The following is a 121,950-nucleotide window of genomic DNA, read 5'->3' on the forward strand; positions in this document are numbered from 1 at the left end:
GGTCCGAGGAGGGGCCTGAGGAGGGTCAGAGGAGGGTCCTGAAGAGGGTCCGAGGAGCAGCCTGAGGAGGGGCCTGAAGAGGGTCCGAGGAGCAGCCTGAAGAGGGTCCGAGGAGCAGCCTGAGGAGGGTCCTGAAGAGGGTCCGAGGAGCAGCCTGAGGAGGGTCCTGAAGAGGGTCCGAGGAGCAGCCTGAGGAGGGTCCTGAAGAGGGTCCGAGGAGGGGCCTGAGGAGGGTCAGAGGAGGGTCCTGAAGAGGGTCCGAGGAGCAGCCTGAGGAGGGGCCTGAAGAGGGTCCGAGGAGCAGCCTGAAGAGGGTCCGAGGAGCAGCCTGAGGAGGGTCCTGAAGAGGGTCCGAGGAGCAGCCTGAGGAGGGTCCTGAAGAGGGTCCGAGGAGCAGCCTGAGGGGCCTGAAGAGGGTCCGAGGAGCAGCCTGAAGAGGGTCCGAGGAGCAGCCTGAGGAGGGTCCTGAAGAGGGTCCGAGGAGGGGCCTGAGGAGGGTCAGAGGAGCAGCCTGAGGAGGGTCCTGAAGAGGGTCCGAGGAGGGGCCTGAGGAGGGTCAGAGGAGGGTCCGAGGAGCGGCCTGAAGAGGGTCAGAGGAGGGTCCTGAAGAGGGTCCGAGGAGCAGCCAGAGGAGCGCAGCCTGAGGAGCCCGGTCCGGAGCAGCCCGAGGAGCCTGAAGAGTGTGGAGTGCGAGAGGCTCTGGTCTGATCAGTGCCCCGGGAGGTCAGAGGAGTGTGGAGCAGCCCGAGGAGTGCAGCTTGTGGAGCGCGAGAGGCTCTGGTCCGTTCCCGCCGCGGGAGGTCCGAGGAGGAGGAGGGGGGGTGGGGGCAGCTGCGGGGCCACACCACCAGCCCACGGGAGACGAGCAAATGTGGAGCCATATGTTTTACCCAGCTATCTAAATCTAGAATAGTTTCATTTCTCTTGTTTATTTTTCACGTATGACTTGGTTTGGTGGGACAGTCCCTGTGCTAAATATTTATCATATTTTTACATTGGCGTCGATTTGTGAAGAAAAGTTGAAAAATAAAATGTAAAAATGACAGGAATTAGAGATGAATTCTGCAAGAGAATCACTTCATCTGTGTCACCAATAAACAACATGAAAAACATTATTGATGTCATTTAACAAAATAAAGGTATTCTGTTATTTGTCAAAATCAGTACTACTGTGTAATTTATATGGCCCTTGTTTACAATATGGTTGCTAGGTAACTATATCTATGCATCCGCTGCAGTCTTAGTCCAACCAAATATATATACATTATTTATCTTATATGTAAAATGAAACCACAATGTTTGCCGATAACTAAAGCCATGGACTTATTTTGATAATTCACACTTAAGTGTGATTGGTTTAATCCACCTGTCACTCACTCAAAGCACGATGAGTGGGTGGAGTTTGAGCAGAAAAGAAGTGCAACTGAAGGACAGAATCACAGAGACTTCTCACCGAAAAAGCAGATTGTAACGGGGAAAATGACCTTATATGATGATGATAATAATAATAATAATAATATACTGATGACTGCTGTGTTATACATCCACAATAACCATTACACATCAGATATGTTCTCGTTTCAAACCTCACAGACAAAACAAAATGACAAGAGAAAATGAGAATGTAATTCATGTTTCCAAACAAGCCACATATAATCATAAAAACGCACTTGCAGATAAGTAAAAAAAAAATAATACATCAAATCCTATTTCATTCTGCATGCAGTCCACCCCACGTCTCTCTCGTGTGCGGTGTCAGCGCAGCCGTCGAGCCTCTATTTACACGTCTGTACAGCGTCGACACGAGTCCTGAGCGCGCAGCACGTCCTCGTTAAATTAAAATCATAAACAGAGCTGGAGCGTCCACTCGTTATGTACAAAACGGCTCCAGGTTTCACACATTGTACAAAAGCCTAACGTTGGTCCCCTCGCGGCAGGAAGTGGAAGACTCGACCCGTTCAAACTGGCAGACTTTAAAGGGCGTGTCACGTTTCTGTTTGGGGGTCGTCGGCTGCCGCCTCCTCGTCGCCGTGGCGATGGATCCGTCTCGCGTCTTACAGTGGAACAGACAAGCAGGTGACACGCCCTTCATCAGAACAGAATAGTGCACAATCTAAATGACAAATTCTAACTTTTTTTCTCCTCTTCTTCTTTTTCTACTTCTTTTTCTTCTTTTTCTTCTTCTTTGTCTTCTACTTTGTCTTCTTCTTTTTCTTCTTCTTTTTCTTCCTCTTCTTCCTCTTTTCGTGCGTTCCCGTCATCATTGTCTGAAGGAGACGGCGATGCTTTCTCCTCCGAGCGTGCAGCGCTCGGAAGCGATTTGTCTTCGTCGTCTTCTTCGCTTTCTACTTCCGGAGAGCGTTCCGCAGCTTTCGTTTCAGTTTCTAGTTCTAGCTCCGGTTCCAGTTCTAGTTCTAGTTCTAGTACTAATCCTAGTTCTGGTTCTAGTTCTAGTTCCATTCCTGGGTCTGCTTCTAGTTCTAGTTTCGTTTCTGCATCTTCCTTGGCAGATTCGTCGTTTGAAAGCGCGGCGTCTTTCCCCGCGGCGTCTTTCCCCGCCTCGGTGTCTTTCCCCGCCTCGGTGTCTTTCCCCGCCTCGGTGTCTTTCCCCGCCTCGGTGTCTTTCCCCGCCTCGGTGTCTTTCCCCGCCTCGGTGTCTTTCCCCGCCTCGGTGTCTTTCCCCGCCTCGGTGTCTTTCCCCGCCTCGGTGTCTTTCCCCGCCTCGGTGTCTTTCCCCGCCTCGGTTTCTTTCCCCGCCTCGGTTTCTTTCCCCGCCTCAGTTTCGCCCATCGGACTCGACTTCTCCTCCGTGTCGTCTCGGTCGGCTGCTGCGGCGGTTTGTTCTTCCTTCCCGTCGGCCGCGCCCTCTTCGGGGACCTCCTCTTTTCCCGCGGGACTTTCCGCTCCGTCGCCCGCCCCCGCCGCCGGCGCGCTCTTGTCCGTCACGTCCGCCTCCTCCTCCTCGATCTCGTCCTCTAGCGGGGGGATCATGTCCTCCTCTCTGCCGCCGGGGAAGACTCGGTCCGGGTACACGAGCTTCAGCTGCTCCTCGAAGTATTCCTCCAGGTACAGGCCGGCGCTGCCCACCTCAGACGTGGCCTGTGCAGAGGGGAATATATGTTTAGAAGTGCTCAGTCATGTTCAGTTTGAGTAAATGTGCTGCTAGTGGAAGTATGGACAATATATCAATCATTTTTACATAAATCAATATTGAGACTGAAAAGGTGCAATGAAGCTAAAGTTTGTTCACGGAATCATCATAAAAATGCAACTCATTATTTTTGTAATTATTCTTCAAGTCAATAGTCATTTTGTGCATTTTCCTTGAACTTTACTTTAACTTTTCTTCAACTTTACTTTAACTTTACTTCACGTCTACTTTACTTCAACTTTAATTCTAATTTACTTCAATTTTACATCAACTTTACCTGAATAAAAAAACATATTGATAACTGCAAATATCAGCAGCATTTATGGTTGAAATAGACACATAAAATCTGTTTTAAAACATGCAGAAAGAACAGTGACTGGGGGTAAAGTGGTCTAAAACACACAGATGAAATACATATTACTGTCATGATTCATGTGCAATTACTGTGCAATTCATGTGCAATTACTGTCGTGATCACATGCAATGGTATTTATTTATTTATTTTTATTATTTTTCCCCTCCATCCCTTGTTGGGAAATGGGAGGTTTTGTCTATAGGAGTTTTTGTTTATAAGAGTTTTCTATTGAGAGTGTTTTTCAAACTTCCTATAAGTGATCTGTTTTTTTCCTCTGTATCTACCTGCGTTGCAACAATGAAATTTCCCCATGTGTGGACAATAAAGGATTATCTTATCTTATATACCTTATAGTACTTTGCACAGTTGGTAAATATGAGCCTGATGTCTGAAATGAAGCCCTCGGGACAGAAGTAACTCTGGCTCTCACAGGACTTGCACTCCAGCCTCTTCTTCACTATGGACAGATCCATGGGCGTCGCGATGAGCTCCTTGTATCTTTTACTTTCCTAAAAAAGAAAAACGATAACACAACCATCACCGTCATTGATGCACGTACAAGTGGCAAACAGACCGTTACCGCGGGAGACGCAGCCTGCTGGAAGTCGGTGCTGATGTCGTTGCAGAACATACGCAGTAGCAGTCGCTCGCATTTCTGAAATATAAAGAGTATAAAGTATTTAGTATGTAAATGTAGAAAGCGGGGCAGCAGTAAAGACAGGATCGCACCCGTCGATCAGCGTCAGGGAAATCCTCCGTCTCCGGGTCGTCTTTTCGATCACACACGTACTGCATCTCAGGGGCCCCCAGGTCCCGGCAGAAAGAGCAGTACCACTCCCCACTGCGGAGCAAGAGGAAGGTCACTCCACCTCATATTCATGTACGTCACACTCTTGTACGTCACACTCTTGTACGTCACACTCTTGTACGTCACATTCACGTACGTCACATTCACGTACGTCACATTCACGTACGTCACACTCTTGTACGTCACACTCTTGTACGTCACACTCTTGTACGTCACATTCACGTACGTCACACTCTTGTACGTCACACTCTTGTACGTCACACTCTTGTACGTCACATTCACGTACGTCACACTCTTGTACGTCACACTCTTGTACGTCACATTCACGTACGTCACATTCACGTACGTCACACTCTTGTACGTCATATTTGCGTAAGTCATAGTGAAGTCGAGTCACATCTGTATAGAACTTAATGTTTGTAGAGCTGCACTGACAGAGCTGACTGCCTCCTAGTGGTCGACCCTTGAACAGGCAAGTTCAATATTTCTGTTTGTCCAATTTGACTTTTAACACATTCAAAGTCTATAGAACAAACTAAAGATGATGCATTATTGTTCCAAACTGTGTGCAGCCCAGCCAGCCCTTTTACAAAGACATTTCCTTCAATTTAGCCCATGTTGTTTTCTACTTTTGCTGTTTTTTGACATAGAAATGAACGATCTGGTGGGAGTTGCCTTGAAACTACCAATCCAATTTCTTAATAGAAATGTTTATTAAAAACAGAGTATGAAGAGTCACAGAAGCACAGACACATAAACACAACATGGGAGACTAACAGGCCATTGAAAGAACAAAATGATCACCCAATGAGACCAGCGGTGAAGCGTGGATTAACGTGTTTTACATTGACTTTATTCAAAATGGAGCGTTGCGGTGACGCTGAAGGTGAAGTGCTCCACGTTACCTGGGAGACTCGTTGAGCGTGGGGACGTGGCAGTTGAGGTGGAACACTTTGGGGCACTTGTCGCAGCAGAGCAGCTCTCCTCCGTTCTGACACACGGCGCACCAGTCCTCGTTGGGGTCGTCCTCGGGCTCCGCCTTCTTCTCGGCCTGGGGCGTGGCCGGCGTCTCGGCGGCTTTACTGGAGACGGGGAGAGTCACTTTCACAGAGGGACAGGTCTTCTGCTGCGGCCGAGGCTTGGACGGAGCCGCCGTGCTGCTGTCGGGGAGGCTGGAGCCCACGGTGGACTGGACCTAGACACAAAGACGACAAAATACACGCTCAGTACTTGACAGGGCACACCAAGCACGTACTCTGGGCGAATATTTGAAAGCTCCTTTGTGGGGAGGAGTCGCCACCTTCTAAGTCTCCGTGGAAATGTTAAGTTTCTAGCTTTGGAATGCTCAGTATAAAATAAAACTTACTATCTACTGTATATGGAGACAAGCAGGTCAGATCTGAAATTAGACACAATTATACTATATTTACCACAATAAAAGCAATAAAAAAACAAGTGTCTTACGAAGCTAACTTCATCCTCGTCTTCCGGCTCGTCCTTGATGACAATGATGGGTCCGGGTGATAATCTCCTGCGACGCTTTGCAGCAGGAGAAGCCTCAGACACCGGCTTCCAGGAGACGGTTCTGGACAGAAAAACATGTGTGAAACTCATTTGTGCTCATGCTGAAAACACAATCAAACGCCACACTCACAGACGGAGCATTTCTTTCATCAGCTGGATTTAATTCACTTTACAATACTTAAAATTCATTAAAAATCGTTAGTTAAATCAAAATTTTGAATTATTTGTATCACCGTGAGACGGCTTGACAAATCATATTTCCTGTAGTACAAATATAACTACAACATATTTCTTGTCTTACCCCGTTTGTCGGTCTGTAGTAGAGGGTTTGGTGACTGAGGTATTCTGCATTCCCTGAACTAAAGAGAGATGGACGTGTTTCAATGGCAGAACAGGCACAGAAAACTCATAATCATACCATAGTAGAAAAAGCTTCAGTTGTAGTCATCTGGACTCAGTTTGAAAAAATAGACGTTTCGACTCTCATCCAAGAGTCATTGTCAATAACTTTAAAACCTTGGATTTAGTTCGGGAACTCATAATCATACCGTATTTTCGGGACTATAAGTCGCACCTTTTTTCATAGTTTTGGCCGGGGTTATACTTATACTCCGGAGCGATTTATGTATGATATTATTTGGTATTTTCACACTCGCAACCGCATTTCATACTCCAGTGCGACTTACATATGTTTTTTTTCTTCTCTGTTACGCATTTTTTGGCTGGTGCGACTTATGCTCCGGAAAATACGGTAATCATAATCAGAAAAAGGTTTATAGGAGCAAGTTTGCAAACATAGGAACTTGTTTCGGCGTTAACGTGTAACATAAAACAATGAATAATAAAAACAATTGATAATAAATACTGGATGTGCGTTGAGAGGAAGTACCTGTGTTGAGATTGGCTGTGGCCAAGGCCTGGGCGGTCAGGACACTGGGTTTGGGGACGGATATGGTTACCGAGGGAACGGCAGCGCCCGGGTCGCTCCTCCGCAGGTAGTCAGCTTGTACTCTCTACACAACACCGTACAAACAGGTTACACTTACATGTGTCAGTCGCGTGTGTCAGTCGCGTGTGTCAGTCGCGCGTCTCAGTCGCGCGTCTCAGTCGCGCGTCTCAGTCGCGCGTCTCAGTCGCGCGTCTCAGTCACGTGACAGTCTCAGCGTGAGAGCGATAAGCCGTACGTTACTCACCTGCTGCAGTGAGACCTGCGACACGGCGCTGGCCTGGTGCGACTGTGTGTATCGTGGAACGCTCTGGAAACAGGAAGAATGAGGAACATTAGTGTAAAAACTCTTGAGAGCTCCGTGCAAATAAAAGTCAAAACATCTCAGAGTTTTATAAGATGAAAACACAGTGACACACTAACCAGGAGAGCTGAAAATAACAAACGCTACAGATAAGGAGAATATTACTAGAACACACAAATAAAATGTCATTTTGTGATGGCAACATTATAGTTGTATTTGTACAGTTAACATATTTTGGGCGCGAGTTTAAGAATTGTGTAATTAAATTAGGGATAAGATAACATAACCTTTACTTGTCCCACAATGGGGAAATTCCTCAAAAAACTAATAAAAAACTCTTGTACTCTTAATAAAAATAAAAACTTGTAAATGGGATGTGCAATATGGCAAAAGAAATGATAACAGAACTTCCTTGGAGCCTGAGCACAATATAGATTTGTTCACGATTCACGTACGCTTGAATTTTTCTATTGCCTAGGCAACCGTCACTCCCTCAGAGCATGACAGACGCTGACCAACAGGGGGAGTGGGTGGTGTTTGAGTGAACAGCCGCTCTAAATCGAAAATGACAGAACGTCCGGGGACGAGATCACAATGGGATTTTATCACCAAATTATATCATGTTTAGATCTCAAACAGAGTGGAGCCCTTGGTTAAGTTAGAAGTGGGCAATATTAATAATAAAAATAATAATAAGACATTTTATTTGTTAGTGTCTTTCAAAACGCCCAAAGAACACGGCACAGGAACATGAAAGAGAAAAAACAGGTCTATAACGATGCTTTTCATGGAGCAACGATATTCAGACATGTGTTATTAAACAGGCTATTAAACACATTTAAAGGTTTAATTATTAGACAAATGTGAAATCACAAAAGGGCAGAAATAACACTGTCATTTTCTATTTTCAATCTGCCGTTTTTGTGTCAACTGCCATTTTGCCCCCAACAAACGACACATTTTGCATACGACGTGCTTGTTTGAACACATGTTAACAGGACGAACAACACGCATCTAAATGAGTAAATAAAGGCACAGGAAACGAGCTGGCGTGTGCACTGACCTGCAGCGGGGGGAAATTGCTGCTGTTGTACATGGTGGAGGTGGGGCTTCTCGTGGCGGCCTGCGCGCCCCCGTACCGCCGTCCCAGCTGAACCAAGCTCGGCGCGGCCCCGGACTGCGACACGGGGACGTGCCTCCGTGGACGGGCCTGGCGGACTGAGAGCCGAGCGGTCCCGGGAGGCGCATGTTTTGGTACCAGGGCCACTGGTTGGGAGCGGGCTGCCGAGGGGGCTGTTGGGAGATTTTGTCCACCTTACACATAGGAATAGGAGACATTGTACTTGCGAAATGTGCACGAAACCTCGGGAGCGTTTTTTGTCCCGAGACAGGCCAGTATTCCTGCAGCAGACTCATACCTGCATCTGGAGCTGAGCCAGAGTGTTCTGACGCTGCTGCTGCTGAGCCGACATCGAGAGGCCAGCGGGAGGCGCCTCTATCCTGGGGCCGACGGCCTGGTTGGACAGAGGGGGCCGCGCTGTGCCCCGCTCCACAATCAAGGTGCCTAGAAAACAGTGGTCTTTGATTCATCAGTGAGACGTGCTTAGCTTTTCAGAGTACTTGTGTGTGTACTTGTGTGTGGGTGTGTGTACTCGTGCGTGCGCGTACTCGTGCGTGTGTGTGTGTGTGCGTACTCGTGTGTGTGTGTGTGTGTGTGCGTACTCGTGTGTGTGTGTGTGCGTACTCGTGTGTGTGTGTGTGTGTGCGTACTCGTGTGTGTGTGTGTGTGTGCGTACTCGTGTGTGTGTGTGTGTGTGTGTGTGCGTACTCGTGTGTGTGTGTGTGCGTACTCGTGTGTGTGTGTGTGTACTTGTGTGTGTGTGTGCGTACTCGTGTGTGTGTGTGTGCGCGTACTCGTGTGTGTGCGCGTACTCGTGTGTGTGTGTGTGTGCGCGTACTCGTGTGTGTGTGTGTGTGTGTGCGCGTACTCGTGTGTGTGTGTGTGCGCGTACTCGTGTGTGTGTGTGTGCGCGTACTCGTGTGTGTGTGTGTGCGCGTACTCGTGTGTGTGTGTGTGCGCGTACTCGTGTGTGTGTGTGTGCGCGTACTCGTGTGTGTGTGTGTGCGCGTACTCGTGTGTGTGTGTGTGCGCGTACTCGTGTGTGTGTGTACTCGTGTGTGTGCGTACGTGTGTGTGCGTACTTGTGTGTGCGTACTTGTGTGTGCGTACTCGTGTGTGTGCGTACTCGTGTGTGTGCGTACTCGTGTGTGTGCGTACTCGTGTGTGTGCGTACTCGTGTGTGTGCGTACTCGTGTGTGTGCGTACTCGTGTGTTTGCGTACTCGTGTGTTTGCGTACTCGTGTGTTTGGTACTCGTGTGTGTGTACTCGTGTTTGTGTACTCGTGTTTGTGTACTCGTGTTTGTGTACTCGTGTTTGTGTACTCGTGTTTGTGTACTCGTGTTTGTACTCTATAGGTTATTCAAACGGTTTGTTTGAAAATGTTTTTTTAGTCACTAGTTAAGTCACTGTTATGAAGTATTACTATAGTATTACAACTACGGAGCAACAGCGATAATGGTAAGGAAGCAGATACCACATTTAAACATTTGATTACAGAATCTGAGCTGTATAAGATTACTTTATCAGAGCCAGAGGGGAAAAAATGTATGTACAAGTAAGAATACACCAAGTCAGATGATAACCATGCAGTATACGACACGAGGATGATGTCAGCTTCAGTATGTTTGGCTTTGTTCTTGAGCAAAAATGATAAATATCGAGCTCCACATCGGTAGATTACGAGGCCCAAACCAATGCCCAGAATAAAATTAACAGAAATAATAAAGAGAACAGACTAAATGGGACTGGACGTACAGCAGTGCAATCAGGAGGAGATGAAAGAAACAAAGCTCTAGATACTTTAAACACACACAAGTGATTTGGCATAATATGGTGCCTTTAAACGACAATGAAACAATTACTTGGTTAAAATCTTAAAAACTACAGTATCAAAGTGTGTTTTTTCTTTGAGGGTTTTCTTACCAAGGTCTACATTTGTGGCCCAGAACCCAGAGCGACACTGGAACCGAACTGAACTCTGGGGGATTAACGAGGGACTGCAATTGGAGCGCATCAAGTAATGAATCTGATACAAGATCTGGGGAAAAGATGGAAAAACAAGTTAAAATCACTTATAAAAACGTGCACTACAAGTTTAATATCCATTGCACTAAACTGTATTTGTAAATAATTATATATTTAAGATTTTGCTAACATACTTGACCTAGTTTGACAGTTTAGGTGAAGGTTATAATGTAGAGTACAGGTTGTCATTTTCTGATTCTGCACTGTGACCCGCCGAGTGCTCAGTGGACAACTTTATTATGTTAAAGGTGCAAAGGTGCAAATTTTTTTTATCATATTTCCTCGTGGCGTGGATAAATCATTTGTCCTGCCACGTATCAATCATAAAACGCACCTACCGCTCACCTGCAGCCGTGTGCGGCTCGTGCCCACGTTTCTGCGTGCCTAAGCGCATGGATCTATCATAATATAGTTCCCTCAGTGTACGGGGCAAAATGAAGACGGAGAAAGACAGTTCGAGCTGACGCAGAAGTGGACAGAAATCTACGGGAGACGAGCGATGCGATGCGCTCCGTTGCGCTCATAAACAAACGCATGTGTGTGTTGTATCAGTCCACACGGGGGAGTGGCATGCGCACTTCCACCTGCGTTCTCAAATCGCCGAAAAATCGTCCATACCGTCTTTAAATAAATCAATCATTGTTTTTTTTTTTTTTAAGTCAATGCTAACTTTTTCCTCACTTTTCTGCACAAACTGCCACTTGAGAATATGATCATGTTGTCATTTATACCGTATTTTTCGGACTATAAGTCGCACCTTTTTTCATAGTTTTGGCCGGGGTGCGACTTATACTCCAGAGTGACTTATATGTGATATTATTCGTTATTTTCACACTGGCAACCACAAGAGGGCGCTCTAGGCTCTAAGTGACGCAGAAGAAGAATCAGCACTTCCTCTTCCTCTGGAGTTTGTGGAGTTGTTTAGAAGTGACACAGAGGAAGAAGAAGTCAATGGATTTAGTGATTTGGGGTAAAACTGATGCTTTGGTAAACTTGTTAGCATGTTCTTTATGCTATAGTTATCTGAATAACTGTTCATATGTTACATTAACATACCAGACACTTACCACAGTTCTGTCTGTGCCTCATGTAGCTGAAGGTGTTAGCGTTAGCATACGTCATGTAGCTGAAGGTGTTAGCGTTAGCATACGTACATCTGTTATTTTAAACTGCATTTCAGGATTAGATGTCTGTTCTTAGTCTTGTATTTTATCAAATAAATTTAATCCAAAAATGCGACTTATACTCCAGTGCGACTAATATATGTGTTTTTTCTTCTCTATTATGCTTTTTTTGGCTGGTGCGACTTATACTCTGGAAAATACGGTACTATAAACATGACCTGCATGAGGATAACTCGTGGTACGCTCACCAAGCGTTTGCAGTAGAGAAGAGCGGTTCCACTGTGGCTGGCTGTGGCCCATTTGGTAAACCTGATCACGTGGTCCAAATGTCTGCTTAAAGAGCCCACGTCGTCCTGCTGCTTTTTCAAACCCAGCTCGTGATCTTTAGTCAGCGCCTGAGGGAAAGAAGAAAAAAAAGCACATTTCACACTTTTCTCTTAAAAGTATTTAAGCCTCCAAAACGTGGACCTACCTCGAGTTGATTGATCAGTATCTTGCCCTTCCTGTTGATCTCCATGATGAGGTTACAGATGGATTTCTTTATTTCATTGGTGACGCCCTTTCGATTTTCTTCAACCTGCTGAAGCCTGATCAATATGAGGGAAAACAGGATTATATCCACAAAGCCGGACATTAGTTTGTGCAGTGCTTTGAAATGCACTTCTAAGCACAATACATCATCGTTATCATTGTGATTATGATGATTATGATGCATTATAAATAACCATACCCATTTGTGATGTAGTTGGAGACTTCCTCAATGGTTTTTCTTTTCTCTTGTAACTGTTGTGTCATATGTTCAAGATATTGCTTGTGGTTTCTGTAAGCATCTTCCAAGAACTGGTAGCTAAAAGTAAAAAGGTAGAGTCATTAGCAAATCAACATGTAAATGAGTGGCATGAAATACGTAGATGAGAACACGTGAATCTGGCGCAGAAATCTTTAAGTGTTCTCTTAAAACGTGAACATTTGCTATTTATGCATTTATTTTATTTATGTGCTCCGAGACAACCGCTGTTGTGATTTTGGGCGTTACGAAAATAAATTGAATTGAATATTTGCAAAAACCGCACAGTGCATGATCTTACTTGTGATCCTTGTGTCTGAGGAGCTGACAATCGCGACACGTGAGCCGGTCACATGTTTCACAGAAGAGTTTGAGAGGTTCCTGTTTGTGAACGTCACAAAACACCGGCCGCTGCGTCGAGATGTCCAACGATTCTGCAAAATACAACATAACATGCTGAGGCTTTAATGAACACAGAGCAGAACGCACTACATGAACCGTTAGGTCGAACACGCTACCTGCAGACATGAACACGCTACCTGCAGACATGAACACGCTACCTGCAGACATGAACACGCTACCTGCAGACATGAACACGCTACCTGCAGACATGAACACGCTACCTGCAGACATGAACACGCTACCTGCAGACATGAACACGCCTAGAGACATGAACACGCCTTAACATGCCTAGAGACATGAACACGCCTAGAGACATGAACACACCTTAACATGCCTAGAGACATGAACACGCCTAGAGACATGAACACGCCTAGAGACATGAACACACCTTAACATGCCTAGAGACATGAACACGCCCAGAGACATGAACACGCCTAGAGACATGAACACGCCTAGAGACATGAACACGCCTAGAGACATGAACACGCCTGAATACGCCTAGAGACATGAACACGCCTAGAGACATGAACACGCCTAGAGACATGAACACGCCTGAATACGCCTAGAGACATGAACACGCCTAGAGACATGAACACGCCTAGAGACATGAACACGCCTAGAGACATGAACACGCCTGAATACGCCTAGAGACATGAACACGCCTAGAGACATGAACACGCCTAGAGACATGAACACGCCTAGAGACATGAACACGCCTAGAGACATGAACACGCCTAGAGACATGAACACGCCTAGAGACATGAACACACCTGAACACGCCTAGAGACATGAACACGCCTAGAGACATGAACACACCTGAACACGCCTAGAGACATGAACACGCCTGGACACATGAACATACCTGGACACATGAACATACCTGCAGACATGTCTTGCTTCTGGCGAATGGTGTGATCCCTGGTGAACTTGACTCTCTGATGAGCCTCGATGCACGTGACGCACAGAAACTCCACACACTCGATGCAGTAGCCGGTCGCCTCCGTGTTGTCGTCGCAGCTCATGCACACCTATCCAGGAGCGAGTGACTCATTATGGGCTCGACGTTACGTAAATAGAGCTAAACTAACCATGCTCCACATTTCCATTTACAATACAGAGAGATATATTATATAGATTAGAGAGATAGAGAGATAGAGAGATAGAGAGATAGAGAGATAGAGAGATAGATATATAAATAAATGAATAAATAAATAAATACAGATATTACAGGATGAGACTCGATGAACCAACCTGGCTGTTTTTTTCCATGGTGCTGCTTGGGGCTTCTGCCGAGTCTTTGACAAAGAAGTTATCCAACACATCCATTTCCCAGCATTCCTGCTTGCACACAGGGCAGAGGATCGCACCCACTGCAACAGGACAAAAAAAAAGTGCATTTCAACATGATTAAATGAGATGGGTGTTTAAGGTCCCCCGGGAAAGTACTACACATCCCACAATGCAACAGGGTTCATTGTAGTTCCTTAAGGCCGTATGATCTGTTTTTTTTCCATTACTGTTTTTGCCATTACTGTGTGAGGAGCAGAGCCCAGGTTCGCTGTCTTTTTATCCTGCCTTTTTTATCCTACCATATCCTGTGTGTATAGGTACCGTGTGCGTCCATATAATGTGAGTATTGTTTGTAACCATGTATGCATGTCCAAGTTCTGTCAGTTAGAGCGCAGATGCTTGTTTGCGTGCCGATGTTTGCTGTTAAAGTGGCTCCACCTGTTACTACCTACTAATAGTGCTTTAGCTGGACACATGCATGTCCATAATTCAATCCCTTATTCTGTATATTTCATTGCAAATTGTCCCTTATGTATATTTTGTGCAGTTTACTTTGTATATTTATGACACATTTCTTGAGAGTTAAAGGTTGAATGGATGATTTTTTTAACCAAAATCTGAGTCTTATTTCCTCGTGGCGTGGACTGCCGATTAGTCCTGCCACGTATCAATCATAAAAACGCACCTATCGCTCACCTGCAGCCTCGTGCGGGCTCGTCCCCACGAGCAGCACATTTCCCTGTGTCTAAGCGGATGGATCTATCATAATATAGTTTCCTCAGTGTACGGGACAAAATGAAGCTGGAGAAAGACTGTTCGAGCTGGCTCAGAAGTAGACTGAAATCTAAGGGAGACAAGCGATGTGAAACGATCCGTCGCACTAGTAAACAAACGCATGTGTGTGTTGTATCAGTCCACACGGGGGAGTGGCATGCGCACTTCCGCCTGAGTTCTCAAATCACCGAAAAATCGTCCATTGCGCCTTTAAGCTTTACATGCAACTGTACTTGTAAGCTTAGGGCTCTCTCTTGTGGTCATTTAATGTAACTACACTAGGGCTCCCTCTGGTGGTCGCTGAATGCAACTATGTTATAGCTCGCTCTGGTGGTCGTTCAGTGTAACTACATGCCTTTATACATTTTCCCTGCAACCTGGTTGTGACTATTTCCTGACATAGTTTTTATTGTCTTTCTTTTCAGACAGACACACACACGCACACACACACACAGACATCCATCTGTAAATAGACCTTCTGCTCCCAATGTTTGCTCCCTTCAATAAATGTTCAAAGTGTGAACTGGAGTTGTCTGTTCCTTCTGACCGAGGAAGACTCAAGTTGAAGTTTGATCAGTAATCAGTGCATACCGGACGCACATAGTATCGCACAACGGGTATTTAGCATTCTCTTAAGTATGACTACCAGAGATTTAGAGTTCTCAAATTACGTTTTTTTTTTTTTTTAAGAGTAACCCAGTACTTGTAATCAGTAACGCGTTAGTGTTGGTTCATCTCTTCGCTGGAATCCCAGAGCCAGGTTTGTTGCCGAGCTGCAGTAGAGCGAGAGCCTTAGCACCAAACACACGGCGTGTTTTGAGCATGTGTCTGCTGACTCTCAGAAGCACGTTTAGAAAAGCTCCTTCTCCATCGTTATAAGCGCTATGTTGTACCCGAGGAGTAAATGTAGGTACCAGCGATGTGGTGAGTTTGATTTGAATAAACAACAAGCGCGTTCTGTTGTTGTTGTGAGTCGGTGCTCTTGCTAATCTACTAATGTTGTTTTAGCTTTTGTCTCATTGCTCGAGGACGACGCGTGCTTATTGTATGGCTTTGTACTGTGATAATCCGTCAACATAAAAGATAAATAAAGCTCAGTCGAACGCCTTTACTTTGCTTGATTATTTGATATTTTGATTATAATGATATAGGTCATGCAATAATATTATTCATTGGTAACGCAAGAGTACTCCAATGCGTTACTTTTATAATATAGTTAGTTTTCCAGGGTAGTAACGAGGTAACTTAACAAGTCACACAGTAACGCTACCTAACTACTACATGATTAAACTAATGCATGGAGGCTTCTGGAAGAGTTTCATTCTGATTTTCAATACTTTTATGTATTATTATCTTATGGAACTCTTCTGGGCGATGAATGGTGATCGAAGATGAACCATGACCTCATACCTGTGACGATCTGCCATTTTGGTGATGTCGTTCATCATAATGCGATTCACAATGTCTCTAATTAATGCAGCCGTCTGATCAAACTGACACCCACGCCTCCTATTGGTCAGCTGAGTGAGTGGCAGGTGGACTCAACCAATCACAGTGAAGTATGAGCACTCAGAAGGAGAAGTAGCTACTTCACAATAAAAATGCATGAATTGTGTTCAAATGAATAGATCTAAGCTCCAGAAAACACTGATATGATTTTTTTGGGCACTATATCCCCTTGTAGATTACACTCCGCGTCACTAGCATCATTCTTACTTCATCCCAGTCACTTCTCCTGGGCCTTTACACATGTGTACGATCAGAACAAGTACTATTATACACCAGTCACATATAATACACAGTGACAGATATCTTTGTGGAGGTCACGGACTGGAAACGGGTCTTTAAACGTGTAGCATGAACGACTCCTCACGTGGTTTGGTGTCCGGGTGAGTCTGCATGTCCCTCCGCGGCTCGGCGCTCCGGTACGGCGCCGGGAGACATCGCTTGCAGAAGGAATGGAGACACGGGAGGAGTTTGGGCTCCCTGCTGTGGAAGCTCAGTTTGCAGATGGGACAGGTGTCCATCAGGGCGAAGATCCCCTGCTGCTTGAGCCTCTCCTCCTCCGCGGGCAAGCTCTCCGCCTCGTTCTCCACAATGATGACAATGTCGTCGTTGTCAACATGCTCGGTCTTTGCTTCCATGTTTGACAAAAGTCCCGGGGGTCCTTCACGCGTCTAGAACAATGAACCCGAGTCCCGAGGCGAACGCGTCAGGCTGCGGCGGTTCCGTGCACCATTATAGAGCGACTTACACGAGTTTTAATCACTTACACGAGGCGCGCGGCTGGAAAAGTCACAGCTGGATGTTTCCCTCATGAAGCTAATTTAGCCGCTAAGCTAACTCTGTGCCGATTTACAAAGATCCTACGTGAGAAAAAAACATCGTTATCCTTCCGGGATTCGTCGCCAATACATGCTTACAATAAATTAACCTTTACTTTTGGAACTAAAATCAAAATCCAGACTCGTAATACGAATTGTATACCGTGGTTATTAGCTGAAAACCTAAACAGCTAATGCTAAGAGGCTGTTACCCAAACGACACCGCGACAATAAAGCTACGGAGTCCCGGAAAGGACAAAGACCGAGCAACTGGTTGTAAAAAAAAAAAAAAAAAAAGCGAAAAAGAAAAACGCGAATGGGAAAGTGGAAAAGTGTTTTACTAATTACACGTGAAGCACATGTTTTATATTAGACCATTATGTTGTAACATGGTGATTGCGTTAATAGGGTATATAAAAGTCCTCAGCCATCACTAAAATAAAAAAGTGTTAAAAAGGCACGTCAAATGATTTAAGCTGTATTATTATCGTCATTATTTGATTATCATTGTCATTATATTTGTATTATTATTTTCCTTTTGTGTGTGTGTTTGTCTGCGTGTGGTGTTTGTGTGTGTGCGGTGTTTGTTTGTGTGCGTGTGTGTGCGTGTGTGTGCGTGCGTGTGGTGTTTGTGTGTCTGTGTGTGGTGTTTGTGTGTGTGCATGTGGTGTTTCTGTGTGTGTGTGCGTGTTTGTTTGTTTGTTTGTGTGTGTGTTTGCGTTTCAAACTGTTTTTTCAGTATCCAGTAAATGATCAACCAGACCTTCCAGTATTTCCTTAACTCAGTCCAGATGATAGGAGGAGTCTCTCCCTTTTGTCCTGTTCCTCTCAGAGCCTGGTCTTCAAACGGACGTGTCCAATGGAGCTCACAGCTGAGAGTCACTCTATCCCTCTAAGTGATGGAAATAAAATGCCACTGATCGGACTTGGGACTTACGCAGATCCCCGCCAGGTATGTAAACATAGTGAATGTGCTACGTTTTTGGCATTTACTCTTGTTTTGTTCCTTTCAGACTCCTAAGAGGACTTCTTACGCCGCTGTGAGAGTTGCCATTGAAACAGGTTACAGACACATTGACGGGGCTTTGGTTTATTTTAACGAGGATGAAGTGGGACAAGCCATAAGAGACAAGATTTCCGACGGGACAGTGAAGCGAGAGGACATCTTCTACTGTGGAAAGGTGAGTTTGAACTTTCACAAGGTTACAGAGGGCATCCAGCGTGGGTCTTACATAATAACTGTGTATCTTTATTGTAGCTGTGGAATACATTTCATCCTCCACAACTTGTTAGGCCAAATCTGGAGAAAACGTTGCAATTACTGCAGTTGGACTACGTTGATCTTTATATTGTGGAGATGCCCACTGCTTTTAAGGTTTACTAACGTGTAATAAGCACTTCTTGCTCAATTGTCAAGGTTTAATAGCTTACAGTTTGTGTTGTAGCCTGGAGATATATACTACCCCAAAGATGACAATGGGAAGTATATTTACCATGAGACAGACCTGCGAGCTACATGGGAGGTGAGTAAACAGCTCATGTCAGGAAATACTGGCTTCTAGATCCTAGGAAAGGATTGGGTTTATTTACACACTCAAAATACGGAAAAAAAAGTATATTTTGTCATAAAGAGCCCTTACATAACATTAAAAATGCTATACATTATGTAAAACCAAATACACATTGTGTATGTGTATTTTTGGAGGATTAGTAATTAATAGTTAAACTACTTTACTGTCATCAAATACAAACGCAGTTATTGACGCAATCATTTTTGGGAAGACATATGTAACGAAAGGAAGGGGGGGTATGTTCATCACGTTGCGACACACACAAAAACACGCCCAGAGAAATACTATACCCTTTATTTGGTTTATAAGGGTCTAAATTGTGCTTTATACATTGTTTTTTGGCACTTCTGACAGCCTTATGCTCACTTATTGTGTGACCCAAATTCACTTTTTGTTCCATTTGAGTTCCAAATCAAGCACAATGTTGCACCCCATTCTGTCACATCTTAACAAGTTACTGGCTCTGGCCCCATATTTGTACTTGTAAAACGTCGTCCGAAGTCGTCTGGTCTAGTGTGTGCTGTTTATAATCAGTTCCTTTTGAATTTACAGGCTCTTGAGGCATGCAAAGATGCTGGACTGGTCAAATCTCTTGGAGTGTCCAACTTCAACAAGCGACAACTGGAGTTAATCCTTACCAAGCCTGGTCTTAAGTATAAGCCAGTGTCCAATCAGGTAAGCACTTGTTCCATGAACTATAAACAGTTAATATATTAAATATATGTTTAAAAAATGGAGCTGTTAAATGTTAAAGCTCAGGGGAGCAGGCCTGTTTGTTTATCTCTGTTGAATCACCTGATAATGTTGATGTCTCTCCTCCTGATGAATTTATCTGGCCTGACTCAACAGAATGCCACAACACGAACAAAAGGGAGGGGAAAATGGCTACAAACGCTCGGGCCGTTTAAGATGATTTATTTTAACAAATTAACATAATAAAGAATGCCATAACAAACAGAAGTACAAAGTGTAATGTAACTGGAACCAAAGTTGAAGACAGAAACCAAACGGGATTACCTGGGGAAGAGAGCGGAGTGAAGTGAAACTAAGCACAAACAATTTATCCGACTCAGGTGCCCTGCCTGCCATGGCAGGGCACCTGCCTCCCACAACAGGCAGGGGAGGGCCGTGACATCTGGTCTTAGTGAATAATGACAGAAATATTCTCACAAAGTGACAGCGCTAACAAACTGAATACGCAGAGATTGAGACAGTTCCAGCACATTTTGGAGTGTTTCCTACTTAATGTTTCCATCCATCCTCCTACGCTTAACTGGGGCCAGGTCGCAAGGGCAGCAGTCTAAGCAGGAACTCCCAGACCTCCGTCACACCAGACACTTCCTCCAACTCCTCTGGGGGGGATCCCGAGGCGTTCCCAGGCCAGGCAAGTGACATAGTTCCTCCAGCTTGTCCTGGGTCTTCCCCGAGGCCTCTTCCCGGTGGGACATGCCCGAAACACATCCCCAGGGAGGTGCTCAGCAGGCATCCGGAACAGATGCCCAAGCTACCTCAGCTGGAGGAGCAGCGGCTCTACTCCAAGCTCCTGTCGTGTGACTGAGCTCCTCCTCCTATCTCTAAGGGAGCGGCCAGCCACCCGGCGGAGGAAACTCATTTCGATCGCTTGTATCTGCGATCTTGTCCTTTCGGTCACTACCCAAAGCTCATGACCATAGGTGAGGGTAAGAAAGTATTGACCGGTAAATTGAGAGCTTTGTCTTTCGACTCCTTCTTCACCTCAACACTCGGATACAGCGAGCGGCAATGCCTGAGAAGATGGGTTTCCCATGTCTCTAGAGCCAGTCTCTGTGTCTGGAGATCCAGACGCCAAGGACCCCACCGTCAACTGCCACCCAGATCTCTCTGAACTTTAAGGATTCATAGATAATAATCAGGACAACGAGAATAAAGTAATTCATGCCAAAAATATTACAGGATGTAAATAAGTTTTAATATTGTACATTTCATTTTGGAAATAGGTTGAATGCCATCCCTACTTTACTCAGCCAAAGTTACTCGAGTACTGTTGTCAGAACGATATTGTGATCGTGGGATACAGCCCGCTGGGTACAAGCAGAGACCCTTCATGGTAAGTCTATAGGAGTTTTTGTTTATATGAGATCTTCTATTGAGTGTTTTTCAAACTTCCTATAAGTTATCTGTTCTTTTCCTCTGTATCTACCTGCATTGCAACAATGAAATTTCCCCATGTGTGGACAATAAAAGGAATATCTTATCCTACTTTGTCAACATTTTAAAGTTAAGTTAGTAGTTTGAGCATCTACAATTGGCTTAGAACAAAAATGTACAAAGAATAGTGGAGAAGTTAGTTGTGTAGAGTTTGCAACATAACATTGTTGGCAGCATGGTGGCTTGAACAGAAATACAGTTCTAGGTCCACCCAGGCCTATATGAACATGATCATTTGAACCCAGTTTGACATTACAACTAAGAAAGTATTTTCCAGAAAAAAATAAATGGAAAGAAATGACTGTCAAGTTTATATGGGTTTTATTGACAGTCCAGTTCATGTGGTTTTTGACTGTCAAGTTTATACTGCATGAATGCTGGTCCAACTTGAAAGACCCAGGAAAGAGACGCAAGTCTTAACTTGGCTTCAAACTTTTATTCGTTACAGCAGAAGCGGAAGCAGAAGCAGGTCAAAAACCTTAAACAAAAGCAAAAATAATGCACTTAATTCCTGTTATCTTTTAAACATTTTACAGAAATATAGTATTAATACTTTTTAAATCATTCCATACAGAAATAATAGTCTTTTAATTTAAACAATTAACTAATTCAGTTTTTAATAAATAAATTGTTTTAAGTAGCTTTATAATTTGGCCTAAATTATCTAAATTGCTTCAAGGTTAACAATTATTTCCCAACATTAACCATTAAATAAAATATTCCATTACATAAAACTTAAAATATAAATGAACATGTTCAATGCAAACAATTATTCAGTTTAAAAGCTGCTAAACCTAAGATGAGGCCAAAATTATCTCTACTTTACTCTAATGATTTAGCTTCTACAGTTAGAAAATATAACATGTAACTGCTCCAACCAAATTAAATACCTTTTGAGCAGGTTTAAGTTTAAATAAATCTATTTTTCCCAAGCAAATCAACTCACCAGTGAATCTTTGTTCTCTCCTGTTCACTCATGTGTTTGGTCTGTGCCCTGCACACCTGTACCTGCCCAATTAGTCCTGCAGCTTAACCTGCCTAGAGCCCCATCTGCTGGCTAGATTGGAGATAGCCTTCTTGGACCAGAAATTAACTAAAGATAATAACAGAGTGGGAAAGAATAGTGAAAGGAGAGACATTAGAAGTAGGGCTGGGCGATTTGACTTGACAATGACTATAATAACATTGTGTTTACTCACAGGGTGAATCTCAATTGCTAAAAAGCACAATAAGACCACAGCTCAGGTGGCCCTACGGTTCAATGTCCAAAGAGGAGTAGTGGTCATCCCCAAAAGTTTCAACGCTGCTCGAATAAAAGAAAATTTTGAGGTTGGTCTATCACATTTTACCTCATTTAAATCAGGGGTGTTCTGTGAGCTCTGTCTGTGTCCACACTAATGTGACTGTACACAATGCACTCATTTGAGTCACTACATGAATCATTTGTCACTAAGATAAGCTTAAACTATAAAAATAGTGAGCTCACATTGAGTTTGTACAGCAACAATTATATCAGAATTATATCACAAGTCCATATTCCTGTTCCTACTGCTGATGCATTATGCATTATGCATTATGCATTATGCATCGCGGCCCAAAATGAGTTTGACACCCCCGAGTTAGATCATGGTTACAATCTGGCATGTTCACAGCATGTTCATTTACAATAAACAAATGATAACAAAACATTTCCTGCATATTGAATGAAAGAATTTAACATTCTGTCATTACATTGACAGATATTTGATTTCTGTCTTTCTGAGGCTGAGATGAAGATGATAGAGGGCCTAAACAAGGACATACGTTTTGTTGAGCTGCTCATGTAAGTACAAACCTTTTGTTTTTCATGATCTCAGTTTTAGTCACAATTTTGACATGAAATTGATCAACACAGGTGGGCCGACCATCCAGAATATCCATTTCATGATGACTACTAGTCTCCAGTGCATATGTCCACGATGCTGTCATCTTTGCGTCATTTTGTTTCTTGTCTGAAATCAAATGTAAATACACTGCTTGTCCAAAAAATAAGTCGCCACTTAGATTTAGCTCAGCAAATACAGCAGGTTGTCTCCTCCTGCTGGAGAACTGCAGCAGGTGATGATCTTTCAGCTGCAACACGGTATTTTTTAACCCAACTGATGCAGTGAGCGGTCATGTGGAAAGACGAATCCCGTGGTCATGGATGAGATGTCAGTGTGTTTGAGAAGGGTCAGATCATTGGCATCGAGCAGAGGAAACATCTAAGAAGCAGAAACTAATGTACTACAGATCTGAACCCCATTGAGAGTGTTTTGGACGAGCTGGGGAAGCACCTATGTGCGGCGGTCGCTCTCAGTGCAGCGGTCGCTCTCTCTGTGCAGCGGTCGCTCTCTCTGTGCAGCGGTCGCTCTCTGTGCAGCGGTCAGTCTTTGTGCAGCGGTCAGTCTTTGTGCAGCGGTCGCTCTCAGTGCAGCGGTCACTCTTTGTGCAGCGGTCGCTCTCTCTGTGCAGCGGTCGCTCTCTCTGTGCAGCGGTCGCTCTCTGTGCAGCGGTCAGTCTTTGTGCAGCGGTCAGTCTTTGTGCAGCGGTCAGTCTTTGTGCAGCGGTCGCTCTCAGTGCAGCGGTCACTCTTTGTGCAGCGGTCGCTCTCTCTGTGCAGCGGTCACTCTTTGTGCAGCGGTCGCTCTCTCTGTGCAGCGGTCACTCTTTGTGCAGCGGTCGCTCTCTCTGTGCAGCGGTCACTCTCTCACATCATCAATAGTGAAAGATCACTGGCTGGAAATAAATCAATGTCACAGCAAATGTGTGCTGTAATCAAAGCTTAAGGCCGTCCTACAAAATATTAGAGCATGTGTCCCTTTCTTTCTGTGGCGACTTTTTTGGACAGGTTTAGTAGTATCTTTAGAAACATTTCATTGTCACGATTATTGTGAGAAGAAATAACACAGTTTTAAGATTACTCAAGATCATTGAAACCTTGAACAACTCATAGCAAAATTGTTTGTACTTTAATTTGCATTGTTTGATCAACTTCTGGTTCCTTGGTTTTTTATATCGATTTCAATAGCAAAAACAACACACACACAAAACAGGGCAGAAACAGGGACATCTTGACCTGTTTTAAGCTCAAATATGTCATTAAATGTATGGACATAACAATGGGACGTACTGTGATAAAATAAAGACACCATAAATTCAATGTTAAATAATTGTTGAGAAATGAGGGGTGGCCTGGGGAGAAACAAAATACTCAGGGTCTCTCTTATTCATCATCATTTACATGTTGTTTATTTGAAATGAGACGGTTATAGCCTGTGTAAATGAGATTATGAGGGTTCTCTACGAAAATATGAACAAATCACAAGTCATTCCCCGTATTCTGATGCACTTTGGATGTAATATTATAACTCATACCCATTTGAATAGACAAAACATTATAATGATTATATATTGCAAGGCCCTAAAATCATGGTAATATATTTATGCACGTATGCCAGCAGCGGACATGTCACGTGTTTACTAAAAAAAAAAAAAAAAAGTGAAACCAAACATAAACAAAAACCCTGTGTTTAAAAAATATTATAATTATTTAGATGAAGCGTTGAAATAAATATGACGGAGGATAACTTAGGGAGGCCGGGTTAGGTAATTTGGGGTCTGATTATATTTAATTATTTTTATACAATTCATGATATTATACGCATCTTACTGTACACAACTGTATTTGCATGAATTACCGGAGGTTCCATGAAGGCGTCACGAGCAGCTCTCCACTCCCATTGGCCACCTTCGGCTAACGCTGGAGCTAACGCAGTAAAATGTACTTGCGACGACCGAATACCCGCGTCTGCCTCGGCCAAACCAAACCAAGAATAATCGTAGCTTTTCCGGCCAAACCAAACCAAGAATAATCGTAGCTTTTCGATTGCCTCGGTAAAATATGCGAAGTCGCCAATGACCCAATGACGCCGCCCGCTCACGGCAAATCCGGCTCCGAAAAGGGAGAAGAAGCTAAGCTAACCGTAGCCTTAGCTAACAAAGCTAACCTCAAGGCTAATGTCAACGCTCCGGTTCCATGGGTGTGTGAGGAGAGCGCGACATGAACAGTGCGCGGCCGCCGCTGCTCGTCTCGTCCCATGCGTGAGAAGTCCCCGACGAACCGGACACGTTATTCGCTGAAACCGAGCCCCGGATCGTTCGCGTCTACGCCGACCTAAACCCCAGGGGGGGTGAAGAGGCTCGTTTGTTGTGGTCGCGGATCCCCCATTTCGACCTGACTATGGAACAGCTGACGCGAGGAGCTAAAGGATCGCGTTTGTTTTGATTCTCTTTCAACTTTGGGGGGACAACCATCGGGGACGTTCTGCCGACGACGACTTCTCCAAACAGTCCCGAGGGTGGATGCTGCTACCGCTGGTGCTACTGCTTCTGCTGCTGGTGGTGCTGCTGCGGTGGAGCTCTCGGATCTGCCATTCATTTCCAGGACTGATCATCTCAAAACTAGCGTCTGGGTTTTTGTGTCTTTGAAGTTTATTGCACACTTTGTCGGAGGGATTTGCTTTCAGTGCAGTAAAACCGACTGCGATCAATACGCTGTTTTTTTGATTGTGGGAAATATTTTGCCCCGTAACTGGACAAAAAGTACCGGAAGCAAACCCTGCGTTTTTAAACCCATGCAGCAGCTGACTGTAGCTTGAAAACAACAGCCGTGCATCATCATGTCTGCTTTCTCTGAGTTCGTGCCGCCTCCCGAGTGTCCCGTGTTCGAGCCCAGTTGGGAGGAATTCTCAGATCCTTTGGGGTTCATCAATAAGATAAGACCCATCGCTGAGAAGACGGGGATCTGTAAAATACGCCCCCCAGAGGTGAGTCGACGGTACAGCCCTTCATCTGTGGACAACCATCATGGATCTATTATACACATTATAGTATGTGTATAACCATCATGGATCTATTATACACATTATAGTATGTGTATAACCATCATGGATCTATTATACACATTATAGTATGTGTATAACCATCATGGATCTATTATCTACCTGCGTTGCACCAATGAAATTTCCCCATGTGGGACAATAAAGGAATATCTTATCTTATCTTATACACATTATAGTATGTGTATAACCATCATGGATCTATTATACACATTATAGTATGTGTACAACCATCATGGATCTATTATACACATTATAGTATGTGTATAACCATCATGGATCTATTATACACATTATAGTATGTGTACAACCATCATCGATCTATTATACACATTATAGTATGTGTATAACCATCATGGATCTATTATACACATTATAGTATGTGTACAACCATCATGGATCTATTATACACATTATAGTATGTGTACAACCATCATGGATCTATTATACACATTATAGTATGTGTACAACCATCATGGATCTATTATACACATTATAGTATGTGTATAACCATCATGGATCTATTATACACATTATAGTATGTGTATAACCATCATGGATCTATTATACACATTATAGTATGTGTATAACCATCATGGATCTATTATACACATTATAGTATGTGTATAACCATCATGGATCTATTATACACATTATAGTATGTGTACAACCATCATGGATCTATTATACACATTATAGTATGTGTACAACCATCATGGATCTATTATACACATTATAGTATGTGTACAACCACCATGGATCTATTATACACATTATAGTATGTGTATAACCATCATGGATCTATTATACACATTATAGTATGTGTACAACCATCATGGATCTATTATACATATTATAGTATGTGTACAACTCATTAGGGCTTTAGCAGTAGTGGAAAGAGAACTGAGACATGTCACTTAAGTAAAAGTGCAAGTAAGTTTTATTCTTCTTTTGTGTTTTATGGCGGTTGGTGTCCAAGTGTTACATCACCGCCACCCACTGTAGTTGTATGTCTTAAACTTTAGACTTTATTCTTTAGATTTCGTTCTTAGACTTTATCTTCTTCTGCATGTTTACCACATATTTACTTCTTCTTCTTCTTTGATCTTTTATGTTTAAACTTTAGACTTCATTCCATTTCTGTCGTAGATGGAGATGTGTCACCCGCTTGTCTCCATGGAATTCTATTGCTTTGCCTGGAACGCAGTATGACTTTATCTCCATGGAGACAAGCAGGTGGTACAATCGGGCTAAGATCTGTGGAGAAGCGGGCCAGTTTACAGTCTCTCTACAGGATTTTTTGAGCAATAAAAACCTGCAATTAAATAAAAGCAAGAAGGACAAGTAGAGTCTCTGAGGCCCGGCCAATCAGAGCAGGCGATGCAGTGATGTCATGTGTGTATAGAGGGATGTTTGTATGTTTGAGAGAGACGCAGATACAGCAGTGGGACAGTCATAGATTAAGAAGAAAGGTCTTGACTTGTACTGTACTCAGTAACTCACATGAGTTTAAATGTAGCTAATTACAATTATATGGCTTGTGTTCTACTCGGTTACAAGTACATGTTCAAGAATCTACAAAAACAGTACAATTACCTCCCAAAAAATCTACAAAAACAGTACAATTACCTCCCAAAATATCTACAAAAACAGTACAATTACCTCCCAAAAAATCTACAAAAACAGTACAATTACCTCCCAAAATATCTACAAAAACAGTACAATTACCTCCCAAAATATCTACAAAAACAGTACAATTACCTCCCAAAAAATCTACAAAAACAGTACAATTACCTCCCAAAAAATCTACAAAAACGGTACAATTACCTCCCAAAAAATCTACGAAAACGGTACAATTACCTCCCAGAAAATCTACGAAAACGGTACAATTACCTCCCAGAAAATCTACGAAAACGGTACAATTACCTCCCAAAAAATCTACGAAAACGGTACAATTACCTCCCAAAAAATCTACAAAAACGGTACAATTACCTCCCAAAAAATCTACAAAAACGGTACAATTACCTCCCAAAAAATCTACAAAAACGGTACAATTACCTCCCAAAAAATCTACAAAAACGGTACAATTACCTCCCAAAAAATCTACAAAAACGGTACAATTACCTCCCAAAAAATCTACAAAAACGGTACAATTACCTCCCAAAAAATCTACAAAAACGGTACAATTACCTCCCAAAAAATCTACAAAAACGGTACAATTACCTCCCAAAAAATCTACAAAAACGGTACAATTACCGCCCCAAAAAATCTACAAAAACGGTACAATTACCGCCCCAAAAATCTACAAAAAAACGGTACAATTACCGCCCCAAAAATCTACAAAAACGGTACAATTACCGCCCCAAAAAATCTACAAAAACGGTACAATTACCTCCCAAAAAATCTACAAAAACGGTACAATTACCTCCCAAAAAATCTACAAAAACGGTACAATTACCGCCCCAAAAATCTACAAAAAAACGGTACAATTACCTCACCAAAAATCTACAAAAAAACGGTACAATTACCTCAAAAAAAAATCTACAAAAACGTACAATTACCTCCCCCCAAAAAAAGTACAATTAATTTAGATACAATAGTAAAAAACCTTTAATTTAACAACCATTCGTCCCACATCATGAATATAAACCGATATACACCTTTTACATAATCTGTCACTGTTGTTTATTATCATTATCATTACATAAGAACACGAACACGTTGATCAAGTATTTAAGGGTGTGTGTGTTCTTTTCGTTTACCAGGACTGGCAACCTCCTTTCGCTTGTGACGTGCGCAACTTTCGATTCACTCCACGAGTTCAGCGGCTCAATGAACTTGAAGTGAGTTGCGTTCATGTTTGTGATGTGCATTTAACCGTGCAAAATGTGTCCGAAAAGGTAGTTCTTGCTTCTGTGTAGACCAAGGGCACCAGACACGGGACCCCCAATATGGAATTAAATTAATACCGGCACTAATTTCAACCTGAAAAACCTGTTGGAGATTATTTTGATAGATTATTGTGCGATTAGAGATAATTACACTGACATATACTGTTTTAAATATGAAAAAAAAAATAGATTAACTACAGTGTAATAGTTTGTAAATTACATTTTTAAATAATATCTCGAACCCCAGACCCCCAGCAGGTCCCGACCCCCACTTTGGGAACCACTTCTAGACCAGCTTCCTACAGAATGATCTATCTATGAAGTTGTTAGTAACTAGAACCGTATGTTATATATTGCATCATAGTTTTTACAGTTGCAAAGAATGTGAAATGCGAGTAGAAAAAGGTGCTTTGGTTGTTTGGTTTCTACGATCGTCATTTTTTAACCCTCACTTTCTTATTCAGGCCCTCACTCGTGTTAAGCTCAACTTTTTGGATCAGATCGCAAAGTTCTGGGAGTTGCAAGGATCCAAACTTCGATTTCCTCACGTGGAAAGAAAAATCCTGGACCTGTATCAACTTAGCAAGGTACGTATAAACGAACCGTCGACGTCAAAAAATGTACGCTCTCTTCACCGCGAGGACGGAAAGCATCACAAAGACATGCATTTGATTGCTTTTTTTTTCCAGATCGTATCTTCTGAAGGTGGCTTCGAGACGGTTTGTAAAGAGAAGCTGTGGTCTAAAGTGGCCAATCGAATGGGGTTTCCACCGGGGAAAGGCGCCGGGACGTTGCTCCGCTCCCATTACGAGAGGATCCTTTATCCTTACGAGCTTTTTGAGTCTGGAGCCACTTTAACGGTGAGAAATGTAACGCCGTGTAACGCACAGAAGCCTCCAGGCGTCTTCTTTTTCTGTGTGCGGAGCTTGTGTCCCGCTGATCGTAATTGTACCGTTTTTGTAGATTTTTTTGGAGGTAATTGTACCGTTTTTGTAGATTTTTTTGGGGAGGTAATTGTACTGTTATAGTAGATTTTTTGGGGAGGTATTTGCACCGTTTTAGTAGATTTTTTCGGAGGTAATTGTACTGTTTTAGTAGATTTTTTTGGGGAGGTAATTGTACCGTTTTTTGTAGATTTTTTTTGGGAGAGGTAATTGTACTGTAACGCTGTGTACGCACAGAAGCCTCCAGGCGTCTTTTGTTTCTGTGTGCGGAGCTTGTGTCCCGCTGATCGTGAATGTAGAGCTGTAACAGAACTCTTCCTGTGTAGCGAGAATTGGCCAAGCAAATCGACGCATATGTGGTAATGAGGTTAAACTGGGAGACACACGAGGAAAAGGTGAGATTCAGGGTGCATCCGGAACCGGCTGAAAACCAGTTCTGCCTCAGGGTCCAGCTCCAAAACCAGTTTCTGCGTCTGTGCACAAAAGCAACAGGGATACTGTCTCTCCGATCAGTATAGAATGAAAAATGACTTTGTGATGGCAGCCAAAAACGTTGTCCAGATGTCCACCTTTTCTACTCTGAGAAGTAAAAGTGATTGTAATTGAGTAACTGAGTGCAGCCCTCTACTGCCAACTCACTCCAGTCTTATTACCACTTCTGCAAATAACACTAATGCGTCTAAATGCGTACTAAATGTTCCTCGTTTTGAACCAGGGCATTCAGCGTTTGTTGGAGGAAGGAGACGAGAGCGAGGATGTGGACGAAGGCGTCGGAGAGGAGACCGTGGAGGAAGAGGAGCTGGAGGAAGACGGTGACCCGGCACAACTCAAAGACAGGTCTTCATCCGAGAGACGCTCCAGGCGCCTGAAGTCTGAGGTAAAAGTAGTTCACCTTTTTAGATGCAAAAAATATATATATGGGTCAATATTACGTAATTAACTATTTAGCAACCACTTTGACGAGATGAAAACAAACTGAATAAAACACGACACATTAAAATCTTAAATGTATGAAATCAAACTTACAAAATTGGAAATAATGTCAACATGCTTCAAGTGTCAACAAGTGCTTTTTACGAAATTTTTACGAGTTATTATTTCAGTGGCATAAAGCTTTAATGTTTTTTTTTTAATCCTTCTCAAATAAAACAATGCACTTACCGTATTTTCCGGACTATAAGTCGCACCAGCCAAAAAATGCATAATAGGGAAGATAAAAACATATATAAGTCGCACTGGAGTATAAGTCGCATTTTTTGGGGACATTTATTTGATAGGTGTACGTATGCTAACGCTAACACCTTCAGCTACATGCGGCACAGACAGAACTGTGGTAAGTGTCTGGTATGTTAACGTAACATATGAACAGTTATTCAGATAACTATAGCATAAAGAACATGCTAACAAGTTTACCAAAGCATCAGTTTTACCCCAAATCACTAAACCCATTGACTTCTTCTTCCTCTGTGTCAGAGGATGTTTGCTGTTAAAGTGGCTCCACCTGTTACTACCTACTAATAGTGCTTTAGCTGGACACATGCATGTCCATAATTCAATCCCTTATTCTGTATATTTCATTGCAAATTGTCCCTTATGTATATTTTGTGCAGTTTACTTTGTATATTTATGACACATTTCTTGAGAGTTAAAGGTTGAATGGATGATTTTTTTAACCAAAATCTGAGTCTTATTTCCTCGTGGCGTGGACTGCCGATTAGTCCTGCCACGTATCAATCATAAAAACGCACCTATCGCTCACCTGCAGCCTCGTGCGGGCTCGTCCCCACGAGCAGCACATTTCCCTGTGTCTAAGCGGATGGATCTATCATAATATAGTTTCCTCAGTGTACGGGACAAAATGAAGCTGGAGAAAGACTGTTCGAGCTGGCTCAGAAGTAGACTGAAATCTAAGGGAGACAAGCGATGTGAAACGATCCGTCGCACTAGTAAACAAACGCATGTGTGTGTTGTATCAGTCCACACGGGGGAGTGGCATGCGCACTTCCGCCTGAGTTCTCAAATCACCGAAAAATCGTCCATTGCGCCTTTAAGCTTTACATGCAACTGTACTTGTAAGCTTAGGGCTCTCTCTTGTGGTCATTTAATGTAACTACACTAGGGCTCCCTCTGGTGGTCGCTGAATGCAACTATGTTATAGCTCGCTCTGGTGGTCGTTCAGTGTAACTACATGCCTTTATACATTTTCCCTGCAACCTGGTTGTGACTATTTCCTGACATAGTTTTTATTGTCTTTCTTTTCAGACAGACACACACACGCACACACACACACAGACATCCATCTGTAAATAGACCTTCTGCTCCCAATGTTTGCTCCCTTCAATAAATGTTCAAAGTGTGAACTGGAGTTGTCTGTTCCTTCTGACCGAGGAAGACTCAAGTTGAAGTTTGATCAGTAATCAGTGCATACCGGACGCACATAGTATCGCACAACGGGTATTTAGCATTCTCTTAAGTATGACTACCAGAGATTTAGAGTTCTCAAATTACGTTTTTTTTTTTTTTTAAGAGTAACCCAGTACTTGTAATCAGTAACGCGTTAGTGTTGGTTCATCTCTTCGCTGGAATCCCAGAGCCAGGTTTGTTGCCGAGCTGCAGTAGAGCGAGAGCCTTAGCACCAAACACACGGCGTGTTTTGAGCATGTGTCTGCTGACTCTCAGAAGCACGTTTAGAAAAGCTCCTTCTCCATCGTTATAAGCGCTATGTTGTACCCGAGGAGTAAATGTAGGTACCAGCGATGTGGTGAGTTTGATTTGAATAAACAACAAGCGCGTTCTGTTGTTGTTGTGAGTCGGTGCTCTTGCTAATCTACTAATGTTGTTTTAGCTTTTGTCTCATTGCTCGAGGACGACGCGTGCTTATTGTATGGCTTTGTACTGTGATAATCCGTCAACATAAAAGATAAATAAAGCTCAGTCGAACGCCTTTACTTTGCTTGATTATTTGATATTTTGATTATAATGATATAGGTCATGCAATAATATTATTCATTGGTAACGCAAGAGTACTCCAATGCGTTACTTTTATAATATAGTTAGTTTTCCAGGGTAGTAACGAGGTAACTTAACAAGTCACACAGTAACGCTACCTAACTACTACATGATTAAACTAATGCATGGAGGCTTCTGGAAGAGTTTCATTCTGATTTTCAATACTTTTATGTATTATTATCTTATGGAACTCTTCTGGGCGATGAATGGTGATCGAAGATGAACCATGACCTCATACCTGTGACGATCTGCCATTTTGGTGATGTCGTTCATCATAATGCGATTCACAATGTCTCTAATTAATGCAGCCGTCTGATCAAACTGACACCCACGCCTCCTATTGGTCAGCTGAGTGAGTGGCAGGTGGACTCAACCAATCACAGTGAAGTATGAGCACTCAGAAGGAGAAGTAGCTACTTCACAATAAAAATGCATGAATTGTGTTCAAATGAATAGATCTAAGCTCCAGAAAACACTGATATGATTTTTTTGGGCACTATATCCCCTTGTAGATTACACTCCGCGTCACTAGCATCATTCTTACTTCATCCCAGTCACTTCTCCTGGGCCTTTACACATGTGTACGATCAGAACAAGTACTATTATACACCAGTCACATATAATACACAGTGACAGATATCTTTGTGGAGGTCACGGACTGGAAACGGGTCTTTAAACGTGTAGCATGAACGACTCCTCACGTGGTTTGGTGTCCGGGTGAGTCTGCATGTCCCTCCGCGGCTCGGCGCTCCGGTACGGCGCCGGGAGACATCGCTTGCAGAAGGAATGGAGACACGGGAGGAGTTTGGGCTCCCTGCTGTGGAAGCTCAGTTTGCAGATGGGACAGGTGTCCATCAGGGCGAAGATCCCCTGCTGCTTGAGCCTCTCCTCCTCCGCGGGCAAGCTCTCCGCCTCGTTCTCCACAATGATGACAATGTCGTCGTTGTCAACATGCTCGGTCTTTGCTTCCATGTTTGACAAAAGTCCCGGGGGTCCTTCACGCGTCTAGAACAATGAACCCGAGTCCCGAGGCGAACGCGTCAGGCTGCGGCGGTTCCGTGCACCATTATAGAGCGACTTACACGAGTTTTAATCACTTACACGAGGCGCGCGGCTGGAAAAGTCACAGCTGGATGTTTCCCTCATGAAGCTAATTTAGCCGCTAAGCTAACTCTGTGCCGATTTACAAAGATCCTACGTGAGAAAAAAACATCGTTATCCTTCCGGGATTCGTCGCCAATACATGCTTACAATAAATTAACCTTTACTTTTGGAACTAAAATCAAAATCCAGACTCGTAATACGAATTGTATACCGTGGTTATTAGCTGAAAACCTAAACAGCTAATGCTAAGAGGCTGTTACCCAAACGACACCGCGACAATAAAGCTACGGAGTCCCGGAAAGGACAAAGACCGAGCAACTGGTTGTAAAAAAAAAAAAAAAAAAAGCGAAAAAGAAAAACGCGAATGGGAAAGTGGAAAAGTGTTTTACTAATTACACGTGAAGCACATGTTTTATATTAGACCATTATGTTGTAACATGGTGATTGCGTTAATAGGGTATATAAAAGTCCTCAGCCATCACTAAAATAAAAAAGTGTTAAAAAGGCACGTCAAATGATTTAAGCTGTATTATTATCGTCATTATTTGATTATCATTGTCATTATATTTGTATTATTATTTTCCTTTTGTGTGTGTGTTTGTCTGCGTGTGGTGTTTGTGTGTGTGCGGTGTTTGTTTGTGTGCGTGTGTGTGCGTGTGTGTGCGTGCGTGTGGTGTTTGTGTGTCTGTGTGTGGTGTTTGTGTGTGTGCATGTGGTGTTTCTGTGTGTGTGTGCGTGTTTGTTTGTTTGTTTGTGTGTGTGTTTGCGTTTCAAACTGTTTTTTCAGTATCCAGTAAATGATCAACCAGACCTTCCAGTATTTCCTTAACTCAGTCCAGATGATAGGAGGAGTCTCTCCCTTTTGTCCTGTTCCTCTCAGAGCCTGGTCTTCAAACGGACGTGTCCAATGGAGCTCACAGCTGAGAGTCACTCTATCCCTCTAAGTGATGGAAATAAAATGCCACTGATCGGACTTGGGACTTACGCAGATCCCCGCCAGGTATGTAAACATAGTGAATGTGCTACGTTTTTGGCATTTACTCTTGTTTTGTTCCTTTCAGACTCCTAAGAGGACTTCTTACGCCGCTGTGAGAGTTGCCATTGAAACAGGTTACAGACACATTGACGGGGCTTTGGTTTATTTTAACGAGGATGAAGTGGGACAAGCCATAAGAGACAAGATTTCCGACGGGACAGTGAAGCGAGAGGACATCTTCTACTGTGGAAAGGTGAGTTTGAACTTTCACAAGGTTACAGAGGGCATCCAGCGTGGGTCTTACATAATAACTGTGTATCTTTATTGTAGCTGTGGAATACATTTCATCCTCCACAACTTGTTAGGCCAAATCTGGAGAAAACGTTGCAATTACTGCAGTTGGACTACGTTGATCTTTATATTGTGGAGATGCCCACTGCTTTTAAGGTTTACTAACGTGTAATAAGCACTTCTTGCTCAATTGTCAAGGTTTAATAGCTTACAGTTTGTGTTGTAGCCTGGAGATATATACTACCCCAAAGATGACAATGGGAAGTATATTTACCATGAGACAGACCTGCGAGCTACATGGGAGGTGAGTAAACAGCTCATGTCAGGAAATACTGGCTTCTAGATCCTAGGAAAGGATTGGGTTTATTTACACACTCAAAATACGGAAAAAAAAGTATATTTTGTCATAAAGAGCCCTTACATAACATTAAAAATGCTATACATTATGTAAAACCAAATACACATTGTGTATGTGTATTTTTGGAGGATTAGTAATTAATAGTTAAACTACTTTACTGTCATCAAATACAAACGCAGTTATTGACGCAATCATTTTTGGGAAGACATATGTAACGAAAGGAAGGGGGGGTATGTTCATCACGTTGCGACACACACAAAAACACGCCCAGAGAAATACTATACCCTTTATTTGGTTTATAAGGGTCTAAATTGTGCTTTATACATTGTTTTTTGGCACTTCTGACAGCCTTATGCTCACTTATTGTGTGACCCAAATTCACTTTTTGTTCCATTTGAGTTCCAAATCAAGCACAATGTTGCACCCCATTCTGTCACATCTTAACAAGTTACTGGCTCTGGCCCCATATTTGTACTTGTAAAACGTCGTCCGAAGTCGTCTGGTCTAGTGTGTGCTGTTTATAATCAGTTCCTTTTGAATTTACAGGCTCTTGAGGCATGCAAAGATGCTGGACTGGTCAAATCTCTTGGAGTGTCCAACTTCAACAAGCGACAACTGGAGTTAATCCTTACCAAGCCTGGTCTTAAGTATAAGCCAGTGTCCAATCAGGTAAGCACTTGTTCCATGAACTATAAACAGTTAATATATTAAATATATGTTTAAAAAATGGAGCTGTTAAATGTTAAAGCTCAGGGGAGCAGGCCTGTTTGTTTATCTCTGTTGAATCACCTGATAATGTTGATGTCTCTCCTCCTGATGAATTTATCTGGCCTGACTCAACAGAATGCCACAACACGAACAAAAGGGAGGGGAAAATGGCTACAAACGCTCGGGCCGTTTAAGATGATTTATTTTAACAAATTAACATAATAAAGAATGCCATAACAAACAGAAGTACAAAGTGTAATGTAACTGGAACCAAAGTTGAAGACAGAAACCAAACGGGATTACCTGGGGAAGAGAGCGGAGTGAAGTGAAACTAAGCACAAACAATTTATCCGACTCAGGTGCCCTGCCTGCCATGGCAGGGCACCTGCCTCCCACAACAGGCAGGGGAGGGCCGTGACATCTGGTCTTAGTGAATAATGACAGAAATATTCTCACAAAGTGACAGCGCTAACAAACTGAATACGCAGAGATTGAGACAGTTCCAGCACATTTTGGAGTGTTTCCTACTTAATGTTTCCATCCATCCTCCTACGCTTAACTGGGGCCAGGTCGCAAGGGCAGCAGTCTAAGCAGGAACTCCCAGACCTCCGTCACACCAGACACTTCCTCCAACTCCTCTGGGGGGGATCCCGAGGCGTTCCCAGGCCAGGCAAGTGACATAGTTCCTCCAGCTTGTCCTGGGTCTTCCCCGAGGCCTCTTCCCGGTGGGACATGCCCGAAACACATCCCCAGGGAGGTGCTCAGCAGGCATCCGGAACAGATGCCCAAGCTACCTCAGCTGGAGGAGCAGCGGCTCTACTCCAAGCTCCTGTCGTGTGACTGAGCTCCTCCTCCTATCTCTAAGGGAGCGGCCAGCCACCCGGCGGAGGAAACTCATTTCGATCGCTTGTATCTGCGATCTTGTCCTTTCGGTCACTACCCAAAGCTCATGACCATAGGTGAGGGTAAGAAAGTATTGACCGGTAAATTGAGAGCTTTGTCTTTCGACTCCTTCTTCACCTCAACACTCGGATACAGCGAGCGGCAATGCCTGAGAAGATGGGTTTCCCATGTCTCTAGAGCCAGTCTCTGTGTCTGGAGATCCAGACGCCAAGGACCCCACCGTCAACTGCCACCCAGATCTCTCTGAACTTTAAGGATTCATAGATAATAATCAGGACAACGAGAATAAAGTAATTCATGCCAAAAATATTACAGGATGTAAATAAGTTTTAATATTGTACATTTCATTTTGGAAATAGGTTGAATGCCATCCCTACTTTACTCAGCCAAAGTTACTCGAGTACTGTTGTCAGAACGATATTGTGATCGTGGGATACAGCCCGCTGGGTACAAGCAGAGACCCTTCATGGTAAGTCTATAGGAGTTTTTGTTTATATGAGATCTTCTATTGAGTGTTTTTCAAACTTCCTATAAGTTATCTGTTCTTTTCCTCTGTATCTACCTGCATTGCAACAATGAAATTTCCCCATGTGTGGACAATAAAAGGAATATCTTATCCTACTTTGTCAACATTTTAAAGTTAAGTTAGTAGTTTGAGCATCTACAATTGGCTTAGAACAAAAATGTACAAAGAATAGTGGAGAAGTTAGTTGTGTAGAGTTTGCAACATAACATTGTTGGCAGCATGGTGGCTTGAACAGAAATACAGTTCTAGGTCCACCCAGGCCTATATGAACATGATCATTTGAACCCAGTTTGACATTACAACTAAGAAAGTATTTTCCAGAAAAAAATAAATGGAAAGAAATGACTGTCAAGTTTATATGGGTTTTATTGACAGTCCAGTTCATGTGGTTTTTGACTGTCAAGTTTATACTGCATGAATGCTGGTCCAACTTGAAAGACCCAGGAAAGAGACGCAAGTCTTAACTTGGCTTCAAACTTTTATTCGTTACAGCAGAAGCGGAAGCAGAAGCAGGTCAAAAACCTTAAACAAAAGCAAAAATAATGCACTTAATTCCTGTTATCTTTTAAACATTTTACAGAAATATAGTATTAATACTTTTTAAATCATTCCATACAGAAATAATAGTCTTTTAATTTAAACAATTAACTAATTCAGTTTTTAATAAATAAATTGTTTTAAGTAGCTTTATAATTTGGCCTAAATTATCTAAATTGCTTCAAGGTTAACAATTATTTCCCAACATTAACCATTAAATAAAATATTCCATTACATAAAACTTAAAATATAAATGAACATGTTCAATGCAAACAATTATTCAGTTTAAAAGCTGCTAAACCTAAGATGAGGCCAAAATTATCTCTACTTTACTCTAATGATTTAGCTTCTACAGTTAGAAAATATAACATGTAACTGCTCCAACCAAATTAAATACCTTTTGAGCAGGTTTAAGTTTAAATAAATCTATTTTTCCCAAGCAAATCAACTCACCAGTGAATCTTTGTTCTCTCCTGTTCACTCATGTGTTTGGTCTGTGCCCTGCACACCTGTACCTGCCCAATTAGTCCTGCAGCTTAACCTGCCTAGAGCCCCATCTGCTGGCTAGATTGGAGATAGCCTTCTTGGACCAGAAATTAACTAAAGATAATAACAGAGTGGGAAAGAATAGTGAAAGGAGAGACATTAGAAGTAGGGCTGGGCGATTTGACTTGACAATGACTATAATAACATTGTGTTTACTCACAGGGTGAATCTCAAATCTCCTCCGATGTTGGAGGATGAAGTACTTGTATCAATTGCTAAAAAGCACAATAAGACCACAGCTCAGGTGGCCCTACGGTTCAATGTCCAAAGAGGAGTAGTGGTCATCCCCAAAAGTTTCAACGCTGCTCGAATAAAAGAAAATTTTGAGGTTGGTCTATCACATTTTACCTCATTTAAATCAGGGGTGTTCTGTGAGCTCTGTCTGTGTCCACACTAATGTGACTGTACACAATGCACTCATTTGAGTCACTACATGAATCATTTGTCACTAAGATAAGCTTAAACTATAAAAATAGTGAGCTCACATTGAGTTTGTACAGCAACAATTATATCAGAATTATATCACAAGTCCATATTCCTGTTCCTACTGCTGATGCATTATGCATTATGCATTATGCATTATGCATCGCGGCCCAAAATGAGTTTGACACCCCCGAGTTAGATCATGGTTACAATCTGGCATGTTCACAGCATGTTCATTTACAATAAACAAATGATAACAAAACATTTCCTGCATATTGAATGAAAGAATTTAACATTCTGTCATTACATTGACAGATATTTGATTTCTGTCTTTCTGAGGCTGAGATGAAGATGATAGAGGGCCTAAACAAGGACATACGTTTTGTTGAGCTGCTCATGTAAGTACAAACCTTTTGTTTTTCATGATCTCAGTTTTAGTCACAATTTTGACATGAAATTGATCAACACAGGTGGGCCGACCATCCAGAATATCCATTTCATGATGACTACTAGTCTCCAGTGCATATGTCCACGATGCTGTCATCTTTGCGTCATTTTGTTTCTTGTCTGAAATCAAATGTAAATACACTGCTTGTCCAAAAAATAAGTCGCCACTTAGATTTAGCTCAGCAAATACAGCAGGTTGTCTCCTCCTGCTGGAGAACTGCAGCAGGTGATGATCTTTCAGCTGCAACACGGTATTTTTTAACCCAACTGATGCAGTGAGCGGTCATGTGGAAAGACGAATCCCGTGGTCATGGATGAGATGTCAGTGTGTTTGAGAAGGGTCAGATCATTGGCATCGAGCAGAGGAAACATCTAAGAAGCAGAAACTAATGTACTACAGATCTGAACCCCATTGAGAGTGTTTTGGACGAGCTGGGGAAGCACCTATGTGCGGCGGTCGCTCTCAGTGCAGCGGTCGCTCTCTCTGTGCAGCGGTCGCTCTCTCTGTGCAGCGGTCGCTCTCTGTGCAGCGGTCAGTCTTTGTGCAGCGGTCAGTCTTTGTGCAGCGGTCGCTCTCAGTGCAGCGGTCACTCTTTGTGCAGCGGTCGCTCTCTCTGTGCAGCGGTCGCTCTCTCTGTGCAGCGGTCGCTCTCTGTGCAGCGGTCAGTCTTTGTGCAGCGGTCAGTCTTTGTGCAGCGGTCAGTCTTTGTGCAGCGGTCGCTCTCAGTGCAGCGGTCACTCTTTGTGCAGCGGTCGCTCTCTCTGTGCAGCGGTCACTCTTTGTGCAGCGGTCGCTCTCTCTGTGCAGCGGTCACTCTTTGTGCAGCGGTCGCTCTCTCTGTGCAGCGGTCACTCTCTCACATCATCAATAGTGAAAGATCACTGGCTGGAAATAAATCAATGTCACAGCAAATGTGTGCTGTAATCAAAGCTTAAGGCCGTCCTACAAAATATTAGAGCATGTGTCCCTTTCTTTCTGTGGCGACTTTTTTGGACAGGTTTAGTAGTATCTTTAGAAACATTTCATTGTCACGATTATTGTGAGAAGAAATAACACAGTTTTAAGATTACTCAAGATCATTGAAACCTTGAACAACTCATAGCAAAATTGTTTGTACTTTAATTTGCATTGTTTGATCAACTTCTGGTTCCTTGGTTTTTTATATCGATTTCAATAGCAAAAACAACACACACACAAAACAGGGCAGAAACAGGGACATCTTGACCTGTTTTAAGCTCAAATATGTCATTAAATGTATGGACATAACAATGGGACGTACTGTGATAAAATAAAGACACCATAAATTCAATGTTAAATAATTGTTGAGAAATGAGGGGTGGCCTGGGGAGAAACAAAATACTCAGGGTCTCTCTTATTCATCATCATTTACATGTTGTTTATTTGAAATGAGACGGTTATAGCCTGTGTAAATGAGATTATGAGGGTTCTCTACGAAAATATGAACAAATCACAAGTCATTCCCCGTATTCTGATGCACTTTGGATGTAATATTATAACTCATACCCATTTGAATAGACAAAACATTATAATGATTATATATTGCAAGGCCCTAAAATCATGGTAATATATTTATGCACGTATGCCAGCAGCGGACATGTCACGTGTTTATTAAAAAAAAAAAAAAAAAGTGAAACCAAACATAAACAAAAACCCTGTGTTTAAAAAATATTATAATTATTTAGATGAAGCGTTGAAATAAATATGACGGAGGATAACTTAGGGAGGCCGGGTTAGGTAATTTGGGGTCTGATTATATTTAATTATTTTTATACAATTCATGATATTATACGCATCTTACTGTACACAACTGTATTTGCATGAATTACCGGAGGTTCCATGAAGGCGTCACGAGCAGCTCTCCACTCCCATTGGCCACCTTCGGCTAACGCTGGAGCTAACGCAGTAAAATGTACTTGCGACGACCGAATACCCGCGTCTGCCTCGGCCAAACCAAACCAAGAATAATCGTAGCTTTTCGATTGCCTCGGTAAAATATGCGAAGTCGCCAATGACCCAATGACGCCGCCCGCTCACGGCAAATCCGGCTCCGAAAAGGGAGAAGAAGCTAAGCTAACCGTAGCCTTAGCTAACAAAGCTAACCTCAAGGCTAATGTCAACGCTCCGGTTCCATGGGTGTGTGAGGAGAGCGCGACATGAACAGTGCGCGGCCGCCGCTGCTCGTCTCGTCCCATGCGTGAGAAGTCCCCGACGAACCGGACACGTTATTCGCTGAAACCGAGCCCCGGATCGTTCGCGTCTACGCCGACCTAAACCCCGGGGGGGTGAAGAGGCTCGTTTGTTGTGGTCGCGGATCCCCCATTTCGACCTGACTATGGAACAGCTGACGCGAGGAGCTAAAGGATCGCGTTTGTTTTGATTCTCTTTCAACTTTGGGGGGACAACCATCGGGGACGTTCTGCCGACGACGACTTCTCCAAACAGTCCCGAGGGTGGATGCTGCTACCGCTGGTGCTACTGCTTCTGCTGCTGGTGGTGCTGCTGCGGTGGAGCTCTCGGATCTGCCATTCATTTCCAGCACTGATCATCTCAAAACTAGCGTCTGGGTTTTTGTGTCTTTGAAGTTTATTGCACACTTTGTCGGAGGGATTTGCTTTCAGTGCAGTAAAACCGACTGCGATCAATACGCTGTTTTTTTGATTGTGGGAAATATTTTGCCCCGTAACTGGACAAAAAGTACCGGAAGCAAACCCTGCGTTTTTAAACCCATGCAGCAGCTGACTGTAGCTTGAAAACAACAGCCGTGCATCATCATGTCTGCTTTCTCTGAGTTCGTGCCGCCTCCCGAGTGTCCCGTGTTCGAGCCCAGTTGGGAGGAATTCTCAGATCCTTTGGGGTTCATCAATAAGATAAGACCCATCGCTGAGAAGACGGGGATCTGTAAAATACGCCCCCCAGAGGTGAGTCGACGGTACAGCCCTTCATCTGTGGACAACCATCATCGATCTATTATACACATTATAGTATGTGTATAACCATCATGGATCTATTATACACATTATAGTATGTGTATAACCATCATGGATCTATTATACACATTATAGTATGTGTATAACCATCATGGATCTATTATACACATTATAGTATGTGTACAACCATCATGGATCTATTATACACATTATAGTATGTGTACAACCATCATGGATCTATTATACACATTATAGTATGTGTATAACCATCATGGATCTATTATACACATTATAGTATGTGTATAACCATCATGGATCTATTATACACATTATAGTATGTGTATAACCATCATGGATCTATTATACACATTATAGTATGTGTATAACCATCATGGATCTATTATACACATTATAGTATGTGTATAACCATCATGGATCTATTATCTACCTGCGTTGCACCAATGAAATTTCCCCATGTGGGACAATAAAGGAATATCTTATCTTATCTTATACACATTATAGTATGTGTACAACCATCATGGATCTATTATACACATTATAGTATGTGTACAACCATCATGGATCTATTATACACATTATAGTATGTGTACAACCATCATGGATCTATTATACACATTATAGTATGTGTACAACCATCATGGATCTATTATACACATTATAGTATGTGTATAACCATCATCGATCTATTATACACATTATAGTATGTGTATAACCATCATGGATCTATTATACACATTATAGTATGTGTATAACCATCATGGATCTATTATACACATTATAGTATGTGTATAACCATCATGGATCTATTATACACATTATAGTATGTGTATAACCATCATGGATCTATTATACACATTATAGTATGTGTACAACTCATTAGGGCTTTAGCAGTAGTGGAAAGAGAACTGAGACATGTCACTTAAGTAAAAGTGCAAGTAAGTTTTATTCTTCTTTTGTGTTTTATGGCGGTTGGTGTCCAAGTGTTACATCACCGCCACCCACTGTAGTTGTATGTCTTGAACTTTAGACTTTATTCTTTAGATTTTGTTCTTAGACTTTATCTTCTTCTGCATGTTTACCACATATTTACTTCTTCTTCTTCTTTGATCTTTTATGTTTAAACTTTAGACTTCATTCCATTTCTGTCGTAGATGGAGATGTGTCACCCGCTTGTCTCCATGGAATTCTATTGCTTTGCCTGGAACGCAGTATGACTTTATCTCCATGGAGACAAGCAGGTGGTACAATCGGGCTAAGATCTGTGGAGAAGCGGGCCAGTTTACAGTCTCTCTACAGGATTTTTTGAGCAATAAAAACCTGCAATTAAATAAAAGCAAGAAGGACAAGCAGAGTCTCTGAGGCCCGGCCAATCAGAGCAGGCGATGCAGTGATGTCATGTGTGTATAGAGGGATGTTTGTATGTTTGAGAGAGACGCAGATACAGCAGTGGGACAGTCATAGATTAAGAAGAAAGGTCTTGACTTGTACTGTACTCAGTAACTCACATGAGTTTAAATGTAGCTAATTACAATTATATGGCTTGTGTTCTACTCGGTTACAAGTACATGTTCAAGAATCTACAAAAACAGTACAATTACCTCCCAAAAAATCTACAAAAACAGTACAATTACCTCCCAAAATATCTACAAAAACAGTACAATTACCTCCCAAAATATCTACAAAAACAGTACAATTACCTCCCAAAAAATCTACAAAAACAGTACAATTACCTCCCAAAAAATCTACGAAAACGGTACAATTACCTCCCAAAAAATCTACGAAAACGGTACAATTACCTCCCAGAAAATCTACGAAAACGGTACAATTACCTCCCAGAAAATCTACAAAAACGGTACAATTACCTCCCAAAAAATCTACGAAAACGGTACAATTACCTCCCAAAAAATCTACAAAAACAGTACAATTACCTCCCAAAAAATCTACAAAAACAGTACAATTACCTCCCAAAATATCTACAAAAACAGTACAATTACCTCCCAAAATATCTACAAAAACAGTACAATTACCTCCCAAAATATCTACAAAAACGGTACAATTACCTCCCAAAAAATCTACAAAAACGGTACAATTACCTCCCAAAAAATCTACAAAAACGGTACAATTACCTCCCAAAAAATCTACAAAAACGGTACAATTACCTCCCAAAAAATCTACAAAAACGGTACAATTACCTCCCAAAAAATCTACAAAAACGGTACAATTACCTCCCAAAAAATCTACAAAAACGGTACAATTACCTCCCAAAAAATCTACAAAAACGGTACAATTACCGCCCCAAAAATCTACAAAAAAACGGTACAATTACCGCCCCAAAAATCTACAAAAAAACGGTACAATTACCGCCCCAAAAATCTACAAAAACGGTACAATTACCTCCCAAAAAATCTACAAAAACGGTACAATTACCTCCCAAAAAATCTACAAAAACGGTACAATTACCGCCCCAAAAATCTACAAAAAAACGGTACAATTACCGCCCCAAAAATCTACAAAAAAACGGTACAATTACCGCCCCAAAAATCTACAAAAACGGTACAATTACCTCCCAAAAAATCTACAAAAACGGTACAATTACCGCCCCAAAAATCTACAAAAAAACGGTACAATTACCGCCCCAAAAATCTACAAAAAAACGGTACAATTACCGCCCCAAAAATCTACGAAAACGGTACAATTACCTCCCAAAAAATCTACAAAAACGGTACAATTACCTCCCAAAAAATCTACAAAAACGGTACAATTACCTCCCAAAAAATCTACAAAAACGGTACAATTACCGCCCCAAAAATCTACAAAAAACCGGTACAATTACCGCCCCAAAAATCTACAAAAAAACGGTACAATTACCGCCCCAAAAATCTACAAAAACGGTACAATTACCTCCCAAAAAATCTACAAAAACGGTACAATTACCGCCCCAAAAATCTACAAAAAAACGGTACAATTACCTCACAAAAAATCTACAAAAAAACGGTACAATTACCTCACAAAAAATCTACAAAAAAACGGTACAATTACCTCAAAAAAAAATCTACAAAAACGTACAATTACCTCCCCCCCAAAAAAAGTACAATTAATTTAGATACAATAGTAAAAAACCTTTTAATTTAACAACCATTCGTCCCACATCATGAATATAAACCGATATACACCTTTTACATAATCTGTCACTGTTGTTTATTATCATTATCATTACATAAGAACACGAACACGTTGATCAAGTATTTAAGGGTGTGTGTGTTCTTTTCGTTTACCAGGACTGGCAACCTCCTTTCGCTTGTGACGTGCGCAACTTTCGATTCACTCCACGAGTTCAGCGGCTCAATGAACTTGAAGTGAGTTGCGTTCATGTTTGTGATGTGCATTTAACCGTGCAAAATGTGTCCGAAAAGGTAGTTCTTGCTTCTGTGTAGACCAAGGGCACCAGACACGGGACCCCCAATATGGAATTAAATTAATACCGGCACTAATTTCAACCTGAAAAACCTGTTGGAGATTATTTTGATAGATTATTGTGCGATTAGAGATAATTACACTGACATATACTGTTTTAAATATGAAAAAAAAATAGATTAACTACAGTGTAATAGTTTGTAAATTACATTTTTAAATAATATCTCGAACCCCAGACCCCCAGCAGGTCCCGACCCCCACTTTGGGAACCACTTCTAGACCAGCTTCCTACAGAATGATCTATCTATGAAGTTGTTAGTAACTAGAACCGTATGTTATATATTGCATCATAGTTTTTACAGTTGCAAAGAATGTGAAATGCGAGTAGAAAAAGGTGCTTTGGTTGTTTGGTTTCTACGATCGTCATTTTTTAACCCTCACTTTCTTATTCAGGCCCTCACTCGTGTTAAGCTCAACTTTTTGGATCAGATCGCAAAGTTCTGGGAGTTGCAAGGATCCAAACTTCGATTTCCTCACGTGGAAAGAAAAATCCTGGACCTGTATCAACTTAGCAAGGTACGTATAAACGAACCGTCGACGTCAAAAAATGTACGCTCTCTTCACCGCGAGGACGGAAAGCATCACAAAGACATGCATTTGATTGCTTTTTTTTTCCAGATCGTATCTTCTGAAGGTGGCTTCGAGACGGTTTGTAAAGAGAAGCTGTGGTCTAAAGTGGCCAATCGAATGGGGTTTCCACCGGGGAAAGGCGCCGGGACGTTGCTCCGCTCCCATTACGAGAGGATCCTTTATCCTTACGAGCTTTTTGAGTCTGGAGCCACTTTAACGGTGAGAAATGTAACGCCGTGTAACGCACAGAAGCCTCCAGGCGTCTTCTTTTTCTGTGTGCGGAGCTTGTGTCCCGCTGATCGTAATTGTACCGTTTTTGTAGATTTTTTTGGAGGTAATTGTACCGTTTTTGTAGATTTTTTTGGGGAGGTAATTGTACTGTTATAGTAGATTTTTTGGGGAGGTATTTGCACCGTTTTAGTAGATTTTTTCGGAGGTAATTGTACTGTTTTAGTAGATTTTTTTGGGGAGGTAATTGTACCGTTTTTTGTAGATTTTTTTTGGGAGAGGTAATTGTACTGTAACGCTGTGTACGCACAGAAGCCTCCAGGCGTCTTTTGTTTCTGTGTGCGGAGCTTGTGTCCCGCTGATCGTGAATGTAGAGCTGTAACAGAACTCTTCCTGTGTAGCGAGAATTGGCCAAGCAAATCGACGCATATGTGGTAATGAGGTTAAACTGGGAGACACACGAGGAAAAGGTGAGATTCAGGGTGCATCCGGAACCGGCTGAAAACCAGTTCTGCCTCAGGGTCCAGCTCCAAAACCAGTTTCTGCGTCTGTGCACAAAAGCAACAGGGATACTGTCTCTCCGATCAGTATAGAATGAAAAATGACTTTGTGATGGCAGCCAAAAACGTTGTCCAGATGTCCACCTTTTCTACTCTGAGAAGTAAAAGTGATTGTAATTGAGTAACTGAGTGCAGCCCTCTACTGCCAACTCACTCCAGTCTTATTACCACTTCTGCAAATAACACTAATGCGTCTAAATGCGTACTAAATGTTCCTCGTTTTGAACCAGGGCATTCAGCGTTTGTTGGAGGAAGGAGACGAGAGCGAGGATGTGGACGAAGGCGTCGGAGAGGAGACCGTGGAGGAAGAGGAGCTGGAGGAAGACGGTGACCCGGCACAACTCAAAGACAGGTCTTCATCCGAGAGACGCTCCAGGCGCCTGAAGTCTGAGGTAAAAGTAGTTCACCTTTTTAGATGCAAAAAATATATATATGGGTCAATATTACGTAATTAACTATTTAGCAACCACTTTGACGAGATGAAAACAAACTGAATAAAACACGACACATTAAAATCTTAAATGTATGAAATCAAACTTACAAAATTGGAAATAATGTCAACATGCTTCAAGTGTCAACAAGTGCTTTTTACGAAATTTTTACGAGTTATTATTTCAGTGGCATAAAGCTTTAATGTTTTTTTTTTTAATCCTTCTCAAATAAAACAATGCACTTACCGTATTTTCCGGACTATAAGTCGCACCAGCCAAAAAATGCATAATAGGGAAGATAAAAACATATATAAGTCGCACTGGAGTATAAGTCGCATTTTTTGGGGACATTTATTTGATAGGTGTACGTATGCTAACGCTAACACCTTCAGCTACATGAGGCACAGACAGAACTGTGGTAAGTGTCTGGTATGTTAACGTAACATATGAACAGTTATTCAGATAACTATAGCATAAAGAACATGCTAACAAGTTTACCAAAGCATCAGTTTTACCCCAAATCACTAAATCCATTGAATTCTTCTTCCTCTGTGTCACTTCTACATGTGACATGTGGTGTCCAGAGTGAAAATAACAAATAATATCACACATAAGCTGCACCCGGGCCAAAACTATGAAAAAGGTGCTTATAGTCCGGAAAATACGGTAAACATTGCTTGTGTATATTTCTTCTTAATCAACACTTGCTGCTGTTTTCGTAGAGAGAAAACAAAGATCCGAGGGGCATCAAGCTTTTTAGTGCCAGTCCTAAAATGGTCGGCTTGGAAATTGTGTCCACGGGTAAGACGCACCGATACGACACACAAACCGGTTCCTGCCTCGTGTTCCCCTCGCACCTAACGAGATGTTTGTGCTGTTTTAGATGACGGTTACAGCAAAAAACAACGACACCTAAAAGCCCAGGCCTTTGCCATCAAAATGAGGCCGCGCAAAGAGACTCTAGAGGTCAACTTTGTACGTAGAAGTCGAACTTTCAAGATGATCGGTCGTCTTATCGGCGAAGTATAACGAGTACTAAATGGCCTTTTTTTTGTCCGCTCAGATTGACTTGTACCTCTGCCTCGTGTGTGGACGAGGGGATGAAGAAGACCGGCTCTTGCTGTGCGACGGCTGCGACGACAGTTACCACACGTTCTGCCTCATCCCGCCGCTGCAGGACGTGCCCAAGGGCGACTGGAGGTGCCCAAAATGTGTTGCAGAGGTACAATCCCGACTATGAAGCAGTGTAGATCAGGCCTTCTCCGAATAACCTGTTGTAGTATGTAGTTTGTCATAGTTTTTCCCGTCATCTTACACCATGACCGTGTTGATACATAGTCTTTAGCCACGTTTCGACTGGTTCACGTTGGAGCACTGTCCCGTGCTGGTACATTCAAGTAATTCAAAAAGAACCCAGAGAAATACTAGCTTCCACGTGTTCTGGCTCGCTCGCTTTCGGCTCCTGCTTTCGAGTGAGATGATTGGAAAAGAGAGAACGCAAACTCGAGTCAAAACAAGACATCAAAATGTATGTTGTTCTCACACAATGAAAAACCGTTGTGCAACCAGCAGTAACAGACTGGTCCTGCTGGTTGTGCGCAGGAGAGGCCTCTGTTGTCATGGTATGGAAGAACATGTAAACAAGACCTCCAAAAAAGCTTTGGAAAACCTGATCATTTATCTGGTCTCTTTATATCTCTTTCTGCCCTCGCGCGCTCACAGGACTCGTTCACGTTCAACACAGACGCGATCCGTGACACATTCGTGACTTAAAGCAGAAAAGTGAAATATGCATGGAAAAGTGAAACAAATGCATGGAAAAGTGAAATAAATGCATGGAAAGCTGAAGCAAAACTGAAACCGAATGTAGTTCTGTGAATTTTGTTCACTGACAATGACAATATACTGTAGCGTAAGAGTTTTGTTTATAAGAGTTTTTCTATTAAGAGTGTTTTTTTTTTCTTAAAGCTTCCTTAAAGTTATCTGTTCTTTTACTTCTGTATCTACTTGCGTGCAACACCGAAATTTCCCCATCGTGTGGACAAATAAAGGCTATCTTATCTCATCTTATCCTTTTCTGATTTGTGATTCTGATTTGCCACATCTCACAGCTCCACAAACTTGAAATTACGAAACGTCTTTTTTGCGAATTGCTGAGATCGGCCTTACGATTCAAAAGTCAAATTCAAACACGATTTGGTTCATATTTATTAAGAACACAATGGTTATGTTTGAGTGACGTCCGCCCTGATCACGGAGACTCATTGCACCGCGTTTCCAAAGCGAGCTGAAGCGAACCGGCCCCTTTTCTCCAGTCTGTATTTCGCTACTGTTGCTTATCTAGTTAAAACAATTACTAGCACAAACATTGCTCTTGGTTTCCGCGGTGAGATGATAAACGATGGCTCTTTCTTCCCCAGGAGTGCAGTAAACCCAGGGAGGCGTTCGGCTTCGAGCAGGCCGTGAGGGAGTACACCCTGCAGAGCTTCGGAGAGATGGCCGATCAGTTCAAGTCGGACTATTTCAACATGCCTGTTCATGTGAGTAACATTTCCCACAGAACAGATGATGTGCTTGTTTATTCCCCGGAACAGATGTAGATCAAACTTCATGGCTCTTCAGATGGTGCCCACGGAGCTGGTGGAGAAGGAGTTCTGGCGCCTCGTCAGCAGCATCGAGGAGGATGTGATCGTGGAGTACGGAGCCGACATAAGCTCCAAAGATGTGGGCAGCGGGTTTCCTGTCCGGGATGGCAAGAGGAGGCTGCTGGGAGACGAGGAGGTGAGAAGGCTTGTCGAGTAAATAGATACAAAAATAAATACCGTATCAACTCGATGCTCAAAAGATAGGATTATATTAAACTGGGCAAATGTACCTTTTTTTTTGTTGTATGTTAAAGTGCCTATGACAAGTTTTTACAATCTTTACATTTCGACTTTATTTGGTGTATTTAAAACCTGTCGTACATGTAAATGATAGTTTTACACCAATCGAGCAAGTATTTGTGGAGAAAACGTTGAAAAATCTGGACAGGAAGTGACATCACACCTCGTTCCAGTCAAAGTTTATGCAGAATTTACACAAAGAAACACCTTTTTTGACTCTTTAAACATGAATTCAACAAATAAAGTCGCTCTCATGTATTTGTATTTGTCAACTTAAAAAAATTGTGACATTAGATGAGTTTTGGCCCAGTGGTTGCTGGGTAATTTTCCTAGTGTGATGTCGTCAATTACAAACAGGAAGTGAAATTATAAACTTAAAAAAATGTGCTATTCCATTCAGTTTTAGCCAAATTCAAAATATATTTATCTCAACTGCATTTTAGTTCAGTGAGTGGTCCGACCTGTAGGGGGCACTTTAATATTTGAGCTGCAGAGGGTTGAATATTGAACATCTATGACTTATAATATGAGTAATACCAATATGTCAAACTATATTTTTGCCAACCTCAGATCACGCTTCAAAACGTGGCCTCGTGGTTGAAACATCAGTGTGGATTGTGTCGTAATGCACCATGTTTCTTCTCGTTGCATGACTCAGGACTACGCCAACTCCGGCTGGAACCTGAACAACATGCCCGTCCTGGAGCAGTCCGTGTTGGCGCACATCAACGTGGACATCTCTGGGATGAAGGTGCCCTGGCTCTATGTGGGCATGTGCTTCTCCTCCTTCTGCTGGCACATCGAGGACCACTGGAGCTACTCCATCAACTTCCTTCACTGGTGAGAACTACAGTGGTTAAAGAGGTTTAGAGGTTAAACGATGATAACCGTATAAAGTGAAATCACCAATTGTTTTTTGACATTTAGATTTAATAATGTCACTGTGTTTCTTTCTGAATGTGTTTTAGAGTCTGTATAGAACATTTAAATATTACTGTTGGCGTGCTCGTTTATGAAAGAATAGTTAGAATTAATCAAATGTTTAATCCCTGCCATGTACAATTCTAATACAGAGATAACAGAGCGCTTACCATCTGACCCTATTGAATGTGTCGGCGTTTTACACGGGCGTTCCGGATCCGCGCCCTTTCCCGCTCAAACAATTTATACACTTTGATATAGGGCGTGATATGAAGGGTGACGCCTCTCTGGTCTCCTCCTCTGTACCTCTCTGGTCTCTCTCTGGTCTCCTCCTCTGTACCTCTCTGGTCTCCTCCTCTGTACCTCTCTGGTCTCTCTCTGGTCTCCTCCTCTGTACCTCTCTGGTCGTCTCCTCTGTACCTCTCTGGTCTCCTCCTCTGTACCTCTCTGGTCTCCTCCTCTGTACCTCTCTGGTCTCTTCCTCTGTACCTCTCTGGTCGTCTCCTCTGTACCTCTCTGGCGGTCGTCTCCTCTGTACCTTTCTGGTCTCCTCCTCTGTACCTCTCTGGTCTCCTCCTCTGTACCTCTCTGGTCTCCTCCTCTGTACCTCTCTGGTCTCCTCCTCTGTACCTCTCTGGTCGTCTCCTCTGTACCTCTCTGGCGGTCGTCTCCTCTGTACCTTTCTGGTCTCCTCCTCTGTACCTCTCTGGTCTCCTCCTCTGTACCTCTCCAGTTTCGCACAGACATGTCCTTGAGCTCGTCTGCAGGAGTAAATCCTTCATAGTTTCAGCGTATATCAAAATTTAGTTTAATACAGTCTCGTAAAATGAATATAGTTGGTAATACAATCTTAGTGAAGTTAATATTATTTGGTATTCCCTTCATTACAATGATCAAAATATATATGATTATTTTTATGGTTGACTGGTAACAATTTCATAAAGCTGATTACAAATAGGAAATGTGACCTATAAGATGATCTGAATGAAGTATTCCACTGTGATTGGTCATAGGGTCAATAGTTGTAACACTATAATTTAGTATAAACATATAAGTGATACATATAAAACGTCTCACACTGACTCCTCTGTTCCAGGGGTGAGCCAAAGACCTGGTATGGAGTTCCTTCCTCCGCCGCAGAGGAGCTGGAGGCCGTGATGAAGAAACTTGCCCCAGAGTTGTTCGACTCTCAGCCAGATCTCCTGCATCAGCTGGTCACCATCATGAACCCCAATGTCCTCATGGAGCACGGAGTCCCAGTACGTAGACTCAGAGTCTCAGACACATACTTATATATAATACATTAGGACTGAAAACTGAACTGTGATCTGGGGAATTGAGCAGCTCGGTCCAAAACTCCAAACACAGACACTTATTCCCACCCATTCCTCCTATTGGTCAGCCTCTTTAAGATGATTGACAGGTACATTTCACCAATCACAGTCTACACAATTATATTCATATATACAGAACCAGAGAGAAAACAAATTGTGTCAAATTGAAAATGAGAATTTAAATTGCATTATACCACACCTGACGTTCAAACTGTTTATCTGTTTATCAAAGGACAGAAAACATTCACATCAAGAGCAGACGACCACATGAACAACAACACGCTCTTTTCAGTTCACAGTCATTGAAGTGTCGCCACAAAATAGCTGCGTGACCTCTTTCAGGCAGTTTAATGTTACTTAATGTTACTTAATGTACTTGTTTTCAGATCAAAACTGTGATTGAGGCTTTAGACATGTTTTATGTCATGTTGTCCATCACCACAAGACATTGCTTAGCTGTTTGTATAATTTTCTCTAGGTTTATAGGACAAACCAGTGCGCGGGGGAGTTCGTGGTGACGTTCCCCAGGGCGTACCACAGCGGCTTCAACCAGGGCTACAACTTTGCTGAGGCCGTGAACTTTTGCACTGCCGATTGGGTGAGAAAAGCTCGAAAATGCAAAGAAAGAAAACGCCACATCTCATTATTTCTACTGATTGCCGGTGCTGTTTTCCCCTCGCCCTCAGCTGCCACTCGGCCGCCAGTGCGTGGCTCACTACAGGCGACTGCACCGCTACTGCGTCTTTTCACATGAGGAGCTGCTGTGCAAGATGGCGGCCGATCCGGAGAGCCTGGACGTGGAGCTGGCGGCTGCAGTGTGTAAAGAGTTAGGAGAGCTGATGAAAGAGGAGACGCAGCTTCGACAGGCTGTTCAAGAAACGGTTAGTGTCGTTTTGCTCGCATATAAACGACACAAACCCGTAGAAAAAGCGTCATATGTCTTGTTTGAAAGTGGAATGAATGTTTTTTGTTCCTCGTCAGGGGGTGTTGTCGTCGGAGCAGGAGGTTTTCGAGCTGCTTCCCGATGATGAGCGCCAGTGCTATAAATGTAAAACCACCTGCTTCCTGTCGGCCCTGACCTGCTCCTGCAGCCCCGATCGGTTAGTGTGTCTGCACCACACGGATGAGCTCTGCGGCTGTGAAATGGGCAGCAAGTGTCTCAGGTGAGTTGAGACAGGTCTTTTGTGATAGTTAAAGACGCTGTACCTGACTTTATTACCGTCTTAAAAACATATGTATTTCCTTTTTTTGGTACATTTCGGAGGGCAGAACAGAGCTTTACCATCACGAATGTGGAGCTCCATTAGCTCCACATCCGGTTTGGTTTAATACTCAACTATCAACTCCTGCCCCAACTCAAATCCTAATCCTAAGCGATCGTAATTAATTATCCCCATTAAAAAGTATTGAGTTTGTTTGTCCCTGGATATTACACACTGGATGTTACCGAACTTCCTCTCCATACAGCAGCTGGTTTCCTGGTTCACAGGGAATACTATGCTATAATTGGATGCAAACAGCACAATTGGTGTCATTTTGACCCTGCTTCTACATCTCTACTGAGTAAAACAAATGTTGCTTTATTACATGAAATCACAATCGGGGACAGTCTCTTAAATCCCTCTTATTGATAGTTTTCAAATCATGCCACATTCCTTGAGGGGAACATTTCCACGGTGACACAAGTGTATTGAAGGATTAAAGAGTGCTTGGCGTTGTAGCTGGTCACCATGGTAATAGTCAAAGGCGTGCGACTGATTACAATATTCCTCAGTCATCACCTGCGCTTCGTTCCAGGTATCGCTATGGCCTGGAGGAGTTTCCCAACATGCTGTACGGGGTCAAAATGCGAGCGCAGTCGTACGACACATGGGCCAAAAGAGTCACCGAGGCCTTAGGGGCGGAGCAGAAGAACAAGAAAGGTAACAGTGCCCACAGTTACAAGAACACCTTCGTCCAGAGAATGGATGTGTTCACGGTCTTACCACAAACCCACAGCTCACTGAACAATCAAACTACAAGCTCGTTTTTGTATTCAGTTTCAGCTTCTTTGGTTGTTTTTTTTAGATCTAATCGAGCTCAAAGTTTTGCTGGAGGACGCCGAGGACAGGAAGTATCCAGAGAACGCGCTGTTTCGACGTATGAGAGAAATGGTCAAGGAGGCCGAGACCTGCTCCTCGGTCGCACAGCTGCTGCTCGGCCGGAAACAGAGGCACAGGTCGGTGAAGGCCGTGTTTCTTTTGACCAGGACACAGCGATATGTTCAGAGGCTCGAAATAAAGTCTGCTCGTTCTGTTATTGTCGGCAAACGTCTTCAAATTCCTGATTCTTGCTATGGATTTCTCTGTAGATCTGACAGTGTGTCTAATAGGAAATATTAAACTGACCTTTATGTTAGTGAGTCGGCCCTTGAGCTTGCTTTATCTGTATGTTATTATCGTTAAATATTATAAATGAAGTCAAATTAAAACCCAGAAGTTACGCATAATACATCAATCTCACTCAATGGTATGAATTCCCAAGGCAAGGCAAGTTTATTTGTAGAGCACATTTCATACACAAGGCAATTCAAAGTACTTCACACAGCAAGAAAAAATGCATTAAAATCCCAAAAGAAATTACAGAAACAGAAATACAATAAAATTAGCTAAATATAAAATAAAAAACACCTAGCCAAATCCAAATTTCTCGGACCACATTGGCAGGCATTCCAGACACTCCTTCCCATATTTATTTGACATTGCAGCATGACCGGTGTCTCCGAGATGGACACATCACTTTTAGATTTATTTGTTCCCAAATCTGCGCGCTTTCTGCAAACTGCACACGTCTGTGCTGAGCGTATGTTTCTTTTACGACAAATCTCTTGACGACTCTCTCATTCTCACCATTATTTATCCACTAAAGTAAAAATATATGGTTCTTTTATGACCTTTCTTGGCAATGATGTGTGACCAACACACGCATGTCAACATTGTATACTAATATATTGTGTTCTCATCATGTTGTTCTCTCACATCTTGCATCACTCGCAGCACTCGTTTGCGCTCGGAAAGTAGCAAGAACCGCACGAAACTGACAGTGGACGAGCTGAAAGCGTTTGTGGAGCAACTGTTCCGCCTGCCCTGCGTCATCAGCCAGATCAGACAAGTCAAGGTAAAAGTGTCCTCGGCTGCGTCCTGTACTCGTACCCGATATTCCCAATAACGTTTCCAGTGTTGTTTTTCAGGAGCTGCTGGAGAACGTGGAGGACTTCCACGAGCGGGCACAGGTGGCGCTGTCGGACGAGATGCCTGACTCCTCAAAGCTGCAGGCTCTGCTGGACCTGGGCAGCGGCCTGGACGTGGAGCTGCCCGAACTCCCCCGCCTCAAACAAGAACTGCAGCAGGCACGCTGGCTGGACGAGGTGAGACGTTAGAGAAGACCAGATCTACTCTGTCAATGCCGTTGTCATTCCCAGTTGTTATATGATATTATTTAAAGGTTATTCCTGCTATTTTGAATCTGATCTTTTGTCTGATAAATCCCAGGTTCGTGTGACCTTGGCGGAACCCTACAGAGTCACCCTGGAGCTGATGAAGCGGTTGATAGACTCCGGTGTGGGGCTGGCCCCTCATCACGCTGTGGAGAAGGCCATGGCTGAACTTCAGGAGATCCTCACTGTTTCAGAGCGGTGGGAGGACAAGGCCAGAGCATGTTTGCAAGTCAGGTAAGAATGACCCTTTTAGACCAGGGGTGTCCAAACTTTTTTCACCGAGGGCCGCATTTTTAAACTTATACGGGGCTGAGGGCCAGGAAAAACAACGTTGAATTTGTCTAATGCATTTGACATTGTTTCCATGAACCTCCACACCTTTAATAATACTTGGAACATTATAACATCAAAATGCTTGCATTTTTTCTATATTTTAACTACTTTTTGCTGTTTGGACAAACTTGGCAGGAAGCCAAAGGGCCAACAAAAATTGGTCTAAGGGCCGCTGTTTGGCCCCCAGGCCGTAGTTTGGACATGCCTGCTTTAGACAGTAAAAAGGTGAAATTAATAGCATAACAACAATAATTATTTATCAAAAAACAATGTCGTATTGGTTTAGGCCGCGTCACAGCTTGGAGACTCTGGAGAACATCGTGCTTGAAGCGAGGAATATCCCTGCATACCTGCCCAACGTGCTCGCCCTGCAGGAGGCCTTACAGAAAGCCAGGGAGTGGACTTTCAAAGTGGATGCCATCCAGGTCGCTGATCCTCATATCTTCAGCCTCTGTCGACTGTTCATACGAGTAACACTTTTGTTTCCTACAGAGTGGCAATAGCTATGCCTACCTGGAGCAGCTGGAGAGCCTTCTGGCCCGTGGCCGGTCCATCCCAGTCCGATTAGACCCTCTGGTCCAGGTGGAGTCCCAGGTGTCGGCGGCCAGAGCCTGGAGAGAGAGGACCGCCCGCACTTTCCTCAAGAAAAACTCCACATACACGTTACTACAGGTAAGGTTATTGTTCTTTTCAATTCATGTTTTTGACGTTCATCGTCTTCGTCTTCAACTTAAGCTCTGTTCCTGTTTTCTCTCAGGTCCTTAGTCCAAGAGTGGATATTGGGATCTATGGCAACAGTAAAAGCAAACGGAAACGTGTTAAAGAGTTGATGGAAAAAGAGCGCGCAGGATTTGATCCTGAGGCCCTGAGTGACCTGGATGAGAGCATGGAGGAGGTTCGAGAACCTTCCACTGTTGTAGCAGCTTTTAAAGCCAAAGAGCATCAGGAAGTGGAAGCCATTCATTCTCTCCGTGCGGCTAATCTAGCCAAAATGGCTATGGCCGACCGCATTGAGGAGGTGAAGTTCTGCCTGTGCCGGAAAACTGCCAGTGGCTTCATGCTGCAGTGTGAGCTGTGTAAAGACTGGTTTCACGGGGCTTGTGTCCCTTTGCCTAAAACCGGGACCCAGAAGAAGCTGGGCGTGGGCTGGCAGAGCAACGGCAAAGACTCTAAGTTCCTGTGCCCATTGTGTCAAAGGTCACGGAGGCCGAGGCTGGAGACCATACTGTCACTGTTAGTTTTATTACAGAAGTTACCTGTGCGTCTGCCGGAGGGAGAAGCTCTGCAGTGTTTGACTGAGAGGGCCATGAGCTGGCAGGTAAGAATCTACTGAGCAGTCAAATATGCGAAGGTTTACGGTTCTAAACTCGTCTGACGTGTTTACAGGACAGAGCACGACAGTCTCTGGCCACAGCCGAGCTTTCTTCTGCTCTGGCAAAGCTGTCCGTGCTGAGCCAGCGCATGGTGGAGCAAGCAGCACGAGAGAAAACAGAGAAGATCATCAACGCAGAGCTTCAGAAAGCAGCAGCTAACCCCGATCTACAGGTTTTACACTCATTTTATACTAAATATTGTTGTAAATGAGTGTCTGACCAGTGAAAGTGTGGTTGTTACCACTGCAGCTTTCTGGGTTCAACCATAAAAAATATAACTTTCCCCCCATTTCACGCTCCAACGGTCCCGTCTAATAAAGCTTCAGGTCAGAATATTACAGATACACCACTAGAGGGCGTAACATGCGTAATATGTTCCACTGTGTCGCTCTTCTTTTTACACCAGTTAACCCAAAATAAGTATATTATATTCAGATTGACCTTTTTGTTGTCGAAATATATCTCGTCGTGCCGCCCGGTGGTGGAGTGGTTAACGCAGCTGCACATATGCCAGCTGTGGTGTCACGAGTTAAAATCCCGTCTCCGACAGTTTGCTGCATGTCCTCCCGTCCCTCTCGTTCCCATTCCGCGCTCGTCTAATAAAGCCTCCAGGCCCAAAAACAATCATGTCATTTCCTTTCTTAACGCGTGTCATCGTGTCGGTTTCAGGGCCACATCCAGACGTTCCAGCAGTCGGGCTTCAGCCGAGCCACGTCTCCTCGGCCGTCCGTGGACTACGACGACGAGGAGACGGACTCAGACGAGGACATCCGGGAGACCTATGGTTATGACATGAAGGTGTGCAGCGCAAAATCTAACCACTTTGTTCTTCTTCTGGATAAAGACCTGGTTTAGTCTTTATGTCACCAGATGTAAACTCGTCGTAAAACCTTTAAAAGCCGAATGATCACGATGTTCGTGCTTGTGCCTTTGTGTTCAGGACCCCGGGGAGGTGAAGCCGTACCTCTTCTGCGATGAGGAGATCCCAGTTAAATCGGAGGAAGTGGTCAGTCACATGTGGCCGACCACGACGCCGTCCTTCTGTGCGGAGCACGCTTACTCCTCTGCCTCCAAGTCCTGCGTGCAGAGTAAGATCTACAAGTTATTTTTTGTAATCCGTTGTTCTTGTAAGCGACGGCGACGATGCACTCTGTTGTTTTTGTCTTTGGGTACAATACATGCACAGAGAGTGGGTCAAACAAACTAATCGTTGCTCTTGAACGGGTCAGACCGCTCTTGGCCCAGTCTGTAGCGGTCAAAGAACAAACTGATTAGGTGCAAATATTGGAGCTGAGAGATGTTCAGGGGCATCGGCACTAGATAAGATAAGATAAGATGAGCCTAATTTTAATAATAACGGCTCGGACATAGAACCACACGAAGATATTTACGTTATACGTGGGCCAGAAGAAACCGTATGCACTGGTCCAAAGTGGGAATTCAACCAGCCAATCACACTGTAGAACACACTCAAGATGCATTAGGCCGCAGTTATTTTATTACTTGGTTTACGGATTTTTAAATGAAATATATTGAACAGGCGGGCGAAATATAAATATAATTTCAATTTCAAAATATTTTTTCTTCCTTGTTTACCCAAAATGCACCACGGGAGGAGAGGGGGGGATGCGGCGCACAGGAGCGTGTAACAGTAGATTTAGCGCGTTTTGCATCGGTAGAATTGACACTTCTAGTGTGCAGCCTTAGTCACAGCAAAACGCGCTGGAGACAATGTGGTAAAGGGGTTTAAAATGTGCACTTAAGATATAAAGGAGTTAGCGCTGCGCCTAGCAGACAAGTAAACAGGCGTGCGTCTTCTCATGATCTCCCGGGGCCGTGCGCAGGGACGGACCCGCTCCGTCTCTCACTCCCACAGGATTTTGACGGAAAATTGCTTCACGCGCTCTTATCTTTTGACTTAATACCGCTTTTTATATTTCATTTAAAGCTATTTTGCGTTGACGGCTGTACTTCATATAAAAAATGATAATAATTTATTTTATTTATATTGTAGAAATCATTCATCTAAGTGCGGCGGATCCGTAAACCAAGTAATAAAATAACCATGGCCTTATTTGGAATACAAAACATGGGGTTAATACAGCTCGGTTCCTGCCCCTTTTAACCCTGTGTAACCCTTGTGTGCTGCAGACATGAGCACTCCTCGGAAACACCCCCGGAAGTCTCCCCTGGTGCCGCGCAGCCTGGAGCCCCCGGTGCTGGAGCTCTCCCCTCAGGCCAAAGCACAGCTGGAGGAGCTGATGATGATGGGGGACCTGCTGGAGGTGTCCCTGGACGAGACCCAACACATCTGGAGGATCCTTCAGGCCACGCACCCGCCCTCAGAGGAGAGGTTCCTGCAGGTCATGGAGGTACAGCGGGGGGTGCTCTGGACACACGCTCACTCTAGCAATATTGTATTGTGCAGCAGTTTTTGTTTTGTAAGATATAATCTGAAAGTTTATACTATATTTAAGGTTACATTACCATTTAAATCAATTCACTGCAATCCCCTTTTATTCATCATCCTTCATTTAAAGTACTTTAGACTTGATACTCCAAGTTTTATAATTGCAACATCAAATATCCACTCCTGATTTCTGTGGACATGACACAACGTCAGTCAGCAGAGGGCAGGATTACTCAAACCTGTGAGGAGAAGAATCATGGGGTGCTCCAAAGTCAGTTCCTCCAAAGTCAGTTCCTCCCAAGTCAGTTCCTCCCCCTTCGAATCCAAGGCATTTGTCCTGCCTCAGCTGAAAAATATATATTCTGGGGGTCACACATATTGTAGGGGGGGGCACACATATTGTAGGGGTGTCACATATTGTAGGGGGGTCACACATATTGTAGGGGTGTCACATATTGTAGGGGGGTCACACATATTGTAGGGGTGTCACATATATTGTAGGGGTCACACATATTGTAGGGGCACACATATTGTAGGGGCACACATATTGTATGGGGTCACACATATTGTAGGGGCACACATATTGTAGGGGTGTCACATATTGTATGGGGTCACACATATTGTAGGGGTGTCACACATATTGTAGGGGCACACATATTGTAGGGGCACACATTGTATGGGGTCACACATATTGTAGGGGCACACATATTGTAGGGGTGTCACATATTGTATGGGGTCACACATATTGTAGGGGTGTCACACATATTGTAGGGGCACACATATTGTAGGGGTGTCACATATTGTATGGGGTCACACATATTGTAGGGGTGTCACACATATTGTAGGGGCACACATATTGTATGGGGTCACACATATTGTAGGGGTGTCACACATATTGTAGGGGTGTCACATATTGTATGGGGTCACACATATTGTAGGGGTGTCACATATTGTAGGGGGGTCACACATATTGTAGGTGCACACATATTGTAGGGGTGTCACATATTGTATGGGGTCACACATATTGTAGGGGTGTCACACATATTGTAGGGGTGTCACATATTGTATGGGGCACACATATTGTAGGGGCACACATATTGTAGGGGTGTCACACATATTGTAGGGGTGTCACACATATTGTAGGTGCACACATATTGTAGGGGTGTTACATATTGTATGGGGTCACACATATTGTAGGGGTGTCACACATATTGTAGGGGTGACACATATTGTATGGGGCACACATATTGTAGGGGCACACATATTGTAGGGGTGTCACACATATTGTAGGGGTGTCACATATTGTATGGGGTCACACATATTGTAGGGGTCACACATATTGTAGGGGCACACATATTGTAGGGGTGTCACACATATTGTAGGGGTGTCACATATATTGTAGGGGTCACACATATTGTAGGGGTCACACATATTGTAGGGGGGTCACACATATTGTAGGGGTGTCACATATATTGTAGGGGTCACACATATTGTAGGGGTCACACATATTGTAGGGGGGTCACACATATTGTAGGGGTGTCACATATATTGTAGGGGTCACACATATTGTAGGGGCACACATATTGTAGGGGCACACATATTGTAGGGGTCACACATATTGTAGGGTCACACATATTGTAGGGTCACACATATTGTAGGGGTCACACATATTGTAGGGTCACACATATTGTAGGGGCACACATATTGTAGGGGCACACATATTGTAGGGGCACACATATTGTAGGGGTCACACATATTGTAGGGTCACACATATTGTAGGGTCACACATATTGTAGGGGTCACACATATTGTAGGGGGGTCACATATAATGTGATACTGAAAAAGTATAGTTTGTATCTTTAGTATGTTAAAGTTGATTAGAAAGAAGATCCATGCTCTTATTTTTGATCTTCTAAAATTATCATGGTGCATTATGGGTAAATTTACCAGTTCAAGGCAGGCCACACTCAGATCAGGCTCTGGGCTTTGGGAAAAGGAAATATTTGTAGCCTTGAGTGCAAAAGAAGAGATTTAAAAACTGCAATCGCCAGTGCCTCAACCTGCAGAGAGAGCACAGTAATGATCTGTTACAGGTTCTGGAATTCATTTAGTGACCGAGGAGGTGTCAGGAGGTATGAGGAGGTGTGAAGAGGTATGAGGAGGTATGAGGCAGTGTCAGGAGGTGTCAGGAGGTGTCAGGAGGTATGAGGTGTCAGGAGGTGTGAGGCAGTGTGAGGAGGTGTGAGGTGTCAGGAGGTGTGAGGCAGTGTGAGGAGGTGTAAGGAGGTGTGAAGGGGTATGAGGAGGTGTGAGGAGGTATGAGGAGGTGTCAGGAGGTGTGAGGCAGTGTGAGGAGGTATGAGGTGTCAGGAGGTGTGAGGCAGTGTGAGGAGGTATGAGGTGTCAGGAGGTGTGAGGCAGTGTGAGGAGGTATGAGGTGTCAGGAGGTGTGAGGAGGTGTCACGAGATGTGAGGAGGTATGAGGTGTCAGGAGGTGTGAGGCAGTGTGAGGAGGTATGAGGTGTCAGGAGGTGTGAGGCAGTGTGAGGAGGTGTGAGGTGTCAGGAGGTGTGAGGCAGTGTGAGGAGGTGTCAGGAGGTGTGAAGGGGTATGAGGAGGTGTGAGGAGGTATGAGGAGGTGTCAGGAGGTGTGAGGCAGTGTGAGGAGGTATGAGGTGTCAGGAGGTGTGAGGCAGTGTGAGGAGGTATGAGGTGTCAGGAGGTGTGAGGAGGTGTCACGAGATGTGAGGAGGTATGAGGTGTCAGGAGGTGTCAGGAGTTGTGAGGAGGTATGAGGTGTCAGGAGGTGTGAGGAGGTGTCAGGAGGTGTGAGGAGGTGTCACGAGATGTGAGGAGGTGTCAGGAGGTGTGAGGCAGTGTGAGGAGGTATGAGGTGTCAGGAGTTGTGAGGAGGTATGAGGTGTCAGGAGGTGTGAGGAGGTGTCAGGAGGTGTGAGGAGGTGTCACGAGATGTGAGGAGGTGTCAGGAGGTGTGAGGCAGTGTGAGGAGGTATGAGGTGTCAGGAGTTGTGAGGAGGTATGAGGTGTCAGGAGGTGTGAGGAGGTGTCAGGAGGTGTGAGGAGGTGTCACGAGATGTGAGGAGGTGTCAGGAGGTGTGAGGCAGTGTGAGGAGGTATGAGGTGTCAGGAGGTGTGAGGAGGTGTCACGAGATGTGAGGAGGTATGAGGTGTCAGGAGTTGTGAGGAGGTATGAGGTGTCAGGAGGTGTGAGGAGGTGTCAGGAGGTGTGAGGAGGTGTCACGAGATGTGAGGAGGTGTCAGGAGGTGTCAGGAGGTCTGAGGAGGTCTGAGGAGCAGTAACAACCTGTGTTCTGTAAAAACGGCACCCCCATCAGACGGATGGCATCAGACTTTACATTTGAAATAAAAGCCCGTTCAGTCCGTGTTAAAGTCACCTCTTCTTTACTCTGCTGTACTTCATTCTCCTTCAAGTGTGAGTTGTTGCTGTGAATAAAATGACGTCTGTCGTCTCCTCCGCAGCCCGACGACTCCTTGATGGAAAAACCTCTGAAGATCAAGTTGAAAGATTCGGAAAAGAAGAAAAAGCGGAAGCTGGAGCGAGCCGAGCACCACCACATGCTGATGGCTGCCGCCGCCGGGGCCTCGGTGCTGGGCGAGATGAGACCGCCCAAATCCAGGGACTTCAAGCGGGTCGGCCTGGAGCTGGGACTGGGGGGCAAGCCCAAGAAGAAGAAGCTCAAGCTCAACCTGGACAAGAACCGGGAGATGAAGCAGCTGGCCAAGCGCATCGCCAAGGAGGAGAAGGAGAGGAAGAGGAAGGAGAAGGCGGCGGCCAAAGCGGAGGCCATCAGGGAGGGCTTCGAGAAGAGGAAGGAGAAGAAGATCCTGGACATCCCGTCAAAGTACGACTGGTCCGGCGCCGAGGACTCTAACGACGAGAACGCTGTGTGCGCCGCCAAGAACTGCCAGCGGCCGTGTAAAGAGAAGGTAAAGTGTACTTTTACTGCAGCGGGAAGTAACACGGTGAACTTTTAGGCCTCAAGGAATACTGACATGAAGAAAAGTAATATATCTTATCTCGCTGTAAATTTAGAGTAGTCTGACTTTTCATCTGGATTTAAGTACCATATTTTCCGGAGTATAAGTGGCACCAGTCAAAAAATGCATAATAGAGAAGAAAAACATATATAAGTCGCACTGGAGTGTGAAATGAGGCTGTATATAAGTATAAATATAAGTCGCACGCCAGCCAAAACTATGAAAAAAGGTGCGACTTATAGTCCGGAAAATACGGTAGTTCTGACTTTTAGCTCATGTGACGCAGAATTTTTCATTGGATTCAAAACATTTCTGACAATTACAACATAATTTTAGCTTAAGATAAGAACAAAACAGTGGGGTAAGTTAAATATACTTGCCCCATATATTTTACTTATGGGAAAAAAGGTGCGAAAATTTTAACCCGTCTTGAATTTGTATAATTTTTTTTTGTCGTTTTTACCTCAGTGATTTCTGTATTGTTTGCATGTGGATAAAAAAATTGAAAAAATATATACTTTTCACTATAAGTACATTTTCTGTCACATTGACCCTATTGTCTGACATTTTCTATGGTTAAAAACAGACAGAAATTAACGTCAAAATCACTGACTGAAAAACTAATTAATTTGATATATTGTAGTATTTAATGTGAAGGAACATCTATAATAACCATAAACAGTTTCCTACAATGAATAGAAATCACAACTAAAGTGTAGTTGTCGCAGAGGATTCAACAGATTGTCGTTTTTAGCCTTTTTTAGCCTAACTAAAGTTGTTTTTGGAGCTGGACGAGTCATCCAGGACAAGAAGGACGGTGACTGTTTCAGAGTTCATATGGAAAGTTTGTCCGATTGAACACAGACTTTATTGAATATCAACAGCTGATAACCGCACTGGAACACCTTAAAGAGAGTTGCACATAACGTATTAACCGTGCTGCGCGCTTTCAGGAAAACTCCAGTGACAAAGTTAACGATTGGCTCGCCCGCTTTCCCTCTGCCTCCATCGCTCAGCCAATCGGCGCCGCTCCAGCTCTGGCAGCGCTGCGGGTTTGTGTTTGATGATGAGATCCAGTTTTACAATGATTCAAATTTCATGAGCCTTTTTTTCTTTTTTACACAATATTCAGATTTCTGCTAAATGAATATATATTTTCCATCCTAGTTTGAGAACAACTGTGACTTTATTGAAATCAGAGGCTGAATCCTTGTAATGTATATGATATAACTCTTTTTTTTTGAAGAATTGCTTGACAGATTTAGATTAGCAGGTTGTTTTTAAAATCTGTTCTTTTCAGAAGCCACAGGAGCATTAACGTTTCACAGCAGAGCCAATTAACACAAGAATCGCACACATTTCAGAAGATTTTGCAGAGTAGAACTGCAACTCCGCCTGCACCTGCAACTGCACCTACACCTGCAACTGCAACTACAACTACACCTACAACTGCACTGCACCTGCAACTGCACTGCACCTGCAACTACAACTACACCTACAACTGCACCTACAACTACACCTACAACTGCACTGCACCTGCAACTGCACTGCACCTGCAACTACAACTACACCTACAACTGCACCTACAACTCCACCTGCAACTGCACCTACACCTGCAACTACACCTGCACCTGCAACTGCACCTACACCTGCAACTGCAACTACAACTACACCTACAACTGCACTGCACCTGCAACTGCACTGCACCTGCAACTACAACTACACCTACAACTGCACCTACAACTCCACCTGCAACTGCACCTACACCTGCAACTACACCTGCACCTGCAACTGCACCTACACCTGCAACTACACCTACAACTGCACCTACAACTCCACCTGCAACTGCACCTACACCTGCAACTACACCTGCACCTGCAACTGCACCTACACCTGCAACTACACCTACAACTACACTGCACCTGCACCTGCAACTGCACCTATAACTGCACATACACCTGCACCACGCGCCCCCTCTCCCACGCGCCCCCTCAACATGCCCCCTCTCCCACGCGCCCCTCTTCCACGCGCCCCCGGTCTGACGCCCCCTCTTCCACACGCCCCTGTCTAACGCCCCCTCTTCCACGCGCCCCTCTTCCACGCGCCCCTCTTCCACGCGCCCCTCTTCCACGCGCCCCCAGTCTGACGCCCCCTCTTCCACACGCCCCTGTCTAGCGCCCCTCTTCCACGCCCCCTCTTCCACGCGCCCCCGGTCTGACGCCCCCTCTTCCACGCGCCCCCTGTCTAACGCCCCCTTTTCCACGCGCCCCTCTTCCGCGCGCCCCTCTTCCGCGCACCCCTCTTCCACGCGCCCCCGGTCTGACGCCCCCTCTTCCACGCGCCCCCTGTCTAACGCCCCCTCTTCCACACGCCCCCTGTCTAACGCCCCCTCTTCCACGCGCCCCCGGTCTGACGCCCCCTCTTCCACGCGCCCCCTGTCTAACGCCCCCTCGTGTTTCCAGGTGGACTGGGTGCAGTGCGACGGCGGCTGCGACGAGTGGTTCCACCAGGTCTGCGTGGGCGTCACGTGCGAAATGGCCGAGAGCGAGGACTACATTTGCGTGGACTGTTCCCAGAAGGCCTCGGGGTCGGACCTGGGCCTGGAGGTGGGGCTGGCGGCGGCGGAGGAGGTGTCTGGGGAGGAGAGTCTGCTTCTACTGTCCCACGCCGTCTGCGGCAGCGTCCAGCCCTCCACGTCGGCGCTGTGGGCCGCCCCCAAAATGATGATGTCGGTACCTTCTCAGCAGCAGCACGAGCCTCAGCAGGGCAGTTAGCGGCACGTGATCACGCTCTGTACGGACTCGATGAACTATTGATACTTTTCGTAGGACGTGGCGCATTATTCCTCGGCTTTGGGCTTTGTTTTTACACAATGGGACTCAGCTGGAGCCTGAGCTCAATCGGGACGTTTAGAGTTTTCCCGCGTCTCAGTCACGATCATGATCATCATCAGTCATCATGATTCATTTTCCTCGTATCGATCAATCTCAATATTCCATTACGAAAAACAATACGCGTGACAATGAATAGAGTCTGGAACACTCTCTACAGCCATTTAGCACTTAAAATGATCAAACGTACGACTTTAAAGTAGCGAGGAAGGTAACACAGTACAACAGTAAAAGAAGTACAAGTATAGGCATTTGTACTTCATTTGACAGTGGATATTTTTTCCTACGTTACAGCCGGGTGTCTGTACTTTTTACTCCGCGACATTTTTGTTAGGTTTTGCGTTCAAGTTCAATATACACGTACACATTCTAGAAATGCCGTTTATTTAGACGTCGATTGACCAAAAATCAAGACCGAGATCGCCACATTTTCGCTGTTTTAACAAGTATTTCGCTCTTAAAAGTGCCATTTTAAACACGTACTTCAATACTCTTGCGTAAGTATATTTTTTATATGTGATGCTCGGTTACATTTCTGCTCCTGTATCGACACACAAGTAACAAAACGTAGTACTTTTCCCCCAGTCTTAACACATAGAAAATGCTTTTGCGTCCACAGAACTGGCAGTGGACGTCTCGCTCTTACAAACACTCGATTCGCTCTCGATCTGAATTAAATTGCGATAAATTGCTCCAGCTCCAGCTTTACGTTAAACGACAAAAAACGCCTTAACGCGCGCAGCTCATTCCAGACGGTCTCATTCTTCTAGTTTTTCTCTCCGTGTTTCGTCGAGTCAGTGAAAACTATCAATAGTGCACAAAACTCCTCTTCTTAAAGGTACAAAACGTGCAAAGAATGTTATAACGTGACGCCAAGGAATCCACGACGCAATATTTCACATGGGATAGACCTCTAGATGCCCACCAGTTCACTACTACCGCTACTACTACTACTACGACAATGAAATACATCTTACACCTTCAAATGTTGTACGTACAGACAAATGGAGCGAGACGGTTCCGTTTCCCTGGACGACGTTCCACTGGCGGCTCAAAATGACTCTGTTGCAACAGAACGGGACGATGAATACGTCATGTGCGCCGTGTCCATTTATTTATATTGTACATACTTTTTAATCGATGAAGATGACGGGTTGTGGCGTTTTTTTTTGTTCTCTCACCTGTATTAAACTGTTCCTAGTCAAAACGTTGCCTGCGTTTTCTGCCTCTCACTCGGGTTCGTCGGGGTTTGTGTGCGATGATGCGATAATGCAGCGCCGCCAAACGTTGCGTCCACCAGAGGGCGCACAGTGTGTCGTTTGACCCGGGAGTTTTAGTTTGTAGGTCTGTGGAAAGACTTTTGCCCTGGAGTTTGACAGTTCAAATTGTTCAAAATGACTTATGGTATTTTCCGGAGTATAAGTCGCACCAGGCAAAAAATGCATATTAGAGAAGAAAAAAACATATACAAGTCGCACTGGAGTATAAGTCACATTTTTGGGGGAAATGTACTTCATAAAATCCAAGAGCAAGAACAGACATTTCATCTTGAAATGCAGTTTAAAATAATAACAGATGAGAGAACATGGTGAATAGGTGTACGTATGCTAACGCTAACACCTTCAGCTACATGACGTATGCTAACGCTAACACCTTCAGCTACATGATGTATGCTAACGCTAACACCTTCAGCTACATGACGTATGCTAACGCTAACACCTTCAGCTACATGAGGCACAGACAGAACTGTGGTAAGTGTCTGGTATGTTAACGTAACATATGAACAGTTATTCAGATAACTATAGCATAAAGAACATGCTAACAAGTTTAGCAAAGCATCAGTTTGACCCCAAATCACTAAATCCACTGAATTCTTCTTCCTCTGTGTCACTTCTAAACAACTCCACAAACTCCAGAGGAAGAGGAAGTGCAGATTCTTCTTCTGCGTCGCTTAGAGCCTAGAGCGCCCTCTTGTGGTTGTCAATGTGAAAATAACGAATAATATCACATATAAGTTTCACCCTGGCCAAAACGGTACTTCGGGGACAGTTTGAAAAAGATAATACGGATACAAAAACGAGACGTACAACTCTAATGATAAACATAATCATTCTTAACTTGTCAGCACTTCTCAAAGCAATAAATATGAAGTGTTTTAAGTTAAATATTCCGTTTATTGACTGAAAACTGTGGTGGTGTAAAGGGTGATTCTGTGATTCGTGTTTGCCCCAAAGGTCACAGGTCAAGCTCCAGTTTAGACACTGCAGTTTTGCTGTCAATCATTAGAACCATTAGAAATATCCTGAAGTGACTTAAAGCAACATTTTTTACAACAGGTCCTTCTGTGGCTACAATATCACAGTTTTACACACACTGGTTTGTGTTCGCGTGACATCAACGCTCTCTTTATGTCCATCTTTAATGTGATGTGTAATTACTGTGAATGTCCACGTCAAACGACCGGCTCAAAGTTCACTGTATTCTCTGTTCACATTTACTGTGTTTTTAAGCCTTTATCCACCTCCAAATATGTGATTGATGGAGTAAATACCCCAAAAAAGAATGGTTTCTATATTTGTGATATGTAGTGAGAGTGGCACGAGACTTTATCAAGTTCAAGAAGGTAAAACTAATCACTCCACAGCATATACCATATTTTCTGGACTATAAGTCGCACTGGAGTATAAGTCGCACCAGCCCAAAAGTGCACAATAGAGAAGAAAAAACACATGTAAGTCGCTCCGGAGTATAAGTATGTAAGTATAAATATAAGTATAAGTCGAACCCCGGCCAAAACTATGAAAAAAGGTGCGATTTATAGTCCAGAAAATTATGTAATATTCAACATATATCAAACGCTTTGCATAATACTCTTTGCCCCAATGTCTTTTGTCCTCTTGTAATAGTACTGCACATATATGTTGTCGTTTTACTTATTTATATTTATTTAGTTTGTCGCATTTCGCAGTAAAGTGTAACATTCTGATAAAACGGCAGCAAAGATGAACGTAAATACTTACAAATGTCCAATTCACTTCTTTTTTCAGCAAAACTATTGGATTATGTAACTATATTTGTCTTATTATGTCATCTTACAGCTAGTATTTAAGACCTTTAGCATGAACGGCTATTTAAATTATCAATATTTTTTAACTTTTTAACTATTTTATTTACTACACACACGTTTCCACCGTTGTTTCTGTATCTTTGCTGTCGTTCCTTCCCCGCTATGTCGTGCGTGTGTCCAGTCCAGACCGGGACAGGCCCGATCCAGCGTGAACTGACCACAGCTGCTTTCGCCTCTGACCGGGGGGGAGGTGGACGGGACGGGGGAGGGGGACGAGGTGAAGAAACCTGGTCACACGGCCCTGGAACTGTCCGGCTAATCTGATGTAATGATACAAGAGTCACCGCTCCTGCCGGGACGTGACGGTGCATATTTTAACACGCTACGACACTCGGGATCCTGGGCCCGTGTGTGGAAGAACGCGCTAAGAATGTGCTCCCAATCATGTAGAGATAATGAGCCGGTATCGATGTGTCTGTCACGCGCTCGACTTTGGATTGGATTTGCAGTTTAGGTTTGAAAATTAGGGTTCAAGTCGTAACGGGTCGTTTGTCGTTTGCGGAGGAAATTAATTGTATGAATATCAATAATTGCAGGCGACCTTTGTGACCTTTTCGTTCGACTCAGCCCTGTTCACTGTTCGTTGAGTTGAATTAATTGCTCCTAGGTCGACCCGTGTTTCTAAAGTTACATGTGGTTCTCCAAATTGTCACAGCAAGTACCACCTAAGATAATATTTGGCTCCTCCAAGTACCACCAGAGCTAAAACGAGGACTAAAACAGGACTATTCTAGGTCTCAAATAAGACTGCACTGTTACTTTGTTAGTTCTACACAAGGACGAACCCCAAACGAGGACACAAATGTGAATTAAATTGACTTCATCTTCAGTAAATATTTGTACCACTAGTTGTACACGTACTGCAGTCTGAGATGAACTATTGTAAATCATCTATCACTCCATTAGTTTAGTCAAATTAAAAATGAATTTAATAATTTATATTATTTATTTATTATATTCAATTATCTTTGTATTATTTATTAATTAATGTATTATATTTCATTATCTCAATATCATTTATTTATTATATTTAATAATCTTTATCATTTATAATAAATAAAATAACAAATAATTATATTTAATTATATGTAATTATCTTTATGTGATTTATTTCTTATATTTAATCATCTTTATATAATTTATTTATTATATTCAATTAGCCTTTATTTATAACATTTCATTATCTATATTATTTTATTTATTATGTTTATCTTTATTATTTATTATATTTATTTACCTTTTATATTATTTATTAATCATAGCTTAGGGGCTCAGAAAATGTCAGTTTTCACTTACCGATAATAAACATCTTAGACTCCTTTTCACTGACAAAAACAAAGTAAATACTAAAGTTTGAAGTAGTTTTACATCATTAATACAGTTTACAATGATGTACACATGTCATATTCATAACCAAACACCAGATAAAGCATAAAAACACCAGATAAAAGCATAAAAACACCAGTTAAAAGCACAAAAACACCAGTTAAAAGCATAAACACACCAGATAACACCAGATAAAGCATAAAAACACCAGAGCATAAATACACCAGATAAAAGCATAAAAACACCAGATAAAAGCATAAAAACACCAGTTAAAAGCACAAAAACACCAGTTAAAAGCATAAACACACCAGATAACACCAGATAAAGCATAAAAACACCAGAGCATAAATACACCAGATAAAAGCATAAAAACACCAGATAAAAGCATAAAAACACCAGTTAAAAGCACAAAAACACCAGTTAAAAGCATAAACACACCAGATAACACCAGATAAAGCATAAAAACACCAGATAAAAGCATAAAAACACCAGTTAAAAGCATAAAAACACCAGTTAAAAGCATAAACACACCAGATAACACCAGATAAAGCATAAAAACACCAGATAAAGCATAAAAACACCAGATAAAAGCATAAAAACACCAGTTAAAAGCATAAACACACCAGTTAAAAGCATAAACACACCAGATAACACCAGATAAAGCATAAAAACACCAGATAAAAGCATAAAAACACCAGTTAAAAGCATAAACACACCAGTTAAAAGCATAAACACACCAGATAACACCAGATAAAGCATAAAAACACCAGATAAAGCATAAAAACACCAGATAAAGCATAAAACACCAGATAAAAGCATAAAAACACCAGTTAAAAGCACAAAAACACCAGTTAAAAGCATAAACACACCAGATAACACCAGATAAAGCATAAAAACACCAGATAAAAGCATAAAAACACCAGTTAAAAGCATAAAAACACCAGTTAAAAGCATAAACACACCAGATAACACCAGATAAAGCATAAAAACACCAGATAAAGCATAAAAACACCAGATAAAAGCATAAAAACACCAGTTAAAAGCATAAACACACCAGTTAAAAGCATAAACACACCAGATAACACCAGATAAAGCATAAAAACACCAGATAAAAGCATAAAAACACCAGTTAAAAGCATAAACACACCAGTTAAAAGCATAAACACACCAGATAACACCAGATAAAGCATAAAAACACCAGATAAAGCATAAAAACACCAGATAAAGCATAAAACACCAGATAAAAGCATAAAAACACCAGAAGTAGCATAAAAACACCAGATAAAGCATAAACTGTCTTCTTTTAACACGTCAGCTGCTGTTACGCTTCTTCGCGGCGGGTTTAGGTCGGAGAGGTCACGCTGGAGGCCGGCCTAAGTTTAGCATTACAAAACCCACGCCCCTCACAGCAGTTAAATACTAAAACTTCAACTCGGCCCGAAGCATCTCTGGAGACGACTTTGAAGACGGGACGAGGAGTGTCGCTCAGCAATGACAGGTAGGCTGACAATCACAGTCTCGCCTGCTTTTTTCTGTACTTCAATCTGCTTTTACCAGCCTCTGAAAACAACCTCCACCTCTCAATTCTTTTAGGGGAAATCGCCAACTCCAGCCAGCCCAATGCGCCCGCCGTGCAGCCGGCGTCGGAGGAGAAGATGGAGGAGAGGGGCCAGTGGAGCAACAAGATCGAGTTCATCCTGTCCGTGGCCGGCTCCATCATCGGCCTGGGCAACATGTGGCGCTTCCCCTACCTGTGCTACAAGAACGGAGGAGGTCGGTGACTCGTACGGTCGTTTCTCCGGCCCAGTCGTGCGGTCAATGACGGCGCACGCGATCAAATGATCCGATGAGAGATCCTGTGTTTGTGAAACGATTGTTGTAGTACCGAATTGCACTGAAATCATCCTATTTTGCGGTGGGAATTTGATTTGGTTGTGAATCCTTACTTATTTTTGATACGGTCTATAGTCCATCCTCGCGAAATGTTCAAAATGTTAAATAATCCTTAGATTTCTGTTGTCAATTACCATTTTTCCCCAAATTTTTTTAACTAATTCACTATTTGAAAAAAATAATAATTCCAGTCTATTGCTGTGTTTCAGACGACATCACATTATGTAGGGTAATGACATTTACTACAGATAGGGGGCAGCTGAAATTAATGTTAAAATGCAGTTTTTTGTTATAACATAGTAAGAACATCGGGTTTAGCCACTGATCTGAACATTTATGACTTTACCTTTTAATATTTAGGGAAAAGTACAATGTAAATAGGAAAGTCTGGCCGTTGCCCCCTGTTGAAGTATGACATCATCTCGACCCCACATACTCCAAACTGGCCGATGGCATTAAAAGCACACTGTGTTCTTACCGTTGGGGTCCCGCTCGTCTCCATCGCCCGTGTAATTACGCCGGGATGGTTTGCATGTCCAGATTTGCTTGGTTAGCTGCTGTCTCTCCGCGGGGGGGGCTCGGGTCAGAGTTTGTCAGACGGGGTCAGACAGCTGTTGTTGCCTTTTACTTTTACTCACAGCGTCGAGCCGGAAATCTGACCATTCGAAATATTATGCCAAAACACAAACGATTAGTCTGAACACAAGTGTGGGGCACAGACCTGGCTCCAGAGCAAACTGAGCTTCAATAGAAGATATTCTCTTCCAAGAAGTGTCATTATTCTACCCGCCGCAAATTAGCCTGCAAGCACTTTGAAACAAGGGTGCAGTGGACCCCTTCGCACACTTTTGCACCCCTTACATCCCTTTACACCCCTTGGCACCCCTTACATCCCTTTGCACCCCTTACATCCCTTTGCACCCCTTACATCCCTTTTGCACCCCTTACATCCCGTTTGCACCCCTTACATCCCTTTTGCACCCCTTACATCCCTTTTGCACCCCTTACATCCCGTTTGCACCCCTTACATCCCTTTTGCACCCCTTACATCCCGTTTGCACCCCTTACATCCCGTTTGCACCCCTTACATCCCTTTTGCACCCCTTACATCCCTTTTGCACCCCTTACATCCCTTTACACCCCTTTGCACCCCTTACATCCCGTTTGCACCCCTTACATCCCTTTACACCCCTTTGCACCCCTTACATCCCGTTTGCACCCCTTACATCCCTTTTGCACCCCTTACATCCCTTTACACCCCTTTGCACCCCTTACATCCCGTTTGCACCCCTTACATCCCTTTACACCCCTTTTGCACCCCTTACATCCCGTTTGCACCCCTTACATCCCTTTTGCACCCCTTACATCCCTTTACACCCCTTTGCACCCCTTACATCCCGTTTGCACCCCTTACATCCCTTTACACCCCTTTGCACCCCTTACATCCCGTTTGCACCCCTTACATCCCTTTTGCACCCCTTACATCCCTTTACACCCCTTTGCACCCCTTACATCCCGTTTGCACCCCTTACATCCCTTTACACCCCTTTGCACCCCTTACATCCCGTTTGCACCCCTTACATCCCTTTTGCACCCCTTACATCCCTTTACACCCCTTTGCACCCCTTACATCCCGTTTGCACCCCTTACATCCCTTTACACCCCTTTGCACCCCTTACATCCCGTTTGCACCCCTTACATCCCTTTTGCACCCCTTACATCCCTTTACACCCCTTTGCACCCCTTACATCCCGTTTGCACCCCTTACATCCCTTTACACCCCTTTGCACCCCTTACATCCCGTTTGCACCCCTTACATCCCTTTTGCACCCCTTACATCCCTTTTGCACCCCTTACATCCCGTTTGCACCCCTTACATCCCTTTACACCCCTTTGCACCCCTTACATCCCTTTTGCACCCCTTACATCCCGTTTGCACCCCTTACATCCCTTTACACCCCTTTGCACCCCTTACATCCCGTTTGCACCCCTTACATCCCTTTACACCCCTTTGCACCCCTTACATCCCGTTTGCACCCCTTACATCCCTTTTGCACCCCTTACATCCCTTTACACCCCTTTGCACCCCTTACATCCCGTTTGCACCCCTTACATCCCTTTACACCCCTTTTGCACCCCTTACATCCCGTTTGCACCCCTTACATCCCTTTTGCACCCCTTACATCCCTTTACACCCCTTTGCACCCCTTACATCCCGTTTGCACCCCTTACATCCCTTTACACCCCTTTGCACCCCTTACATCCCGTTTGCACCCCTTACATCCCTTTTGCACCCCTTACATCCCTTTACACCCCTTTGCACCCCTTACATCCCGTTTGCACCCCTTACATCCCTTTACACCTCTTTGCACCCCTTACATCCCGTTTGCACCCCTTACATCCCTTTTGCACCCCTTACATCCCTTTACACCCCTTTGCACCCCTTACATCCCGTTTGCACCCCTTACATCCCTTTACACCCCTTTGCACCCCTTACATCCCGTTTGCACCCCTTACATCCCTTTTGCACCCCTTACATCCCTTTACACCCCTTTGCACCCCTTACATCCCGTTTGCACCCCTTACATCCCTTTACACCCCTTTGCACCCCTTACATCCCTTTTGCACCCCTTACATCCCTTTTGCACCCCTTACATCCCTTTTGCACCCCTTACATCCCGTTTGCACCCCTTACATCCCTTTACACCCCTTTGCACCCCTTACATCCCGTTTGCACCCCTTACATCCCTTTACACCCCTTTGCACCCCTTACATCCCGTTTGCACCCCTTACATCCCTTTTGCACCCCTTACATCCCTTTACACCCCTTTGCACCCCTTACATCCCGTTTGCACCCCTTACATCCCTTTACACCCCTTTGCACCCCTTACATCCCGTTTGCACCCCTTACATCCCTTTTGCACCCCTTACATCCCTTTACACCCCTTTGCACCCCTTACATCCCGTTTGCACCCCTTACATCCCTTTACACCCCTTTGCACCCCTTACATCCCGTTTGCACCCCTTACATCCCTTTTGCACCCCTTACATCCCTTTACACCCCTTTGCACCCCTTACATCCCGTTTGCACCCCTTACATCCCTTTACACCCCTTTGCACCCCTTACATCCCGTTTGCACCCCTTACATCCCTTTTGCACCCCTTACATCCCTTTACACCCCTTTGCACCCCTTACATCCCGTTTGCACCCCTTACATCCCTTTACACCCCTTTGCACCCCTTACATCCCGTTTGCACCCCTTACATCCCTTTTGCACCCCTTACATCCCTTTTGCACCCCTTACATCCCTTTTGCACCCCTTACATCCCGTTTGCACCCCTTACATCCCTTTACACCCCTTTGCACCCCTTACATCCCGTTTGCACCCCTTACATCCCTTTACACCCCTTTGCACCCCTTACATCCCGTTTGCACCCCTTACATCCCTTTTGCACCCCTTACATCCCTTTACACCCCTTTGCACCCCTTACATCCCGTTTGCACCCCTTACATCCCTTTACACCCCTTTGCACCCCTTACATCCCGTTTGCACCCCTTACATCCCTTTTGCACCCCTTACATCCCTTTACACCCCTTTGCACCCCTTACATCCCGTTTGCACCCCTTACATCCCTTTTGCACCCTCAGACCTGGACCTGAATGACATTTTCTTCTGTCTGAAGTTATTCACCCACATTTATGGTGATGGGTCCAGGTTTGTTCACTCAGCGGGGACAGCACATCATTGTCCTTTAAACAATAAAAGGTTTTTATTATATTTATTCTAACCCTCTGGTCACCTGGGGTCACTGTTATACACCATATATATTTCTGGCTATGTTCGGGTCAATCCCATAAAACCTCCCACACTGTCATGAATTGAGTCAAATTTGTATTTATTTTTAAATTTATTTATGAAATCCTGTCTGAGTCATTTGTGGCCACAGGGGGGCAGTCACAGGGTGACACTGCCTGTGCTGGACTCATATTCTTTACCTTCAACAAAATGAAACCATTTTATTTCAACAAAATGAAACCATTTTATTCCATATTTTTTCTTTTGGAATCCATCTTATTATACTGTTTTAGACAAAACATGTGTTTACAATGGAAGTTAATGGAAAAGTATTTTAAACATAAACCTCTCCCATTCAACACGATTTATTGATATAAAACAGGCTCTACTTCAGTTTTCCACTTCACTCTTTTAATTTTGAAAATATGTATATTTCTTACTTTTTAGTGTTCATTTTGTGTGTACTTTTAAAGATGTATGGCCTTTGAAAGTAAAACATAAGCATTATATTAATGAAGTTTGTACATAATGAGTAGAATCGAAGAGTCTTGAAAGTAGAAAAAAATATGAATCTATGTGTTTTTAATGTTCAAAAGCCCTTGAGGGTTCCCAAAGGTGACAAACGTGACTGTTTTTAATATATAAACTATTGCAGCAACGGCATCTAAACAAACGGCATCAGGCAAAGAGTATTTAAACATTAAAGACACAGAACAGCTGCACATGTTCTGTCATTCATTGCTCCAACTGCAAAACACACACTTCCATTTAGACAAACACAACAACAATATGACACCTACATAAGCCCCTCCCATTCAAAACACAAGAATGCACCATATATTTAAGCACCACGACTTACTCCCATACACTAGGCTCCACTTCACTCTTTTAATGTTACAAATACATCGTTTTATTTATTTCACATGGTCTAATGCAAGTGCACGTTGTACTAAAATGCCTCATAATCTAAAGAATAAGCATCATATATACAGAGTTTATACATGTATGTGGAACGTAGGAGGAGCTCTGAGTGGATTTATGTTTAAAAATGGAAGGTTATCAGAGAGAAGTCTGCAGAATAACTAACAATAACACAAAAGCACAATAACAGCAACTAATAATGTTTGTAATAAAATAGGTACATACGTTGGACATGTTTGTATAAAGAGAGAAGTTGCTTGCTCCTTTAAACCCTCTCTCTCTCTGTGTGCAGGGGCCTTCCTCATCCCGTACCTGATTTTCCTCTTCACGTGCGGCGTTCCCGTCTTCTTCCTGGAGGTGGCGCTGGGGCAGTTCACCAGTCAGGGCGGCATCACCTGCTGGAGGAAGATCAGCCCTCTATTCGAAGGTAGTTGACCCGCTCCCGTCCCGGCCGTGCACACTTTGCCCCTGTTGCATGAGTGCCACGTTGTCCCTGTCGCCCTCTCACCCTGTCGCCCTCTCGCCCTGTCGCCCTCTCGCCCTCTCGCCCTGTCGCCCTCTCGCCCTGTCGCCCTCTCACCCTGTCGCCCTCTCGCCCTGTCGCCCTCTCGCCCTGTCGCCCTCTCGCCCTGTCGCCCTCTCGCCCTGTCGCCCTCTCGCCCTGTCGCCCTCTCGCCCTGTCGCCCTCTCACCCTGTCGCCCTCTCCGCAGGACTCGGTTACGGCACGCAGATCATCGTGACGCTCTTGAACTTCTACTACATCATCGTTCTGGCCTGGGGCGTCTTCTACCTCTACTTCTCCTTCTCGTGGGACCTGCCGTGGTCGTCGTGCAACAACACGTGGAACACAGGTGAAGGGAGCACTTTATCGCACTCCGTATCTTGTATTTCCACTCGATTTGACGCGCGTTTGTCTGAGTGATCGTGCACTGTTCGACGTTCAAGGCTCAGAGAATACCCGTTTTCACCTACCCCCTTTCTCCACCCACAAACACCAGGTGGTAGAGTATATGTGGGCTTAAAAATATCTCTTTCTGGAGTTTTGAGCAGGAAGTCAATGAATCTGTTTAGTTTATGAAGCCGTTTGAGATCATTATCGCGGTTTACAATGAACAAAATATAAAATCGTGATCTATGTCTCTTTTCTGAGGATGCGTTCACACTTTTTGTCCTGGTTTGAGCCCCGTTTGGTCCTGATCTAGTCTTGGTAATGTTCTGTTTTAGCCCTGGTTTGGTCCTGCTCTAGTTCGGGTTTAGATTTGGATTTACTCTCGATTTGGTCCCAATTTTTGTGTGTGAAATCCCCATTTTATCCCTCAAAATACAGATCATGAAGCGAATCCGCGTGTTGCAGAACAGCTCAAACAGAACAGCTTTGTGTGAATAAAAGTGCATCTTTATTTTAGTGATTTATTCATTTTTTAGATGTCTTTTTTTACACATCAAAGTTCAAACATGATTAGAAATTCCTATCGTCTCATCCTGAACTAATATCAGCCAATTTGTCTAGCATCCGAGCTAATAGCATCTATTTTAAGCTATTATTCATGCAGTACTGTGGTATGTAAATATGTGTGTATCTTGGTGTCAGTCCGTAGTAAATACATAACCGCACGCGGTCAGAAATGTTGTGTGGCCGATAATAATTAACGATTGTTACGTTTGATTGCAGCGAACTGCGTGGAGTTCCAGAGGAGAAACACGTCGGCCAGTCAAGCGGTTTACCTCAACGCCACGTCTCCGGTCCTCGAGTTCTGGGAGTACGTTTTCGTCATTAAAAAAACGCCTTTTGAGATTCAAGCGACGATGTTTAATGTTCGTGGTGGAGATTGTGGTCTTCAGAACTGTTTTTTTTACACTGTTTATGATCACGATCTCTGTCGTTACTGGGGCTGTTCACGTGAAACAAAAACAGGATTAGGTTCAGGGATGAATACCGTATTTTCCGGACTATAAGTGGCACCTTTTTTCACGTTTTGGCCAGGGTACAATTTATACTCCAGAGCGACTTATATGTGATATTGTTATTTTCACTCTGACAACCACAAGAGGGCGCTCTAGGCTCTAAGTGACGCAGAAGAAGAATCTGCACTTCCTCTGGAGTTTGTGGAGTTGTTTAGAAGTGACACAGAGGAAGAAGAATTCAATGGATTTAGTGATTTGGGGTAAAACTGATGCTTTGGTAAACTTGTTAGCATGTTCTTTATGCTATAGTTATCTGAATAACTGTTCATATGTTACGTTAACATACCAGACACCACAGTTCTGTCTGTGCGTCATGTAGCTGAAGGTGTTAGCGTTAGCATACGTCATGTAGCTGAAGGTGTTAGCGTTAGCATACGTACACCTATTCACCATGTTCTCTCATCTGTTATTATTTTAAACTGCATTTCAAGATCAGATGTCTGTTCTTAGTCTTGTATTTTATCAAATAAATTTAATCCAAAAATGCGACTTATACTCCAGTGCGACTTATTTATGTTTTTTTCTTCTCTATTATGCATTTTTTGGCTGGTGCGACTTATACTCCAGTGCGACTTATAGATTCAGTCCGGAGCCCGGGCAAAGGCGTTAGCAACCACTCCGTTTAAAGGACTTTAACCCACAAGACTAATGTGCCAAAATTATTCACAAACGAAGGTTCAGTTATGGTCAAAATACAATAAACAGTGACGGGAAGAATTCGTTAAAAATGCGTGTATTCCGCCGTTCACGTTATATTATAGAGCAAAATAACCATGCAGCACTGGATTAACATGGCTTTTTGCTTGTTTCACCCTTTGTCCTTCATTTATTTATCATTTTTATTAGAATTACATGATGTATTCCTTTGATTTGATCGTGTACTGAATAGTAACCGAGTAACTGTCGCAGAATACAGACAAAATGAACGTGTATCTTCAGCACCGTTGTGTTTAGTTACTTCCAAACTGGCAATCTTTCACGATTTTTCATCCTTTTTTTCCCCGTGTCGCTGCAGGAGGAGAGCTCTGAGGATTTCCTCCGGCCTCGACAACATGGGCTCTCTGAACTGGGACCTGGCCCTGTGCCTGTTTGTCGCCTGGGTCATGTGCTACTTCTGCATCTGGAAAGGGGTCAAATCCACAGGCAAAGTACGTCCAAGCTCCAATATTAGGTGATAATGGGTCAAATACTGCAGTGCTTCCCATTTATAGAGGGAACTACGGCCCCAGAGTCAGAGAAAACCACGTAGACTACACATCGACATAAGATAATCACACTTTGTTGCATATTGAGTTGTCCTGGATGAGATTACAAAAGGAAATATAAACTTTACTGTGACTTTTATGCTTCACAAATTGTATGAGAAGTTTTGTCTGTTAAGAAATGCCTTTGACAAAATGTATACCACATCCCTAACATAACCTCGCATCACACTTTAAAGTATCCAAAGCCAGAGAGTAAAGCGATGTATTGTCGTTTTAGGGACTACCGTAATTTCCGGACTATTAGGCGCACTTAAAAGCCTTTGATTTTCTCCAAAAACAACAGTGTGCCTTATAATCCATTGTGCCTTATATATGGATTAATTAATATCTCGCAGCAACTGGCAAAAGATTACAAAAAGAAGCTGGCCACTTTCCGCGCATACTGCATTAATAAAGTTGAACTGACTTGACTTATCAGACTGTTTTGTTTTGCTTAATGCGCCTGATAGTCCAGCGCGCTTTATATATGAAAAAATAGACCATACATTGACCGTGCGCCTTATAAATCCAGTGCGCCTTATAGTGCAGAATTTACGGTACATACACTCATGAAGCTGTGGCACGCGCGTGGACTGGATTTTTACTGTTTTATGATATAATATAAGCTCTGATAAAGCACTGACATCTTCATTTTACTTCTTTTTGCGGCTCATACCTTTTGGAGAGCCTTGTTTTTCAATGTTTTCTGCTGTTTGGACCCAACAGCGCCCCCTAGCGCTTCACTCTTTCCGATTTACTTTGACCAAAGAAAGGGTTTGACTGCGTTCTGTCTTGGCAGGTCGTGTACTTCACCGCCACGTTCCCGTACCTGATGCTGATCGTGCTGCTGATCCGGGGCCTCACGCTGCCAGGAGCCGCCATCGGGATCAAGTTCTACCTCTACCCGGACCTGGGGCGACTGTCCGACCCGCAGGTGCCATTTGGACCCGACACTCGTCCAGCTTAACGGGGGGGCGAGGCCCGGGCGCCGGGGTCCCACCGTTTTTCCGTTTAGCTCATCCGTTTCCGACGATTGACGGAAACGGGATCGAGCGCGGGGTCAGAACACACCACCAGGACTGTCCAATTAAGCCAGACCTGCGCATTTGCGGCCCCAGGGGCAAGATGCGGCCCCTAGTTTCTATCTTTGAACCATCTTAGCTGTGTAACATGTGTCTGCACTTGTGTCCTTTATAAAGATGACATGAAATGAAGGAAATAATCGATTCAATAGCCTACATTTGACCGAAAATTGATTAGAACCATAAAAACTTGTTACACCAATGATCGTGGGCCGGCCCTCCGCCACAAGCCTGGATTCGAATATGGCCCTCGGAGGAAAAATAATTGCCCACCCCTGAAATATAATAATGAAATAAAAAATAGACCCTTCATTTACTGTGCGCCTTATAGTGCAAAATTTACGGTACATAAAATCACACGCATGGACTGAATTTTTACAGTGTTATGATATAACATAAGCCCCGATGACTGTCCGAATCGGTCAACCACAACGCGCTCGTCACGTGTCGGTTAACCCCGGTGTCCCGTGCCAGTGTTTTCCTTTTACGCCAGTCAATAATTCGCATGTCGGCATGTGGATTCTGTCGAGCGTGAACGGGAGTGACGTTGGCTAACTGGACCCGTGTGTTCTCCAGGTGTGGATGGACGCCGGCACGCAGATCTTTTTCTCCTACGCCATTTGTTTGGGATCTCTGACCGCGCTCGGGAGCTACAACAAATACAACAACAACTGCTACAGGTGAAAACGGGGACGTCCTCATTCGTATACGTTCATGAATCTGCTTTTGTCAATACTCTAGTCCTCCTCGTGTCACTGGGAACATGAACAAACTGACCCAAAGACGCGTTTGTGTTTGTGTTTGTGTTTGTGTTGCAGAGACTGTCTGTCGTTGTGCTGTCTGAACAGTGGCACCAGTTTTGTGGCGGGTTTTGCCATTTTCTCCATCCTGGGTTTTATGGCGTATGAACAAAACGTGCCCATCTCCGAAGTGGCAGAGTCTGGTGAGTGTAGATCCTTCAAATATCATGTGTTTTTTCGTATCATTATGATGTAATTTTGTTTCCAGGGCCAAAAAAGCATACTAGAGAAGAAAAAACATATATAAGTCGCACTGGAGTATAAATCGCAGACATTTCATCTTGAAATGCAGTTTAAAATAATAACAGATGAGAGAACATGGTGAATAGGTGTACGTATGCTAACGCTAACACCTTCAGCTACATGACGTATGCTAACGCTAACACCTTCAGCTACATGACGTATGCTAACGCTAACACCTTCAGCTACATGAGGCACAGACAGAACTGTGGTAAGTGTCTGGTATGTTAACGTAACATATGAACAGTTATTCAGATAACTATAGCATAAAGAACATGCTAACAAGTTTACCAAAGCATCAGTTAGACCCCAAATCACTAAATCCATTGAATTCTTCTTCCTCTGTGTCACTTCTAAACAACTCCACAAACTCCAGAGGAAGAGGAAGTGCAGATTCTTCTTCTGCGTCGCTTAGAGCCTAGAGCGCCCTCTTGTGGTTGTCAGTGTGAAAATAACGAATAGTGAAACTATCAGTATCAGTGAAAACTATGAAAAAAGGTGCGACTTGTAGTCTGGAAAATACTGTACAAATATTCACGTTACTCTAGAATAGTCGATTACTCTTGGAGTAATTGTACTTTTTAGGGTACAAATAGACCTTTCATTGAGTATAATTCAAGCATGTAATTGTATTTCATTATATTTTAAATGATAGAAGTCTCAGTCACATACATATCAGAATCAGAATCAGAAAAGGTTTATTGCTATTGAACAGAATCACCGTATTCTCCGGAGTATAAGTCGCACCAGCCAAAAAATACATAATAGAGAAGAAAAAAACATATATAAGTCGCACTGGAGAAGGAAATGCGGTTGCAAGTGTAAAAATAACAAATAATATCACACATAAGTCGCTCTGGAGTAGAATTATAAGTATAAGTCGCACCCCGGTCAAAACTATGAAATAACTTATAGTCCGGAAAATACTGTAACAAACATAGGAACTTATCTTTGTGATTCGGTGCAACATTGAACAATGATAAAACAACATATATAAAATCAAAAACAATTTAAATCTGCAATAGGATAAAAATAAAAATAATACACCTACAGTAGCAGCACTTTAAAACCACTCCATTCAAGTTTTGCAGAGAAGACGCATCTAAAACGCCTTTAAAATGATGCTAAAAAGTAACGAAACAGTACTTTTTGGCAGTACTTTTCGGCGCCTGTACTTTTACTCATGCTCCTTCTCCGCGCAGGCCCAGGTCTGGCCTTCATCGCGTACCCTCGGGCCGTGACCATGATGCCCTTTTCCCCGCTGTGGGCCATCCTCTTCTTCGTCATGATCGTGTTCCTCGGACTGGACAGCCAGGTACGGCAGACGTTCTCTTTTAACCCTCCCGTGTTGCCGCGGTGACCTCCACCTCGTGTCTCCATCAGTTCGTGTGCGTGGAGAGCCTGGTGACCGCCATCGTCGACATGTACCCGGCCGTGTTCCGCCGCAAAAACCGCCGGGAGATTTTCCTGGCGTTCCTGGTGCTGTTCTCGTTCTTCATGGGCCTCATTATGTTGATGGAGGTAACGCTCACATTTAACTCTGTTTTATCAGCCCCATGATATAATACTGTACATAACAAAACTCTGGTTAACATGGTTTCCCCTCTGCACCTCCTACAAAGATAAGTAAAAGCGTGTATAATTAGCTTAGTTGTATTGTTTTGTACTAGAAAACATGATCCGCATCAGATTTAGCCACTGCTAGTTTCTATTCATATCCAACTTTATTTGTACTGCACATTTTACCAACACAAAGTCTCCAAAGTGCTGCACAGAGTACAGAACAAGCACAAGTAAAATAGGTAAAAAAATTAAATAAAAATTAAATACAATAAAAAATAAATGAATACATACAAACAGAATAAAAACTAATTAAAGACTAAATAAAATATATAAAATAATAAAAGACAGCCAGAGGACCACACAATCCTCATGCCGGGTTAAATGCTAGTGAATAAAAGTGCGTTTTTAAATGAGACTTAAAAGCATCAACTGAAGGTGCAGTCTTCATGTGGGAGGAGGAGTCTTAATGTGGAGGAGGAGTCTTAATGTGGGGAGGAGGAGTCTTAATGTGGAGGAGGAGTCTTTTTGTTGTTGTTGTTGTTGTTGTTGTTGTTGTTTTATGGCGGTTGGCATCCAATTGTTGCATTACCGCCAGACTTTATTCCTCAGACTTTTCGTAGTCCTCAGACTGTCATAGTCCGTAAAAGTACTCCTTCCATTGCTTTGGTGTTACAAAGCCCATGAGGTCATGATATGTCTTTGTGACTAGAATAGTTGTTGTTGTTTCAGAGACCAACCGGCTTTATTCCAGGGAGACTCTTCTTCATCTTCCTCGTCTCTGAAACAACAACAACTATTCTAGTCACAAAGACATATCATGACCTCATGGGCTTTGTAACACCAAAGCAATGGAAGGAGTACTTTTACGGACTACGACAGAGTCTGAGGACTACGACAAAGTCTGAGGAATAAAGTCTGGCGGTAATGCAACACTTGGATGCCAACCGCCATAAAACAACAACAACAACAACAACAACAACAACTGGCTTTATTCCAGGGAGACTCTTCTTCATCTTCCTCTCCTTCTTTGACGTTCGGTGCTTCCACCGTACAGCTTTATTCTTCAGGCTTCATTCTATAGGCTTTAATATTTCCACTGATGGCGCTGCTTGGTAGCCGTGCGTCTACGAGACTGGACGAGGACAGGAGACCACCCCCACCCCCATCTCGTCACTCTGATCACTCTGACTCCCCAAAAGCAGACCCCCATCACTCCGACTCCCATTTAGCGCCTTTAGCCTGTTTTCTATATCTGCCCAATCAAGCTCCTTTGTTCCAAGGAATCTCCCTGCAGCTTTAGCAATGATCCTGATCCTTTCAGTTCTGCTTTGAGTCTGAGCAGCACAGTTTACAACATCCACCATAAAGAGTACAAAATCCTCTCTATCCACAACCAGGGTATTCTCATTAATTCTGGAACCTGCACACTTGGGACCTCCACTCTTGAAACCTTCACACTTCTTGGGAGCCACGCTGGCCTTTCTCATTTCGCCCTGGCTGGGAGCAGCGCTGGCTCCTCTCTCTGTATTTACTCTAAACTCGTTACTTGAAACTTTCTTGACTGCATCTGTATAGGATATACCTTGAGAGACCTTCATTTTCTGCACCTCAGCAGCTCTTTTGCTAAACCTGCATCCCCCGTAGGCAGAGCTATGTTCTTCCCCACAGTTACAGCACTTCAGTTTTGCTCCCACGTCACACTTCCCATACTCATGATCTCCTGCACATTTACCACACCTTTGCCTCCCTCTACAGACCGCTGCAATATGCCCAAAGCGCTGGCACTTAAAGCAACGCAGGGGCGGCGGAACATATGGCCTGACGCTATAGCACATGTACCCAATGAACACCTTACTAGGCAGGCACCTCCCTTCAAGTGTTACCATTACGACAAGCTGTCACATCTTACCCCAAACCGGGTCACCTTCAAACGCCTAGCGTCCACCACCGTAACTCCCGTCAAATTCTCCTTAACTTCATCCACAGACGTCGCCGTAGGGACACCTACGATAACTCCTCTGACCGTGTTTCTTTCAGCATTAGACACAAGAATGTCCTTTCCACCCAGACGTTTAGTTCCAATCGCCTTCCGTTGCTGAGCCGCGTCCTTGCACACGACCAGCAGCGAGCCATCTGGAGGAGTCTTTATGTGGGGAGGAGGATTCTTAATGTGGAGGAGGAGTCTTTATGTGGAGGAGGAGTCTTTATGTGGAGGAGGAGTCTTTGTTGTTGTTGTTGTTGTTGTTGTTGTTTTATGGCGGTTGGCATCCGAGTGTTGCATTACCGCCAGACTTTATTCCTCAGACGTTTCGTAGTCCTCAGACTCTGTCGTAGTCCGCAAAAGCACTCCTCCCACTGCCCTGGCGCCACAAAGCCCATGAGGTCACGATGTGTCCCCGTGACCAGAATAGCCGTTGTGTCAGAGACCAACCGGCCCCACTCCAGGGAGACTCCTCTTCACCTTCCTCGCCCTCTCCGACGTTCGGTGCTTTGGAAGTACAAAGCCCATGAGATCATGGGACGTCTTTGTTGTTTTACAAAGCCCATGAGGTCATGGGACGTCTTTGTCGTTTTATCCTTTAGAAGTCCTTCTTCCATCACTTTGGCGTTTCTAGGCCCATGAAGTCAAAGCGCGTTAGAACATCCTCTTGCTCCTCATCCTCGGCTCAGTCTCCAACACCCCCCACCTCTATAAACGTTTACCCAGCCCTGTGCTACATAAGTAAGCAACCACAGCCTGACACAAACCCTGTGACTGGATCGCCAGAACGTTCCGCAGATTGAACTCCCGCCCATTATTCCGAAACCACAAGGCCAACCCGGCCCTTTCCCTATCATAAGCCTCACAGTGAATCAGCACATGCTCGACAGTGACCACACAGACCGGTCGGATGTTTGCCTATCCTACTCAGTGACCAATTGAGTCCAGTATGGCCAATCCTCATGCGGGCGAAGGCCCTTTCCTCCCACGCGTTCCTGCCCATAGACCCGCAAGGACCCACACTACCCTGTATGTGATAGAGATGCCGTCCAGTAACACAGTGGCTCCAAAACTCCTGCCAAAGGCCGACCACATGACTCTTGATAACAGGCTTGATTTCAGATTTGCTTAACTCAACCGCCACATCAATTGATGGCCGCCGAAGGGAACGTTTAGCCAGTGCATCAGCCATTTCGTTACCATCCACCCCCACATGCGCAGGGACCCAAATGAAGGAAACCCTCACATCCTTCCTGGACAGGGAGAGCATCAGACAGAAGATGCCATTTATGTGGAGAGGAGGAGTCTTAATGTGGAGGAGGAGTCTTTATGTTGTTGTTGTTGTTGTTGTTGTTGTTGTTTTATGGCGGTTGGCATCCGAGTGTTGCATTACCGCCAGACTTTATTCCTCAGTCGTAGTCCGTAAAAGTACTCCTTCCATTGCTTTGGTGTTACAAAGCCCATGAGGTCATGATATGTCTTTGTGACTAGAATAGTTGTTGTTGTTTCAGAGACCGACCGGCTTTATTCCAGGGAGACTCTTCTTCATCTTCCTCTCCTTCTTTGACGTTCGGTGCTTCCACCGTACAGCTTTATTCTTTAGGCTTCATTCTATAGGCTTTAATATTTCCACTGATGGCGCTGCTTGGTAGCCGTGCGTCTACGAGACTGGACGAGGACAGGAGACCACCCCCACCCCCATCTCGTCACTCTGATCACTCTGACTCCCCACAAGCAGACCCCCATCACTCCGACTCCCATTTAGCGCCTTTAGCCTGTTTTCTATATCTGCCCAATCAAGCTCCTTTGTTCCAAGGAATCTCCCTGCAGCTTTAGCAATGATCCTGATCCTTTCAGTTCTGCTTTGAGTCTGAGCAGCACAGTTTACAACATCCACCATAAAGAGTACAAAATCCTCTCTATCCACAACCAGGGTATTCTCATTAATTCTGGAACCTGCACACTTGGGACCTCCACTCTTGAAACCTTCACACTTCTTGGGAGCCACGCTGGCCTTCCTCATTTCGCCCTGGCTGGGAGCAGCGCTGGCTCCTCTCTCTGTATTTACTCTAAACTCGTTACTTGAAACTTTCTTGACTGCATCTGCATAGGATATACCTTGAGAGACCTTCATTTTCTGCACCTCAGCAGCTCTTTTGCTAAACCTGCATCCCCCATAGGCAGAGCTATGTTCTTCCCCACAGTTACAGCACTTCAGTTTTGCTCCCACGTCACACTTCCCATACTCGTGATCTCCTGCACATTTACCACATCTTTGCTTCCCTCTACAGACCGCTGCAATATGCCCAAAGCGCTGGCACTTAAAGCAACGCAGGGGCGGTGGAACATATGGCCTGACGCTATAGCACATGTACCCAATGAACACCTTACTAGGCAAGCACCTCCCTTCAAGTGTTACCATTACGACAAGCTGTCACATCTTACCCCAGACCGGGTCACCTTCAACCGCCTAGCAGGAGGAGTCTTTATGTGGGGAGGAGGAGTCTTTATGTGGAGGAGGAGTCTTTATGTGGAGGAGGAGTCTTTATGTGTGGAGGAGGAGTCTTTATGTGGAGGAGGAGGAGTCTTTATGTTGGGAGGAAGAGCGTTCTAAAGTTTAGGGCCGGCTTTTAGGGCCTCGGCTTTTGAGTCTGGTTTTTGGGACTAGAAGTTGGCGCTGGCCCTCAGACCTCTGACCTCAAACCTCTGACCTCTGACCTCAAACCTCTGACCTCTGACCTCAGACCTCTGACCTCAGCGAGCGCAGGCGTGTAAGGAACAATAAGGTCTGAAATACACGCGAGGGCCTCGTCCGTGAAGCGCTTTAAAAACAAACCATAACATTTTAAAATCAACTCTAAAATGTTGTTCCTTCTGTGACATGAGCTCGTCTCTTTGTGTCGTCAGGGCGGCATGTACGTGTTCCAGCTCTTCGACTACTACGCCGCCAGCGGCATGTGCCTCCTCTTCATGTCCATCTTTGAGACCGTGTGCATCGCTTGGGCGTACGGTGAGAGTCTGGCCGCGTTCACACGTCAGACCAGGGGCTAAACTCAGGACTTAAACTCAGAACTAAACCCGGTCTAAAGCAGGACCGGAGCGGTGTTGAAACGGAGCCAAACCGAGTCTACGTCGAGTCAGAACCGGCTCAAACCTGAACTCAACGAGGAGAAGTGTGAACGCACCATTGTCCTTTAAGGCATTATGACTCAGACAAACCACCAGAGGGCGCTGTGATGTGGGACTTACACAAAACTTCCATCCAATGTATTACCTGGTGTTTGGAAAGAGAATATTTCACCAGAGCCAATGAAATATTGAATGATTATGATTACCGTATTTTCTGGACTATAGGTCGCACTGGAGTATAAGTCGCACCAGCCAAAAAATGCGTAATAGAGAATAAAAAAACATATAAGTCGCACTGGAGTATGAAATGCGGTTGGAAGTGTGAAAATAACAAATAATATCACATATAAGTCGCTCCGGAGTATAAGTATTTAAATATAAATGTAAGTATATAAGTCGCACCCCGGCCAAAACTATGAAAAAAGACTTATGCGACTTATAGTCCGGAAAATACGGTAATGAAGTTTGTAAAAATGCCACAGTAACAATAAAAAAATGAGCTAAAATGAGAAATGCATCATATGAAACATTAAACTCTGATGTTATTACTTCAGGAGCTGATCGTTTCTATGACAACATTGAAGACATGATCGGATACCGACCCGGGCCTTACATCAAATACTGCTGGCTGTTTCTAACTCCTGCCACGTGTATCGTAAGTAGTACAATTACTGATAGAAGTGCAGTATATGAAGTAACAATGCGATGTCATAACTTTTCCTCATATGTTTCACATTTTGGCTTTATTCTTATCTTATCTTTGTTCAATTACCGTTTTTTACTGCTCTAATACAAACTTCTTATTGTGAGCGAGGTCGCCTCTCCACAGATCTGACACGTAACATGACCTGGAGGCGTCGCCTTGTCGTCACATAACTGTGTACGTGGTGTGATGTATGTTGTGTTTGGCAGGGTACTTTCGCCTTCTCTCTGATCAAGTACACGCCCCTGAAGTACAACAATGAGTACGTGTACCCGTGGTGGGGCTACGTGATTGGCTGGCTGCTCGCGCTCTCCTCCATGATCTGCATCCCTCTGTGGATGGTGTACAAGATCAGCACCACGCAGGGCACGCTGAGAGAGGTCAGTCCAAACACACTATACTGCCCCTTTACTGCCCCTTCACTGCCCCTTTACTGCCCCTTCACTGCCCCTTCACTGCCCCTTTACTGCCCCTTCACTGCCCCTTTACTGCCCCTTCACTGCCCCTTTACTGCCCCTTCACTGCCCCGATACTGCCCCTTTACTGCCCTTATACTGCCCCTTCACTGCCCCTTTACTGCCCCTTCACTGCCCCGATACTGCCCCTTTACTGCCCTTATACTGCCCCTTCACTGGCCCTTCACTGCCCCTTCACTGCCCCTTCACTGCCCCTTTACTGCCCTTATACTGCCCCTTCACTGCCCCTTCACTGCCCCTTTACTGCCCCTTTACTGCCCCTTTACTGCCCCTTTACTGCCCCTTCACTGCCCCTTTACTGCCCCTTTACTACCCCTTCACTGCCCCTTCACTGCCCCTTCACTGCCCCTTTACTGCCCTTATACTGCCCCTTCACTGGCCCTTCACTGCCCCTTCACTGCCCCTTCACTGCCCCTTTACTGCCCTTATACTGCCCCTTCACTGCCCCTTCACTGCCCCTTTACTGCCCCTTTACTGCCCCTTTACTGCCCCTTCACTGCCCCTTTACTGCCCCTTCACTGCCCCTTTACTGCCCCTTTACTACCCCTTCACTGCCCCTTCACTGCCCCTTCACTGCCCCTTTACTGCCCTTATACTGCCCCTTCACTGCCCCTTTACTGCCCCTTCACTGCCCCGATACTGCCCCTTTACTGCCCCTTCACTGCCCCTTTACTGCCCCTTTACTGCCCTTATACTGCCCCTTCACTGCCCCTTTACTGCCCCTTCACTGCCCCTTTACTGCCCCTTTACTGCCCCTTTACTGTCCCCTCACTGCCCCTTCACTGCCCCTTCACTGCCCCTTTACTGCCCCTTCACTGCCCCTTTACTGCCCCTTCACTGCCCCTTTACTGCCCCTTCACTGCCCCTTTACTGCTCCTTTACTGCCCCTTCACTGCCCCTTTACTGCCCCTTTACTGCCCCTTCACTGCCCCTTCACTGCCCCTTTACTGCCCCTTCACTGCCCCTTTACTGCCCCTTTACTGCCCCTTCACTGCCCCTTTACTGCCCCTTCACTGCCCCTTTACTGCCCCTTCACTGCCCCTTTACTGCCCCCTCACTGCCCCTTTACTGCCCCCTTGTGACAGCGCTGCGCCACGCGTCTTGTCTAAAAGATAGGATTTACCATAAAGAGGTAATCAACAAAAAGTCTTGCCCAAATCGACTTAGACTTTGTTTGAATTTAATAACAACAATGATTATTTATGTAGAGACTTTGAAGACACTCAGACCCCTTTAAATTACCGTATTTTCCGTACTATAAGTCGCACCAGCCAAAAAATGCACAAGAGAGAAGAAAAAACATATATAAGTCGCACTGGAGTATAAGTCGCTAACGCTAACACCTTCAGCTACATGACGTATGCTAACGCTAACACCTTCAGCTACATGAGGCACAGACAGAACTGTGGTAAGTGTCTGGTATGTTCACGTAACATATGAACAGTTATTCAGATAACTATAGCATAAAGAACATGCTAACAAGTTTACCAAAGCATCAGTTTTACCCCAAATCACTAAATCCATTGAATTCTTCTTCCTCTGTGTCACTTTTAAACAACTCCACAAACCCCAGAGGAAGAGGAAGTGCAGATTCTTCTAGCCTAGAGCGCCCTCTTGTGGTTGTCAGTGTAAAAATAATGACTAATATCACATATAAGTCGCTCTGGAGTATAAGTCGGCCAAAACTATGAAAAAAGATGTGATTTATAGTCCGGAAAATACAGTATGTCGATTTAAAGGAGACGGTCAGAGGACTGAGTATATACTGCTTTATAGGGGGAGGAGTTACTACTACTACTACTACAACTCCTTAGGGATGAATAAATCTATACACTATTGTTAAAATACATGCCAGAAACATTTGTATTCAGTAAAAAAGAGATGTAATCATGATTTCCGTGTGTTTTTAGCGCATCCGAGTGCTCATCACTCCATCCGACGATCTGCCCAAAACCAAGCGGGAGCAGGAGAGGTTACAGGTCATGTTCGCCCCTGACGACGTCGCGGCTAAGAACGGATACCTCCCGGTGTCCGAGTCCGACTCCAACTTGTAAAGGGTCAAACACGTTCGAACGCGACCCTTCCATAGCCCTGATCCGTAACACCAGACGACTGCAGTCCAGAGTACACAATACAAACGTGTACCGCGTGAAGAGCCCCGCCCGCGTCAGACCTACAGTACTTTGGGTTTGAGGTGACGAGAGGCGAACGGCGTTTTCAGGGACAACTCTCACTTTGAAATGTAAAATACTATATATAAAATACTATATTACTCCATTATTATACATAGAAACTGTTCAGGGCCGACGGAGCTGCTTTCAGTGCCCGTTGGACCCGTTGTCTCTTATTTGACACGTTTTGTCATTCTTTAATTTTTGTACAGCTTTAACTTTGTGTCGTATTATGAAAAACCTGTGTTAAAAATGGTATTGTAAAATAATTTAAAACCTGATAGACATTTTAGAGTATAATATGCTCTCTAACATTGCTTTTGTATGGTTCCAGAATCACCTGTAAAAATTTGTAAAAATAAATTCAACTCACTAATGTGTGTGTGCAAGGATGTGGGCGGGGACAGGGGGTGGGTGCACGTGAGTCAATGAAAATATAACTTTGAGGAAACTAATGATGAGGAAACACTGTTGTAACGAGTGAAAAAGCTCATTAAAGTTGATTTGACATATGTCTCCTTCAATAGTTTAAGGATTATCTTTGCGTTGTCCCGTGTCTGAGTTTCCACAGCAAATCTTCTGCATTTAATTTATGCAATGACCTGCAATGCAAATTCACAGCTGGTACAAACAGTGCAGCCATAATTAGTATTTTGGTCGGTTTACACATTATTTCTGCCTCATAAAAACCAAAGCGTTTCTCTGGGTCATGGTGGATCACATGGAACACCAAACTCCTCGTGCCCCGGGACACTCAGCCACAGTGGCAGGTCATTTAGTGTTTCACCTTTAGAATTGGTCCATGTTTTTGTGTCGGGCTGAGATGGAGCGGGTCAGGCCTCATGCGTCACTTCCTCCTCTTCAGTGTCATTAACACAAAACTGTCCTCACAGTCACAAAAGCACCACATTGTGACACATTTAGACTGACGATGGTGGAGAATCAAGTAAAAGTCATATTGTCTCACACTAAAGATCAACTTCAAATTCAGAACTAATATTGTTTATATGTGCAGCAGAAATCTGATCATGATCTGATTATTGAGTCATCGCATTATTGAAATGTGCTGTGAACAGTAACATGTGACGTGAGTAATAGGAGTTGTTTCTGATAGTTCAGATTTGTATATATATATATATATATATATATATATATATATATATATGATCCGACCCTGCAGAGATACAGACCACAGATGTTAACATGTGAAAGCTCCTGACCATGGAGTGTTCCAGGAGGAAACGTCCAAGATCCATAAGTACTTCAAGGACAAGCCTCCTACAGATGAGTGAATGTCTCAGACACTGGGGAACTGAGGATGAGCAGGTGCTGGAGGGACCATCATGGGAGGACACGCCCCTACATGGGAGGACACGCCCCTACATGGGATGTAACACCGGAACATAACTGAAGTGGCTGATATCACAAAATACTACCAATGGACTTCTGGGCGAGGGGATGAAAAGAGACCACCCGCGGAGGGTGAGAAAGAGTTTTTTATTTACACATATATATATATATATATATATATATATATATATATATATATCATTTGTATTAATGCTGCAGAAAAAGCACAACAGTCGGCGACAGTGACTCTGTCATTGTGTCTTTTGGCAAGACACTTCACCCACTTTGCCTAGTATGAACATGGTGAGTGAGTGATCGGTCAGTTGGCTCAGATTGGCAGCCTTGTATCTGTCAGTCTGCCCCAGGGCAGCTGTAAAGCTCATGACAAGTGCAAAGCATTATTTCTGTTAAATAAAGAGGAACAGATGACACAGTGTTGAACCCTTTATTGCACTGTAGCTGATTTTTTCTTTTTTTTTTACAGTTTTATTAGAAAAATATAACTTTGCTTCGCAGACTTTACAGCTTTTATCTTATTGTAACAATTCAAATTCACCACCAATAATCACGAGACAACTATTTGACTAACATTTCAAACAAAAGGCACTGTTTTATGATTCAAATCCACACTTACATTTACCAACACAGTCATATGTTTAATATCTGTAACAGTGACGCTGCCCGGGCCCTAGAGGCGCAGGAACCCGGGGGCCGCCAGCGCGCTCCTCTTCCCGTACGTGGCTGAGCCCACGTTGGTCGGGGCGTAGACGGTGCCGATGGTGTTACTGGAGCGCACCAGGAAGTCTGCCAGGCGCTGGGTCACACACGTGGCAGTGTTACACTTCCTCTTCTGAAGGGAGTGACTGCGACAGAGAGAGAGGGTGAGGCACAGGGACAATATCAGCTCCACATGACAAGTTATGTCCAAAAGTGGAGGCAAGACCAAGTTTAGACCTGGTTCAGTCCTGACTCAGCAACCTCTTGATTCATGTTCTTCTATCATCTATTCAAAATCCATAAAGAACAACACTTTGCATTTGTACAAGTGGATCTCCATTGACTCTTTTAAAGTATTTAATAAGCGTTGCTGTTGTTTAGGGCTGCAACAATGAATCAACAAACTGTGACATGTCGATGGTAAGAAATAATCCTTCGTTCGTCTTTATCTGGACTGTGACGACTTACAAAAATGTACAAAAAGACCATTTCATGACAAAGGAAGTGGCATTATTCAATCAAAATGTCAATAAAGAATACATTATCTGGTTACTAGTGCACTTTAATCATAAATATTCTCCTTCAGTCAGCATATTTCAACCTTTTTTTGGTTGATAACGTATTTAAAAAATCTCGACGTGCAAAAGAAATGATCGTTTGACATTTTTATCAACCAGAAAATACACATACATTTGCTTTAAACACATTATCTTCTCAGGCAGGAGGAGAATGTTTGGGTCTAAACACAGGTATAAATACTCGTACTGCAGTATTCGCGAGGCTGTTTTCTGCCCCGTTAAAGCTGGAGCACGTCATCTTCGCACATGTTTTAAACTTGAACACGTCTGACGGTTCCTCGCTCTCACAACACGTCGTTAACATCCGCGAGCGTTCGTTCTCCCGCACGATCTCGGCTTTAGAACCGCTCTGTGAAACTCCCGCGGACCGCCCCCCCGAGCGCAGCCAATCAGAGCGCTGAATGCTTCAGTAATAGATGCAGACGGCGTGCAGCGGTCTGATTTTATTTCACAAAGTGCTGCTGTTATAATATAGTATCCGGGGGAAACAAAAAAATTTACTTATTTACAAAAGAAAAGTCAGAAACCACAGCTTTAACTAACATGCTTCAAACATAGCAAATAAATGTGAGTATTGCGCCTTTTTTTTGGACGTCTTGAGGTTTTTTTTGCCGTTTTGTTTGAATAATAAAATTGAAAAACACTCCCTGTGCATTATCTGTGAGTGCTGCTGAGCGACCACTGTTGCCGTGTAGTTCTGGACGTACAAAAAGCCGAGCATCACCCCTACTTTGTTACATAAATGATGCTAATTGAAGTTATATAGTATAGTCATAGTTGTATAGAGGCTCCTCCAGCAGCTTGACATGCGCGGACGCGGCTGATACCTGTTCGGGCGTGGCAGCTCCCGTTCCAGCCGCGGACCCAAAAGACCAAAGAAGGGGTTGGTCACCAGCTCGGACATGGAGCGGCCCAGACCCGCGTCCTGCTGCTGACCGGATCCTGGACTCAAGAACCTGCGACACAGAGCGACAGCGACGGGAGTGAAATCCTCGCCGCTCGACGCTCGAGAGCCACTTTTCTGTCAACGACGGGTCTCGATCGTGCTCGTTCCTCCTTCACTTTCATGCATCTGAGACCCGGACACGTCACCAGCCATTTCACCCACACTCAGGGCACTTTGCTCCCATCCTCTGGCTCCACGGCATAAATACACAAATATATCTCCATTTGTATCTATGTTTTCCTTGCTGCAGCAAGCTGTGATGGTTCTGGATACATTTAACAATATATATCACAGTTTTTTACAGCTTTGTAGTGACTGTATATTGGCTAAAATAAATGATTGTGTGTTCTTTTAGTCACTGTTTGGTTCATTATTGGTCTAAAATTTGGCTGTTGTTGTTGTGCAAAGCCAAAAAAAAGGTAATGTAACACTGTACATTAACTAAACTTTAATTAGCCTTAATCGAGCATGAACAAAGACAAAATTATTATTATTATTATTATTTTAAAGAATGATTCAGGCTTCATACTTTTCCTAACTCCAAGTTACAAATGAAATTCTAAAATGTCTGAAACTCAGTCCTTTTCTATATTATTTGATGACAATATTCAGACAATATTACGGAAATCCATCATAAAACAGATAAATACTGTGGGTAAGACGCCATCATCACACAAAATGTGAATAAACCACACTTAATACTCTTGTTTAAAATATAAGACTGCAAGTTTCTTTTAATTTTTGGCAGTTTTTAAACAGTTTTTATTTTTTAATTATAAACTATAAACTTCTAATTTGGCATGGAAGTCATTTTAATCCCCTCTTAACCCAGGAATGTTGGCCAAATCTGACTTGTCACTGATGCATCATTGTCACTACGAGGTTTTGACTGAATCTAACGGTTTATTCCTTTCTTTCTTTCTTTCTTTCTTTCTCTCTCTCCTCTCTCACCTGTGGCTCGGAGCTGCAGACACGCACTGCAGCAGGATGAGCAGAGAAAGCACCAGCGCGGGGACTCTCACGGGAAACATGTCGAACCACAGCTTTCTGCACAAAGAACATCCAAAAAACATGTCAAAAAGTCATCAGCAGCGTTCATTTTGAAGGAAAAAACGCTCCATATCACCAAAACAGAATCAAGTTTACAGTGTTTTCTTCTGATAAATAAGGATGACGGTGTAAAAGTACAAAAGAGAACACAATTAAAACATAGATTGTGAAAAAAATGAGAACTTATTGCGGGTTTAGCTCAAATCCACTCGAAAATAACCAATAAAACCATCATTATTCTGTTTTTTAAGACAAACAAAAGCTTTAAAACCACTTCCCAATCACATAAACTCAACAGTAACATTCCCCATTGAACCACATCTTGCACAAAAGCATTAAAATAAATAAAACATCTTACTTTCCTCTCTCTTTGTCCCGGTGCCGCGTCCGTTTGTCCGCCCGCGCGCTCGCTGACCGCACTTATACCCGCGCCTCCGCTCCGCGCGTGACATCACAGCGCGCGACAGAATATAGACCCTCTTTTACCCAGACGTGGGGGGCACGTGGGACCGTGGAGGGAGGGGGGGCGGGGCTCGTGCACGGGAATCATAACAAACTTTTGTAAACGTCACCGCCGGCGTCACGCGGAGCCGCGCGCGGGAGGGTCAAACGCGGAGTCCAGCGCAATAAATAATACATGTGAGGATGAACGAACGTTAATAATTCACGCGGGGCTCATTATTTTTGACGGGACACAAACAGCAGCGCTAATTAATGACGTGTTGTGCGGACGTGAGAGAAAGCTCAATGATCTGACTCGTTACGGGAGGTCAGGGGTTAATGAAGATTGTCCGTCAGAAAAAGCACATTTAGACTCGGTTTAGTCCAGGGTTTAGTCCAGGGTTTAGTCCAGGGTTTAGTCCAGGGTTTAGTCCAGGGTTTAGTCCAGGGTTTAGTCTGGTCTTTATCTGATTTCTGGAGTTAATTGGAGATCATTGATAAGTGGTGTAAACATCTGCGGAGAGTAATCTGATTTCCCTCTCTTGTGCTTTAGAAGATGATGTGTGTTTTAAATGGGCCAAATGTGGAAAAGACAATAACAAATTAAAGAATGACATGTTAAAATATTGCACAATAAACAGCATATTCATCTCATTTTCAAAATAAAATACATTAGATCCAAAATGTGACTTCTGTGGATCAGAATCAAACTTTAGACTCGTTGTTTTAAGGATGAACTTTTCATGAGAAATGTGATTGGATCTTGAGGGATTTGGCCCATAGGTTTTATTTGACAGAACAGTGCAGCGTGGAATGAGGGTGAGACTCGGGAAGGACATGCAGTAAAGTGGGGTTTGGACTCACGACTCTGCAGCACGAGGCGCTGCATGTGTGCTATCCACTCTGCCACATATGACACACATCCAAACAAAAACTGAACAATGCATTGGACAGCACGACGTTCCTGTTTATTTTAAACTGGAGCCGAGACATAAACCTCTGCACCAGAGGCTTTAGCAGCAGAAGACACTGGAGTTCAGGACCACAGAGCCACGTGCAGCTGCATCTTAAAGACTCTAACAGCTCGACCAAAGACATCGAGGAGAAGAGTCTGAGCAGGAGAAGAGATGGTTTGAGTTAAAGGAGGAGAATCCTCTTTAAACAGAAATGCAGGTTTAAGGTTTAACTTACCCATAATATACAACAGCCTTTTGAAGCCCTGAGCAGGTACGCATCAGTGATGAGGAAGCTGCTGCCAAGCGACAATAGCATTTCTATGGCTAAGAGCAGTTTCAGGGGAAACTTAAAAAACAATGCTAACAAATAGATGAACAAGGACAGGCTTTTATAAGGAGGCTCCGCCCAGTGGGCTGGGCTTACGCAGCTCAAGGTAGGATAATATCTATACTATATCATATAGTTCTCAGACTGGATCCACAGATTGAGACTCTTGGATGAGTCAAAACTGTGTCCGGATGATACATGAGTCTTTTTCTACGATATCTCTGGACGTTTATCACTCTTACAACAAACTTCCATTTTAACTGTTTTTAACGTTTGTTTTTAACGTTTGTATTTAACGGTTGTTTTTAACGTTTGTTTTTAACCTCCCCTCTGGAGCTCTGGAGGATTGTTGTGATGTCTTCACTCTTTACTTCTGGCATCAGTACGTTTCATTTTAATGATAGTTTTAACCTGCTCCACAGTTTTGAACAAAGCTGTTTTAAAATTTCAAACGACACAAAAATAATGAGTGAAATCTGGTTTTCCACTAGAGATTATTTTAGACATGAATTATTATTTTCTTCCCATTAAAATCTGGGCCTAAATATAAAGAAAACAGATTGTTACAAACTGAGATGATTTATCTTGATGCTGTTTCTGTCCCTCGAGTTGTCTCTGGTTCATCAGGATCACACTGTGGTGGTCCCACCGTGGTGGTCCCACTGTAGTGGTCCCACCGTGGTGGTCCCACTGTAGTGGTCCCACTGTGGTGGTCCTACTGTGATGATCACACTGTGGTGATCCCACTGTCGTGGTCACACTGTGGTGGTCCCACTGTGGTGGTCCCACTGTGGTGGTCCCACTGTGATGATCACACTGTGGTGGTCACACTGTGGTGGTCCCTCTGTGGTGGTCCCTCTGTGGTGGTCCCTCTGTGGTGGTCCCACTGTGATGATCACACTGTAGTGATCACACTGTGGTGGTCCCTCTGTGGTGGTCCCTCTGTGGTGGTCCCTCTGTGGTGATCCCCCTGTGGTGGTCCCCCTGTGGTGGTCCCTCTGTGGTGGTCCCTCTATGGTGGTCCCTCTGTGGTGATCCCTCTGTGGTGGTCCCCCTGTGGTGGTCCCTCTGTGGTGGTCCCTCTGTGGTGGTCCCTCTGTGGTGATCACACTGTGGTGGTCCCACTGTGGTGGTCCCACCGTGGTGATCACACTGTGGTGGTCACACTGTGGTGATCACACTGTGGTGGTCCCACTGTGGTGGTCCCACCGTGGTGATCACACCGTGATGATCACACTGTGGTGATCACACTGTGGTGGTCCCACTGTGGTGGTCACACTGTGGTGGTCCCACTGTGGTGGTCCCTCTGTGGTGGTCCCTCTGTGGTGGTCCCTCTGTGGTGGTCCCACTGTGATGATCACACTGTGGTGATCACACTGTGGTGGTCCCTCTGTGGTGGTCCCACTGTGGTGGTCCCTCTGTGGTGGTCCCTCTGTGGTGGTCCCACTGTGGTGGTCCCTCTGTGGTGGTCCCTCTGTGGTGATCCCTCTGTGGTGGTCCCTCTGTGGTGGTCCCTCTGTGGTGGTCCCTCTGTGGTGGTCCCCCTGTGGTGGTCCCTCTGTGGTGGTCCCTCTGTGGATGTTCCTCTGTGGTGGTCCCTCTGTGGTGGTCCCACTGTGGTGGTCCCTCTGTGGTGGTCCCTCTGTGGTGGTCCCCCTGTGGTGGTCCCTCTGTGGTGGTCCCTCTGTGTATGTTCCTCTGTGGTGGTCCCTCTGTGGTGGTCCCTCTGTGGATGTTCCTCTGTGGTGGTCCCTCTGTGGATGTTCCTCTGTGGTGGTCCCTCTGTGGTGGTCCCCCTGTGGTGGTCCCTCTGTGGTGGTCCCTCTGTGGATGTTCCTCTGTGGTGGTCCCTCTGTGGTGGTCCCTCTGTGGTGGTCCCTCTGTGGTGATCCCTCTGTGGTGGTCCCTCTGTGGTGGTCCCTCTGTGGTGATCCCTCTGTGGTGGTCCCCCTGTGGTGGTCCCCCTGTGGTGGTCCCTCTGTGGATGTTCCTCTGTGGTGATCCCTCTGTGGTGGTCCCCCTGTGGTGGTCCCCCTGTGGTGGTCCCTCTGTGGATGTTCCTCTGTGGTGGTCCCTCTGTGGTGGTCCCCCTGTGGTGGTCCCTCTGTGGTGGTCCCTCTGTGGATGTTCCTCTGTGGTGGTCCCCCTGTGGTGGTCCCTCTGTGGATGTTCCTCTGTGGTGGTCCCCCTGTGGTGGTCCCTCTGTGGATGTTCCTCTGTGGTGATCCCTCTGTGGTGGTCCCCCTGTGGTGGTCCCCCTGTGGTGGTCCCTCTGTGGATGTTCCTCTGTGGTGGTCCCCCTGTGGTGATCCCTCTGTGGATGTTCCTCTGTGGTGGTCCCTCTGTGGTGGTCCCTCTGTGGTGGTCCCTCTGTGGATGTTCCTCTGTGGTGGTCCCTCTGTGGTGGTCCCCCTGTGGCCTTTTCTCGCTTCACTTCACTTTTCACATCATTCCCTGTTGGAGCCTCTCCTCAGTCATGACCATGTGATTGGAGTCGATGTTCAGGTCTAATGTTTGCCCCTTCACCCTGGTTGTCATGGCGAGCAAAAGTCACATCAGTTCTGAACACCTGAATGACGCCTGGGAGTATTTTTACATTGTTTTATTTACGTGGCATAAAGATCATCTTATGCTCGACCCCAAACAAAGCCACTGATTAGAAAAAGGACATATTTTCTCCCAATTAAATGTTTGTGTGTTTTGTATTCAAAGTGCTCTGCGCCCCGTCCACAGCTCTAATCTTTAAGTCCTTAATCGCGTGCACCCGTCGCCTCGGCTGGTGCTCGTGTGAGTCGGTCCTACGGGGAGCTGAACGCCTGTAAGTGCCGTGGGCCTGAACCGCAGCAGTAAACACGTCTTAATGGACGCCACACGCCGAACACCCGAAGGTCCCATAAACAACCTGCTGCTGTTCCCGTAATCTCAGGACAAACGGCCGTAAGTGGTCGACGGTCAGAGCACGAGAACGCCGAAAACGAGACACTCTGAAAGGGTTATTCTTTATTTTTAGATGTTCTGTATTCTTTATTTTTAGATGTTCTGTTTTTAGTGGATGCAAACGCGTGTGAGTAAAGTCAGGTTAAAGGTCGCTCAGGCCTCTACGTCTTCAAGTGAGACACGACTCCCAAAGCTAAGGACAATTATGATGTTTTAACACATATTTTCACGATCCCATGTGCAATTCTTATTGTATATATTCAACAAAATGCAGCAATATATTTGAATTGGGCTCTTTCCATTTTTCAGATTTATATGTCTCTAATATAAAGTACTATTTGATATTTTTACAGATAAAATGTCTTATATTGATATAAAAACCTTCCCCGTCACGTTTGTGTGAGAAAACAACATAAACACATTTGTCTCTGCATTTCAAACATCTACATTCATTTATTTGTCCTATTCACCTGCAGCGTCTTAATTAAAATATGAATTAAAATATTGTTACATAATACATATATATATATATATATATATATATATATATATATATATATAATATAATTAAACTTAAATGGATTCAAACACCTGATGTGGGGTAGAGGAGAGACATTCTGCAAACTACTGTCTCTTGCTGCTGTTTTAATGCATATATATTACTACTTCTGCTGATACTGTAGTATAAATACATATCTAAGTTTTCAGGTGGAGCATCTGCCACCTGCTTGTTTCCATGGAGATGTTATTGCTTCACCTGTAATATTTCACAGTGTGGCACTAAACGAGACGTACAGGTCAGATCTGTGAAGAGGCTCCTCCCTCACAGTAAGAATATATGTTGTTTGAGGTTTTGAGCGTTAAAACATTTGTAATGAAATAATAGATAAAAGATCCATTTTGAAGTCAAACTGTGGAATTAGTTGTTGGTTGTGTGACCACACTGATATTAAATGTCTAGATCATTTCTAGATATTAGATTAGTTGCATTTTGCCCTTATTCTATAAAATCAAAATAAAATGTTTTGAGGGGTCAAACCGATGAGCCTCTGGTGAGAGGGTAAATCATTCCTGACCATGACACTGTTGCCACTTGTGTTCATAACTTATTCATCTCATTCCAGATAATTATAACTTATTCATCTCATTCCAGATAATTATAACTTATTCATCTTATTCCAGATAATTATAACATATTCATCTCATTCCAGATAATTATAATTTATTCATCTCCTTCCAGATAATTATAACTTATTCATCTCATTCCAGATAATTATAACTTATTCATCTCATTCCAGATAATTATAACATATTCATCTGATTCCAGATAATTATAATTTATTAATCTCATTCCAGATAATTATAACTTATTTATCTGATTCCAGATAATTATAACTTATTTATCTGATTCAAGATAATTATAACATATTCATCTCATTCCAGATAATTATAACATATTCATCTCATTCCAGATAATTATAACATATTCATCTCATTCCAGATAATTATAACATATTCATCTCATTCCAGATAATTATAACTTATTCATCTTATTCCAGATAATTATAACATATTCATCTCATTCCAAATAATTATAAAATATTCATCTTATTCAAGATAATTATAACATATTCATCTCATTCCAGATAATTATAACATAATCATCTCATTCAAAATAATTATAACATATTCATCTCATTCCAGATAATTATAACTTATTCATCTCATTCCAGATAATTATAACTTATTCATCCCATTTCAGATAATTATAACTTATTCATCTTATTCCAGATAATTATAACATATTCATCTGATTCAAGATAATTAGAACATATTCATCTCATTCCAAATAATTATAACATATTCATCTTATTCCAGATAATTATAACATATTCATCTAATTCCAGATAATTATAACATATTCATCTTATTCAAGATAATTATAAGTTATTCATCTCATTCCAGATAATTATAACATATTCATCTTATTCAAGATAATTATAAGTTATTCATCTCATTCCAGATAATTATAACTTATTCATCTGATTCAAGATAATTATAAAATATTCATCTGATTCAAGATAATTATAACATATTCATCTCATTCCAGATAATTATAACATATTCATCTCATTCCAGATAATTATAACTTATTCATCTGATTCAAGATATTTATAACTTATTCATCTTATTCCAGATAATTATAACTTATTCATCTCATTCCAGATAATTATAACATATTCATCCCATTTCAGATAATTATAACTTATTCATCTTATTCCAGATAATTATAACATATTCATCTGATTCAAGATAATTAGAACATATTCTTCTCATTCCAAATAATTATAACATATTCATCTTATTCCAGATAATTATAACATATTCATCCCATTTCAGATAATTATAACTTATTCATCTTATTCCAGATAATTATAACATATTCATCTGATTCAAGATAATTATAACATATTCATCTCATTCCAAATAATTATAACATATTCATCTTATTCCAGATAATTATAACATATTCATCTCATTCCAGATAATTATAACATATTAATCTTATTCAAGATAATTATAAGTTATTCATCTCATTCCAGATAATTATAACATATTCATCTCATTCCAGATAATTATAACTTATTCATCTGATTCCAGATAATTATAACTTATTCATCTGATTCCAGATAATTATAACTTATTCATCTCATTCCAGATAATTATAACTTATTCATCTCCTTTCAGATAATTATAACTTATTCATCTCATTCAAGATAATTATAACATATTAATCTCATTCCAGATAATTATAACTTCTTCATCTGATTCCAGATAATTATAACATATTCATCTCATTCCAAATAATTATAACATATTCATCTTATTCAAGATAATTATAACATATTCATCTCATTCCAGATAATTATAACTTATTCATCTCATTCCAGATAATTATAACTTATTCATCCCATTTCAGATAATTATAACTTATTCATCTTATTCCAGATAATTATAACATATTCATCTGATTCAAGATAATTAGAACATATTCGTCTCATTCCAGATAATTATAACTTATTCATCTGATTCAAGATAATTATAACTTATTCATCTTATTCCAGATAATTATAACTTATTCATCTCATTCCAGATAATTATAACTTATTCATCCCATTTCAGATAATTATAACTTATTCATCTTATTCCAGATAATTATAACATATTCATCTGATTCAAGATAATTAGAACATATTCATCTCATTCCAAATAATTATAACATATTCATCTTATTCCAGATAATTATAACATTCATCTCATTCCAGATAATTATAACTTATTCATCTGATTCAAGATAATTATAAGTTATTCATCTCATTCCAGATAATTATAACTTATTCATCTGATTCAAGATAATTATAACTTATTCATCTTATTCCAGATAATTATAACTTATTCATCTCATTCCAGATAATTATAACTTATTCATCTTATTCCAGATAATTATAACATATTCATCTGATTCAAGATAATTAGAACATATTCATCTCATTCCAAATAATTATAACATATTCATCTTATTCCAGATAATTATAACATATTCATCTGATTCAAGATAATTAGAACATATTCATCTCATTCCAAATAATTATAACATATTCATCTTATTCCAGATAATTATAACATTCATCTCATTCCAGATAATTATAACATATTCATCTTATTCAAGATAATTATAAGTTATTCATCTCATTCCAGATAATTATAACATATTTATCTCATTCCAGATAATTATAACATATTCATCTCATTCCAGATAATTATAACTTATTCATCTCATTCCAGATAATTATAAGTTATTCATCTCATTCCAGATAATTATAACTTATTCATCTCATTCCAGATAACTCAGTGCGTGACATAAATGCTCATGAACACGTTCTTGTGGGAATAAGCAGAATAAGCAGAAGTGAGTGGGACGTGATGTGTGGGACTTAAAAGAGTCACATCAGGGAAAATGTGTCATTGTTTCATCTGAAAAACACTTTTATACAATTCACCGTTTTGACTTCTTCTTCTTCTGTTGAAGTGTTGAAGAGGACACGACACAGTGACCGGAGCTGTCCAATCACAGTTGGGGTGGGTTAGGGTTTGTCACTTGCTTGTCTCCATGGAGATATTAATGCTTTGCTCGGAATGTTCCACAGAATTACATTAAATGTCTTGTCTTCAGTTATAGCGTAGCAATTTATTCACATTTATTCAAATATAGGTGTTTATTTTGCTGAAACACAAAAACAAAAAAACATGTATTCTTACAGTGAATGTGCTTGCCTTTCCCCGGATCTGACCTGTAGCTTGGATGGGACCATATGACTGCCTTCACGAGGACAAATGTCTTTGAGACAGCGTTGCCATGGCAGCAGATAGGCTTGGGGAGTGGCTTGGGGAGTGGCTTGAGGAGTGGCTTGGGCAGTGGCTTGGGGAGTGGCTTGAGTAGTGGCTTGGGGAGTGGCTTGAGTAGTGGCTTGGGGAGTGGCTTGGGGAGTGGCGTGAAGAGTGGCTTGGGGAGTGGCTTGAGGAGTGGCTTGAGGAGTGGCTTGAGGAGTGGCTTGGGGAGTGGCTTGAGGAGTGGCTTGAGGAGTGGCTTAGGGAGTGGCTTGAGGAGTGGCTTGAGGAGTGGCTTGAGGAGCGGCTTGGGGAGCGGCTTGGGGAGTGGCTTGAGGAGTGGCTTGAGGAGTGGCTTGGGGAGCGGCTTGGGGAGCGGCTTGGGGAGCGGCTTGAGGAGTGGCTTGAGGAGTGGCTTGGGGAGCGGCTTGGGGAGCGGCTTGGGGAGCGGCTTGGGGAGCGGCTTGGGGAGTGGCTTGAGGAGTGGCTTGAGGAGTGGCTTGAGGAGTGGCTTGGGGAGCGGCTTGGGGAGCGGCTTGGGGAGCGGCTTGAGGAGTGGCTTGGGGAGTGGCTTGGGGAGCGGCTTGGGGAGTGGCTTGGGGAGCGGCTTGAGGAGTGGCTTGGGGAGTGGCTTGGGCTTTGACTCATGGTCCAGACTGAGCCTTTCTGTCCGACACTTTTTTCATACAAATATGTACATATGGAAGTATGTACATGAGTATATGATATGTGTATTTGTATATGTAAGTATATGTATGTATATGTATACATACATGATGAAAGTCTGTGTGTATGGATACATGGATATATTGTGTGCATGTGTATATACTGTATATATATATATATATATATATATATTGTGTGTATGAATGCTCCAGATCTGTAAATGATGGACGGATACAGATATTATCAATGAAAATAACATTTAGTCTGGAATAATAATAATAATTAAAGCCGCAAGCGGCATCCAACGGCCCTCGCGGGCCGCCGGCCTTCCGACTCTGCGCTTTCGACTTGATAAAGATGGCGCCCTTATTGTGTTGAATTAAAAAAGAACTTGACAGACGGCGACACATTGGACATGTACAATGCTGTTCTTAACCAGTGCAAATGAACACAAATGTCGGTCAAATGTGCGGGTCCGCCGCACAGAGACCGTGACACTTGGAATAAAAATATGGATAACTTTTGATGCCCCGCTTGTGTAGATGATTTTCCCCAAATATGAGCTTGATCGAGCTATTGCCCACAGAGGAGTTTGTTAAAGTGTGAAGCGTAAATGTGAACATTTCAGAGATTTCGCTGTTTTCCCATAGAATTTTGGGTAAAGTTTAGAAAATTTTGGTAAAACTAATTTTTGACCTTCAATGTTAATTTAAAGGTCACTCTGTAGGGGGCGCTATCGCGCCCATTTCAATTTTGTCATCATAAACTGGTCCAAACTAGAAAGTTGAACAACTGATTCAAATTTGGTCCTAATCGGACTTGTTTTGATCAAATGGGAACAATTTTTAGATCTGCAATATCCCAAAATAAGTTGTCCAACTTTGCGGCTGCGCCGCACACAGACCGTAAAAGGTATCTCAAAAAATTGGATAACTTTAGATGCCCCACTTGTCCAGAGGACGTACGCTGATTTTGAAGTCGGTGGGCAAAACGCCCTAGGAGGAGTTCGTCAAAGTTTGACGTGAACAAAATGGCTAACACAGCGTGTTTTCATTTTCAAAGGAAGATGGCGGGCATAGGGTAAGTCTGGGGGCGTGGCCACAATAATATTTGTTTTTTGTCCTCACAAGAGGAATGCGTGTTCCGAATTTCGTAGCTTTACGACAAAGTTGACCTCGGGGCGTCTCCCATAGGCGCAATGTATTTTGACTTTTGTCGGTGGCGCTGTCGCGCCATTTTTTTACGAAAAAAAAAATGGCCCAGAAAAAACAAAATTTTTCGCCAATTTAGAATTTTGGGTAAAGTTTGGTGAGTTTTTGAGCATGTTCAGGGGGTCAAATTAGAGCTCAAAAAGCAGAAGATCAAGAAAAATTAAAGCCGCAAGCGGCATCCAACGGCCCTCGCGGGCCGCCGGCCTTCCGACTCTGCGCTTTCGACTTGATAAAGATGGCGCCCTTATTGTGTTGAATTAAAAAAGAACTTGACAGACGGCGACACAATTGACATGGCCAATCCAGTGCAAATGAACACAAATGTCGGTCAAATGTGCGGGTCCGCCACACAGAGACCGTGACACTTGGAATAAAAATATGGATAAGTTTTGATGCTCCGCTTGTGTAGATGATTTTCCCCAAATATGAGCTTGATCGAGCTATTGCCCACAGAGGAGTTCATTAAAGTGTGAAGCATAAATGTGAACATTTCAGAGATTTCGCTGTTTTCCCATTTGTGACATATATTTGCGGGTCCGCCACACAGAGACCGTAGCACTTAGAATCAAAATATGGATAACTTTTGATGCCCCGCTTGTGTAGATGATATTCTCCAAATATGAACTTGATCGGACAATTGCCCTAGGAGGAGTTCGTTAAAGTGTGAAGCGTAAAATTTGGTGATTTGAGCGATTCTACGATTTTCCCATAAGGATAACATGGGATGTTTTTGTCATCGCTACGGTTACGGCGTACAAAATATGACTTTGGCTCTCATACTTTTATGATCAGGATGGCAAATTAGAATTTTGTTCAAAATATCATGTCATTTGGAAAAACTCTATTGTTTATAGGCCACTCTGAAGGCCAAATAGTCAGAATTCTGGGAAACGTTTGCGGCTCCGTCGCACAGAGACCGTAAAAGCTATCCTTGAAATTTGGATAACATTAGATGCCCCACTTGTCTAGAGGATGTACACCGATTTTGAGGTCGGTGGGCAAAACGCACTAGGAGGAGTTCGTTAAAGTGTGAAACAGAAAAATGTGGATATTCGAGAGATTTAGCAGTTTTCCCATAGGGATAACATGGGAGGTTTATGTCATCGCTACGACTACGCCGTAAAAATTAAGGCATTTTTCTGATTGGCTTTTTTGATCGGGACGCCAAAATAGAATTTTGGGTAAAGTTTAGAAAAGTTTGGTAAAACTAATTTTTGACCTTCAATGTTAATTTAAAGGTCACTCTGTAGGGGGCGCTATCGCGCCCATTTCAATTTTGTCATCATAAACTGGTCCAAACTAGAAAGTTGAACAACTGATTCAAATTTGGTCCTAATCGGACTTGTTTTGATCAAATGGGAACAATTTTTAGATCTGCAATATCCCAAAATAAGTTGTCCAACTTTGCGGCTGCGCCGCACACAGACCGTAAAAGGTATCTCAAAAAATTGGATAACTTTAGATGCCCCACTTGTCCAGAGGACGTACGCCGATTTAGAAGTTGGTGGGCAAAACGCCCTAGGAGGAGTTCGTCAAAGTTTGACGTGAACAAAATAGCTGACTCAGCGTGTTTTCATGTTCAAAGGAAGATGGCGGCCATAGGGTGTATCTGGGGGCGTGGCCACAATGATATATTTTTTTTTGTCCTCACGAGAGGAATGCGTGTCCCGAATTTCGTAGCTCTACGACAAAGTTGACTTCGGGGCGTCTCCCATAGGCGCAATGTATTTTGACTTTTGTCGGTGGCGCTGTCGCGCCATTTTTTGACGAAAAAAAAAATGGCCCAGAAAAAACAAAATTTTTCGCCGATTCTGAATTTTGGGCAAAGTTTGGTGAGTTTTTGAGCATGTTCAGGGGGTCAAATTAGAGCTCAAAGCGCAGAAGAAGAACAATAAAAATTAATGCCGCAAGCGGCATCCAACGGCCCTCGCGGGCCGCCGGCCTTCCGACTCTGCGCTTTCGACTTGATAAAGATGGCGCCCTTATTGTGTGTTGAATTAAAAAAGAACTTGACAGACGGCGACACATTGGACATGGCCAATCCAGTGCAAATCAACACAAGTGTCAGTCAAATTTGCTGCTCCGCCTCACAGAGACCGTAGCACTTGGAATATAAATATGGATAACTTTTGATGCCCCGCTTGTGTAGATGATATTTCCCAAAGTAAAGCTTGATCGAGCTATTGCCCACGGAGGAGTTTGTTAAAGTGTGAAGCGAAAATGTGAACATTTCAAGGATTTGGTGTTTTTCCCATTTGTGACAGTATATTTGCAGCTCCACGGCAAAGAGACCGTACCACTTAAAATCAAAATATGACTAATTTTTGATGCCCCGTTTGTGTAGATGATTCTCCCCAAATATGAGCTTGATCGGGCAATCGCCCTAGGAGGAGTTTGTTAAAGTGTGAAGCGTAAAAATGTGGTGATTTGAGCGATTCTACGATTTTCCCATAAGGACAACATGGGATGTTTCTGTCAACGCTACGGTTACGCCGTACAAAATATGACTTTGGCTCTCATACTTTTATGATCAGGATGGCAAATTAGAATTTTGTTCAAAATATCATGTCATTTGGAAAAACTCTATTGTTTATAGGCCACTCTGAAGGCCAAATAGTCAGAATTCTGGGAAACGTTTGCGGCTCCGTCGCACAGAGACCGTAAAAGTTATCCTTAAAATTTGGATAACTTTAGATGCCCCACTTGTCTAGAGGATGTACACCGATTTTGAGGTTCGTGGGCAAAACGCACTAGGAGGAGTTCGTTAAAGTGTGAAACATAAAAATGTGGATATTTGAGAGATTTTGCGGTTTTCCCATAGAGATAACATGGGAGGTTTCTGTCATCGCTACGACTACGCCGTAAAAATTAAGTCATTTGTCTGATTGGCTTTTTTGATCGGGACGCCAAAATAGAATTTTGGGTAAAGTTTAGAAAATTTTGGTAAAACTAATTTTTGACCTTCAATGTTAATTCAAAGGTCACTCTGTAGGGGGCGCTATCGCGCCCATTTCAATTTTGTCATCATAAACTGGTCCAAACTAGAAAGTTGAACAACTGATTCAAATTTGGTCCTAATCGGACTGGTTTTGATCAAATGGGAACATTTTTTAGATCTGCAATATCCCAAAATAAGTTGTCCAACTTTGCGGCTGCGCTGCACACAGACCGTAAAAGGTATCTCAAAAAATTGGATAACTTTAGATGCCCCACTTGTCCAGAGGACGTACGCCGATTTTGAAGTTGGTGGGCAAAACGCCCTAGGAGGAGTTCGTCAAAGTTTGACGTGAACAAAATGGCTAACACAGGGTGTTTTCATTTTCAAAGGAATATGGCGGCCATAGGGTAAGTCTGGGGGCGTGGCCACAATAATATTTTTTTTTTGTCCTCACAAGAGGAATGCGTGTTCCGAATTTCGTAGCTTTACGCCAAAGTTGACCTCGGGGCGTCTCCGATAGGCGCAATGTATTTTGACTTTGGTCGGTGGCGCTGTCGCGCCATTTTTTAACAAAAAAAAAAATGGCCCAGATAAAACTAAATTTTTCGCCGATTCTGAATTTTGGGCCAAGTTTGGTGATTTTTTGAGCATGTTCAGGGGGTCAAATTAGAGTTCAAAAAGCAGAAGAACAAGAAAAATAAAAATAAATATAGCCGCAAGCGGCAATGATCGGCCCTCGCTACGCCGCCACCACGCCGCAAGAGGAGGGGGCGCTAACGCACCCCAATTGTCCTTTTATTACGCCTACTGCTGAATCTGTGACGCTGTCACATCTTCTCCCCTTTGTTTTACCATCAAAAAGCAATTTTATTTTGAATTCTTGGCAAAATGTGCGGCTTTGCCGCACAGACACCGTGACTCTTTGAATAAAAATGTGGATAAATTTTGATGGTCCACACCTGAAGATGAGTCTCACCAAATTTCAGGTTAATAGGGCTGACGCCCTAAGAGGAGTTTGTGAAAGTCTAAAGTGTAAACATGTTCTGGCGATTTCCCCATTGGAATAACATGGAAGGTTTCGGTCATCGTTACGGCAACGCCATAACAATTATGACATGGGTCTCATTGACTTTTTTGATGGGGATTTTGAAATTGAGTTGTGTGTCAAATTTCATATAATTTCGCAAAACTAAACATTTAACCTCCATATAAAATCTGTAGGGGGCGCTGTGGCTCCAAATTAATTTATTTCACTTCAAGTAGGTTTAGGGCAAAGAGTTTAACAACTGATTGTAATTTGACGCAATTCAGACTTTATCTGCGCAAACGGCAGAAATGTAAAATTTGGGAGATTTCTGAAATTCTTGCTACAGTTTGCGGCTTCGCCGCACAGAGACCGTGAGAGGTATCAATGTAATTTGGATAACTTTTTATGTCCCACTCCTCAGTAGCATTTTCACCAAATTTCAGCTTTTTAGGGCCAACGCCCTGGGAGGAATTCGTAAAAGTACGACGTTTGGAAAAACTCCGAAGTCATGTTTAGCCATTTTTGAAGCAATATGGCCGACATTTGGTTGGGCGGACGGCGTTGCCGTAATAATATTTTTTACTTCTCTTGTCACCATCTACCTCTGCGCCAAATTTCATGATTCTACGATCAGATTTTTTTTTGGGTCATTTCCCATCTCTCAATGCATTTTTGGTACATTTGGGGGCGCTGACGCGCCAATTTTTTTATTTTAGAAAAGGGAAATAGCCAGAATGTAGAGAGGCACGATTTTTAGAGGTGTGCAAATTTTTGTGACTTTTCGTCAATGTTGACTGGGTGAAAAATAGGGGGGTTGGTCCCGAGAAGAAAGAAAGAAGAAAGAAGAAAGAATTAAAGCCGCAAGCGGCATCCAACGGCCCTCGCGAGCCGCCGGCCTTCCGACTCTGCTCTCTGCATTTTACAAAGATGGCGCTAACGCAATTGTCTAAGAACTAAGACAGCGACACATTGGACATGTACAATGCTGTTCTTAACCAGTGCAAATGAACACAAATGTCGGTCAAATGTGCGGGTCCGCCACACAGAGACCGTGACACTTGGAATAAAAATATGGATAACTTTTGATGCCCCGCTTGTGTAGATGATTTTCCCAAAATATGAGCTTGATCGAGCTATTGCCCACAGAGGAGTTCATTAAAGTGTGAAGCATAAATGTGAACATTTCAAGGATTTGGCATTTTTCCCATTTGTGACATATATTTGCGGCTCTACCGCACAGAGACCCTAGTACTTAAAATCAAAATATGGATAACTTTTGATGCCCCGCTTGTGTAGATGATTCTCCCCAAATATGAACTTGATCGGGTAATCGCCCTAGGAGGAGTTTGTTAAAGTGTGAAGTGTAAAAATGTGGTCATTTTAGAGATTTTGCGGTTTCCCCATAGGGATAACATGGGATGTTTCTGTCATCGCTACGGCTACGCTTTACCAAATATGACTTTGGCTCCCATACTTTTAATTTGGGGATGGCAAATGAGAATTGTGTGCAAAATGTCATGTCATTTGGAAAAACTCTTGTTTATAGGCCACTCTGAAGGCCAAATAGTCCAAATTCTGCGAAAAGTTTGCGGCTCAGCTGCACAGAGACCGTAAATGTTATCCATAAAATTTGAATAACTTTAGATGCCCCACTTGTCTAGAGGAGGTACACTGATTTTGAGATCGGTGGGCCAAATGCACTAGGAGGAGTTTGTTAAAGTGTGAAGCGTAAAAATGTCGTGATTTGAGCGATTTTGCGATTTTCCCATAAGGATAACATGGGATGTTTCTGTCATCGCTACGGTTACGCCGCACAAAATATGACTTTGGCGCTCATACTTGTATGATCAGGATGGCAAATTAGAATTTAGTGCAAAATGTCATGTCATTTGGAAAAACTCTATTGTTTATAGGCCACTCTGAAGGCCAAATAGTCAGAATTCTGGGAAACGTTTGCGGCTCCGTCGCACAGAGACCGTAAAAGTTATCCTTAAAATATGGATAACTTTAGATGCACCACTTGTCTAGAGGACGTACACCGATTTTGAGGTCGGTGGGCAAAACGCACTAGGAGGACTTCGTTAAAGTGTAAAACATAAAAATGTGGTAATTTGAGAGATTTTGTGGTTTTCCCATAGGGATAACATGGGAGGTTTCTGTCATCGCTACGACTACGCCGTAAAAAATTAGGCATTTTTGTGATTGGCTTTTGTGATTGGGACGGCAAAATAGAATTTTGGGTAAAGTTTAGACAATTTTGGTAAAACTAATTTTTGACCTTCAATGTTAATTTAAAGGTCACTCTGTAGGGTGCGCTATCGCGCCCATTTCAATTTTGTCAGCCTAAACTGGTCCAAACTAGAAAGTTTAACAACTGATTGAAATTTGGTCCTAATCGGACTCGTTTTGATCAAATGGGAGCAATTTTTAGATCTGCAATATCCCAAAATAAGTTGTCCAACTTTGCGGCTGCGCCGCACACAGACCGTAAAAGGTATCTCAAAAAATTGGATAACTTTAGATGCCCCACTTGTCCAGAGGACGTACGCCAATTTTGAAGTCGGTGGGCAAAACGCCCTAGGAGGAGTTCGTCAAAGTTTGACGTGAACAAAATGGCTAACGCAGCGTGTTTTCATTTTCAAAGGAAGATGGCGGCCATAGGGTAAGTCTGGGGGCGTGGCCACAATAATATTTTTTTTTTGTCCTCACGAGAGGAATGCGTGTCCCGAATTTCGTAGCTTTACGCCAAAGTTGACCCCGGGGCGACTCCCATAGGCGCAATGTATTTTGACTTTTGTCGGTGGCGCTGTCGCGCCATTTTTTAACGAAAAAAAAAATGGCCCAGAAAATATAAATTTTTTTGCCGATTCTGAATTTTGGGCAAAGTTTGGTGAGTTTTTGAGCATGTTCAGGGGGTCAAATTAGAGATCAAAGCGCTGAAGAAGAACAAGAAAAATTAAAGCCGCAAGCGGCATCCAACGGCCCTCGCGGGCCGCCGGCCTTCCGACTCTGCGCTTTCGACTTGATAAAGATGGCGCCCTTATTGTGTGTTGAATTAAAAAAGAACTTGACAGACGGCGACACATTGGACATGGCCAATCCAGTGCAAATCAACACAAGTGTCAGTCAAATTTGCTGCTCCGCCTCACAGAGACCGTAGCACTTGGAATAAAAATATGGATAACTTTTGATGCACCGCTTGTGTAGATGATATTTCCCAAAGTAAAGCTTGATCGAGCTATTGCCCACGGAGGAGTTTGTTAAAGTGTGAAGCGTAAATGTGAACATTTCAAGGATTTGGCGTTTTTCCCATTTGTGACAGTATATTTGCAGCTCCACGGCACAGAGACCGTACCACTTAAAATCAAAATATGGATAACTTTTGATGCCCCGTTTGAGTAGATGATTTTCCCCAAATATGAGCTTGATCGGGCAATCGCCCTAGGAGGAGTTCGTTAAAGTGTGAAGCGTAAAAATGTGGTCATTTTAGAGATTTCGCTGTTTTCCCATTTCTGACATATATTTGCGGGTCCGCCACACAGAGACCGTAGCACTTAGAATCAAAATATGGATAAGTTTTGATGCCCCGCTTATGTAGATGATATTCTCCAAATATGAACTTGATCGGACAATCGCCCTAGGAGGAGTTCATTAAAGTGTGAAGCGTAAAAATGTGGTGATTTGAGCGATTCTACGATTTTCCCATAAGGATAACATGGGATGTTTCTGTCAACGCTACGGTTACGCCGTACAAAATATGACTTTGGCTCTCATACTTTTATGATCAGGATGGCAAATTAGAATTTTGTTCAAAATATCATGTCATTTGGAAAAACTCTATTGTTTATAGACCACTCTGAAGGCCAAATAGTCAGAATTCTGGGAAACGTTTGCGGCTCCGTCGCACAGAGACCGTAAAAGTTATCCTTAAAATTTGGATAACTTTAGATGCCCCACTTGTCTAGAGGACGTACACCAATTTTGAGGTTGGTGGGCAAAACGCACTAGGAGGACTTCGTTAAAGTGTAAAACATAAAAATGTGGTAATTTGAGAGATTTTGTGGTTTTCCCATAGGGATAACATGGGAGGTTTCTGTCATCGCTACGACTACGCCGTAAAAAATTAGGCATTTTTGTGATTGGCTTTTGTGATTGGGACGGCAAAGTAGAATTTTGGGTAAAGTTTAGACAATTTTGGTAAAACTAATTTTTGACCTTCAATGTTAATTTAAAGGTCACTCTGTAGGGGGCGCTATCGCGCCCATTTCAATTTTGTCAGCCTAAACTGGTCCAAACTAGAAAGTTTAACAACTGATTCAAATTTGGTCCTAATCGGACTGGTTTTGATCAAATGGGAACAATTTTTAGATCTGCAATATTCCAAAATAAGTTGTCCAACTTTGCGGCTGCGCCGCACACAGACCGTAAAAGGTATCTCAAAAAATTGGATAACTTTAGATGTCCCACTTGTCCAGAGGACGTACGCCGATTTTGAAGTCGGTGGGCAAAACGCCCTAGGAGGAGTTCGTCAAAGTTTGACGTAAACAAAATGGCTAACTCAGCTTGTTTTCATTTTCAAAGGAAGATGGCGGCCATAGGGTAAGTCTGGGGGCGTGGCCACAATAATATTTTTTTTTTGTCCTCACGAGAGGAATGCGTGTCCCGAATTTCGTAGCTTTACGACAAAGTTGACCTCGGGGCGTCTCCCATAGGCGCAATGTATTTTGACTTTTGTCGGTGGCGCTGTCGCGCCATTTTTTAACGAAAAAAAAAATGGCCCAGAAAAAATCAAATTTTTCGCCGATTCTGAATTTTGGGCAAAGTTTGGTGAGTTTTTGAGCATGTTCAGGGGGTCAAATTAGAGCTCAAAAAGCAGAAGAACAAGAAAAATAAAAATAATAATATTTTTAGCAAAAACAATATAGCCGTTTCCACTATAACAACAAATTATACATCGTTTGAAAGCTCTAAGCCTTCCCCATGCCGCCATGGGGTGGAATCATCATTACGAGCGCTTACGCGCTCGTCACTCCCCATTCCGTCGGGATGCCCCGCCCACTCCCCATAGACTTCCATTGATTTGAGCAGATACAAGCATGGCCCATGCCTGCGGCATGGATTCTCGCGTACAGGACGATGCCAGGAGGGTTTTTGGAGGAATGCAGCGCTTCGCGCTGCTGTTGTCAACAATTTGTGAATGGGCTATGCCCATTCACAAATTGTTGACTATTTCTGTCATAGCAGGAGTAAGTATGCATGATCCATGCCTTCGGCATGGGCTAGTTCACTGTACTTGCCAGGGGCGACGGGGCACCAAACATGCGGGCTGCGCCCGCATGTTTGGTCAGACAGTTGCAACGCTGCCTTCGGCAGCGTTGCGGGAGCAATAGGCCCTCCGCCCTGCTGGGGCTCGGGCCTAATTAAAGCCGCAAGCGGCATCCAACGGCCCTCGCGGGCCGCCGGCCTTCCGACTCTGCTCTCTGCATTTTACAGAGTTGGCGCTAACGCAATTGTCTAAGAACTAAGACAGCGACACATTGTACATGTACAATACTGTGCTTAACCAGTGCAAGTGAACACAAATGTCGGTCAAATGTGCGGCTCCAGCGCACAGAGACCGTGACACTTGGAATAAAAATATGGATAACTTTTGATGCTCCGCTTGTGTAGATTATTTTCCCCAAATATGAGCTTGATCGAGCTATTGCCCACAGAGGAGTTCATTAAAGTGTGAAGCATAAATGTGAACATTTCAAGGATTTGGCGTTTTTCCCATTTGTGACATATATTTGCGGGTCCGCCACACAGAGACCGTAGCACTTAAAATCAAAATATGGATAAATTTTGATGCCCCATTTGTGTAGATGATTTCCCCAAATATGAGCTTGATCGGACAATCGCCCTAGGAGGAGTTTGTTAAAGTGTGAAGCGTAAAAATGTGGTGATTTGAGCGATGTTGCGGTTTTCCCATAGGGATAACATGGGAGGTTTCTGTCATCGCTACGACTACGCCGTAAAAAATAAGGCATTTGTCTGATTGGCTTTTTTGATCGGGACGCCAAAATAGAATTTTGGGTAAAGTTTAGAACATTTTGGTAAAACTAATTTTTGACCTTCAATGTTAATTTAAAGGTCACTCTGTAGGGGGCGCTATCGCGCCCATTTCAATTTTGTCATCATAAACTGGTCCAAACTAGAAAGTTTAACAACTGATTTAAATTTGGTCCTAATCGGACTCGTTTTGATCAAATGGGAGCAATTTTTAGATAAGCAATATTCCAAAATAAGTTGTCCAACTTTGCGGCTGCGCCGCACACAGACCGTAAAAGGTATCTCAAAAAATTGGATAACTTTAGATGCCCCACTTGTCCAGAGGACGTACGCCGATTTTGAAGTCGGTGGGCAAAACGCCCTAGGAGGAGTTCGTCAAAGTTTGACGTGAACAAAATGGCTAACACAGCGTGTTTTCATTTTCAAAGGAAGATGGCGGCCATAGGGTAAGTCTGGGGGCGTGGCAACAATGATTATTTTTTTTTTCCTCACGAGAGGAATGCGTGTCCCGAATTTCATAGCTTTACGACAAAGTTGACCTCGGGGCGTCTCCCATAGGCGCAATGTATTTTGACTTTTGTCGGTGGCGCTGTCGCGCCATTTTTTACGAAAAAAAAAAATGGCCCAGAAAAAACTAAATTTTTCGCCGATTCTGAATTTTGGGCAAAGTTTGGTGAGTTTTTGAGCATGTTCAGGGGGTCAAATTAGAGTTCAAAGCGCTGAAGAAGAACAATAAAAATTAAAGCCGCAAGCGGCATCCAACGGCCCTCGCGGGCCGCCGGCCTTCCGACTCTGCTCTCTGCATTTTACAGAGATGGCGCTAACGCAATTGTCTAAGAACTAAGACAGCGACACATTGTACATGTACAATACTGTGCTTAACCAGTGCAAGTGAACACAAATGTCGGTCAAATGTGCGGCTCCAGCGCACAGAGACCGTGACACTTGGAATAAAAATATGGATAACTTTTGATGCTCCGCTTGTGTAGATTATTTTCCCAAAATATGAGCTTGATCGAGCTATTGCCCACAGAGGAGTTCATTAAAGTGTGAAGCATAAATGTGAACATTTCAAGGATTTGGCGTTTTTCCCATTTGTGACAGTATATTTGCGGCTCTACCGCACAGAGACCCTAGTACTTAAAATCAAAATATGGATAACTTTTGATGCCCCGCTTGTGTAGATGATTCTCCCCAAATATGAACTTGATCGGGTAATCGCCCTAGGAGGAGTTTGTTAAAGTGTGAAGTGTAAAAATGTGGTCATTTTAGAGATTTTGCAGTTTCCCCATAGGGATAACATGGGATGTTTCTGTCATTGCTACGGCTACGCTGTACAAAATATGACTTTGGCTCCCATACTTTTAATTTGGGGATGGCAAATGAGAATTGTGTGCAAAATGTCATGTCATTTGGAAAAACTCTTGTTTATAGGCCACTCTGAAGGCCAAATAGTCCAAATTCTGCGAAAAGTTTGCGGCTCAGCTGCACAGAGACCGTAAATGTTATCCATAAAATTTGAATAACTTTAGATGCCCCACTTGTCTAGAGGAGGTACACTGATTTTGAGATCGGTGGGCCAAATGCACTAGGAGGAGTTTGTTAAAGTGTGAAGCATGAATGTAAACATTTCAAGGATTTGGCGTTTTTCCCATCTGTGACAGTATATTTGCAGCTCCACGGCACAGAGACCGTAGCACTTAAAATCAAAATATGGATAACTTTTGATGCCCCGTTTGTGTAGATGATTTCCCCAAATATGAACTTGATCGAGCTATCGCCCTAGGAGGAGTTTGTTAAAGTGTGAAGTGTAGAAATGTGGTCATTTTAGAGATTTCGCTGTTTTCCCATTTCTGACATATATTTGCGGGTCCGCCACACAGAGATCGTAGCACTTAGAATCAAAATATGGATACGTTTTGATGGCCGCTTGTGTAGATGATTTTCCCCAAATATGAGTTTGATCGGACAATCGCCCTAGGAGGAGTTTGTTAAAGTGTGAAGTGTAGAAATGTGGTCATTTTAGAGATTTCGCTGTTTTCCCATTTCTGACATATATTTGCGGGTCCGCCACACAGAGACCGTAGCACTTAGAATCAAAATATGGATACGTTTTGATGGCCGCTTGTGTAGATGATTTTCCCCAAATATGAGTTTGATCGGACAATTGCCCTAGGAGGAGTTTGTTAAAGTGTGAAGCGTAAAAATGTGGTGATTTGAGCGATGTTGCGATTGTCCCATAAGGATAACATGGGATGTTTCTGTCATCGCTACGGTTACGCCGTACAAAATATTACTTTGGCTCTCATACTTGTATGATCAGGATGGCAAATTAGAATTTAGTGCAAAATGTCATGTCATTTGGAAAAACTCTATTGTTTATAGGCCACTCTGAAGGCCAAATAGTCAGAATTCTGGGAAACGTTTGCGGCTCCGTCACACAGAGACCGTAAAAGTTATCCTTAAAATTTGGATAACTTTAGATGCCCCACTTGTCTAGAGGACGTACACCGATTTTGAGGTCGGTGGGCAAAACGCCCTAGGAGGAGTTCGTGTGAAAGTGTGAAACAGAAAAATGTGGATATTCGAGAGATTTAGCGGTTTTCCCATAGAGATAACATGGGAGGTTTATGTCATCGCTACGACTACGCCGTAAAAATTAAGGCATAAGTTTGATTGGCCTTTTGCTCGGGACCCCAAAATAGAATTTTGGGCAAAGTTTAGAACATTTGTGTAAAACCAGTTTTTGTCCATCAATGTTCACTCAAAGGCAACTCTGTAGGGGGCGCTATCGCG

The 121,950-nt window shown here is 43.3% G+C and overlaps 6 protein-coding genes and 1 pseudogene across 6 annotated transcripts; 5 read left to right on the forward strand and 2 right to left on the reverse strand.

Moving 5' to 3' along the window:
* Positions 1–1,546: 1,546 nt before the first annotated feature.
* LOC140366973 (transcription intermediary factor 1-alpha-like) lies at positions 1,547–16,820 on the reverse strand (annotated as a pseudogene).
* Positions 16,821–17,749: 929 nt separating this feature from the next.
* LOC140367176 (aldo-keto reductase family 1 member D1-like) lies at positions 17,750–22,716 on the forward strand. The gene is made up of 9 exons (XM_072453529.1): positions 17,750–17,887; positions 17,949–18,116; positions 18,194–18,310; positions 18,381–18,458; positions 19,059–19,181; positions 20,483–20,593; positions 21,906–22,022; positions 22,433–22,515; positions 22,588–22,716. The coding sequence occupies exons 1-9, from the start codon at positions 17,795–17,797 to the stop codon at positions 22,628–22,630; spliced, it is 933 nt and encodes a 310-aa protein (XP_072309630.1). The 5' UTR covers positions 17,750–17,794; the 3' UTR covers positions 22,631–22,716.
* A 2,632-nt stretch (positions 22,717–25,348) lies between these two features.
* LOC140367177 (lysine-specific demethylase 5B-B-like) lies at positions 25,349–32,849 on the forward strand. The gene is made up of 6 exons (XM_072453531.1): positions 25,349–25,540; positions 28,378–28,455; positions 28,968–29,090; positions 29,193–29,363; positions 30,163–30,324; positions 32,805–32,849. The coding sequence occupies exons 1-6, from the start codon at positions 25,394–25,396 to the stop codon at positions 32,847–32,849; spliced, it is 726 nt and encodes a 241-aa protein (XP_072309632.1). The 5' UTR covers positions 25,349–25,393.
* Positions 32,850–34,422: 1,573 nt separating this feature from the next.
* Positions 34,423–39,426, forward strand: LOC140366975 (aldo-keto reductase family 1 member D1-like). The gene is made up of 9 exons (XM_072453241.1): positions 34,423–34,560; positions 34,622–34,789; positions 34,867–34,983; positions 35,054–35,131; positions 35,732–35,854; positions 37,156–37,265; positions 38,568–38,733; positions 39,144–39,226; positions 39,299–39,426. Exons 1-9 carry the CDS (start codon positions 34,468–34,470, stop codon positions 39,339–39,341), a joined length of 981 nt encoding a protein of 326 aa, XP_072309342.1. The 5' UTR covers positions 34,423–34,467; the 3' UTR covers positions 39,342–39,426.
* Positions 39,427–42,041: 2,615 nt separating this feature from the next.
* kdm5a (lysine demethylase 5A) lies at positions 42,042–68,259 on the forward strand. Its single transcript, XM_072453242.1, has 29 exons — positions 42,042–42,215; positions 45,524–45,601; positions 46,113–46,235; positions 46,338–46,508; positions 47,308–47,469; positions 48,231–48,309; positions 48,392–48,483; positions 48,572–48,730; positions 49,929–50,048; positions 50,131–50,289; positions 51,052–51,233; positions 52,411–52,573; positions 53,127–53,246; positions 53,335–53,529; positions 53,630–53,811; positions 54,446–54,570; positions 54,716–54,866; positions 55,684–55,804; positions 55,878–56,054; positions 56,179–56,357; positions 56,743–56,881; positions 56,949–57,128; positions 57,214–57,774; positions 57,843–58,001; positions 58,499–58,627; positions 58,770–58,917; positions 59,981–60,201; positions 63,741–64,208; positions 66,722–68,259. Exons 1-29 carry the CDS (start codon positions 42,069–42,071, stop codon positions 67,031–67,033), a joined length of 5,202 nt encoding a protein of 1,733 aa, XP_072309343.1. The 5' UTR covers positions 42,042–42,068; the 3' UTR covers positions 67,034–68,259.
* A 4,762-nt stretch (positions 68,260–73,021) lies between these two features.
* On the forward strand, positions 73,022–93,671 carry LOC140366977 (sodium- and chloride-dependent GABA transporter 2-like). The gene is made up of 15 exons (XM_072453243.1): positions 73,022–73,101; positions 73,197–73,376; positions 78,507–78,641; positions 78,926–79,066; positions 79,888–79,975; positions 81,196–81,328; positions 82,224–82,358; positions 83,083–83,186; positions 83,325–83,449; positions 84,749–84,861; positions 84,930–85,067; positions 89,998–90,100; positions 90,774–90,874; positions 91,132–91,302; positions 93,309–93,671. The coding sequence occupies exons 1-15, from the start codon at positions 73,095–73,097 to the stop codon at positions 93,450–93,452; spliced, it is 1,818 nt and encodes a 605-aa protein (XP_072309344.1). The 5' UTR covers positions 73,022–73,094; the 3' UTR covers positions 93,453–93,671.
* Positions 93,672–95,408: 1,737 nt separating this feature from the next.
* On the reverse strand, positions 95,409–98,191 carry LOC140367778 (calcitonin gene-related peptide 1). The gene is made up of 3 exons (XM_072454425.1): positions 98,112–98,191; positions 97,042–97,170; positions 95,409–95,782 (listed from the first exon to the last, which is right to left on the reverse strand). The coding sequence occupies exons 1-3, from the start codon at positions 98,189–98,191 to the stop codon at positions 95,608–95,610; spliced, it is 384 nt and encodes a 127-aa protein (XP_072310526.1). The 3' UTR covers positions 95,409–95,607.
* Between the last annotated feature and the right edge of the window lie 23,759 nt (positions 98,192–121,950).

Source organism: Eucyclogobius newberryi, unplaced genomic scaffold, assembly GCF_026437365.1.
Source record: "Eucyclogobius newberryi isolate DKJ021-1_F unplaced genomic scaffold, fEucNew1.0.hap1 SCAF_2, whole genome shotgun sequence".
Taxonomy (NCBI): domain Eukaryota; kingdom Metazoa; phylum Chordata; class Actinopteri; order Gobiiformes; family Gobiidae; genus Eucyclogobius; species Eucyclogobius newberryi.

Coding starts and splice junctions, on each gene's coding strand:
- LOC140366975 (XM_072453241.1), top strand. CDS start 34,468: ATGGAGCTCACAGCTGAGAGTCACTCTATCCCTCTAAGTGATGGAAAT. Junction 34,561..34,621: donor CTTACGCAGATCCCCGCCAG/GTATGTAAACAT, acceptor TGTTCCTTTCAG/ACTCCTAAGAGGACTTCTTA. Junction 35,855..37,155: donor ATAAGCCAGTGTCCAATCAG/GTAAGCACTTGT, acceptor TTTTGGAAATAG/GTTGAATGCCATCCCTACTT.
- kdm5a (XM_072453242.1), top strand. CDS start 42,069: ATGTCTGCTTTCTCTGAGTTCGTGCCGCCTCCCGAGTGTCCCGTGTTC. Junction 50,049..50,130: donor ATTTCAACATGCCTGTTCAT/GTGAGTAACATT, acceptor ATGGCTCTTCAG/ATGGTGCCCACGGAGCTGGT. Junction 56,055..56,178: donor AGGCACGCTGGCTGGACGAG/GTGAGACGTTAG, acceptor GATAAATCCCAG/GTTCGTGTGACCTTGGCGGA.
- LOC140367778 (XM_072454425.1), bottom strand. CDS start 98,191: ATGTTTCCCGTGAGAGTCCCCGCGCTGGTGCTTTCTCTGCTCATCCTG. Junction 97,171..98,111: donor TCTGCAGCTCCGAGCCACAG/GTGAGAGAGGAG, acceptor TCTGTGTCGCAG/GTTCTTGAGTCCAGGATCCG. Junction 95,783..97,041: donor GAGCTGCCACGCCCGAACAG/GTATCAGCCGCG, acceptor TCTCTGTCGCAG/TCACTCCCTTCAGAAGAGGA.
- LOC140367177 (XM_072453531.1), top strand. CDS start 25,394: ATGTCTGCTTTCTCTGAGTTCGTGCCGCCTCCCGAGTGTCCCGTGTTC. Junction 29,091..29,192: donor ACCTGTATCAACTTAGCAAG/GTACGTATAAAC, acceptor TTTTTTTTCCAG/ATCGTATCTTCTGAAGGTGG. Junction 30,325..32,804: donor CCAGGCGCCTGAAGTCTGAG/GTAAAAGTAGTT, acceptor CCTATTGGTCAG/CTGAGTGAGTGGCAGGTGGA.
- LOC140367176 (XM_072453529.1), top strand. CDS start 17,795: ATGGAGCTCACAGCTGAGAGTCACTCTATCCCTCTAAGTGATGGAAAT. Junction 18,117..18,193: donor ACATCTTCTACTGTGGAAAG/GTGAGTTTGAAC, acceptor TCTTTATTGTAG/CTGTGGAATACATTTCATCC. Junction 18,459..19,058: donor ACCTGCGAGCTACATGGGAG/GTGAGTAAACAG, acceptor TTGAATTTACAG/GCTCTTGAGGCATGCAAAGA.
- LOC140366977 (XM_072453243.1), top strand. Junction 81,329..82,223: donor GGGTCAAATCCACAGGCAAA/GTACGTCCAAGC, acceptor CTGTCTTGGCAG/GTCGTGTACTTCACCGCCAC. Junction 91,303..93,308: donor CGCAGGGCACGCTGAGAGAG/GTCAGTCCAAAC, acceptor GTGTGTTTTTAG/CGCATCCGAGTGCTCATCAC.